The 109972-nt window shown below is 38.6% G+C and overlaps 8 protein-coding genes and 2 long non-coding RNA genes across 14 annotated transcripts; 5 read left to right on the top strand and 5 right to left on the bottom strand.

The window, feature by feature from the left end:
• Positions 1-985: 985 nt before the first annotated feature.
• On the bottom strand, positions 986-8118 carry LOC122650060 (probable serine/threonine-protein kinase PBL7). Its single transcript, XM_043843357.1, has 5 exons — positions 7982-8118; positions 6512-6705; positions 5923-6112; positions 5346-5737; positions 986-1713 (listed from the first exon to the last, which is right to left on the bottom strand). The coding sequence occupies exons 1-5, from the start codon at positions 8073-8075 to the stop codon at positions 1381-1383; spliced, it is 1203 nt and encodes a 400-aa protein (XP_043699292.1). The 5' UTR covers positions 8076-8118; the 3' UTR covers positions 986-1380.
• An 8413-nt stretch (positions 8119-16531) lies between these two features.
• LOC122651790 (WRKY transcription factor 44-like) lies at positions 16532-23700 on the bottom strand. 2 transcript variants are annotated; one of them, XM_043845326.1, is made up of 6 exons: positions 23687-23700; positions 20022-20478; positions 19714-19845; positions 18197-18933; positions 17685-17843; positions 16532-16934 (listed from the first exon to the last, which is right to left on the bottom strand). In XM_043845326.1, the coding sequence occupies exons 2-6, from the start codon at positions 20286-20288 to the stop codon at positions 16742-16744; spliced, it is 1488 nt and encodes a 495-aa protein (XP_043701261.1). In that variant the 5' UTR covers positions 20289-20478; positions 23687-23700; the 3' UTR covers positions 16532-16741. The 2 variants fall into 2 exon arrangements, with proteins under 2 accessions (XP_043701261.1, XP_043701262.1); XM_043845327.1 differs by lacking the exons at positions 17685-17843; positions 23687-23700 and having other exon boundaries at positions 20022-20652.
• Positions 23701-33320: 9620 nt separating this feature from the next.
• LOC122652462 (two-component response regulator-like APRR7) lies at positions 33321-46415 on the bottom strand. 3 transcript variants are annotated; one of them, XM_043846205.1, is made up of 10 exons: positions 46292-46415; positions 46033-46118; positions 45437-45887; positions 44274-44435; positions 44019-44164; positions 43481-43648; positions 35896-36076; positions 35347-35800; positions 34451-35249; positions 33321-33837 (listed from the first exon to the last, which is right to left on the bottom strand). In XM_043846205.1, the coding sequence occupies exons 3-10, from the start codon at positions 45774-45776 to the stop codon at positions 33730-33732; spliced, it is 2358 nt and encodes a 785-aa protein (XP_043702140.1). In that variant the 5' UTR covers positions 45777-45887; positions 46033-46118; positions 46292-46415; the 3' UTR covers positions 33321-33729. The 3 variants fall into 3 exon arrangements, with proteins under 3 accessions (XP_043702140.1, XP_043702141.1, XP_043702142.1); XM_043846206.1 differs by having other exon boundaries at positions 46045-46118; XM_043846207.1 differs by having other exon boundaries at positions 44019-44152; positions 46292-46414.
• LOC122652466 lies at positions 33802-34125 on the top strand. Its single transcript, XR_006331600.1, has 2 exons — positions 33802-33919; positions 33977-34125. It is a non-coding gene; the product is annotated as an uncharacterized LOC122652466 (long non-coding RNA).
• Positions 40767-59041, top strand: LOC122652467. The gene is made up of 3 exons (XR_006331601.1): positions 40767-41027; positions 50897-50898; positions 59028-59041. It is a non-coding gene; the product is annotated as an uncharacterized LOC122652467 (long non-coding RNA).
• LOC122652464 (adenylate kinase 1, chloroplastic-like) lies at positions 53661-64398 on the bottom strand. The gene is made up of 4 exons (XM_043846208.1): positions 63966-64398; positions 58144-58284; positions 55376-55648; positions 53661-54261 (listed from the first exon to the last, which is right to left on the bottom strand). Exons 1-4 carry the CDS (start codon positions 64311-64313, stop codon positions 54118-54120), a joined length of 906 nt encoding a protein of 301 aa, XP_043702143.1. The 5' UTR covers positions 64314-64398; the 3' UTR covers positions 53661-54117.
• A 2546-nt stretch (positions 64399-66944) lies between these two features.
• Positions 66945-86361, bottom strand: LOC122652465 (protein TONNEAU 1a-like). Of its 2 annotated transcripts, XM_043846209.1 has the most exons (8): positions 86071-86360; positions 82528-82660; positions 77979-78067; positions 77739-77861; positions 71840-71973; positions 71725-71750; positions 71501-71657; positions 66945-67222 (listed from the first exon to the last, which is right to left on the bottom strand). In XM_043846209.1, the coding sequence occupies exons 1-8, from the start codon at positions 86155-86157 to the stop codon at positions 67171-67173; spliced, it is 801 nt and encodes a 266-aa protein (XP_043702144.1). In that variant the 5' UTR covers positions 86158-86360; the 3' UTR covers positions 66945-67170. The 2 variants fall into 2 exon arrangements, with proteins under 2 accessions (XP_043702144.1, XP_043702145.1); XM_043846210.1 differs by lacking the exon at positions 71725-71750 and having other exon boundaries at positions 71501-71665; positions 86071-86361.
• Positions 86362-91269: 4908 nt separating this feature from the next.
• On the top strand, positions 91270-91671 carry LOC122649734 (WD repeat-containing protein LWD1-like). The gene has a single exon (XM_043842977.1). The coding sequence runs from the start codon at positions 91270-91272 to the stop codon at positions 91669-91671; it is 402 nt and encodes a 133-aa protein (XP_043698912.1).
• A 994-nt stretch (positions 91672-92665) lies between these two features.
• On the top strand, positions 92666-101418 carry LOC122653128 (thioredoxin-like protein AAED1, chloroplastic). The gene is made up of 9 exons (XM_043847069.1): positions 92666-92960; positions 93126-93267; positions 93378-93423; positions 95108-95167; positions 96555-96591; positions 99174-99253; positions 99353-99444; positions 100395-100455; positions 101182-101418. Exons 1-9 carry the CDS (start codon positions 92741-92743, stop codon positions 101239-101241), a joined length of 798 nt encoding a protein of 265 aa, XP_043703004.1. The 5' UTR covers positions 92666-92740; the 3' UTR covers positions 101242-101418.
• Positions 101419-104021: 2603 nt separating this feature from the next.
• On the top strand, positions 104022-104901 carry LOC122649730. The gene is made up of 2 exons (XM_043842974.1): positions 104022-104681; positions 104785-104901. The coding sequence occupies exons 1-2, from the start codon at positions 104022-104024 to the stop codon at positions 104899-104901; spliced, it is 777 nt and encodes a 258-aa protein (XP_043698909.1).
• Positions 104902-109972: the final 5071 nt, after the last annotated feature.

The following is a 109972-nucleotide window of genomic DNA, read 5'->3' as shown; positions in this document are numbered from 1 at the left end:
CTCTGTGTTGCAGCGCAGCCTGCGCCCAGGCACATGGGGGTGGGTGCAATAACCACCCTGCCCCCCTTGCACATGCTGCCCCTGCGCCCAAGCACCTCATCTTAACAATCTTTTTTTTTTTTTTCCAACTCATCCTCCAAATGATCGTGCCTCTTTTGGAAGCTAAGCATTCAACCCAAATTCAAATTACATCTGTGGCGAATGATTCACAAAGAACTCCCTGTTCAGGCCACTTTAGGCAAATGGATTTACTTGTGATTTCCCTAAAAGAATCTAGGTTACTGGTCCTTTGGGGTTGAGAATTGATCCTTTTATCTTATCTTTCACTTGAACCTTTTCATATTAATTTATTTATTTCCTTATCCTCATCTAATCTTACTTGTAAATGAATTTTCAGTGTGATCTCCATGCCTTATTTAATATGGAAGTACAGGAATCTGATATTGCTTTTAATCCGCAGAGGTTCTTGGACAATATAAACAGATGAATTGTTGACTTGAGACTATCCCCATTCAATAATGAGATTCACCCCTTTACTCACTCATAGTGGTATACCAAATTTATCTTGTTAAGATCTTGAGGCTCTTTCATTAACACAGCCTATTTGGATTTGTGCAATAGGCTTATGGTTTTTGGTTTCAATGTTTTTTTTTTTTTTTGTTTTGATAGAATTGAATAATATTTTGACAAACAATTCCACTGAGGACGAAGCTATCAGAGGTCAGATCCCATGGTGCAGAGAGGTGATGAAGGAAAATTCTATCCACAACTTAAAATTGTAGAATAAGTCACTGGAAAAAGGGTGAAGCCCCACATGTGGTGAGCTCGGCAGTTGAAATAGCCCATTAAATCCCATCCAATGGGCAAATCACCAACTTACTACGACACCAAAGACATGACTTAAGGATTAGTTACAAGTAAGTTTCGGTAGGTGAATTCAATTGTACAGTAGCAAGGGAACAAGAAATATGAGGAAGCCTGCACATGTAAAAATCAAATTCAATTAAACTATAGAAGACACGAATGTCTAGATTAACACATAGATACAAGGACCCAAGCTCACATGTACACCGAATGGGGAGGTAAAAGTGGGTGGGGGTGTTTAGACAAAACTCAAATTCCTGGTAGCATCAGACAGAACAAGGGTGGGAAAGGCACCTGTTATCTGGGGAGATACAAAATTTGATAAGCAGGAACCACCACATGTGCAACAAAAATGCATACCAGTGAAAGCTCTGATGCATGTGATCAATGATCACAAAACAAAAACATCAGATGGATAACTTCCAATTCAGGAGCCATGTCTTGTAGAAGCTGAAATGCACAGAAATCCAATCCAACAATGGAGGGAAACTCAACTTGCTTACAGTGGTTTGAGTCTTAGTTAAATCCTCTGGCTTGGTCTCTCTCAGACCCACTACCACCACCACCACCATTAAGTCTCCTGTCATTGTCCCTTCTTGTCCGAGGAGGAGTAGGTGGGGCCATTCGGAAGCTTTGGACTGGTTGGCTTTCATGGTCATATGCTTGGGAAGCAAGGTAAGTCAGAGCAGTAACCACATCAGCTATGAGAGGACGCATAGTGGGCTGTTCTTGAACACACATAGCAGCAACAGCAAGTGCTTGGTACAAACCCCTCATGGGATACTGGCCCTGGAGTGTAGGGTCAGCCATTTGTGAGAATTTCCTCCGATCTTTGAACAGTGGTCGTGCCTGCAATCAAATCCCACAGATGGAACATTTATATGCAAAAAAGCCATCAACTTACAACATGTGTATGCACTTTCCTTCTCTTTCATCTTTCTCTTCATTAACAAAAAGGATTATCCTTGTGCAACAATAAGTAGAAATATGAACCTCATTTGGACTACTTGTGCAACATAAGTAAAAATATGAACCTCATTTGGAAGCATGACCTGCTAACACACCCATTTAGCATAGTTCCTTCCATCCCCCCTCTCCATTATGGCAACAGATGGGATTCTGATCTGGATTCAAGTCGATAAGTTGATAGCTACTATGGGTCTGATCCAATCCAATCAGATCCAATCACGCTCCAATATGTTATGGATTGATCCAACGAGTACACAGATCGAATATGATCCAATCAGGATCACATCCACATTTTCCCTATAACTTTCTGTTGGAAATAGTCTATAATTGTGTAAATTTTTTTTTGGCAAGAAAAATTTGAAACGAATTATAAGTATTACATAATTGGATAGGATAGAATTTGAATTAGGATTACTGTGTGGGTGATGCATTAGATAATTTGGATCAAATCAGGATGAATCAGCTCATTCCTAATTTGGATCCTCTAGATCTATCTTTATGTTCAGCTTGTATAAGATTAAAACGAACACTACAAAAGCCCTCTGTTAGAAGAGGACCAGAGAGAGGAGACTCTATTTCCTTGTTATCAGGTGAAGTCTGCCTTTTTTTTATATAAGGTGAAGGCTAACTTAATTACTACAGATTGTGAATCCAACAAATTAGATGATGCAACATATTAGATAAATCTTTCTAAACAAAGTAAAATACACAACCAAACAGGTTCCTAATGTTTTCTTTCCGCAATAAAGCATTCAAATAAGAATTATATGAGGTGAAGGAGCAGAATAAAAAAGGACAAACAGTAGTATTTATCTTAGTATAAATATCTAATTCATGAACCTTTAGAGTACCCTGCCATTATTACCTTCATTCAGTGCTGAGTTTAGGTTCTACTTGATAAAGCCTGACACCAGATTCCCAGCTACGGGGATTGGCACAAAAATCCTGTTTCACCATGCAGTAATCAAGGTCCATATCTTCAGTAATCATACATAGCTCATACCTTTTCTCACAATCAGCAGAAGTCCTTGATTCTCCACTCATAGAGCCTTCAACTTGCACCAAATTACTCAGCAGGGTAGCAACCAACTCATCTACCTGATCGATTCATTCTCCCTCATCTTGTTACTATTGGTGCTACCCCAATGGTCCTCACAACCATGACCATCTCTAATTTTATACATTTTAATCTTGCCACTCATCAATCTGAATGCACTAATCTGAGATGAACCAAATCCAGACTGCCTAACATTATGCTACACGAAAGTAACTTTTTTTTACTGACGTCTTACAGGGCCATGAAAAAATCATGCTGCATACAAATAGGGCTGATTCATCTCACATCCATCAGCCCAAAACTCATAAGAGGAAAAGAATCAATAAGATTTGTTTCCATAGTCACGTTACAGTTTTGATCAGGCTCATTTCGTTAAGTAGAATCTAAGAATTGATATTGAACACAAGTTTGTCCACCAATACAACCATTTAACAAGTCTTGCGGAGTAACTTTTTCCATTTTCCAACAGTAAACTAAAAATGTTTAAGTTATATATATATATATATATATATATATATATAAATGTAATATCAAAACATATTTAAAATTTTGAATATGTAAAGATAGAATTAGAAGGTATATGAGTATATATAAGCAATTGTCACAACATTTAATATCAGAAGTGTAATTATGTATAATTTCTAAATAGATCCATATGTATCCTCAAAGTCCCTTTCTTTTTTTTGCCTTGGCGGTTAAAAGTACAAACATGAGACAAAGAGGTTTGGGTTTAAACCTTCTTTGCCTTGTATCATATGTAATTATTTCAAACAAGGGGCCATGGTTCATTTTTGTTGGGCTGCATTCAGTTTCAGTAAAATTTATGATTTTGGCGAAATTAAAAGAACAACAACAACAACAACAACAAAAAACTCAGCCTTATCCCAACTTAGTGGGTTGGCTACAAGGATCCAAACAAATCAAAGTAAGGAAGACCGAGGTCTAAACAACAAAAAAGGGGAATAGTGGATGAGAAGAGAAATGAAAAATGGAAAATGACAACTGGAAGATGGAAAATAAAAGAAAAATGAAAGTAAAGGAAATCTCTGAAATATCCAAAATTATCCAACAAAGTGGGCAAACCGAACTTACAAATTTCAGACATGTACATATCAGTTTAGGGGCCAAAACAAAAATTTTGGCCACAATTTCAGAAAACATTCTGAAATTTACAACTAAGATGAATACAGTAAATAGGGGAAATATAATTTGGTTTTTAGGTGGGAAGGATCCACTTTAGCTTGAGGCTGCACACCTTTTCCCTATATCTTGCTCTACATACAGACCTGTGAATTAGTTGGGACTCTTCCACTTCTAGGATTTCTTAGGATTTTGGACTACAAGGTGTTTAACGATCTTATCGCTTATGCACTGTCTTCAGGATATAATCATATCCAAAGAAGAATGATCAAATGTAGCCTTCAAAGTCTGCAAAATTCTTTCCCAGACATTCAACCCTCAAAACCCCTCTATTCCTTTCTGGTACAAGTATGAAATAAAATGTATGTTTCTCACAACTATGTTTTCAGAAGGGATTGCCTGAAGGAACCTAAAGACTTTCTTGCACACAAAAATCAACATCAACAACTTAAACTAAGAAGCATGTCCATAAGGATTTTGATTTATCAAGGACTGTGCTAGAATGACCAAGGGAGGGGGAGGATGGAAATTCCACTATTCTGGTCACTAAGGTTCCACTTGTTTCCAAGTAAAAACCATGTAAAAAGAAATCTGCAAGGAAAATCAATACAAAAGGTAAGGATTTTACTTGAAAATTTTCCATTTACAAGTATGAAATAAAATGTATGTTTCTCACAACTATGTTTTCAGAAGGGATTGCCTGAAGGAACCTAAAGACTTTCTTGCACACAAAAATCAACATCAACAACTTAAAATAAGAAGCATGTCCATAAGGATTTTGATTTATTAAGGACTGTGCTAGAATGACCAAGGGAGAATGGAAATTCCACTATTCTGGTCACTAAGGTTCCACTTGTTTCCAAGTAAAAACCATGTAAAAAGAAATCTGCAAGGAAAATCAATACAAAAGGTAAGGATTTTACTTGAAAATTTTACATTTACACAATTTTTTACCCAAAAACATACGGAGGTTAAATATCAAATGCCAGACAAGAAATAAGAACCAACAATCTTCACAGTTTTCCCCTTTTAACGTTGGATAAATCCTCTCTTTTAACCAATTGGTTAAACAAGCTACCCAGATTTACAAATTACAATTACACCTAACATCATTATTTACTCTGGAGGGTGTAAATCTCCTCCTTCAATGAGTCATGGCACATTTTCCATTTAGCAGTCAGTGGTGACATTAGTCTGAGGTTCCTAGCAAGTAGCAACAACAGATGCTTCACCAAAGAAAATTAACACCACCAAGTTGATACTACATTATATTTTTTTTTAAAAATCAAAGGCAAGAATAACACAGGGATCTTACCCATGCAACCAAATTGTGCTCTCCAGCAGCTTTTGAATTGTCAATTGCTTTCCTGCCTGTGATGATCTCCAAAAGAACAACTCCAAAGCTATAAACATCAGATTTCAGTGTAAGTTGACCTGTCATTGCATACTCTGGGGCACAATATCCATATGTGCCCATCACCCTAGTGGAGACATGGGTCTTATCCCCAACAGGCCCAAGTTTGGCCAAGCCAAAATCAGACAGCTTGGGATAATATCCCTCAGCAAGCAATATATTTGAACATTTTAGATCACGGTATATAACAGGGGGATTCGCCTTATCATGCAAATACTCCAAGCCCTTTGCTGCCCCAGCGGCTATCTTCATCCTTGTATTCCAGTCAAGTCGTTTCTTATCTGGTGGGAGGTCTGGAAAACAAGTGTATGAAATGGATTTCAAAAAGGACACAAGATGAAGACTTGTGCCTACGTGTACCAAAAGCATGTAAAAGAAAAGTATCCAAAATAGCTGTCACAGTGATAGGTCATCCCAAAAAAAAGAAAAGAATTCTCATGATGATAAGGAAAATTGGGCTCAGGCTAAGCATATATACCATGTAGATGGTCTTCCAAAGATCCCAATGGCATGTACTCGTAAATGAGAAGTCTCTGATCTCCATCAGCACAGTACCCAATCAAATTAACAAGGTTAGGATGGTGAAGTAAACTCAACATCAAGACCTCAACAAGGAATTCCCTGTTTCCTTGCAATCCATTACGATCAAGTTGCTTGATAGCCACAACCTACATTTAGAAACACCAAAACTTATTAGATGGATCAAAAATCAATAACTTTGTAGGCAAAAGTCCCAGACAAACACTGACAATCAAAATTTAGTCTCATGATTGATATCTAGAACAGAGGACTCAAATAAACTCGGACACTTCAAAGTTCCAAAAGGAAATTCACCAATGAGGGAAATTTTAGTGATAAGATTACAAGAACAGAAACTCCAGTCTTCTAACTCCAATAAATACAGATACTTCAAAGCTCCTAAAGGAAATTCATCAAAGAGGGGAAACTTAATTAATAAGATTAAAAGAACGGAAATCCCCAGAACAAAGCATATGTAAGCAAAACCTGCAAAGATGCTCCCTTTTTTCTTTTTAAAAATTTATCAAGAACCAATAAGCCAAACCAACCTGGTTAGTACTCTCCAATCGTCCTTTATAAACTCTACCAAAACCTCCCTCCCCCAAGAGACAATCCGCTCTGAAATTCTTTGTAGCTGCAGCCAATTCACGGAATGGAAACGTCTGTGCTGCAATGTGATTAGATCCTCCAATCTTGGGAGGCTCCTTCTTCAGATCCAATGAGGGGCTTACCTTCAGTTTATCTGCAAAAAAAAAGAGGAAAAACTTGTTGGGAGGGAGTGAATGAAACAATTAATGACTCTAGAGGAACAGGTAGTGAAAATAATTCAACACATCACATAAACAAAAGCAGGTTTTGATTTGATTCTAACAATAGGGCAAAGGAAATATAGCCATCAAGCAGCTCAGATAACAATCAAGGAAACTACACAAAAGATAGCAATGCTGAAGAATGATTTGAGCTCAGATTGTCCCAATTGCGCAAAAGAATCAAAATATTGTCTAATTAATGGTTTATCCAGTGTATTGTCGGCACCTTTCCATCCCACAACTCTAACCATTTTCAAGGTTGGAAATAACTAACTCAATCGCTCTTGTCATTAGACAACACAGAATATTAATTTATCCAGAGAGATAATCAGACGTGGAAACAACACAAACACATGCGCACACACACACACGACTAGAATCAGTATGCGATATGACCTGCGCCTGGTCCTGCAGGAAATTCGACTCCTTAAGGCATCGAAACCTGACCCTTCACACCCCCTGGCCCAAAGAGGGAAGAAAAGGGGGAAGGAAAATGTCATCTTGCTGGTCGTTTTCTTATTAATAACCAGAAAATTTAGCAAAGAAGAATATAAGCTTCACCACGAGCTGTCTTCCTGGTAACCCATCAAGCAGACGGAAAGAACTGAGGCTACCTCTATCATTTATTAGAGTAAACCGCCTGTTTACTAGTAACTTTAGGAAAGCCCTAACTTGAAACCACGCAGTCATATATTACAATGATGATATCTGAGTCTAATAGAAGGGTGTGTGAGAACCAACAGAACTGAAAAAAAAAAAAAAAACACTAAGAATCTGAAGTTCCATGGAACTAGAATTATCAGAAGCCAATCCAGACAACTGAACAGTAAAATCATCAGTTTCACACCGAAGATTTCAAGAGCACAACAAAGATACACGTCAAAGCCAATCATCGACGAACCAATTCCGGAAAGAGAGAGAGAGATTATTCCAAACTGAATAAAAGGAATACTTCTACTCGAGATACCTCAAGCCATCCCCTGTGGAATCCAAGCGGATCCAAAGAATAATTCAAAACCCTAAAAGGGTAAGCTCAAGATCATTCAATCGAACCCATTTTAATCAGTTCAAAGATAATCCAGGAGGGAGAAGCACAGAAACCCCTTCTTCAAAGGAAGGGGGAGAAAATAGATATTCAAGGTTGAACACGATTAAACTAAAAAGATGGGTTTTTCTAATAACAAAGAAAAACGATATCTGAAGAAATACCTGAAGTGGGTTGGATCTGATCATCTGGCTTCTGTTGCGGCTTCTTCTTCTTCGTTTTTTTCCCCGACTTTCCAGAGCAGGGAAACCAGCCCATGTCTCCTCACCCCCTCAGCCTCTTGTGCTTGCGTCTTACTGACGCAGAGTGAAAAAGAGAGAGAACTAAAAGCAACCAAACCAGGTGAGCCAGTGAACTAACAACGGTAGAGAGAAGAGAATAGGGAGGGCTCTTTTATACTTGGTATCTTAATTCACTATTAATTAGTTGGTTTCTATATAAAAAAACAAAAAAAAAAAAAAAACTCCTACCTTTAAAGGCTTAAACAAATTGGGTTTTCTGGGTTCTTGAGTTCATGTATATCGGTTTTGCTGGAACATCCCATACTTTCCCTTCGCTTCCGCGAAAGTCGATCTGACCGAAGCTCTCCTTCTAAAGAGCCTTATGGAGTGCTTCTTCATTGCTTCTTCCATTAAAATACATAACCCTTTTCCCTGTTTTTTTTTTTTTTTTTTGAGAATTGAAATTTTCCCTCTTTTTGGCTTTGGAGGTATAAAGTCCAACTTTCAAAGACTCCAAACCGCGTTATTAAATAAAAACGGCTGCCGTTAATTGAATGAGACATTTATTAAGGAAAGGAGAGATTGGCTTTACTTCCATGAAACAGAGTAAAAGGAATTAATAAGCTGTGCATGCCTATGAACAGCCCCCTTCAAATTTGAACTGCCAATGCCAACTGGCTAAACGAAACCATGTATTCTCTCTCTCTTGGTTGTACCACATTTACTAGTCTTCACTCATGATGAGAATGGAACACATAGGCTATGTTTGGAAGCCAAGTAAAGAAAAAATTCAAAAAAAATTGAATTTGAGAAGAAAAATAGACACATAAATCAATCATTGTGAATTAGGTTCTTAGACGCAGAATTGGGATCCAAATTGAAATCGGCGTGGAAAACCCTTGGATTGCTTGTTGATCCTTAAATTTTATTGATTTGATTCGATTCAAATCAGCCAGAATTGAGATCAATTTGATTCGATTTTTTAACTCTTTAATTGTTATTCATTTAAATTAGTTACAAATTTTGTGTTGTAATGAACTCCTTCGATGCTAATCCAAGGGTTGAAAACGAAGTGACCCCGTATAGGATGAGAGGGTTGCCTATCATGTTTCTGATGTTCCATTGCTCACTCCCACAATCCTGAGGCTTTCTTTAAGTAGAAAAAAATTCTTCTTCCATTGGTGATGTGATCATGTTTGGATTCTTGTGTTATCATTAAACTCTCATCTTTAATCACAACGGATCGGTAAATATTCTTTTTTATTATAATTCAAAGGGTTAGATGTCCTTAGATGTGGAGATCCACTCTCCACCATGGGTATAAAAACGATCTGTCTTTTTTTCCTTTCCATGTTGTGATGGTATAGCTTTGTTTTGAATAATTATCTAATTAACATACTTTTAGGCGAGCTAGTGTAAGATGCAACGCTATTTGTTCTACTTTGACATACCACCATCAAGGCAAGTCAGGTTGAAACCATAATTTTGAAGGGAGGAGGAGGGGGGGGGGGGGGAGAGAGATTGCAAATGATTTAGGGGAAAAGCTTCTTTCAGCCAATCTCGGGGGATACACTAGCACTCTCTCTCTCTCTCTCTCTCATGAAATAACCTCTCTGCTTCATATGCACGAAACTGTTTTGTCACTCTTCATTGGTACATTCCTCTATGCCACTTACTCAAATGGTCCTCTTTCATGAATTAGTTAAAGGTGAAAATTATTGTGCCATACCAACCTCAAGGCAAGTGGGATAGCAAATAATTTAGGGGAAAAGATTCTTTGAGTCAATCATGGAGGATGATTTAGGCAAAAAGGTTCTCTGAGCTGATCGTGGAGGATACCTTCCCAAATAATTTAGGGGAAAAAGGTTCATTGAGCCGATCTTAAAGGATAATTTAGGGGCAAAGGTTCTCTGAGCTGGTCATGGAGGATACCTTCTCTCTCTCTCTCTCTCTCTCTCTCTCTCTCTCTCTCACACACACACACACACACACACACACACACACACACGTATGCAATGATCACCCTAGCCATGTGTACTAATTCTTTTGTCACTCTTCATTGGTGCACTCCCTTATGCCGCTTGCTCAAGGAACCCTTTTCCATAATTTAGTTAGGGTGAAAGTTATTGTGGGCCGATGGTTCCAAAAAAAATTGAGCACTCCTTATTGTGGCTAGTAAACTACAAATAGAATTTATAGATAGACACATTTGTTGTCCACGTGAGAGAGTTTTGTAACAATTCTGTCTATAATATATCTAACAAATGACAATAATGAACATCCATCATGAAGTTAAATATTATGGGGACTCATCTTGACTGTATAACAATGGTGAATCAAATAATAAGTCAATCCTATGAAAACTCAGCTATCGCAACTAATGGAGTTGGCTACATGGATCCTTGCCCTCCAATGATCATCTCCCCCTTTCAGACCCCATAAGTCACTCCTATAAATATAAGAAAGAATTTAGTATTCAAATTCAAACCAAACTGTCCACCCTAATTCCTAACAAGGATTGGCCAAATTTAGATTTTGAGGGTGTGGAGGGGAAGATGGTGGAGAAGTGTCATTGGATTCTTTATTGAAGAGAGTTTCATATTGAAATCTTTCACCATTGTTGTTGTTCAACTATAAATAATTCTAAAACCAGACACAACAAAAGTTTTTTTGAGAGTTTTGGTTGGTTTGATCTGTAATCAAAGCACTAAAAGATCATATTAACATAGTTTATTTCTAATACAAAAGTTATTTTATTAACATAAAATTTAAGTATTGTTTAAGTGGTTCATAATCAAAGATTTGGTAACTGAAACTTGAAAGATGATTGGATGGAATTGTACCATCCTGCATGGTTGCAGTCCAACCAATGAGTAGGCCAACACCTGGATTTTTTCTTGGTTGATCCATGTGCAAACCTATATTATATACGAATGGATCTCCTAATCTCCACAGGTGTCAACAATATTAATGCCCTTGAAAGTAACAACTATTCTTTAGGTAATCAATAATAATAATAATAATAGTAATCAAGAAAATCCAATGTGCCCAAGTGTCCGACCAAGAATGGTCCAGATTATGATCCTTGATTTGAATGGATCAGGATCGTCTCCAAGTAGCATGAAACGCCCAGAGTGCTGCTAGCCATTGGGCTGTGCTGCACACATTCCTAGGCATGCGTTGAGATGTGTGCGGCATAGCTCAACCGCTGGATACCTCCTGGTAGTACCCTGGGCGCACGCCTCCCTGGAGACGAGCTAAATTCGATTTGAATTACATTCAAATGTGAACCAACAAATCAAATCAGGTCTACCTAATCACATTATTAGTGTTTTAAAGTTTAAAACAAGAAAATAACCTTTCACAATGCTAGAGTACTATTTCCTTCTCGTATGAGTTTCTTATTATTTTCTCTCTCCTACTTTAATTATGTTGATCACATGTAAATGATTCTATTGTTCGCATTGCTATTGGTGTGGCATGTAAATCCCTCCCCAAATTGGCATCCGACAATCGATATAAAACCATTGTTGGAGTGGGCTTGGTTTACTCAACATTCATTCTTAATGTAGAATCACACATCCACTCAACTATGGTTTGGTCTAAAGTTTAATAACCCACAATCAGACATAAAATGGGTCCGTGTCAATTCTGATCTAAATTGGATTAGAATAGATCGAAATCAGTCGGAATGGGTCGGAACTCTAAAAACTGAAATTGGAAGAAAAAAAGCAAAGATTTTATAAACTAGTTAGAAACATCTGGAATTGAGATCGAGCTCAGCCATTTCCATCACCCAATCCGATTCCGATTCCTTGAGACTAGAGGTTTATAATTAATCAAGGGTAGCTATTAGAGATAGAGTGTGACAACTGATTAGTAATCTCGAAATAAATAAAGAGAAATAGGGTAGCTTCTAAGGCAGAGAGAGAGAGAGAGAGAGAGTTTCACATGTCATGGATAGAGGAAAATAAAAGAATATCTTGGGAATCCTAATCAGAAAAAGAAAAAGAAAAAATTAATAATATTGGGGTGGTTAGTTGGCCACACAACCACACGAGTGAGGTAATGGTTACTTCTTCTATTCTCTCTCTCTCTCTCTCTCTCTCTTTCTCTCTCTCTCTCTCTGGCCAGAGGTGGAGGCTTTAACGAATATAAAATAAATTTAAACCAATTTGTCATAAAAATATAGGGTTTGTGGAATTGAAGAGATTATATTAATTTTGTGATAAGTAATTGATGACATCAATTACTTATAAAGATTATAAAAAAATCTTTACAAATGGAGACACTCACAGAGGTGAGAGGTATAATAGCTAGTGCCGTGTTTCCTACGTGATGACATTTGGTGCTCACCAAAGGTTTTAAAACCCGGAATTGAGATCCGACATTGTATTTGGATCCACGGTTTTAGATATTGGTATTGGATCGATTGTATTTAGATCCATGATTCGTATCAATATCGGTCGAGACAATACCATACCTAATCAATATAGTATCGTTGGTGTCAGAACAAGAGAGGGTAAAATGGTAAAAATAAATTAAATTTCAGCATTTTGAAGGACAAAATGATCATGGCTCAAGTTTTCCTTCATCAATGGAGAAAAAATATCTCTTTCTAATGGTTAATTCGACACCAAGATTGTGCTATCATTACACTCCTATTTATGAAGTCAAAATTACTCCTCTTATGTGCAATTGGATGATTCCGATGGATTGTGAAGAAGATATTCCTCCTCATCACTAATGCAAAGAGACTCGATCCGAATGATTATTTTGAAGTGAAAAAAGTGAATAGATGGACAAATTGTCGATGTCATTATCTAATCATGGATCGAATTTCAATTCTGTATGAATTCTTCAACAACCATCATTTTTTAATATTTTTAGAAATATCATTTTCTATTGAAATTTATATGTGCAATATAAGAATTATTGAAAACGTAATGCTGTGTTTGGTTTGCTTTTCTCAAGTTGAATGAGAAGGCAAGATATGAAATGGAGAGGGAAACAAAAAGTCCGAAGGATCATTTCTTGCACATTGTTGTTGAGATTATGTGTTTCTCCACCCGTTGATCATTATTGATGTGATTCTATGGTTGGACTCATGTGTCATCATTAATTCCCACCTTCATTTTATAGGGTAAAAAATACACTTCTGCATGATAATCGAAGGGTCAGATCTCCACAATGAGGAAATTCTCTCTTCACCATAGATGAAGAAAAACTGAGTCCTTATCATCATTGGTGCAACCTAGAACGTATAGAAGAGTCTAGATTGCCTCACGGTGTGAGATGGGATGAGGTGGGGGGTTACCCGCAGGGGAGAGGAACCTGATCCAGTGTAAAACTCTATTAGAAGAGAGAGAGAGAGAGTGGACATGGTCTAGATTTTTTATTTCAAGGATATGGTCTAAGTTAACTGTATGTAAACTTTCATATTAATCCAATCAAATATTTTTTTCAAATATGTTCATTCTTGGTTACCATAGTACAACTACTATTGTGCATTTTCACATTATTCCCTGAGTCAATTTGAGATGAAATTTGACATGTGAGCAAAAGACAAAGGATTTATTTGTACATAAATTAAAAGTTGAACCAATGTGCCATGTGATGGTTTTTCAGGCTTCCTGGGTCATGAATTTAGCTAATCTCTAGGGAGCCCAGCATGCCTAGGGTGCTGCCAGCCATTGGACTGTGTCGCACACATCTCTAGGCGTGCATCGAGATATGTGTGGCACAGCTCAACTGCTGGATGCCCCCTGGTAGCACCCTGGGCGTTGGGCTCTTGGAGACGATCCTGATCTTTGGTAACCTGTGCAGTAAAGTTTTTGCCCTTTGTTTGAGTAATGTAAATTCTTTTTAAATATTATCTGTGAAGGCCATCAAAAGCTTAAGAACTAAAAAAGTGCCCTTTTTACCCTCCCCCTCCTCCCCCCCCCCCCCCTTATTTATTTTCCCCTTCCCTTTTCCATTTCTGTTCTTCTTCAAAGAATTTGTGGATCATATCAGAGCCAAAATTCTAATGGTTTCAATCATATTTCATGTTCATGGCCATGCTTGAGTTCTTGACTGCTATATAAAGAATGAAATTGTAATTATTTATAGATAGATAACTGAGAACAAAAGAGAAGAGCATTAAAAACATGGCTAAAACAAAGCCTAATCATAGGCTGAGAAAACCCCCACCCCACACAACTTAAGCTTAGACTGAATAATTGTACACAAAGATCATCTCTCTTTTGACCCAAAAAGGGAATCAATTGATTTTGCTTTTCTTTTTCTTTTGTCCCTCTTGCGAAACAAACATGCCCTATATAAGAATGACGCCTTCATTTTTTTTTTGTGGGGGTGGAGGTGTGGGGTGTGAGGGTGGGGGAGAAGGGAACATATAAGTCTCTGAAATCAACAAAAAGGTTTTTTGGTCTACCCTATCGAACTTTAAAGGGGGAGGGGGGAGGGGAATAACATGGATGGAGCAGAGGGGAGGGGTGGGGGACAAGGGGGAATAACATGGATGTCAAGCATCCGATTGGGAGGGGGGTGGAGAGAGAAGTCAAACCAGCGGCCTCCCCAAGACTTAGACCAACGCTCTACTGCACTAACAGCTACCACCATGCCAAGAGGCGCTTCCCTTAAATCAATAACTCGTATTGGCTTTATTCACCACAACTCGGTAATGGACTCATGGCTAGAAAATACTGCAACATTGAGATAATTTAGTCTGTGAGTGTTTCCCACGATTCCAATGTGAAGGGGTTGGGGAGGGTGGCAATTTTGAGCTCGAATTGGTTCAGACCAAATTGAACCAAATGCATATTGATTTGGGGTTTATGAAATTCGTTGAAAGGAAACTGAACCGAATCGATCAAAACAGGAAACCAAATCGAACCTGAAAAACATATAGGAAAAACAAAAAACCATTATTTTGAGTATGTTTCTGCTTTTTATATATGAAAAAACGAAACTTAACAGCCCGTTAAGACAACTTAATAAAAGCCCAAACCGATCTAGACCAGAACCATACTTTGGCTTAACGGTTTGGTTTCGATTTGGCCTTACCAGCCCAAAAACAGTTCAGCCTGACCAAAACCGGATCAAACCGATCGATTGACACCCCAGTGGAGAGAATCTCTCACATCACGCCAATGACATTGCAAAGAATGATACCATCCATGCGGAACCCACATGTTTAGGACAAGGAAGAAAACAATAAAAAAAAAAGTGGAAAACTTTTTCCCTTCATGTATATGCAAGAAACAAGATGTGCTATTTTTGGAACTGCTATAGACATGGTTAGGCCAAATATTCTCTGTGCCGGGGGCACAAGCTGCACCCAGACACATGGGGGTGGGCAAAATGATCACCCTGCCCCCCTGAATGGCAGACCCATGTGTCTGGACACAGGCTGCGCTGCAGCAAACAGAACATCAGCCCTATATCAAGGTCAAATAATATGATCTCTTTAGCTGCAACTTTCAGAAAGTGACAAGGTTGCCAAGCAAAAACAGAAATGTCTCTGTTGAAAGGATGCTCCCCATCTACCATCAACAAACACATTACACTTGATAGTTTTACCCATCAAAGGCCTCTTAGCCTAATGAGACAAAGTCTTGAAATGGTGCTTGGAATGAAATTCTTGTATTGGTAAATTTCTGAAAAATGAGAATATCATGATAAACTGAATTATGATTGGATGCACCTTCACCTGCACTTTCATGACCCCCCAAAAATAATTACAAAATCTACTCACATAACAGATCTGAGGGCCATATGAATCCACAGTAAGGAAGCTTCCAATGGCATTGTCAATGTGTTGAAATTTAACTCATCTTAAACAAATAAACCAAAGGAATAAAAGCTCTTAGTTTCGGTTAATCAAAATAAGCCATTTTCCTTTCTAAAGAAGAAGGAAGAGGACGAGTAGCAGGAGAAAAAGAAGAAACTATCTTCAGCAACCAAAGGATTAAAATGCCATCCTTTTTGGCATCACTAAACCAGAGGTTCAGTTGCCGTCTTCGTAGAACAGGTAACTTTTTTTTTTTTTTTAATGAAAGTAAATCACACAACTTAATGAATGCACTTACCATTCATCAAATCTTGCTAGAAGTTGCTAGACAACAGCCAACTAACCACACAAAGTCATGCAATTCATTAACAATGGAAGTTTCTAATTCAACTTCTCACCAATCTACATGATGGCATTCAGCTGATGTGACTTGCTGACCTGGTCTTATATACGTAATGTTTCTTTCGCCAGCCTGAGATAGTAAATCAATTCATGTAGGAAACACTATATGAAGCATGATGGATATTGAAACAAAACTTAAAACTTGTACATAATTAATATCAGATGTTTAATGGAAGGTATGTAAGGTGACAGGCAATGTGCAATTATAAATAAGCAAATGCACAAATCAGCTAAAACAGCCAGATGGAAAAAGAGAAATCTGGGATAGAAATAGAACTAGTTCATCCATTAGATATATCTTTTAGCTGCAAGAAAAACCACTATCATGAAAGAAAATCTTTACAGAGAAAAGTGTTTTGATATTGAACTAAAACATGGGAGGACATCTGATAGCTCAACCAAGTCCCCATGTAGTTTGTAGGAAACCATCAGTGGAGAAAATATTATATTTATGGTGCTCTTGAACTTTTCCTGCCACAGTTTGGCAGCTTCAATTGCCAAATTCTAATTTATTTCCTTTTGGATTTGTTAGCAGGGGCTAGTGAATCTGGGTTAGAGGCCACTGGATTCACATTCCTAGTCATGGGCATATCATGGTTATGCTTTCCTTCATATGTTGTGATAAAAGCTTTAGGATCATCTAATGCCCTCTCCACGTGCTTGCGCACATTGCATTTGAGACTAGTACATCGGTAGTAACTTCTGCAAGAACAATATATGGACAGATATAATGGGTTAGTATAACTTGAAAGAAGAAAATAAATTAGGATTCTAGAAACAAAACACACACACAAATCTATGACAGAAAATATCAGGTTTGAAAGAAACACAAACAGGAGAAACATAGAAATTATATAAAAAATTATATAAAAGAAGTGTTGGGAATAATCCCATATCGACCATCTCTAGGACCTTGGATGACCATATGCCAGTTTGGCCTCTCCAAAATAACTTAAGATTTTGGGTTGGATAATTTAACATCATATCAGAGCAACTAGGCTCAACGTTAATAATCCAAGTGTAGCCACCCAAAAGAGGAGCCACACATGCCACGTGTACTGCCACCCAAAAAGAGGGGCAACACATAGAGGAGAGTGTTCGGAATGATCCCATATCTACATTTCTAGGACCTTGGATGACCAACTTCAAATGCCAATTGAACCTCTCCACCTAATAGCTTAAGCTTTTGGATTGGATAATTTAACAAGAAAAATAAGGATGAAAATGCAATTGCAACCACCAGCAACTTATTATTCAAGCAACAAAATGATACACCCCTAGCCTTGTTTGTGTACTTGAATTGGGAGGTACATGGTGGTTTCATAGACTAAAGTCCCATAACACTGGAAGGGTAAAGCCTCCTTTTTAAAAAACACTTATTAGGCACATGTCAACCTAGGGTATGGACCACAGAAGAAAAGTTCAGTATAAGATGAAAAGTTGAGTACCAACCTAGGGTATGGGTTTCCCTTCACAACCTTTTGCCCATATTTTCTCCAACGAAAGCCATCACCAATAGTCTCAGAGTCCATGGAATTTTGCATTGCAACATGAGGTTCTCTTACTCTTTCTCCTACTACCCCCAATTCATTGGATTGATGCTCATTTTTCCTGAAGTAAAGAGAGCAGATATCAACATAAATAATAGTGTCCATCCATAAAACAAGGAAATAAATAAGTAGGACAATGACATATTCCATAACTGAGATAATCAACTCATAAGCTCACAAAGTTTCAACAATATCTTATTCTTGTTTTACGACATGGATGCTGAAAATTTCTCAAACTGCGTGGAACAACCACTTTTATAATATCATAGAACATATCAGACGTTTCTTTTCCTTGAACAATATAGTGAACTATTTCTTGCAACAAACAGTTAAGCCTCTTTGCAGATCTAAGAAACAGAAGAAAGGGCTTCTCATTTTCATATACAAGTAATTCAAATTCAGTTAAGCTCATACCTCCGCTTATACTTAGGTTCAGCGTCATCTGCATCAACTCCCCTGCTTCCATCCTCAATATCCCCACTAAGACCACAGGAATTATCAGGAGTTCCAACACCACTATTAAATGCTCTACTTGCAGCAGGATCATAAGAATCTAGACCTTTGCACGGATAAATAGGATGGACTGATAGGCCTACTTCACTCGGATTCTCGATATGACCTTCAGATCCTTCATTAAGCTCATTAAGAGTGTTACTCCATAAGGGATTGCTGTTATCTTGGGCAGTCCCGTCAGAAATAAATCCATGCTCTTGTGTTCCTGATGAGGGGCGTTTAGGAGGCTGAGGCTTTGAATGATTGTGCTCACCATTGTAGACAATTTCTGCTATCTGCCCGTCAAATGATCGCTCAACCTTCTTTTTCACAGGGCAATTTGGGTGAGTGCATTTATAGTAACTCCTAGGGTATTCACTTCCTTTCACTTGCTTTTGACCATACTTTCTCCAATTATATCCATCAAAAGAAAGTCGATCCCCACTATTCGTAGGCAGTAGACCTTTCTGATTATCTTCCAAGTTATGCAATGTCATCTTTGACAACTCACTTATGTGGTTTATTTCCATTTGTGATTTTAATTTCTGACTAAGATTTGAAGTAATATGGCTTTCAGAATTGCATTTTGCTTGGTCTTCATGTTGAAACTGTGGCTGCACTGGTGCTAGTGCTTTCTGATGAATGATGTCAAGGTTTCCCTGGAAAAACAAAATTTTGTTATGCAATTTAGTCTCATCTTCTCAAAAAACTCTTCTGAACCGAAGAAGCAAGGTGAAGTTTGTCCATTTTTGGCAAAACCAAAGTTAATTATTTAAAATTTACATACATAATTACGGGTTTAACAGTTAGCCTAACAAAAAAAAAAAAAAAAAAAGGATGACCTGCTAATAGGGATGTAACGGATCGGATTCGGATCGGATACGGATCGGATGTGATCGAGTCGATATTCCGCCGATCGGATACCTCTAAATGCGGATCGTCGATTTTGACCATCCGTTACATCTCGCTTGTGTAACTACCTTCCTCCCCTAGGGATACAATTCACTCTCAATCCATATCTCTTAGATCATGATTCTCTTTTCATCATAGCCTAACAAAAAAAAAAAAAAAAAAAAGGATGACCTGCTAATCTCACAAATTGCAATTTGGGTGGCAAACCCTTCCCCTTCTTTTCTTGTGCCAATGGCAACAGACCAGTTTTCTCGGGTTAGTAATAATAATTTAAAAGAAAAATACTGCAAAATTCAACTGTGAGTAAGGTAATATGAACTTGCACACTGTAATAGTATCCCATCTGAAGTTTGGCCTGGATCAGCAAATCATCCCTCCTCCAAGCTTCCAAAAGGGGGGAAGTCTAACAGCAACAGGGTCTAGATGATCACTTTAGAAGCCATTCTCCCTCCCCCCAATGCATGCGTGCACATAGAGACACAAACACACACACACACACAAACACAATTGCAGAGAGAGAGAGAAACCTGATTCAACATGAGAGATGCAGTTGTCCTTGATACAACCTTTGCCAAAGGTTTGTATACCACAGTAGGTTTGCTGCTTTGTTCTGAAACCTTATCAGATGACTTATGAACTGCCGCTTCAGAAACCTCTCCCTGAAAAAAAAAAATGGAAAATGTCGTGTCAAAGGAGAGCAGAGTTCCTTACAGGAATCAAATCCAAATATAAAGACCAACACCAACCCCTCGCCCCCCCCCCCCCCCCACACACACACACACACACAAACACACAAAAAAAAACAAAACTATATGAAAAAGAAAAAGGGAAAAACCTGAGATAAAACCACCTCACCACCCAAACCATGATTTGCCACTGGTTTGAACCTCACTGTCTTGGGTCTGATAGCAGCCACTACCGTTTCAGAATATGAACAAGGAGGTGAGGCATTAATGGCACCTGCAAGGAGCTCTGAGAAGGACCTGAAGCTGGAACAAGGTCTTGAAGCAATTGGTTTGGCTATAACCATTCTCTCTGCATCTTTAACTTCCATTTCTAATGAAATGAAACAAGCATCAATCTCCAAGATCTTTTGGTTCATGTCCTGCCACCACTACCAACAGCTTTGGGAAGTACAACTAGCCGCTGATTTGGATCCCCATATGGTGGGGTGAGATGGGGCCAATTGTGAAAGAAAATTGATATAGAATGCTGGTAATTAGCTGTTCGTGAAATTGATTCTTGTTATGTCAGCTACAACAGTTTCAAGCTCAAAATGGACACCTACAGCCCTGCAAAAATTGCTAAACACTAATATTACAAGAGGAGAAAATGCCAAAGTACCAATGCTGTCTACATATGTACATATTCATATGCCATACAAATATTTTTCGAATTTCTAGTTTTTGACAATCTCTAGGATTTCCCAATCACACTTGTGCTCAAGCATTTCCATTTGGAGTACCTACACCACCACAACCAACCTTCTATAATCTTTACCATTCATTTTTTCAATATTGAATTTATGTTATCTCAATATTGAAATCATGTTACAGATGCAACAACAATTGTTGCAGACTTATCTGAAAGCTCTGATGTTATACACAATTGCACTGTGGTTCCAGACTCTGTTTTTGAAAAAGCATAACGCATAATTAAAAACAATGCCTCAGCAAACATATGGAGCCCTTCTGAGTTTCCAACTATGCTGCCATGTTGAAGATTCAGTAGTCACCTAGATTCTTTTGCTGGATGACTCAAAAAGAAAAAAAATCTTGGGGTACAACATCAATGCTCGTTGTTTACAAACAGTGTTTCAAAAGGCATGTAAGCATAAAATGCAAGTTCATCAAACCATGAAAAGTCGGGTACAAAGTGAATCATACATTAACACAAGATTATGTCTTCATCATGTAATCAAGATGTACCAAATTCAGAGAAACCCCAAAAGCCAAGAAAAATGCTCTCAAAAAACTAAGGTGAAAAAAATAAGGTTACAAATTATTTGACACCTTTAGGGGTGTCAATATATATCAAATTTATAATGCGTTCTATGTACTTTTTTTTTTTTTTAAATCTATCAATGAGCATGTCATAAGGCTTATCTCACTACACCTAGCATTTGAAAAATTCATGTCATAACAATTATCCTCCCCCTTTAAAACCTACCAAAAAAGGCTGCATCTGGAACAATGCTAAAGAAAATAGCAGATTAATAAAAAAAAACACTTAAAGAGGTACAATAATGTTAATGCCCACAAAGTTATGTCCTAGTCAGTTATGAAAAAGAATAGTTGAATCATTGATGGTGCAGTTATGCGTGCCATAATTTTCAGTGTGTTGATTAAGGTCAAGTTTGACACATGTCAAAGACAATGTTGACCAGATACAGACAGTGTCTATCATTATTTGATTCTACAATGTTTGAAAAGACGTGTTATATTATTTTGTTGCATGAGGCACATTATATATTCTTGATTATTTGGCAACCTATAAAATGCATAAGGATGCGTGTTCAACTTAACCAATACAGCATCATCCCAACTACTTGAGGTTGGTGTACGAATCCATTCCAGGGTCACGATTTCTGTTAATTCACAGAAGTCCTAAGATCTTGGCTGTCCCTCTGGAGCTTTCAGTTCATACCTATCATTCCATTTATTTATTTTTGGTCTCCTAATAAGAAACAACAGAAGATAATTCATTGATACAAAGGCAAGGAAAGGAATAAGAGATACAAGAAAACAAAAAGGGCAGCATAAACGAAACAAAACAACACCCAACCAAATACACAACCCCATTGCCAAACTAAACCTCCACTAGGGGGGTTGGGGGCACAAACTCCTATAACTCCTATAAAAACCCCCAAACAAGGCTCCTCCCCTGCTTCCACACTATTCCCACCCTACCCCCAGCGGGAGAAAACCAACCTAAAAGATAAAGATACTACACCCTATTGAGTACCTCGGTTTCTTAGTTCAAAGTTAAGAAAGACACTAAATGCATAATAATCCCCTGCCATCATTAGTTTTTGTAGAACCCCTATAGATGTTTGGAACAGAAAGCAACTTCTAATGAGATCAAACAAGTCAAAAACCATTGAGCAATCACTATCATCAAAACAACCCAACCTCTAACTAGGAATTAACCCTAGCACTAACTGACCTAATGCTGAGACCTCTCTTACCAACTAAAAATGCCCTGAAATCTCCTATCTCTATCCTGACCTTCCTCCTTTGCCCCTGGAAGATTCATTCCCTTCTCCATGCAAGCTTCAGAAACAATAGATCCTGCAGGCCTTCCCATAGTCCCAATGGAGATGATATTAGAAACCTGCCATATTCAGCAGGCTTACTTTTCAAATAATCAAAATCTTCCAAAGACTTAAAAATTCCGAAACTCATGCTATCTGCCCACAACAAAGATAAGTTCACTGGTCTCTAATATTTATATAATTTTTAATAGAAAAAGAGTTGGATTTTCTGTCCCAAGTACATGGCTAATCCAATTTTGAAAGGTGGCGCTCGGGAGTCTGCAAATCTATAATTATATAACTCAATTGGTGCATCTCTCATATGATGACACGGGACTTTGTGGATTGACCACATCCAGAAGCAGGCAACCTTCCCTGGTGAAATAGTTTAAATTTCTTTCCTACTGCTTATCAACCTCCAAGTTCTTGAACAATCATCCCTAGATTCCCTAACAGCTTCAACGCAAGCAAATAAATTTCCATCCACAATTACAGCTACTTCCCTCATGTTGCACAGTTATACATCTATCTTCTCAGTTGTACTAAACCTTCATTTCTAAAACTTTGAATTTCCAATGATAAAACCTATGGTCTTCAGTTTCTGAGTCATTCATCCTAGGTTGCTCCAACAATGAAAGATGAAGTAAATGGAACTTGGCCATCCAATTTCATTGGAGTATTTTGATTCTGGGATGTTCTTTTCTAATTAAGTACAACAGAGGATAAAGGAATCCACTATCTAAAGCAACGCAGCTGCATTAAACTTTAGTTGCCCAACCTAAGAAGACTAGTGCAGCATATGTTTGTGCCTCAGAAATTAACTATTTATTAACGGCTCCAGTTCACACACAACAACTAGAATCAATAAAAATTAATTAATCATTCAACAAGGCATAGTTGTACACCAATCAAGATATATGGTGCAGGCAGAAAACCCCTTTGCTCTTATTCCCTACCCCTATCATCAAAAGCCAAAACAGGTAAGAGGAAAGAAACCAAATTTAGCCATTTTTTCTTGCGATAATAATTTTAAAATTTAAAATAGAAACACCAAAGATTCCTTTTGACTGAAATTGAGAGAAGTAAACAAAACTATCAAGTTCATCCTTTGAGATGAAACTACTACCGAGATCCCCCTCATGAAGCAGCGATTACGAAAAAAAAAAACTCATCAAAACATAAGATAACGTGGTAAGAGAGTAAAGGAAAAGACAAGGAAAGATGAAGACGAAGAAGAAGAAACTAACCAGTAAGAAAACTGGTAGACTCATTTGCTACTCTTCTCTTTCTGCAACTTCCGAGCCTTCTACGTTTCGACAAAAAAAGAGAAGAATTACCTTAGACAGGAGAGTCGGGGCAAAACAGGATATGCACACTGTAAAAGGAAAAAGCCATTGAAGTACGGACGAAACCATCAGTTTTTTTTGTTTTTTTTCCCCCACAAGATACAGAACCTCGGAAGTATGAAGATTTGGTGGTTTTCGGTATCTGATGATACCAATGAAAGGGCACTTAAAGTCATACCACTTTTATCTCTTTACGCAACAGTGAGAGAGAGAGAGAGATAGAGAGAAACAGTAGCAAAGATGAGTTTTAGAGCAGAAGTTGAGGAAAGGGTTGAAGGGCAGTATACAGTATAAAGTATACACACCTCTGTTTCCAAACTCAGGGCATTCTGCAACCAAAGTTTGAGCAATTGAGCTTCAGCGGCAACAATGGTTGGCGACTTGGGGAGAGAGAGAGAGAGAGAAGAACAAAAGAAATTGATTTGCAGAGATTACTTCGATTGGGCTCAGTAAAAATTGCCTTGGACTGTTAAGTCAGCGTTTTTTTTTCCCTCCTCCCCCTTCCCCCTTCCCCCCGGTCTTTTTGGGATCCATTGTTGAAGAATACTAAAAAAATTGATTTGCAGAGTGTACTTGTCGCTTGGGCTCAACAGGAAATGAAGAGAGAAATAAGAAAGAGAATAGCTAACGTGCCAAACAAACCTTAAAATCGTTTTTTCCCCTTTATGGTTCGTACTGTGTATAAAAAAACCAAACCAACCAGATTGGACAGATTGGTCTGAACCAAATTCGATTGATTGAATTCCTTATTGGTTTGATATTGGTTTTGAATTTTAGAAACCACTAAAAATTCAAAACCAATCGGATTGGCCAATAAGACCAACCAAAACCGAAGTGAGAACCGCTCAAACAAAATCTCCATAGTCCATACCTTTGATCCACTCTAACCCCTCTGTCAGACGAGATAGAGATTTTATTTGGTTGATTCTCACCATGTGGGCAATAGTGGCACCCCACATGAGTAGAGGATCTAGGCTACCAAAATCGATCATTTAGATTGAAATAGGAAAAATGGATAAATTCAATATATTTTTTTATATTTATATATAAAAAATCAAGACCAGACCAATAATAAACCAAACCAAATAAAATAATGGACCAATAGCTATTGAACACTTTGTCGGTTCAGTTTTGATCTGACCAACTATATTTAAAAAACCGGAAAACAAACCGAACCGACCATTTCACACCCCTGATTCAGACCTACCAAAAACAAGAAGTCACTCACAACTAACGGTCTTCTTTAGTTCTATTACTCGTCCTCCTCATGCACAAGACGACAAGCTACTGTTGACCCATTCGATAAAGGTAATTAATTAACTAATGATCCCACAGCCACTACTACTGGTATATTCGATATATTAATTAATTAATTAATTAATGATAATGATTATCAAATCCTAATTTTGTGAGTGGATGACGTAGTCTTCATAGCCAAAAAAAAAGTTGATGACGTACTCTCAAGGTAATATGGTCACTGAAAATTAAAATTTTTTTTTTAAAATTTAATCATGATATGCATTGACTGGGTGAGTCACGAAGTCGAGTAAAAACATTTTGGAAAATCTAGTCAGTGTAGACTAGGCCAAGATAAAAAATGACGAGACTAGATTTTAAATCGTTTGAATAAAATATGATACTGCATTTTTACCCGAGTCATAAAACCTCGACGAGTTTAATCGTTTTTAAAAAAATCATAAAGTCGGTTCACTTAAAAATTGAGTTGAGTAAAATAGAAAATCCGTATTCTAAAACAGTAAAAAACCATAAAATCTTCTGCAATTCATTCATCTTGCGACTTGCAGTTCGGGCTTGAGAGCTTGACACATGGATGATGCTTTATCCAATGATGCGAGCTCGATTGACCCAATTTTTTTTTTTTCTTCTCGAGCTGGACACTGTTGGATGTCGCATCTTCCACGTGTCGAACTCTAGGGCCCGAACTACAAGACATCGCAAGATTAAGGCACTACAAAGGATTTTTTCCCCCTCAACTCCTCGACTCCCTTCTCTTGTTCAATAGTATAAACTCAAAATGCATGGATATGCGATTACTTGTTTTTTTTCTGGGTTATCCATATTTTTTTACTAATTTATACATATTTATTGCATTCAAAAAAAATAAAAAAATGTGACTTCGCTTTGACTAGGTTTGACAAGGCCGAATCACCATGTTTTTTTGAAAGACGAGTTGAATCAGAAAACACGATTTTCCAACTATTGATATGTAGTTAATCTAAAATTCTTATTATATTTAACGATTATATTATGGGAATGTTATGCCCCTAGTGAGATAAAAATCCCATCCATGTTGAAACTCCTGCACGCACTTTGGTTGGTCCATGCAATGGCGCAGAGGCCACACAACCAGACAACAATCTCTTATTTTTAAGATGTAATTTTTATTTTTCTTTTCAAATCAAAGAGACTTAGTGGAAAAGTAAAATGAAATTTAATAACTATATTTGAAATGTTTTGAAGTTAATTACATGATTAGATTATAATTACAAATTTTTTTCATTGTGTTATTAATTTGATGGGAGATAGTTTTCTGTCGGGAGTGTGGCCTACATTATCACTCTCATGTGTCTCTCTCCTCCTTAAAATAAGGGGGCATAGATGTCTTTTCACATAGAGATGAGAGAGATAGACTCATGGAGTCATGGGAGTGCTGGCGTAAGCCACAGGCACACAGCCGCCACACTCATGAACATAGTTCTTTTTCCCTAATTTGATTTACTTCCTTTGCTTTTATTTCCCTTGCACCCAAACAGAGCTTATGGGTTATAACGCAACCGACATATTTCTTTGAGTGCGACTTAGAGAAGATAATTAATTTAAAAATAATAACCTCACAAAACCTCCTACTATAAATCCATCATGATGCCAATCAACTGTCTAAAAACTAATCTTTAAATAAATTTCATTTCTCCAACTCCTCTTTTGATTTCAATGGAATTGAGATGCTCAAAGATCCTCTTGTATTAGAGTTGTAAGCCAGATTTGTCCATGATCTTAGCAAACCCTAATTGATTGGTACTTTTGAGGAGGTAGATCAGGAAAAATATCTCCTCCAGTTCCTTGCCCAGCCCAGTTCCCCAGTCCCTCGGGCAGGGGTAGGGTGATCAAGGCACCCCCTTGTTAGGGGGATTGGGAAACTGAGCCGGGCAAGGACTTGGAGGAGATAAAGATCCAAGTAGACCATAGTCCACTAAATCCTTTTATGATCTGTTGGATATGAAGAACCAATGGTGATATGACATATGGCGTTATACATCCTACCTGAGTCATTGGATCCTTCACCCATCCTATGAGTTTTCCTAATAATTTTTTTGGAAAAAGAAGACTGCTAGATTATGCGGCACTTGCTCCCATACATAGGAAGGGCAAAATGACCGCCCACTCACCGTGAAATGAAAAATCCCATCCTTATTGAATGGTCCTGTGTGTGCTCTCATTGACCCTATGTTGGTGCAAGGGCCGCCTACTTTGACAGAAATCCCCCTCCTTAATTTTTTTCTCCTTTAAATCATTTTAAGTAGGAACAAGTGGATATCAACCATCTTGCTCTTGTATGAGAGAGAGAGAAGAGGAAGCAATGTTTAAGTAATCGGTATCGATATTGGTTTTGGACTGTATATGATGATTTTACCTTTATTTTTTTAAAAAAAAATTTGTGATTTACTACTCTCTCCAGTGGAGAGAGAGAGAGAGAGAGAGAGAGGTTGGGGAGGCAGGAGGGGATAATTGAGAGATTAATCTAAGTAGTAATCCAGAAGATTAGATTAAACAAATAAAAGGGGAATTCATTGGGTGAAAGAAACATTGAAGAAAGGAAAGAAAGAAGAAACAGCGACACTTCTTTTAAAGTTAACGAGGAAGGAAGGAAGCACAACAGAGATTTTGTCTTGGGAATATTAATGGTTGTGGGGTGGGGGGAACCCATCAACCATGTGGTGGTTCACAGTTGAGACTTACAAGAGATGATTAGGTGAAAGTTGGAAAGTTTGTTGCGGGGGAGGAGGGGGTGTGTGAGCAAACTATTGGTGTGCACGTGAAGCTGTTGGAATCCGTACAAAGCAACCAATCATTCAATATTTTACCATAAATTTGAGCAATAGTGCAAGTTGTGTCTCGTGAGTGAGACAGTGAGATCAAGATTTATAATCAAAATTTATCAAATGTTTGTTCTTGATTAATGTTGGGTTATTATGGTTTAGGCCGATTCTGGTCTGACTCAAACCAATTTTAGAATCAAATTGGTCAATATTGAGTCAGATCTCAAGTCTAATCGATCTTGAGCGATCGATCCATGTTGGGTTTCTAGGGTTTAGGTTGATTCTGATTGATTCTGAAATCCGATTGGTTAAATCGATGGCGGGAGACTTTCAATCCAGTCAGTATGAAGCGGTCGATCCACGTTGGGTTTTCAAGATTCTGGTTGATTCCGATTCTGAAATCAGATTAGTCAAATCGAATTTCAAATTTAATAATGTAAAGAGATATTTTTGGTGCAAGGAAGAAATAAATATCTCATCCAAGAATAGTAGAGAGAGTGTACTATGAGGAAAGATCCAAAGTCCGAGGAAGTTCTAAACAACGCCGTGCCGTGGCAGCTGGACTGGTAGCTAAGTTTATTTCCAGAAACGTGGGCAATGCAGTCATGACTGCATGACTTTCCTTCCCCGGGAAAATATCCTGTGCAGTGCATCGATCTTGCGGTACATTGTAATTCGGACTTGAGAATTTGACACGATGCGACATCCAACGATACTGAACTCAAGAAGAAATTGGAGAAGACTTTGAGGTCGAACCTTTATAGCTGGATCAACTTGGAAATGTTTCTAAGATATGGGGGAAAAAAGTCCACAATGCCAAAATTGTAGATTTCTGTGAGTGGTCCATCCATGGAAGTGAAATCAAACAAGAGGAAGAATACCTACCTCATGTCTAAAAGTCGTATATTCAACTTTGGTGAAATCCGTTCTTTTAATTGTTCAATGGTTAAATCGAAAAAGTTATAATCACCGATAATCATCGATGATGTAGCAATGTTGGCTACATTAGCCAATATTCTCCCACTTGACCTACATTGTTATATGTCAAGTAATGTGTTGTGTCGTATTTGATGTATGATTATACTTTAAACAATAATTTACCTTAATATTAAAAATGAAAACTCTAACCCAGAATCATGACGATTCATGTTCAATATGTAGATCACTCCCTTCCATGTATTACAATGAACTAGCAGTCATATTCTGAACCTTAATGTGGTTAGTCCCAAACTTTAGAGAATCAAGTCCAATGGTAAATTCTGAATCAACCCCATAGTATAATCTTTATTACCCTTAGTGGGCATCTATCATTTTAAAACTTAATGTATACATATAACTAATAAATGACATAAAACATAAGAACCTCCTCCAAAAGGTCATTCCATAGGAATGTCATCTTGGCATTCATCTGATGGAGCTCGAGATTAAAATGAGCTACAAGGGCCATGATAGTTCTATTCGAAATATTCCTTTAGTTCGACCTTGTATCTCTCTATATTGTCATTGAGATTCCCTTTTGGTTCTATAAGTCATTTTATATTCCATAATGGAGGTGCCTTTTGGAAACTCAACAAGATCCCAAAATTCGTTCTCTATCATAGGGTCCATATCGTCCTTCATGACGTTAAACCACAAAACGGATTCCTGACAACTCATGGTTTGTGAGAATGATGTTTGATACGCCTTAATTCTATAATCAACCTCACTAACTTGGAGGTAAATACAATAATCAGAAGAAATTGCCAATCTTCAGAATTTTGAGAATCATATTTATCCTGTTTGTTCATTATCAATAATTTCAGCTTGAACATGGGTCTAGCAACAACTTGATTATCATGAGGTACCGGTTCATACAAAGATGACCATATACAATAAGCAAAGAAATAAATCCTTCATTTCCATGTGTGGAAGATGAAACATGAACTGGTTATTCATCTAATTAAATTTAATTATAGACTCCCACTGTTGTTGTCATCCTCTAGAAAATTGGCATTCTTATTTCGACAACGGTAGGAGAGTGTGAGGCATTGAAGAAAACCCTAATTTCGGCTAGACAACCCACACATGTGTATGTTTTAAGATAGACACCCATTCTCTCCAAAGGTCTGAAAAAAAATCTTTGGAACTGCTTTTAGTGGTATCCTATACAACATATACACTACAGTATTTAGGGTTTCAGCCAACAAAGTTAGTAGAAGACTAGAGTTATCATCGTATTAGTGATATGGATCGGCCAATACAATCGATACTTCGTATCGTATCAGTGTCCCGTATCAAATCGGTATCGATATTGGTGATACCAAGTCAATTGTGCTGAAGAAGAATTAAAATAAAAAAAATGAATGTTCAATAAAAATTTAAAAAGAAAACAAATGAAAATAAAGAAAATAAAAAAAAAAAAATTTGTTAAAATATTGAATAAACAAATTAGAGGGAGAAATTAAATAAAAACTCTCTTTAGGCTTTTCAAATGGTCTTCTCAATTCGATCCCAAACGAAATTCTTCACATGCAGTAGGCTGGGTTAAACTTCCCCAATTGCCTCTTCACTTTTTCCATATCAAGTAGCCCGTCGAGAAGCAGATAGCCCATCTTTGGGCTGTCACATGCCAGATTGAGAGCGTACGAGAACTCAAGATACGTTCTCGTACGAGACCCTAATCCGGGAGGGCTCTTGGGTAATGACGGGAAAAGAAGACACTATCAATGGCTCATAGGTAGTCTCCAAAACATATGTCCAAAAATCATATCTTCTGATCCCTATCAAATATGCTGGTGATCATTTAGACGGAAAATTATTTGCTCCATTTCTTGTTCGGTCCATTTCTCCAAGTCCTTTTAATAGGGAGGGATAGACCTCATCCGAGCAGTGTGCTTGAGCAGAGGGTAGGGTGGTCATTTCTGACCCTCTCTATTGAAGGAACTTGAAAAAATGGACCAAGCAAGGAAATGGAGCAGATAATGGTCCCTATTTAGACGTATTACTATCAAATAGTCAAATTTGTTGTTCATTTATGATATTAGGAGGAGACATAGCTCTCTAACATTACATTTGAAAAGAATGAAGCATATATATATATATATATATTCAAATCATATAATATTTAAAATTTTGCTTATCAGTATGATATAAACCAGAGAAAGGATTGAGGTGGATTTTGTAGTTTCTTTTCTGCTAAACAAACATATACTAGAACGATATTGAGAATGAAAGAAAGTGAGCCTACATTTGGTTTTACCATAGTAACATAATAGCAAGAAAGGAAAAAAAAAAAACTTTCCCTTTTTATGCTCTCTTATGTAAAAAACAAAGAAGTAATCAGTCAATCAATCATTCAATCCTTGATTGCTCACTTTCTTGTATAACTTTAGCAGGTTTCAACCCTAAAAGCATAACACCACACAAGAAAATAAAGATTTGAAATGTTAGTGGAGATTTGGAAGTGAGCTGTATGGTTGAAATGAGCTGTGAAATTGGCACATAAAGCATCCAATAGTGGGAACAACCAAATTAGCTATCCATGTCCCAGGGATAGAAGTTTTTTAAACTAATAGTGGATAAAATGTCTATTTGCAGTAAACAAAATATATGAATGGAATGTATCACAATATTTTTCGGCTCCAAGAGCTACCTTGAATGCTTTGCAACTTGTCTATAAAATCCGACACAGGATTGATCTCGATTGATTCTGATTTGAATTGGATTAAATCGGTCCAAATCGATTAATTCAAAATCAATCAAAATTAGTTTGTCTTTCAATTAGAGGGTTTGTCTAAACTATTGAATGGATTATGATTAACAAAAAGTATAGCTTCGAATAGAGTTGAATGAAGAAATAGAATCCATATTGCCGAGATAAGGATTAGCTGAATTGAATTTCCACCATCAAATGATAGATGAGAATCGCTAGATTTGTACAACCACTAGAAGAGGCACTTCGGTGTCAAAGGCCATTATGTACATCGTCCAGAGTCCATAAATCAAGATTGGGCTACTCTCCTGTGAACCCAACGCCCAGGGAATGTCTGGTGAGGCATTCAATGATGTTAGGCACTAGGCATGCTGGGATGTGTGCCTGCATGGGGGATGGGTGCCAGGTCCCATGCAGGCACACATCCCCTTCCACCTAGCAGCTAGGGTCGTTGGATGCCTCACCGGACACTTCCTGGGCAATGGACTCGCAAGAGAGGAGCCAAATTGCATAAATCATCTGTTTTTCATTGTGAATTGGCAAAGTCACTCTGGAAATCATCTTCGATTAGGATGAACATTGACCATTATGATTCCATGTCATTCACAAAATGGATGGGAATTATAATCAGTGAGGGGCATCGACAGATCAACCCAAAAAACAAAAAAAAATAAAATAAAGGACCCAGTCCTCAGTGTGATCCTATCACTGATTATGGCAGTTTCTGCAGTCTTTTGTAATACCCTTTGGCAGGTTATAAATAAACTAGTGTTCTCAAAACCAGAAACTAAATCTTGAGTTCAGCCATGAGAAGTTGAGAGCAGATTCAAACCATATTGCTATGAGCTAGTGTTCTACAAAGGTGGTTATGTTGAATTCAAAGATGAGTTTTTTTTTTTTTTTTTTCCTTCGGACGGGAGGTCCGGAGACTTCCTGGGAGCTCGCACTCTACTGCAAAAGGCTCCAACCAACTGTGCTGACAGTTGTCCTGGGTGTGACCTCTATAGTTGGTGTTAAACTTGATGTGGTGTAATTGATTTTGACAGATCTATTTCGAGTATGGTTATTCAAGACAACAAAGATATTTGAATTGGAGCAAGAACAATTTGTTTTTCTTCAAATACAAGTGAAGAACCAGAGATGGCTGCTTTGAAACTTGCCTGTCAGACTCTTCTCAACTTATTTCTTTGTTGGGATCTATGAAAGGTGAACTCAAACAACTGCTAAGCTTCGGTGTGGGATCTCTGAGGAGCCTCTAGGCATATTTGTCTTGATATTGCCGAGTGCAGGAGCTCTCTGTGGTCTTTTGGAAATGGTAGGTTGCCAATGCAATATGACCCATTTTTAAAGGAAAATCTTCTCGTCACCACACATAGTAACAAATGCATTGTTACTATGACTCTCATTTCTGCCACGTAGAAAAGTGATATGGCATATCCAACAATTAATTTATAGGGAGTGGTGTGGATTAACCACATGTCAAATTTAAACAAATCAAATCATTTCCCTTTCCATCATTCCATGTAATGGCAAAAAAGAAAAATTCTATTTCAGCGGGCTGGTTTATTATAAGTTTTCAAACTTTCACTACTGGACAGACAATCCAAAGGAATGAAGGATTACCTTATCTTCCCCATCCTCACATTGAAAGCTGGTGTACAATAGCCAATCGGTTTCTCTTTTTCCTCCCCTAGTGGCTAGAACTGCCCATGCTGATCTTTGGTTTAGTTTCTGTTATGCAAGTATCAAAACAAATTGTTTTGAAGGAAAACTGCCAAAGCAGGAATACATGAAAATATATTTCATCACAAAATAAATGAAAACATAGTAATAAAAAGCTTAGAGCCCACTTTTATCTGATACCAGAATAAGGGAAAGCAAGCATTTAAGGATGGTCTGAACACTACCTGCAGCAACAGCAGGAATGATAATTTATGCTATTCTAACAGGATAACGGCTACCCAAATACCTTCTGTGCAGTGGCAGTCATCAAAGTCTACAGCCATAAAATACAGTCCGAGGTGTCTTAGAGTTAATCAAGTGAATGGTTAGGTCTTCAAGCACTTGGTGTACTATCAAATCTTCCTTGGCTAAAAAGTCCTACCACAACTCTTAAGTACTCTCCCCCTACATCCGTAGCTAGTGCTAATTACACATACATAATTCCACAAGCACTACCAGGCACAAGGGTAGGCTTAGCAATCTGTGTCACAGATGGTCTGTTCAGACACTGCCTGTCGTACGAATTGTCCACGAACGCGAGGTCGCTGCTCAGCCAGTCTCTTCCTGTTCTGGTAGCGGACCTGGAAAAAAAAAACAAGAAAAGGACAGTTCCATCTAATTCTTTCACAATGAATTAGAATAGAAGACTTAATTATCAATTGGGTGACCCCAACGATCTGGGTCCCCTGAATTAGCACCTGGGTGGTGGAAACACATTAGGAACAACTGTGTGTGGCATTAATCCAGTTAGCCATGAACCTCTAGGAGTCAACTTATTGAATACAGTTGAGGGAAATTTGTCAGGGGAAAATTCCAAGGACATGAACACTGTCCCTCAGAAGCAGCTTGGAGCCACTGATTAGTGGGAACCGGATTTTATGGGTGCACGGCCCACAGTATCCCAGCCACCAGTGTGCTTGTGCGTGACACAAGCTCATCTTGCTAGCCTTCCCCTTATTTATACCCACTGTTCTTCTGTGCAAGCAAATATTTCCTTAGAAAGAGTTGACGCTACAGTCTGGCTAGTTTTTGGGTATTGCTTTCCCAGCATGGAAGGCTTATTGTTTCTAACTCAGATGAGTCTTCATGCTGCGAATGTTGAGCAGCAGACATTTCTGCAACTGTAAAGCCATGGTGAGTTTTTATCAGCTATTTTCCCCTGGGAAGAAACATAAAGCCACAAAAACAACTTACCTTCTTTTCAAAGCATCTCTCTTTCCTCTTCTGACGGAACTTGGTCAAGACAGCCACTCTTTGTGCAAACCGGTTTTGATCCACTCCAATCCTACTCCCACTCCCACTACCGCCACCAGATCCACTTTTTTCAGCTATCATGTTGTCGCTTTCCATTTTTATTCCTCCAGTGTTCATGGCAGTGCTACTGCCATTCTGCCCATTGCTCCCATGGTTACTGCCTGAGGCGCTACCATTCAGGCTGCAGTTACCAGTGTTCCCTTCTATAGGCCCATCAGACACATTGGATGACCCACACTGTGGGCCAGCTGCTGCCATATTCTTAAATGAACTATCGTCATGATCTGGTGGTTGCTGTGGCTCCAGATTGTGGAGATGATGGTGATAATGGTGGTAATGATAATGGTGATGCTGAATTTGAATCTGTTGATTTGAGCCTTTTGGTTCTGTCTGTACTACAGTAGCTGCTCCATCATTGGCCTTCTTGGGTATGGCTTTCTGTGGAGGGCATAAATGACCATTCTGCACAGGTTGGAGGGCAGAGGAATGCAGAGATTTGGCTGTAGATGTGGAAACAAACTTATCATTGAAAATTGCTGGCTTGGTGAAAGCATTTTTAGTTGTGGAGCCCATGTCATTGTTGTTACTATATCCATTGGATTGATGATTTGGAAGGGTTCCATTTGAATGAAAATTCTGCATTGATTCTGTCTTTGGTGTTTCTGAACTATTACCAAGAGGAGAACAGCTTCCTAAGTTCCCATTGGGAGCCTGATTTGCAGTAGAAGCATTGTTGTACCTTCACAGAAATAGAGAATATATGAAAGCCAGCCTGTTCTAAATCTAGCTTACAATATGGAAATTGGCATTATTAGGTCTACAAGTTCTATTCATACCTTGAGAAGGCTGAAAGGTCTGAATGTCTCAAAATATTACGTTCATCATCAGTGGCAGTCCCAACATAACCAACTCCTTTCACCCTCTTTAAGCTCAGTTCAAGGGATGGTAGTTCTACGCTGTCGGATACAGTCTTATCTCTGATATCTGGGATCATGGAAAGGCGATTGGGAACTTCCGAAACTCCTGTTTCCACCTGATGATTGGTACTGATGGCAAATATAGCCATTAATTCAGCATCTTGGGACCTCATTTTGCCAATTGGCTTCTCACTGGTTAGTGCTAGTAGTCCCTTATGTATTTTCTCACTGTCCTTCTTGCGTTCCAGTACAGGCGATATATCTTGCTTTGTGCCGGCAAAATTAGTAGAGATTTTCTCGCTTGGATATTCGAGTTGTAAATCTGAATTTCTAGGTACTCCAATCTCCAAATCTTTACCCATTGCAACACAATCTGAAGAATGAACATAATGGATTGCAGCATGGATTAGTGTGACAAATAGCTACTGCAACATCTGCATACAAATTCATTTTTTTTTATAGCTATACCAAGTTGTCCATCTTCTTCTTTGCAGTCCCTTTTTGCAGTCACAGGCCACTCATTGCCAAATGCTTCGATCTTTGGATGAATAATCTGGGCACAAGTGCTACCAGTAGGATCAGCTATTTGGTTCCACAGTGACATAGGTTGTGGGCTGTCAACTTCTACTGCTCGTTTTGTCCAGGAGCTCTGCAAAACAAGATGAGAACTGTGCTCAGACTCTGTCAGCATTCAAGAATCATGGTCCTTTTAGTGGACTCGAAGAAGTATTCAAGGTTATAAGAATTTGGTATGGTCAATAATAATGTCTTATGTGGTATTAAAATTAAGTGTTAAAATAAGAAAATGAAGGCTACTTCGTCCAGTCAGGTTTTGAATTTCAAAAGACAAGTTCTGCTTGTAGCTGTTAATGTCATATTCTCCAAAAATGAGTTTCTGTTATCTCTGAACAAATAATGTGTAGGATATGCCAAACCAGCATAACAATGTAAACCACACTAGTATTGGTGAAGGAATTGTAAGAATACTATACTGGTTCTTGCTTAGTTTGTTTCTATAAATGTTTTTAGAGTCATGTCAGGGTATTTGATGAAAGCTACTAAACCTTCGTTTATGGTACCATGTGTGCTACGTAACCATTCGGTGGAAGAGATACAAGAATAAAAGAGTTACAAGGATCTCATAATTTTATCTTTAGAGTTTCTTCATGTTAGAGAGTGCTATGGCAAGAATTCTCAACTTGTCAACCACCAGTCATTTGAGATAAATCAACAAAACCCTTGCCATGAGAACTTCGATGGAACATATGTAAGAGTGACAATGTACTCCAGCTAGATATTACCATACTTTACAAGAAAAAATGAAACAACTGATAGCAAGTAAACAAAGGTATATGTGGAAAGAAATGGATCCATAAAGATACCAATAACCAGCCCAAATAAGACCAAAGCTAGATTGTATGCAATTTAGTCTGGAATCTCAAGTTCTGGACTAAAAGTTCAGTAAAATATCATGATCGATAAGTATCTTGCATAGGCAGATATGCGATACGATACTGTTGAATTCTGTGAATACTGGCTTGAGTTAGAGTGACTACATCCATCTTTATTTATAATGTAAAGAAGAACATTCTGGAATTGGTACAAGAACAAAATTACCCCTAGGACAATTCTACCCTTGAACCCATATTACAACACTCCCCCTCAAGTTGGAGCATATATGTCGAACATGCCCAACTTGCTAATCATAGGATAAAATAGCTTACTATTAATTCCTTTGGTGAGGATATCAGCCAGCTGTTCACCGGATTGAATAAATGGAATACAAATAATTCCTTGCTCCAATTTCTCCTTGATAAAATGCCGGTCAATCTCAACATGTTTGGTACGATCATGTTGGACCGGGTTGTGAGCAATGCTGATTGTAGACTTGCTGTCCCAGTAGAGTCGCATTGGAAGATTAGCATTCATACCCAAATCTTGAAGAAGTCCCTTGAGCCAGAGAAGTTCACAAATACCTTGTGCCATAGCTCTAAATTCGGCTTCAGCACCAGATCGAGCTACAACTACTTGTTTCTTGCTTCTCCAAATAGTTAAGTTTCCTACAACAAATGTGCAATATTTGGATGTTGACTTCCTATCATCAGGACTTCCAGCCCAATCTGCATCAGTGTATGCTTCTATTCGAAGATGACTATGTGGAGAATACAAGACTCCTTTTCCAGGAGAAGACTTCAGATATTGAAGTATTCTATATGCTGCCTCCAAGTGAGAGGAGTGAGGATCATGCATGTATTGACTCACGACACTCACAACGAATGTAATATCTGGTCAAGTATGTGAGAGGTATATCAATCGGCCAACTAACCTCTGATAGCTACCCTTATCCACCGGGTCACCTTCCTTACTCTTCAAGTGTGTGTTGGGCTCAAGGGGGGTATCTGCCGGTTTACAACCAAACATCTTTGTTTCTCTCCATAAATCCAAGATATATTTTCCTTGGGAGAGAGATATGCCCTTGGCTGCATAGGCAACGTCAATCCCTAAGAAATACCTTAACTTCCCCAAATCTTTAACTTCAAATTCGGTGCTCAGATAAGTCTTAAACTTTTGAATTTCCTATGCATCACTACCTGTGATTACTATATCATCAACATAGACAATCAAAATTGTCACTTCTTGTGCCACCCTTTTAACAAACAAAGTGTGATCAACATTGCTCTGTCTATACCCATATGCAATCATGGCCTTATGGAAACGACCAAACCAAGCCCTTGGTGACTGTTTTAGGCCGTATAGGGCCTTCTTCAACTTGCATACCTTTCCTTGAGTCTCTGAAGAAGCAAAACCAAGAGGCATCTCCATGTAAACATCCTCTTCCAAGTCTCCATGCAGGAAGGCATTCTTCACATCAAGTTGTTGGATACCCCAACCTTGATTCACAGCACAAGAAATGATGATTCGCACAGTATTCATCTTTGCTACAGGAGCAAAGGTCTCTTGATAGTCAATTTCTTGGGTTTGAGTGAACCCCTTGGCAACTAACCTTGCTTTATATCTTTCCACTGAGCCGTCTGACTTGTGCTTCATAACAAAGACCCATTTACAGCCAACGGGTTTCTTTCCAGGTGGAGGATTCACCAAATCCCAGGTCTGATTCTTCTTGTTGGAATATGTAATCTAGAATACTGTGGGGGTATTCTGGTTCTTTTAGGCTTGCTTAGTTGTTAAGTTATTAGGATTAGATTGCTGCTCTTATAGAGTCAGCTAGTTAGGGGTACTTCTGTCTATTTTAGTGCCTTTGTAACTTTCCCCTCGAGGGGCTTATTTATCAATGAATTAAGCCATTCCATTCTCTAATTCTCTCTTTCTAACCCACGGTTCTGCCAACATGGTATCAGAGTAGGTCTGATCTAGGGTAGAAAGAAAAAAAAAACCCTTTTTTCTTCAATCGACTTCTCCCTCCTTTCTCTCTTTCTCGGCTTCTTCTTTTGTTTTTTTTTTCTTCTCATCCTTGTAAAGGGGCAACACTAATGAAGTAATCAAAGCATCCAATGATTTAGTTGCTGCTCCCCTCTCAATCTACCTTTTTCATCACAATTGTTTATAATCGATATTAGAGCTTTCCAGAAATTTTTGAAGATCAGATTTTTCTCACTCATGAAGGTTGATCCTCCATTGTTGGAGCTTCCTATGCAACCATTCCCAGCACCTATCTACCTTCTTCCATCTACTCCCCTCTCCTTTTTATTCTCCATCCTTGATTGACCCCAATCGATCTTCTTTACTCCATTGATTTTTTGGGTTCCTCCTTTCAGTTGCAGTTGATTTTTTAGGGGTGATTTTCTACTACTACAAGCCCCACTTGACTTAAGTTTGGACCCTTTCTGATGGCTGGATTAGTTTTTACAGCAAAGCTTCCTTAACCTTCTAATTTGGTTACCAGCTAAAAACCCTGACAAAACCCTGACTCCAATTGAATTTAGAGTTACAGGTTTTAGCTTTTGCTGATTTTTGGAGGGCTGATTACTTCCATTACTAGGACCACTCGACCTCAATCTTACACCTATCCAAGTTTTCTAGAAGACCCGTACCCCAATCGATCTCTATTTTTCAGGGTTTTCCAAAACCCTGACATTAATCGATTTTTTGGGTTAGGTTACTTGCTGCTTTTGGAGTTTTTTAGAGGTGTTCCTACTATCAAGATAGGCAATTTACTTCAATTATTCATGGCTTGAAGAAGTTCTTTTACACAAGATAGCTGCTGCCCTATTTTTTCTGCACTTTTTGGTGTTTCTCCCACTTGAAGATCAAATCTCAAACCCTACAAGAGATTGGGTGTTCATATTGGAGATCACACAAGAAGCTGTGGACAGCATCTATGCCAAGACATCATCACTTTGACAAGTCATCCTCAATTTTTTGAAGCCCCCTTCCCTACAATTGATCTCAACTTTTAGGGTTTTTACAAAACCCTGACTCTAATCGATCTTAGGGGAAGGGATGTCCTATCTTGCTGAAAATTTGACAATGGGTGTTGGGAACAGCTCCTAGCACCCTTATGATGAGCAATAGTAACATCAAGATTAGAAGATGGAATACTTAGCTCGGGGTCAGCATCTATAGATGAAGCCGATGAAGTAGGTGCTGGAGAAATGGGGGGTGCATGATTAACTCGAGGACGATGATGGTGGAGGTGGCGGCGCTGGTGGAGGAGGCGGCGTTGGTGGAGGAGATGATGCAGTAACCAATGGAACCTGGGAGCAGAATGTTGAACAATAAATATAGGACGGTCAAAATCCAACTCAAACAAAACAAATGACTCATCCTGATAAGACGTGGACTCAAAGAAAGAGACATCGGCCGTGACAAAATATTTTTGCAACGCAAGAGAGTAACAACGATAGCCTTTTTGGGTACGCAAATATCCTAGGAAAATACACTTGATAGCTTTGGGATCCAATTTCGATAAACCCGGACGATGATCACGAATAAAACAAACACACCAAAAGATGCGTGGTGGTAGAACAAACAGGGATTCAAACAAAAACAACAAAGAATGAGGAATACCACCATTTAATACAGAAGATGGCATGCGATTAATAAGATAGCATGCAGTCAAAACAACATCAGCCCAAAAAATATTAGGCACCTTCATTTAAAAAAGAAAGGACTGTTCAACAACACCATTTTGTTGTGATGTGTCTGAACAAGAAGACTGGTGAATCATGCCACGTCAACCATAAAAGAAAAAAAAAAGAGTAGAAAAATATTCTTTGGCAATATCACTGCGTAAAATGAAAATAGGTATATTAAATTGAGTTTGAATTTCAGTAACAAATGCACAAAAAATAGAAAATAACTCAGAACGATGCTTCATTTAGTAAAGCCAAGTGACTCTAGAATAGTTATCAACAAAAGTAACAAAATATTTGCACCCAATTTATACACAACAGGACAAGGACCCACACATCCAAATGATCTAGTGCAAAAGGTTGCGCAGACCGTTTATTGACTTGAGGGGAATAACTCACACGGTGGTGCTTCCCAAACTGATACGACTCACATTCTAAACTAGAAAGAGAACTAAAACGAGAATCAAGCTTCTTTAAACTCTGTAAAGACGGGTGACCCAAATGGCAGTGAACTTGATGCGAAGACAAAAGCACTTGAGCACGCAACGGAAGAAGAGTCCTCAAGTAGATACAACCCCCCTTTATCATGCTCCTTACCAATCATCTTCTTCATCGTAAGATCTTGAAAATGCATGAATCAAAATAAAAAAATTACCAAACAATTATATGCATCAGTAAGTTTACTGATAGACAAGATATTAAAAGGAAAATCAGGTAAATGAAGAATAGAAGATAATGACAAAGAAAAGTTGGAATGAACAATTCTAGTGCCGGTAACCTTTCCCAAATAACCATTGGGTAATCTAATATTGGAAGTGGAAGTCTAAAAAGAAGAAAAATTACTTGAAACTTCGGATATATGATCGGATGCACCTAGATCAATGATCCAAGGACAAGAAGAAGAGGAGAGACACAGAGTGACATTACTTGTTTGGACAAAAGTAGCAGTGGAGGGTTGGGAAGGCTAAGAGAATCGAAACTGAGTAAACCTTGCATAATCCTCATCAGACATCTTCACCATCTTACCCTTAGAGTGTGAAAATGATGTAGCAGCAGGTTTAGTACTAGCAGTGGAATTGGCAAACTGTTGTTGAGATGGTTTGCCACGAAGGTTCCAACAAAATCATTGGATATGACCTGGTCGACCACAATGGTGACATGTCTTCACAGAACTTGAACTGTCTAAAGTAACCTGTGTACCAGAATTGGGAATTTTACCAGAACCACTCTTAGTCCCATGACCACGAGCACTACCATTACTAGTCCCACTACCATTCCTACGTTTAGGAGTATAAGTCGCACGGGCTGAACTATCAACAGGTGTAGGATCATGAGAGTTCTCACGAGCTACCCGGAGAACCCGTGAGAAAGTATCTGCAAGAAAGGCCACCTTATCACCACCGAGAATATTAGAACGAATAGAGTCATATTCCTTGCCAAGACCACCCAAAAAATCCATAACCGCGAGCTGCTCTCGTTGGTTTTGCATCTGAGGCACATCAGAACTAATAGGAAGTAGAGAATTCAACTCTTTGTACATCCTCTTAAAATCAACAAAATATTGGGTCATAGGACGATCCTTTCTATCCGCCAGATAGAACTCCTAAGATAACTCATAAATGCGAGAGAGATTGTTCAGTCCTGAATATAAAATATCCAGGTATTCCCACAATTCCTTCATAGTATCAATACGTGTGACCAGATCAACAATCTGATTCTCCATAGAGTTCAACTTCTGTCCTAAAATCTGTGCATCCACGGTATCCCATGATGCATCATCAGCAGGCTTGGTCTTCTACACGTGACTTTGTTGATCATGGCCAGTCAACACCAACTGAACAATCTTCCTCCAATGCTGAAAATTATTAGCCCTTTCTAGTTTCTTTTTGTGATCTAACTAGATGAAGAAGAAATGACCTCAGTCACTACATTCTTTTTATCAGCCATCGAACCAATAAAAAATCAGCAAATACAAATCAATTCAGGAATTCAGGAAGAAACCTAAAAAAACGATTTTAACGAAAATTGATTCTGAAACCTGAACCTGCAACCAAAGCCTGAAACCTGAAATCAATGCTGAGAGATTCCTGAAAGCTGACTCCAATCTTCACTTCATCAATCAACAACCACCACAAACGAGACATAGTTCTTACATTTGATCATGAACAGATCAGAACCCCTTCAAACGAGAACCTCGAGAAACCGCAAATCAGAACTATGACGATTCAATCATATATTGATTGAAAATTGAAATGAATGTGAACAAGATCCTACCATGAAAGTGTAGCAACACCTAAGAACCTTGCTCTGATACCATGTAAAGAATAACAGAAAGAGAAGAAAACTATTTTTGCTACTTTGGGGAATCACAACCGTTATGTTAGACTCCCTACTTCCATTCAATATATAATAATAAACTAAAGCCATAACAGGAGAGGCGAAAAATAAAAGAAACAAAACAATAACCAACCAAGGCATATCGGGATTTGGGCTAATCCCAATACCCAATATTTCATAACAGTGTTCATTTTTTTTTGGGGTGGGATATTAATGTGTTCATTTCATGACATAAGAACGTGATTAAAATTGCTATCAAGGCCAACCAAGTTTGTGGCCATCAAATAATATTATATCAAGTAAATGATCAGAATAGGTAAATTAAAACAATACCCAGCTTTTCCTTCTATAAAGTATGTAAATTATTAGCAACACCAAAAAAGCAACCAATGAAAGGGCAAATGTACCCCACAGATTTTCATTTTCCATATGAAGGAGGAAAATTACTGAAACACTGAGAGCAACACAAGAAGTTATATGAACACATAAGAAAGTTAAAGCTTGAGAAAGGCATTGATGCAAATATCCGTCCACAAATCATACTTCTAAAAATGTAATAAGAGATTAGACAGAACACAAAATTAGATCCAACCACAATTCAAAAGGTCTTGGTAGATCCATACCTGAGTGCCACTTCCATTGTCACTTCCATCCCTACCATTTAAACCAATGCTCGAACTATCATCTTCATCATTGCTGCCAGTATTGTTGTCAGACTCTTCAACACTTTTTGACTTAGCAGATTTTTTAGTCTGTGTACCACTTTCAATTCCACTTCCACTATCACTAGACTGACAACAAGATGAAAATTTATATGCAATATCAAATAACAATGGAAAACAGTAAAGACCATCTCAGTCATGTAGATTGTGACTAAATGATTCGTAATGATTAGATAAGCCAAAGGTTTAAAGCAATCTAAAAGAGTCTCCTTAAATTGAAACTCAGTGCTACAGATGTGAGATCAACCTTGCCAAAAGAAAGATTCTGTTAGTACAAATGAAAAAAATGATGAATTTACCAAAGCATGTCATTCACAAATTTAATCCAATATCAGGACAGACCAAAGATCCAGTTTCCCATAATTTGTGCATAATATATAGAAATTTCATCTGAAAGTAAAGAAATAAAACAAAAGATAGAAACAATATAGCAACTCACACTGTGGCATCTCCTCCAAACATGCTGCCAAAGATTTTTAAGCTCATTCTTTCGAATAGGCTTCACTAAAAAGTCAACTGCACCCTTTGACAAACACTTAAAGACTATACCCATAGAATCATGAGATGACATCACTGCATACAAACCTCATAAGGTTTCCTATTTAAACATATCAACTTTGCTGGAAACCATGAGAAAAAGAACTGGACTTTCATGCCAGAATTAGTAATGAAGGGATACGAGAAAAATACTCACTAATCACAGGAATGTTCTTGCAAGTTTTGTGGCTCATTATCTTGCATAGAAGACCAATGCCCGAAAAATAAGGCATGACTACCTCAGTTAGCACAAGATCAATATGATTGGTTAGATCCTGTAGGACTTTCCATGCTTGTAAACTATTTGAAGCAGTTGTCACTGTCAAGATCCAATTCAAAATTCAGACTGGAAAAGGGACAACAAGCATGAAGACCTAAATATGTTGAGTCCAATAATAATGGCTGTTTAGTCACATAATCATATAAAAGTACCAGAACAGCATTATGATGTTACTTTAATACATAAAATGAGATCTCATAAGTCAACTCCAACTTAAAATTTCTTAATCCAAAATGTTCAACACAAAAAATACTCTTAGGCATTAAATTATGATGGAATTAAATACCAACACAGTACATAAAATTGCATAAGACAACATTCTGCAAAAATAAAATTTGATACCAGGTTGAAGGTCCAATTAATCCACCATGATTCTTTAAATCATTTATTTTTTTCTAGTCCAAAATGTCATAAAAGGAAGCTGATAAAAAGAAAATCAGTTCATTTAAGGAATTACCATTTCGTTTTAACCACATGGAATGTGATTTGGAGAGAATTCAATTAAGGATTCCAACTTAAGAGTGAGTTAATCATAAAAATTGAAGTTATTGATAGCTCACCTAAACCCCTACCAGAAAAAATTCAGCCTTTTTGTGAATTCCCACATCTGTCAGCATGAGTTATTATAACTAATGATACAAATATTTGCAAAAGTATACTGCATAAGGTATAAGAGTAAATCTGATCACAGCCACAGAGTAACGATAATCACCAGATAAACATATGAAGATTACTAAGCAAACTAGTACACTCAAAATGCTAGTAATAATCAAAATCAAGAAACAAGTCAAAACAAACTGAAAAGGAGTACAATTTTCACACTAGGAGATTTAATGATTTTATTAAGATCAAGAAAATCTTGTTGCACCAATAAGAAAAAAGAAAAACCCAGGAAGAAAAAAAGAAGGTAATGCAACATCTCAAAACCCACAAACTGTTTATGAATATAATATGTATCACTTCCACAATATATTAAAACAAAACACACTATTTCAAGTCAAGGAATGACTCTCGCTACCAAGCAAAAGAGAGCAACTAACCTTCATAACCGCAATTTCGAAGCAGAGCACTGACCACATGGCGTGTTGAATCATCATTTTCCACCAGCAGAACCTTCAGTGACCTAAGAGGTAGAAACCTCTCCCAACTAACCACTGGCCCTTGAGGCTGTTGCTGCGGTTTCCGCACAACAGCCTGGGCCTGGATGGCCCCTTCATGTCCATTTATATCCTCAGCAACCTCGTTAACCCTTGACGCGCCTTCCTTAGAGAGACCCTGCCCCTCACCCACAATTCCGTCCCTAATTTCATGCACATGGTTAATAAGCTCTGTCAACCTTTTGGTTCCAGTAGTATCATTGTTCAGAGAAACACTACCCATTAACCAGATTCAAAAAGACTGATGATGAGGAAAACAATGGATTGAGCCGGTGAGAAACTCTCCTTCACTCTACTAAAATACTTGCACATTCCGCTACCCGCAAGAAATCACCTTCCACAATCATAAAACCATCAATTTAATCCCATCCCCAGAACAAATTGCAACATAAGCAGTGAAGCACATCCCGGGATGACATGGATTAATAAACGTAAGCTCAAAATTGAATTTCAAAGAGATTAAACTGCTTCGAAACAACTCAAATTCAAACCTCTACAATCCACTCTTGCCCTGTGCGACTAGAGCAGGTTATCAGATCAACTACGATAATCCACACCCTAATATCTGCTCAAAATAGATAGAACTAGTACATGAATAAATGATGAATAAAGCAATCAATTCAAAAGCGTTGATCAAAGAGACTAATTAAACCAAAAAAAAAAAAACAAGAATCTCACTTTGAAAAAGGAAAATGACAATAATTAGACAATAATTAATCACAGAACCAGAACTATTACCTTGGGAAAACAGAAAAAGGATGGTTCTGAAGCTCCATTGATGGATATAAGAGCGAAGCCACCGTCGAGTTTGATCTTCCAAAAGAATTGCAACAAAATATCAGATCAGACTTGACCAGGAAAATTTATCTGGAGCTTCATGCCATAGTTTTCAGATCGATATAAAAATTAAGGATTGCTTTATGGTTTGGATTACCATATTTGAAGTTCTTCTTCTTCTTCTTCTTCTTCTTCGTTTAATTCTTTTTTCTAAATGTTGCAGACAAGCTTGTCTTGTCGGAAAAACGGCGAAGCTAAGGTGAGAGAGAGAAAATATTTCAGAGAAGATACTAGTTTATGTGGACGAAATGGAGGTCTGGAGCATTCATAGATAGCCACGTGGGATTCCAATACGTCCTACGTGGAAGAACCGAAGCCATGGTTACCGTGTGAGACGGAAAAATCTAAAGCCCCAAAGCTGAAGGGGTTACCTACCTCATGGTTCGCATCTTTGACGATTCGTCAAATCTGGACCGGTACACGTGGCTCACCGCAATCACAGAAAAAGGTTTTAATGTTGACTCTTGGGCTGCAGTGAAGCTCTCTGAGTTAGAAAAGGATATGCTCCCTAAACCCTTACAATCAGGTAAACGTCGTTTTCTTAGATATTAGTGGTTCGGCAAGACGGCAACCATGAAAACTAACGTTGGCGTTTAACGGTGTTTACTTTCCTTAAAATATCCAATATTTCCTCCTCCCCCGGTGAGGCATTTCCCGCCCGCTATCAACGTTGAACGAAGAGGAGGGGGGTATAGCGACAACCGACAGGTTGTCCTCAAAATATCTAGGCGATTAGGGCATGAAGATTTTTATTGGACTGCGCGGTGGTTAGGTATGTAAACGGATTGGATTTGGCTCAGATAGTGCTATATTCGTATTCGTATTTGATTAACTTTTGAATGGATTCGGATAGTGTTAAATGAATACGGACACGGTTGCAAATCGGATTTTGTTTTTTTTTTTTGGAGACAAAAGGGGTATCTGACGTTAGGCTGACTAAATCCCCCCTGGGCTCGTACATGACCCATGCGCCATGCAAGAACCGGGTGCTTCTGGGCCCTAGTGAGTCTCAGGCGGGTGGCCCAAAGAAATTATGCAGCGGCGAAAGTTTGATCACGAGACCTAGCTTCCACGCACGATACGGATCGGATATTTTATCCGTTTACATGTAAATATAGCCTTTTGGATAACTATAGCTTATCGGCCGCATACACATCCATTTAGCTTTCGGATGGATTCAGATAGTGCTAAATGGATACGGATACGGATACAGACATGGATACAAAAACAGATTGTGACTATTCATTTACACCCCTAACGATGGTTAATAGAAAAATGATATCCTGAGTAATCATCCTCAAAAGCTAACCATTCATTAAAAAAAAAACAAAAAGGAGAAGATGCCTAAACACCTATACATTCTTCATATTTTCTATTCATATTCAATGTGAGACTATTTTTCTCGTGTAGAACCCCAACCAAAACATAATTATTTTTTTTTTACACAAAAAAGGTTTATATTGTATCGACCTCAATTGTAATAATAAAAAGTGCCAAGTCATCTAATAGGATAAATTTGACCAAAGATCATTGAACCCTAGAAATTCCAAAGAAACCTTAAGAAATCTCTACTCAACCATGTTATAAGTCTTCAACATATCAACCTTAATGGCCATGAATGATCGTCTATGTTTGTATAAAGTTAGTTATTTGACTTATCAATGATATATTGTCAGTAATACGTATGCCTATAATAAAGGTAAATTGCCATGGTGAAATAATTTTGTCTATGTAGAGTTTAAGTTTATTACCCAATAGTTTAGAAATAAATTTTTAGGTCACATTACAAAGATCTGATAGGTTCAAAATCCTTTGAACCAAGTTATCTTTGATTTAGATTCTCAAGAAAATACTCAGAGATGAAAATTTTATCAATGGGCCAAAATCCTTTTTTTTTTTTTTTTTTTTGGTGGGGGGGAACTTGTAGGGAACCTAAAGACTACTTGACCTGATTTCCTCGAGTGAGGGAACAACAGTGAGAAGTTCAGACTAGTTTTAGTACACGGTATCGGTCACCTTCAAAACTGATACTGAAACAATATCGACACGGATCAATCATATCGGACAAGTTTACCCTTGATTTTCCTAGAAAAATGGATTTTTTGACTATTTACCCCGTATCAATACTATTTTGCCGATACGATATCAACCAGGTATCAGTATCAATCACCTTCAAAACTGTGTAGTATCGGATGATCCGAAACCGATACCGATACCTCAAATAAATTTTAAAATTGACTTTAAAGACTGGTCTAACCAATAAGCATAACACAACTCACCCTATAATGTATCTCTAACCAAATCAATTCTTCCAAAAGTCTCCTCATTCCACGTTTTAAGAATTGGGAGGAGGCAAACTAGTTTAACTTCCAGACTCTAATCAGACTAAGGCCAAGATTGATCAATTAAGGTAGAGAAACCACTCCGTGTGGTCCAAGCATTTTTTTTAAAAAAAAGGAAAATGAAAGTTTTAAAAAAAAGGAAAAGGAAAAGGCATGGAGAAACCACATATATTATCTGGTGTGCATTCATTTGGCCAGAAAGTAGTTAAGAATATTCGACAAATTAAAAGATATTAAGATCATTTTCTGGCAGCCTACTCCACTAATATGCGACAAAGGTTGATTTTGATTTTTCCCTTTTCTTTTCCAAATGAACTCCTCGAAATATAATTCAACTTTTCTACGGCATTCTATGGAAATGAACATATCTCTATTGTAGGGTTTAGTCCCACATCGGGTGTGTGAGTATGATGTGTGTTGTGTGTATTTGCTATTTCACAGTCCTAAAAGTCGATTAACCTTTTGGGATTGATGTGTGACTTGTGTGATTACACTTTCATCCAAATAAAAAAAATAAAAACATATCTGACAACAGCTGGCACATTCGGCTATAACTACCAAGCAATTGGGCCTATTGGTTGATCCATAGTTTTAGCTTGGTAGCATTGGCCGATTCATACTGATATTAGTCACAGGTATCAACCATGATCGATACTGATATGTATTAATGGTATCAATTCAAGAGGTAGTGTTTTTTTTTTTTTCTGTCGATTCAGACCAATACGGTCCAAAACATATCGGTATCTATTAGAATTGGCAGCGACCAATACCATGAACTAAAACCCTGGATCAATCTGATCAAATGAATGGAAATTTGACATTTGGCACCATCCTTGTGGACTAAAGTGTCACGTCCTAATTCCCGAATCACCGGAATCTGTGATCAAAGCGTATAAATACGCTCTCGCACTACCGCCAGGATCACAGATGCAGTACTCAAGCTAACTTATCCACACCGCACAAGACATGAATAATCAGGGGAGAATATAATATAATTAAATCAGAGTAACGAAAGCTAAATGATAATATAATAACATAACGGTCAATGTTTATCCCTGTTCAATAATCCACCACAACATACTCGGAACCATGATGACATCCCATCAGGACTTATGTATTACATAGTATATATATAATACATTCTTCATGACGGGATCAAAATAATGAAATAGTTAGTATCCAAAAGTAATATCCAAAAGAAGTAAACATCCAAAAAGGGGCCACCGGCCCAATCTCTCAAGAAGCTACTCTCCTAAGTAGCAAGTCTCACAGTAGCAACCTGGTCCATGCTCCCCTTTCTCAGGGGCCCACCAATCCTCACCACTGCCGCCCTCAGGGGCCATGGGCACCGAGCCGCTTGGCTCCACCAAACCTACATCATAATCTAAAAAGAAGTTTCCACGAGGGGTGAACTCCACTGAGTCCAATGAGTAAATCGAATCATGCAAAGGGTTAAAATATGCATGGATGATAAATTGATAATGTTATGATGCATTAATCAATGATTACATGTGCACCTAACTCTAACCTCTAAGTCAGGTATAGTGCTACTGAAACACCCTAGGTGGCATCCCCGGCCCTCCATCTCTCACGGATGGCCTATCCGGCAATGTCAAACCCGAGTTGCGCAGAGAGCCTGTCGGTCCCGATCTTCGATCAGACTCGCCGACCCCAGTACCTCAACCTGAATCGCTGGTTGACCCAACAAACCCCCAAGGTTAACCCCACTGCCACGGTTCCAGTCCTTGATCGGAATCGCCGATCCTAGTCCTCAATCGAAATCGCTGGTTTTCCCGTGGGGGATCATCCAACACGTAAACCCCTGTTAGAAAAGGTCGTAGCACTGGGTACGCAATGCCTAGCCAACAACACCTACTGTCTAGTGGTGTACATACACTATAACATATGGATTCCATCATTATCAGATCGCACAACATTGTCATTCGCAATATACATCACTATACTCTCAATCAAATATCACATCATAACAGTAATTGAAAGTAAAGTGCATCCTAGTGTCTACACTCAACATGGAAGAGTCTCCATTATTAAACAATAGATTTCCGACAAGTAAACATACATGTACGTGTATGACAATCATATACTGAAATGCAAGTAGGTTCGGGTATCCGATTTCCTCACCTTGGGATTCGGTTCGATCAAGCCGTGAGTGATCCAGCGCGCTAAAACATGAGTCGACCCTCGTGTTTGGGTGCCCTAGATGCACAAAAAGACACACAAGAGACTAGTGCTAAGGTCCCCAAAAGGGTAGGAATCAATAGGGGTTTAAAAAGGTTAATATTGCAAAACGGTAGAAGCAATTTTTGAAAATGGTAGAAGGGTTCTGGGTTGCTTCTACCGTTTTCATTCTACCGGGTAGAGAGAAAAATGTAGAAAGGCAGATCTGAAAAAGGTAGAAGGGCACCTGGGTTGCTTCTATCGTTTTCAGCCGACTGCATCTACCTTTTTACAGAAAAGACTTACGTTGAATACTTGGCTTGCTCTTTGGTTTCATGGCTTAAATGGGTATATCCTAGGGTTATACCATGCTATTATGGTTAGAGTTATCACCCAAATCTAGGGTTTTAGGTCTCCTAAACAAGAGGGTTTATAAACTCAAGCTTACACATGAGATGGGTTATAGATTTGAAATCAATGAACCCTAGCTTATGTATTCTTGAGCTAGAGTTGGCATTGATGGCTTAGGTCACCAAATGGGGAGGATGGAAGCTTTTACTTACCACATCAAGGAGGTTTTAGTACCTTCCATTAATGGTTTCTCCAATAGGTTGGTGAAGCCATTAATGGTAGGACACCATCCAAAATCCAAGGATGGAGAGATTAATGGAGATGAGAAAAGTAATGGTGGTTAGATGAGGGACTTACCAAATGGGGATGGTGAGTGAGTAAGTCCTCCTCCCTTCCGCTTCTTCTCTTCTTCTCTTCTCTCCAAATCGATTTAGGTTTAGAGTGAAATGGGAATAGATTGGCTTTAGCCTTATCTATTCCAAAAGGTTCATAGGGCATGTTTGGCTGGGTGTTGGTCCTTAGGCCTAAATGCTCTAGGGTTTGTTTGATTGGACACCAAACCTTAGGTTCAAGTTCAAGTCATTGGGCCTCAACTTAATGAGGCCCACAGGCCATCTCCATCTTTAATTAAAGAGGTGCTACACCCCCCCAGCCCAAATAAATTTTCTATATGTAATATTATTTATACTATAATTGGAGCATAAGAATAATGGCTTACTCCCAGTCGTCGTAAAGCGGTACATCGAATTAGGTCGGACATCGCAGGTAAGGCTGTAAATGGGTAATCGAAAATCCGAATTCGATCTGCATCCGTATCCATTTAGGGGCATCCGTATTCGATTAGAGATATCCAGAAAAAAATCTAAATACTCCGATAAAAATCCAAATCCGAATACTTAATTATAAAAATTAAGTAAATAACGATCTTGAGGGTTTTTGAAGATTCAATAGGTTCTAGAATATGAGGAGAAAAGAATCATGATCTAAAACTATGGATTGAGAGTGAATTATATCCACTAGGGGGAGGAAGGTTCGGGTTACACAAAGCAGAGGTGTAAACGGATGGTCGAAAATCTGAATTCGATCATCCGAATCCATCCGAATCCGTTTAGAGGTATCCGTATTCGACTAGGAAATATCCGAATCCGATTACATCCGATCCGTATCTGAGCCAAATCCGATCCATTTACAGGCCTACCCGCAGGTCCACCTGCGGAGGATACGCCAAGAACACTCATTTGTTGACAAACTTCCCCCTGTCCTTATCGATGAACTTATCCTCGACGACCTCCCCCGTCTTAAAGTTAACGATCTTGTGGGACGGTTTGAGTATCATTGCCCATAGCTCCCTGGAGTACACCGCCGCCGATTCTACACAGGTTTAACCAGACCGGTTAGACCAGACTTTAAACCGGGGTTTGGGCACGGATTTAACATAAAGTCTAATGCAGGGCAGAGTATCCAGCATGATAAATATGCTATTCGATTCTCCAAAAACACTAGTAGAGGGAAGGAGGTCAAAGTCTCAAACGATGCGACATTTTGCAAGGCAGAAACCAAAACCACACCAAATAAGAATCACCCAAAATCAAAATTGTTTTATATGCGATGTGGTTTTAATGATTTCTATTTGGTTTTCGTTACTGATTCACATCCTGTTTCACCTTTGTACCATTTAATTTTATTTTTCTTTTCCTTGTTATGTGGGAGAAATTATATTGTTTCATACACATCTAACTTTGAGTAAAATTCATTTAGACATTCTGGTTACAATGATATTTTAAGTGATTACTCAAGACCACTAAATACCGCAAACTCGATTCATTAACAAAATCCACTAAGACATATTTGTTGCAATGATATTTTACAGTGATTACCAGAACTTCCTTCATGAATTTGGCACTCAAACTGAAATTCAAAAAAAATTCTCAATAAATAATCTTAATATTTTAGAATGCTTTATTCCTTTTCTTAAACAAATCAAAATATTCCTAATCCCGATTTTCCATCCGATTTCTATTCGGATAACTAACGGTTTTTCGATTTGAATCGAACCAAACTGGTAATAGAATTTATGAAATCAAAATCACGTCATTTTTTTAACGACACAGTTTTTGCGGTCGTTTCCGGTTCCGACAATTGGTTTCGATTTCATTTTGACACCCTTAGGTCAGGGGTGGGGAATTGGCAGTGAAGGGCAAGGCTCCAACAAAAACTATCATTGTCACATTATACAAGTGAGGTGAGATTAAATCACTGAATCATGCTTTTAACATTTTTTTGCAGTTTGGCACACAATATGCATCAAATAGTTCACAATCAAAACTTACAATTCAATTCTCCAAACACACCAGAGGGGTGAAAAGGAAAAAAAAAGGGGGAAGGGATTGACATTTTGCTCCAGTTTGCACCCAAGGTGCGTCTTTATCATATTATATATAGTCTAGTATCAAAACTAGCAACAAAGTGAACAATAAACCTGATTTCCACAACTTTTTGGTGGATAATATTGTAATCATAGACATCAACTGATCTCCATCAAATTCAGAGTCAGAAACTAAATCATCCACATGAATACCTTTCAAACTAAACCATTCTTCACCACATAAAATTAAAGGTGATGTTTAGTCTTATATTCTCCAAATATTTAACAAATTTCCTCTCATACTAGACATCTCGCAAAACCCAACTAAGCAGCCATCTCATTAAATGATTGACTAGTTTTGAAGCATTTATTTAGGAGACAAATGGATAAAAATATATGTTGTTTTCTTCAAAATTACTGTGCATGTACATCCCATACATGCAAAGAATGACCTACTCACCTTGAGAATATATATTGCATATGATTGTAATTCATGCAGCTGCAGACTGTTTGCCATCATGATCATCAAGATTCAGAGCTTGCAGCAACTTAGGCCAAGTTTCGGGGATCCCTCCTGGTAGATCAAACTCCAACAACTTTTCTCGACTGCGATAGAACTCCTCTAAGGGCTGGCTCTGCAGGAGCAACACAAAGATCAATAATCAATGTCTAATCACTAAGTGATCAACGCGATGAACCATGACCACATAGATATGCCCAAGCAGAAAGAATTTAATTCCCCGAAAACACCTTGTCATGACAACTGTATTAAATTCAGTTGGCAAGGGGTATAGAAAACCAGTAGAATGGCAGTAAGTTATCAGTCCAACCAATCACCACCTTGTTGAGGGGGCTACAAATTAGAAATGCATAATAAATGAATTTGATCAGATCAATCACATTCTTACATATAGTCAGTTAAACATGTAGCATCATAAGTTCCTCAATTACTTCATCTGTCAGGGATAAAGATCCTCACATCAGTCGGCTATTCAGCAGGCCATATAAGACCAACCACTGATGGGAAATGGGAAACTGGCATCCTTGATGTAGACAGGTTCCTGGGCCAGAAATACAGCCGCAGGAAACTAAGGTGTCAGGTCCATCTTCTTACATAGCGGACCAGACTTATGGCCTGTGAGCCTTTGGGCCAACCAGCCTTGGCAGGGCCAGCCATATACTGGTTTGCCCAAAGGCCCACAAGTCCGGTCCACTATGTAAGAACATGGACCTGACCCCTTAGGTCCCTGCGGCTGTATTTCTGGCCCAGGAACCTGTCTACATCAATCCTCCATGTGAATAAGCATGTTATGTCTTTCTGTCATCTTTTCCCCTCTCACCCATTCTTTAATTTCTCTACTTGGATAGATATCAACACACTATATCTTCTCTTGTGTAATTTCAACTAAACTGCAAAACTGCATGGTAGTTCTTAACTACTGTATATTACAAAGTCTTCTGTTAGAGCATTCTGCTGATCCCCTACTTGTTCTCATATGTGCATACCCTCCAGTAATGAGGACTAAATCAATCATCCTGACCCAGCTTTCTACCAAATAATTTCTACACACCCCATTTCTCACTGTTCCACTAATGTTGTGATTTTACTTTCTAATAACCCTAGCTATTTCAAAAACCAAACAATTGAGTTGAAAGCATATGTAACAGCTTAACTTCTTTGACTAGAATAAAGGCAGTTGCAGCAGCAGCTATCATAATTAATAAACACTAGACAGAATGGAGCAATACCATTTCATTGTATACACGAAGTCGTGCTTTCACAACTTCTTCTGTATCGTCAGATCGAGTTATGAGCTTCGATGCACAATGTGCAGGCGGGAGAAGTGGAGCCATGTATATTCCAGGTCTACCGTTCCCACCCTTGATATCAATATTTGCGACATTGAAGTTCCCACCACACTGGCTACAAATCCTTCTTCCAAGACATTTCTCAAGAAGTACATCTTCATGGAGCTTTAGGTTAATAACCAAGTCAATGTCGGTGACATCCTCCAATATTTCCTATACAAGCAGGAAGGGAAAGTGAACTCAGAGAACAGAACACACAAATAATACAGTAAACTTGAGTTCCTGCGGTCTTATGTATCAGTGGTGCAGAAATTTGATAATAAACCATTCAATCAATGATGCCATTACAGAATTCGAGGCATAGCAGTTCAATGTCCATGACAGTATAATTAATTGAATATTTGTCGGAAAAAGATACCACAAATAAGTCCAAGATACTCTAGTGGAACTAAATGAACACCACCAATGACCATGCCAGGGTGGAAGGGGGAGAGAAAAGGTAGTATAGCATTTCAGTTTACTTGGTTACCTTTTATATACAATCTGTGACCTGTTTACCGCAACTTACCTCGATAATTTCCAACGAGGCACTTGAAGAGAAGTGCATCCACAATATCTTGAAGGGAGCTAACCAGTATAGTTCCACATTTCTTTTTAAAAGAATGGTTCAAGCTGTAATATACAGGGGAATTAAAAACCTACTTATCATAACAGCAGTGTGTACAGTATAGACATTAACTTCTGTATATGATCTACGTAGAGATGGATAAGTCACACATGCAGTGCCATTGACCCAAAAGATTGAGTAAATGATTCTTTTAAACTCCATGAGAATGGAGCATCTGAAGTAGACAGGTCCTTAACCCAAGGTATCTCCTCATCCCAGTTCTATAGGTAATATCTTAAAATATTGAGCTATCCCACTTCTTCTAAACAACCCAGTAAGGAAGGAAGAAGATCAGGTTTTGCGGTGTTCTGCAACTGGGGATTTAAGATTCTCCAGGGCCTCTAAACTATGTGAGAATGGAGCACCAGAGGTAGAGCAGGTCCTACAGCTGTTCGACTTCTTCCACACAAACCAGCAAAGAGGGACTGTAGTCTTCTCCAACTGGAGCAGAAGATTCTCCAGGGTCAGCACAATTATGAAGAGTAGCCAGTACATACTAAAACTCCCAGAAGGCCGTCCAAACCTATAAAAGGGCCGCAACTTGTCAGGCTGTTTACTGTAGCGCCTTACAAGATAGGAAGTTTGTTTGCACTACCCATTTTTAAGTTGGCTGGTGAAACCATTAGGGCAGTCTCATTTGGAGGAGGAAAAATGAGACTGAAGAAACTGCCACACCTTTGGTTGCAGGTCGAAAGAACATGGATTCATCATTGGCAGCTCCGGTAGGAATGGCGGTTCTTTTCTTTCTCCTTTGTATGTCCATAGTTGTCATGGTGTCTAAGCGACCGAAGGCATTGGAGGGGGACTGGACACAAGGTGACACAACCAAGGCATCCAAGGTGCCCGCCTAGAGGTCCAGACTAAGGTGACTGGACACCTAGGTGACACCTCGATAACTATCGTAATAGCGAGCTTTGCACCCTTCACAGCAGCCTCATTTGCAGCAAGTGGTAGCACTGTTTCTTTCCATATGAGATGCAAGGCTTCTTTCATAGAGTCCACTCTCTTTCTTCTGCAGCCTTGATTTTTGGTGCAAACTTCTACTGCCTCTGATAGTTTGACGTCAAAAGACCATATTAAATCCAATCCATAAAAAACAGACGAGCGAACCAGCCTTGACAGTTGGCATTAGCCCCTTGCTGTTGAAAGCACTAGATCGGTAAAGTTATAGCGGGCCACCTTTTCCAGCTGGGGTCTAGAGGAAGATGATAACATGGGTCCACTGTAAAGGGCGCTAGGATCTGGAATATAGCTATTGCAAAACCAAAAGCATAGGAGGAGAAGTGTGACACTCCAGCATAGCATTTGTCAGGAGTTCATAAATCCAGTCTTCCTAACATAAATATGAGTAACAAGCCCACTGATCTGAAGTTCATGATCTTCTTTTGTATCCTGGAGAGCGGAAGCTCCTTTGCCCCATTTTCTTTTGTTCATGAATTTTTTATCCATTCTTTGATTAAAATCCATCATTATCAATTACAAAAAAAAAATTGAAATTTTTAATAAAAAAAATGCTGCACAACCCACGAAGATTGCTTTAAAACCAGAAAAAAACATGGCAGCCTTATATAATCAACAGACTGTAATGGGTTTTCTCTTGCCATGACTTCATTGAGCATATGAAGGGTGGCTAAATCCAGTATCACACCAAGGAGATTTAAAGTTAAAAAATTGAGCAGACTTGATCATAGGAATCATCAGCTCAATATATCTTCCGAAATTCCCCTCACATTTTCCCAAGAAAAGAAACGATACAACTAGTAGTGAAGATCACTTGATTGGGTTTTATTTTTTCCTAACCAGTTGACCAGGAAAATCACCAAAGAATGGCACGTTCTGAGGTTCCTGCACGTATCACAAAGTTATAATACACACAGGGACAACAGTTGTTTTTCATTCTCTAATCCTAGGACATAAGCAAAGAACATGCTTATAGTAGAGAACTATCTTTGCTCCACCAAGTCTAGCAAAATTGATAAAATTAAAACCAAACTCTAATTTTCAAAATTCTGCTCTATCACCACAAGTGCTCAATGCTTACCGCTTGTCTTATTGTTCGAGGGAAACCATCAAGAATGAACCCTGATTCACCCTTGGCTTCTCCTGCTTCAAGCCGCTGAGACAACAAATTGAATATAATTTCATCTGAAACCAATTTGCCTTGATTTACAATCTCTGCAAGCTGTCAAAAAATGAAGATAAATAAATAAATAGAGAACGGAAATAGCATTAAAGATGCGGGAGAAAAGTTTTCAAAGAGCAACAATTACTGCATTTCCCCACTCTACTTAGAAATAAATATGCTACAAAGAAAATTTATTGTTTGAGTCGCATAGAAGATTAGTGCAATTTTTAGTGGGATGGAAACATATAGCACAAATGAAAAATAAACAAAAGGTGAGAAAACAGCAGAGATCACACGCATCAAGCACTAATCATCTTTTGATTAAGCCCAAAAGAAAACAAAATTGTTATACATGATATTGGCACAATAGTTAGTAAAATTGTGAGTTATTCACAAAGGTACGACTTTCAAAAGAAGTTCAAAAAAATGTGTTTTTCGTACAATTTCCAAAAGAGTGATAGAGGCCAAGACATTTTTTGGCTTCTGCCAAATAATTTATAAAATGAAAACCAAATTTCTGATGCAATCCTCAAGATACGTTGTTGGATTCGGATCGGGAGAGTGATAGAAACAAGCTCCAATAAACTTGAACTCAGATACAGGATTTTCCAGAACTGCTCAAGCTTGGGAAAATGGACATAACTCTCTGGATATAACTCTGATTGATTTGATTCCAAAGCCAAATGAAAGAAGATTCATGGGGCTAAAACTTTAGTAAAATAAAGTTTTATCTGATTCTGACTGTAGGTTGGTGAAAACTGGCCGTGGAGACAGGGTTTGTGTAAGGACGGTTTTTGGAGATGAAAAATAATAAAGTATTTTTGGATTTTATTTGTAAAGGGATAAGTATGGGACTGAAACACCTCTCTTCTAGGATGTGTAGCAGCACCAAGAGTGTTGTTGCAACTCTTCTCGGATGCAAGGAATACAAGGGAAATACACCTAACTCTTCTAGGCTAGATGAGCAAACTCTTCAAGGTTTTCATTGTTGAAATCTTCTAGGTTCAAGGGGGGAAGAATACACCTTGGTTCAAGGGAGTGCTTATAGCAATTTTCATTCACAAAATTCACTGCCTAGTACATGAGAATTGGCCACTATTTATAGGCCTAACAAAATTTGCAAAATGACTTGGCTACCTCCCCTTCAAGTCCCTATGTCGATTACATAATCCAAAGCAAAAGTCTCAGTCCAATGGTCAAATGATGACATGGACCAATTACAAAATGACTTGGTAGAGAAGACAACAAATTACAAGAAAAGAGTACAAAGATCAAGGGTTGCTTTAAGAGTCTAGGTGGAATTCTTCTTCCAAAAAAGGCAAAAATTGAGTTATCCAAGAAGACTTGTTGAAGGAAGGGGCAGGTCAAAAGTGGATGCCACATCATCTTCCACTATGGGAGGTAGAGAGTCTCTAAGAGGAGCATACAAAATTTGGCCAGGGCTGACTAGAGCTGGACTTGAGTTGGCCTTAGCCAAGGGCCAGCCTTGTTTAGACTGGTTCCTAGTCTTGGGCTTTAGTACTTCATAGGCCTTGGAATGTACTTGTTGGGCTTGAAGGGGCTGATCTCCAAAGAGCATGTGGTTGGCCCAATTGAGTTGAGAGCTGGACGGGGTCGACCACATGGGTATGGGCGTGGCCTGCATCAATTTCTCTCTCCTGTTTGTCTTCCTAACAAAACTCTAACTCCTCCAGTCTTCCTTCTTTGCCTTGCCCTCGAGCAACCCAGCCAACCAGCCCACATTCTCCATTCGTCTCTCACATCCAAAGAAACACACCTCCCAATCCAGCGAGGAGCAACTCCCATCCTTGTTTGGGAACTCCATGTAAGTCTGTTGAAAAAGCTAGATGTTCAGTCCCGGTCTATTGACTCAGGCCACAACTATCACATCCAATGTTCATGCCACTGCAGTGGCAGAATCACAAATGGAGGAGATAATGTAGGAGTCAGCTTGGCAGACACTAGGGAACCACCCCCCCAGCCAATCCATGGATATAGCAGAGTTCTATAGGGAAGGCTAATTATTCTAAGAACAATAAGTGCATATTTGACTAAGCATCTCTCATGCCAACTTTATGCACAAGAAACAGAAGACTAGACACCATGGGGATGCTTCTCGGGCTACTCAGCTTCTGGTGGAAAGATTCCAATTGTCATCTTCTCATTGGATCCCTTTTTTAGAGCTTCTCCTCATGAAGGAGCTAGTTTCTGAAAATCTGAAAAGCAGAAGCCAAAGAAGCTCCCAAAAACATGCAGTGAGTGTATTTCCTAGAGCATAGTGCGTGGGGTTTTAGTAGAAATTGTTGGTGCTATTCTGGTAGGACCTTTCTTCCTGTCCTTTTTTCACTATATTTGCTGAAAATTTTCTGCACCTGAAAAAACTGCAAGCCTCCATGTCTTACATTAAAATTCCATAAATGCATTAAAATAATCTTGAATTTCATATTTTCTAGCCTATTTTCAATAGAGCAGCCTTGAATTCCAAATTAATATCATCAAATCTTATCAATTTCCCAATTTCTTAGAACAAAACCCTCAATCCCTCTACCCTTTGTCCTTCCCTGAGTCCCAAATCAGAAGTTAATTATTTTCCCCTCAATTAAAGCTATTTATATGGACAGCTATCTCTCTTTACGATAAAAAAATGGATACATTGAGTGTTTTGCATGCAACCAAATTCAATCGCACAGCTGCACTGCGCCACTGCTTCCAATTTGTTGTTCAATAATTTAGCCCTGGAACTGACCACAACTTAAACATCAATGAAATTCATTTCTACACTCTACTTTGGAAAAGGAGTTTCAAGTTTGCAAATATGAAAAGCATCATTGATAAAATTAACCAAGGTTTTAAGTATCTTAACGTATCCACCGATACTAAACAATACGTATCTTATTTTTAGGCTATTGATACGATACATCACCGATACGATACTAAAAAGTATCAATTGTATAGGGTTGATACGTGACCCGATGCGATTAATACTCTTTGATACGATACGATACGTCTCTTAAAATCACCTTTCCGATACGATACTCGATACCGATACTTTAAACCTTGAAATTAACCACATTATTATTGTTTCTGGTAGAAAAAACATAATTCACGTTGCAATAGAAAGATGTAGAATTCTAGAATTCTAGAAAGATTCAAGATCCCAATCCAGCTTTCAATTCTCAAATGTTACCTATAATTATGAGAAATGATCGTGTGAATAAATAAGATGAAAATCTCTCCCAGGAAAATATTTAAACTTCACATATAAAAGCATAGGGTAGGACAGAACTACAGCATCACTTAAAGCATTTGACCATACATTGGTCTTCATGTTGCAGAAGAAAAACAGAGAGAACTCATAGATACGCTTACCTTTCAGCCCACACATTCAAAATCTTATCATAAAATTTACACAAAATTATACTTTTTGGTTAGAAATAATTATTAGGAGGGGGTGTTAGTCTGATGCTCCTTATCCATAAGTGACACACGACCAGGATCCTGCCCATACAGTGGGTCCCACTTCTATATAAGGGTGGGCCTGAGCCCTGATGCAATCCCAGATTCTGAAACCCTGCTTTGGGATCGTTACAGACCCACCCAAGTATACAATAACAAAATTTGAAAGATAATAGCAATTCTGTAAAATGTCAAGGTTTACAAGGGAGTGGCAAAGCCATAAATAAGCATAATCTTAAATGGCAGCTTGATAGTTAAAATAAGGGAATGGATAAGAACGGAATTAGGAATTAAAGAATGAGGGCAGACTAGGAATTAGCCAAAATTAAGGATAGAACAGAATTTAAGTGAAGGGGGGTATTCTGGGAAAGAGGAGGGCTACGATGACAACTAAAATAGTGCCACCACGTTATCTTCTGCCTTATGACAAGAACAGAAACCAGCGACAAAGAGGCTCGGCTTTGAAGAAGGCTCCCTCATGAAAGATCCAATCGAGCTAGGAATTTGGGGCTTGAACCACAACAACTAACCCTCCCAATAATGCCGAGTAGTAAGTTGAGAGGTTAAGCAGAAGGGAGGCTGGAAGGAGCTGAAATCAGATCTGGCGGTAGGAGAGCCTAGTTTATGCGTCGACTTGGTTCTCACAACGAGGCAAAATTTCTGGGGAGAGCTTCCAGGGATTAGGTAGCCCAGGGAAGGGCTTCTTTCGACCCAAATATCAGGGAGAAAGGAACAGTATTAATGGAATTCGGTACAAAGTGATGTGACCTGCAACTCCCGTAAGAAAAGAACCGGAATGGAATAAGAATGAATCAGGAAGAAATGGAAAGAAAAATAATGGGAATCAAGAAAAAGAACTAAGGGAAGAACATATGAGGAAGACAAGATCGAACAACCTAGTCGCACACAACACAACAACCAGGACATAAATCAACACAAATTTCATTCCATTATTCAAATTTTACCAGCTCAATTGAGTTACATCCATACAAATAAGAACTTAGACTCATAATCCCACCCTAAAACAGAAATTAACTCAACTAAGGAAACCCTTCATACTCCATACGTATGTTGTAATGGGAGTAACCTGTAAAAAAATGGACTGTAATAAAGTAAACCAACAAGACAAGGAAATAAATTAATAATAATGAAACTAATATCCTATCTAGATCTCCCACAATCCTGTTTTTTAAGGAAACCAGAAATATCCAACCGATTCATGCCGGCAGGAGCATCAGGTTAGCAATGTCCAATATCTTAAACTCAACAAAATTATTTTAGAACCAAAAAAGGGCAGAGCTGGAGGGCTAGATAATCAACTGGAAGACGATCAATAGCAAATCACGTCACACTGATTCTATATTTATTTAAGTTTCTTCAAGTTCTTAAAAGTACAGAGCTGAGAATCAACTGATTGAAGGCTTACTTATGGAAGTGACGTTCAAATTGGTACTTGGTAGGTCTGAAAACCTCTGAAACTTATAAGTTGATTTGGAGATCAGCACATGCTGTCAATGTTAACACTATGCACTGAACCCGGGCTTGACCGGCAGCCATGTGCAAGGCGTGACTCACCAAGGGGAGGTCGGTCACTTAGAGTGGCCTTCCCCCCTTGTGTCCTATTTCTAATGAGACTCTGTAAGGGGTTGGGTTCTGATTATAAATAGATTTAATCTAAACCCCCAAAACCCTAAGCTGATTCATAAGTTGCTCTCACTCTCATTCTTGCTCTCCAAGTTTGTGTATTCTTTTTGGGATTCCATCTCTTCCCAAGGTCTTGTGGTGTGGAATTCTCCGTGGAGAAGCCTTTCAAGATATTCAAGAAGCAGAGCTGTTGTTCGTGGTGCTAGCAATCAAAAGCTTGGTTCTTGATCTCTTCCGCTGCGATCCCATCTCCTTTCAGGTTAGCCCTGAACTGTATCCATGGATTCCTAATTTGTTTACATGGTCTAAATCTCTCTCTCCTATTTTCTTCAATTTTCTCAGTAAAAGCGATAAAAGTTGTTGTAATTTTGCTACTGGTCTTATTCTTGTGTACTCACTCCCCCCAAATTTGTTGAACAAGGACTAAATATAAATTATCTAAGTCAAGCATCGAGTGAGATATGCTTCATGATGGCAGAAAAAAAAGTATGCTTTATTATAATAAGAGTCCCATTACAACCTTTTGATATTAACAGACAAGATAGATCTCATTCGTATAAGAAGGATTAGGAAATGAATCAATAGAAATGACTAAGAAAGAAAAAAGATCGAATACGTATGGATTTGGTTTAACTGACCTGTTTGGAGAGAGGGCCGGAGAAGGATAGCTCCTCGCGAACAAGATCACCTGTTGCGATGTGAGGTACGGCGAGGAGCTTAGAGAGACGACTGGCATAGGTGCCCTTCCCAACTCCTGGGCAGCCCAGGAATACCCACTGCACGTTCCTCTCCTTTGGACCTCGTCGCACTGAGAAAGTCTTCATAGGTGTGGGCGGTGGCGAAGATGGGGCACGACGGAGCTCAGCAGCGTCGGAAAACGCAGCCGAAGACAAGCTCCTCCACAAACAAGTAGTAGTCATCCATGAAGACGATGATGAGAAAGACGATTCATTCTTCGCTCTTAGCAGGCGGTTTAAAGCCGCCATGGATGGAAGAAGAAGAAGAAGAACCACAGGAATTGCAGAAAGCAAGTGCGAGTGAGAGGACAGAGAGAAAAGGAGGTATTCAGAAAGCGTAGTAGGGCGGCAGATTCTAATGGCACAATAGAACTGCGCAACATTTGTAACTGATGGCCTCTCTTTATAGTTTGGTCTTCGCGAACCTCGAGTCTCGAGTCTCTCGACCGAGCAAAGTATGAGAGATGTGCGACTATGAGGTAACGTGTGGGATGACCAGGAGGCGACCTTTATTTTGGGAATTGAGAGCTTTTTTATATATTTTTTACGGGAAACAGTTTTCTGTCAGGGAGTGTGGACTATGCCAGCACTTTCATTTGTCTATCTCTCTCTTCCTTAAAATAAAGGGGTGGAGGTGGTTTTTTCACATGGAGAGGAGAGAGATAGATTCATGAGAGTGCTGGTGTAGGCCACACTTTCGGACAGAGAACTTTTCCCATTTTTTATATAAAGGGGGGTAAACTATCAGCCGGAAGACTCAAACTCGAAACCTCCTGGTGAGCATGGGCATGAAGTGCATATTTATGGGTTTGCCACTTCCTTGTAAAGTGAGGATAACGGCTCACCAACTGAGCTAAGCAGTTGTTGGCACGAGGCAACCTTTTGAAATGTACAATTAAGAAGTACGTTAGAATCACCTTGGATTTCACCTTGGATTTGTTGACTGTTGTTAATGGCTCTGTGCAAAAGCTAAAGCCCTAATTAGGGCTTATAAGAAGCAACATGTACACATGAATTCAGATTTGCTGATTTGGGTCCTGTTTGACTCACCCCAAGGTTCCAAGACCATTTGTTGGGTCATCGGTCACGGCTCAACCATCCAACCAAACACGTGAGTGGACCATTCATGATTCAACCCACCTCATCCTCTTTTTAGTGATGTCAAATGGGTCTGTCCGGTTTTATCAATTTTTTTGAATTTTTTGTATATACAAAGTCAGACCAAAACTGGACCGATGAGGTGTTTTGAAGGTCCTTTTCAGTCTATATTATTTAGTCCGTTTTAGTTTTTCATATATAAGAAAGGAAAATGTTAACAAAATATTGAATTTTATAAATTTTATATATTGTAGGAAACAGCTTTCTCCGAGAAGCGGAGGTAAAGCTGCATATGTTATGACCCTCTTCAGACTGTAATTGTGGAAGCCTCGTGCATTAGCTATGTTTTTTTTTTTTTTTTTTACATAAATTTTATAGTGATTTTTTACGATTTCGATTCAAGCAGTAGGTTTCGATGAGTCTTATTCTTTCTAAAATCCAAAACCAATAGTGAACCGATAAAAAGTTTGATCCATTCATTGAATTTGATCCAATCGATTTTGATCAATTCAATCAATCTGGTTTCATTTTTCACATCCTTAATCCTCTAACCTCACCTTGGTGGTTTTGCCAATTTAAAAAATCCACCCGCATTTCCTTGTGGACCGCATATTGGAAAGATAGTGCTAATTTAACCATTGGATATCTAAGAAATGATCTAGATTTAATCACATCAAATTTGCAATTTTAATTCGATCATTTATCCTCTACCGTAAGGATGTAACCTCTCATGTGGAAAGATGTGGTATTGTAACTGTAGATATCTAGAAAATGGTCTAGATTACTCACATGTCAAATTTCAAATTCTAATTTGAAGATTTACGCTTCAATGTAATGACATAACCTCTAATGCACTTGTGTCCACCACATAATGAAATGTAGACTGGCAAGAGATCTATCGATCCTTTGTCCAAAAGAAAAAGGGGAAACACGTACATCAAACAGAATGACTAAAGATGGTGAGCACCTAATTTAAAATATCAGATTGAGTCGATCGATTCGGGCCAATCTCCATTGAATTGGTAGCCCCTAACATCTACGGGTCAATTCCGATCCGGCTCAGATCAGAATCGGCTGGGACCAATCCAGATCCTATTCCAGCTTTTTAAACTCTGATGGTGAGGCAAAGATAAAACAGTTCCAAGTTCAAATTTCAATCGCTTTCAGGTTTCAAATAGTCTAAATTCAATCGCTTTCAGATTTCAAGATTCAGCCCTCTTTGCCCTAAGATACTTCAAATCAAACATTCTTATAAAAGTTAAAAAACAGGCTTGCCCCACTAGGCCACTACTTGTAAGTTTCAATGTTTCTGGTCATCGTACCTAACTTGGAAAGCTAAACTAATTCACTAAACCATCTTACAGGGGGAAATAAAATGGAGGTTGAAGGATCCTCTTCCAAATTCTGGGCTGACAAGATGGAAGGGGGATAACGATGTACCGAAAGTGGACTTAAAAGATAGATAATGTCTTAGAATCCATGGATTCTATGACCCCAACTCTTGATTCTGGTTTTCATGTCAGGTTCTATAGACCAGATACCTCACTTGAATGATAGATACTGTCTCGAATCCATGGATTCTATGACCCCCACAACTCTTGATCCATGGTTCTCATGTCAATTTAATGGTCAGATAACCAGGAAACTAGGGGGTCCATAAATATTCTGAGTGAGAATGTAATAGCAGTTCACCCAATTGAGCCAAGGATCAAGACCAACAGTGTGAAACAATGGACTATGAAAATGATGCAGTTACCAGCAGCACACCCCCAATAAACGAAGAAACAAAAGGACAAAAGAAAACAAGCTAAATTTATCTTTAGCCAATTCTAAATGAAGATCAAGCATGGCTGGTAAATTACACCCACATCAGCAATACAGCGAAAGGCCTCACAAGACATCTCATATGCTGGAACAGACAGCTAAATCAAATACTAAAATGGCACTAAATATGTCTTACATGATAAATTTATAAGACGAACAATGTAAGTACAAGGCTAATGCACAGCTAGATATGATCAGCTTTGCCATCATCCTCTGTGGCACCATCTCCAACATGTCTGCGGTCAAAGTTAATCACAAGTATCAGTAAACTGAACTATTTTATTTTGCAATTTTACCGCCTAAATATATGCATCTCTGAATTAATTAGTTATTATTAGTCGCAATCTGAACCAAATCAAATGGCCATCCACAACTTCAACATTAAATCTATACAACAGTCTTACTAAAGCCTTTTCTTTTGTGTATACTCTATAGTGAAGTCATGGATAGTAATTTCCATGACTTCACTATAGAAAAAATACTAGGCTTTAAACAGAACAACAGAGTTTGAAGGTGATCTGTCTCATTCTTAGACGACAGACAAACTACAAAATGATTTGTATTACTGAACGTGTGCATATTATAACATGTGCAAGTAAGAAGGCTCTCCCACCATAAAGCTAGTGCAATATAATAAATGAAAGGCAAAAAGATAGGCAAGCTCACTCAAACATGCAGTCAAGGCTCTAAGTTAGATAAAGGAATCTGCTGGTGAGATAGCACTAATGGATTAGTACTTTCTACTCCATCCATAATGTAATCTGAATTCTGAAACCCAGATTATGGATCTCAGATGCTAGCATGCCCAATAATCAAATCAATGATCAGATCGGAGAGAAAGGAAGCAATTGCATTGTTAAGGAAAGAAATCAGATCAATGGAAGGGGAGGGAAAAGAGATGAGATCGATCTACTTGGGAGGAAGAAGAGAGAAGAGAAGAAATCAGGCTTGGGATATCAATCCCGCATGCACTGCTCAACAACATCAAAACTCTCAATAATTAAAATTAAAATTTGAAAAAAAACACTTGTATTCTTTACTCAAATCATCTCTAATTGATGGGGCTGTATTACATAAATAAAGACCTTAAATTCCTAATTTGACTCATAAAAGAACTCTTGATCACTCTATTACACTCAATAAAGTAAATAAACTCAAAATAGAACTCTCTCTACCTATTAAGCATTCTAACCTAACTAAAACACTTAACTACTAATCCGTGTACTAATTTTATCCCACTTTATGGTATGGTCAAGATATCTACCATAAAGCAATACACCATGGAACCAGATAAGAGAGTGATTGAAGTAGTCTAATCATACTAGCCATGAAACTAAATCTCGGCTTAGCAGCTGTCCGAGATGAGTTGAAGGGGGAGTTTAAAAAATTCGCAAGTTTCGACCTGAACACCTATATAAATTCATTTATCCCCATCGAAACTTGAGGAAACCTGGCTAGAAACCAGGACAGGTACTTATTTATGCCAAATACCATTTAAGTACCATGTTTTTATATTTGTTATTTAATTTAATTAAGATAGTATTAAAAAAACACATACCCCCCCCCTATTTGAATCCAAAAAAATAGTTAAAGAATCAAATTCTAAAAGGATAAAAAGTCAACCCCCCAATTCAAAAACAACAACTGGATTTCCCGCGGTAGGTATAATTTTCAACTTTTAAATGTTGGGGCTTTTCTCAAATCCAAAAATTTCATAAATCTTAATATGATAAAAACATTGCTAAAAACCAAAAGAGCAGTAAATTATTTATTTGTTTTGATGTCTAAAAATTTATTTCCATTCAAAACGATTTTAAACAGCATTCACACACACCAAATCAAGTTTGACCGGAACATAACTCCTTCAATTTAAATCAGATTTAAGCAAAATCTTGGATTTGTTGAAAGCTTTCAACACTAACGCATGGACTGGGTTCAAAATGTCAAAAGTAGGCAGCACGATTTGTTGAAAGCTTTCAACACTAATGCATGGACTGGGTTCAAAATGTCAAAAGTAGGCAGCACAACAAGAAACAGGGCAATAAAACAACTTCTAGGCCTCAAAACCGAAGTTCGAGTTAGTCTAGAGAAAGGACCAGGTTTCGACCGAGATATGGTCGAAACCAAGACAATCTCGGTTTCTGGCTGGTCGAAACTGAGATTTAGAACCTTGATACTAGCTACCATCGATTCTGTGCGGGATTGGTCTTTAGGGCAAAAACCACATGAGGGAACATGAATTAGACAGAAAGAAATTGGAGAGAGGAAAGCAAACGGATCTGCTGGTATCTGCTTCTACCTGCTGCCACTTGCTCATGCTACTGCTTTTTATTCTCTCCTAAACCCCAGATATTGCTCCGCCTCAATACTTCCCCTACTGAATCCTCAACTCAGCATATTGCCATCTCTCCACTTTCGGATTCAATCTTCTAGCGACGCCCAAGAAGACTAGCTACCTCAGTTATCCAGTCAATCCAACCAGATTTCACATAAACTTGACTCACCTCAACCTTACCGTTCTTAATTCTGGATCCGCTCAACTGAACCTTGAAAAAAACTGCTCAAACCTCATCCATAACCTAAGCCTTCACTTCTAGCTACCAAGACATTTGACTTTGACTTGTTCCAACATAACGATCCAGGGTCAACATTACAATCTATTGAAAAGATTATACCAGCCTCCAGCCATTAACCTGCAAGAACTCATATCTTCTCCCACCACTTCAACCAAGAAAAACCTCAACCCTCCTTTTGCCCTTCAAACATCTCTATTTTGCATAACTCCTTATTTGTGCATCTGTTCAGATTTGTTGTGAATAGTTTGAACACCTATTGACCTTCTGTCATCTTGCCTACTAGTAGTGCTTCTCTAGGTTCCCCCTAGAGCTCTTGGTTCTTATCCTTACAGTATTTCCACACAATTTCAACATCATCATCTAAAGCTACACTCATTTTATTTAGCTGGCTGCTGTTTTATTGTCCAACATTCTGCTCAATAAAGCATTCAGGTCTTAAAGCCATCATAAATTATTAAATTCACCCTTCAGTTTTAATGGGAAACATTTACTAGGCTTTTGGAAGTTTCTCTATATTTCATCTACCCAAGTATATTTTTATGGACAACATCTTCAACCAAGCCAGACATAATATAGTTAACAATCAATCTGAAGATTTAAGAGTTAGGCCTTAGTTCTTCAGTCTTGCCGGAAATTTTGTATTTCTGATACATATGCATAAGCAAAATTCTGTTAGTTATTTGTACAAGCTCTCTTTCTAGCAGGAATTATTCTAATAATGGAGAAAAAAACACACCTTCATACGACTTTAATTCTCTCCTTAGTAATTTTAAAAATAAAAAAGAATTAAAAACTGCAACATTACTAATTTGTTCTGTCTATTCTTGATACCTTTGATTAACAAAAAAATTGATTTATTTCAAGATGGATAAATAAAACATCGGTGTTTGTGGGAGTTTCAACTTAATGCTAAGGAAAATAAAAACAGTTCGATTGAACAGCATAGTTCCTTACTTCCTTAAAATGCAGTAATTACTAAAAGGGGAAATGATGGCCACACTGCCGGTATCATGCGCCCTCTCACACACTGACACTCCCTCTCGGCCTCTCCCCCTGACATGTGGGCCCCTGTATATGAACTGCCCAGCACCTCTTCCCGTGCTCCCATTGGCTTGGCACAGTAGATCCATCCCACACCAGCCGCATGTCAATCCCTGCCCTTTCAAAAATTGCAAGGACATTCTGACCATGAAATTTCTAATCTACATGCTAGCATGACAGCATAATATGGCAAAAGCATACCCCACTCTAACAAGTATAAACCTTATGAAAAGGGTAATTAGACCCCCCTCCCGGCAAATATCAGTTGGTGGAATAGTCAATATCCCAACAAGAACAACTTTTCATACGCACTTCAACAAAAAGACATATTCTGAATATGAACCTACACATATCAGTTGGCGGAATAGGTGGTTTAAATATGTACTTTCTTCAGATAAGAGTCCTTATTTTATCCAGAAATAAATTCCACAAAATGCAATTTTGAGGATTTATCCAATCCTCACCAATTGCCATTCTTGCTGTTGAAGACTTCATCTGTTTCTTCATCTTAAACTCAGAGACACTACCCAGCTGCCAAAACACACTCTACCTTTACAGAGAAGAATATGAAGTAAGTGGGAGCACGGGGTTACCATACGTCCATACGTAGCTTAAAGTAAGAGAACCCAAGAATCAATTACTGAAGCAGCAGCAAAAAACATGATCCAATGGTTTCAAGTACCAAGAACTGTCTAATTTGAGAAATCCAGGAAATAACTCAGAAAAGACACCAAACTCTGCAAGGGAAGAAACCTCCCCTCCCCATGTGCATGAAGAAATGTCCCACTAGAACCAAAAATTTCAAATTTGACTAAGAAAATGGTGAAATTGGAAACCATAAATTTCCACAATATAATGCAGAAAACTAACAGAATCAAGATGAATCAAAAGACATACCGCCAAGATGTTGTAAGATTCCGAGCTTTTCTGTCTAACTGGATGTTTTCTAAGGCATTTGATGCTCTAATTACATCCTCTGAAAGCTCATCATTCTCATATCTCCAATTATATTCATCCTTCCTATAACCAGGCATAGAAGAGCCTATTCTCCGATCTGAAATGCTGAAAAGTGTCAGGGAAGAAAAATCAGAAGCAGATAAAGAACAGTAAATATGACTTACCAGATGCCTGAGAAACAGGAACCGGCCTAATCCACAAAATGGAAATATCAGTTGAGAAATGGAAAAGAGGACCAGTGACAAATATTACTTATGACAAAAAAATCTGTTCTGTTACCTTCCAAAGGGTGGTAAGCCTCCAGCAACTGCTGATGAAGAGGGCCTCCGAATATTTCTGGACTCGGGATTAGATGTGGATTCAGTTTCTGGACCACCTACTCTCCTCCCAGTAACCCTTGCTTGGGATAAATTCTGTGAGAACATTATTCAGCACAATATATGTAAATACTTAAACACATCTTTCAACCAGAATTACCTAACAAGGTACGAAGTAATAACTAACAGTTTAGATCTTCAGAGGAATCCCAGTGAACCTCATGATAACATACGTGCCTATGCAAGGCAGAAATATCAAATACCTCTTCCATTTGATGTAGATCACAGGTCCATGTGTAGCTGCAAGAACAAGGCCCCAAAACCAGCCCAGTATCATTGTGGGGGATTCAACTGCTGTGGGAGACAGCCTGGGTCTGCTGATGTGGCAGGTTTTAGTTGGTTCGATGGAGCATTACATAGAATTCAGAAAGGAAAAAAAAAATATTGTTCGTGAGTTACTGTTCACGTGAACAGTGGTGTGGGGACCCATATAGACAGCTTGCGTAGAGGTTTTGCTGGAATATTTGTTACTTGCGGTAGAAGACTCTTAGAAAATCTTGTGGGACCAAGGTACAGATTGCATGGAAGAGAATGGAAGCTGTTGTTGAGATCATTTAGATTATTATCTACTTTGTATTTTGATTACCTTCTCTTTACTTGTAATTACTAGTTAGTTAGGTAGTTTCTAATTTCAGTTTTAGAAAATAAGAGTTTTTATTTTAATGGGTTTCTATTTTTGTTTTCCTTATCCAGCAAGTAGCTGTTTTTGATAGAGTTTCTATTACGTAATGCAACTTTTTTGGTAACTTTCCAATAGCCATATAGAGTTACAACTTTCTTGTAATGGTTTTATTCATTATAAATAAAAGAAGAGTTGTATTCAGCCACCAACGATGAGATTAAAAGAAAAAGTGGTTGTTAACCATGTAGCTGTGAGAGACAGTTACAGTGAGAGGCCATGGGTCAGAGACACATCCCTATCCCCCCCCTTCTTCTACCTTCTATTTTCTTTTTGTTTGATTGAGAGGAAATGATGGGACTGCCAAAGTGACAGCTCTACTTTATTTATAATAAGTGCCATACAGGTAAAAGTATCATAATACCCCTATGGACAGATTTACCCTTATACCCATATTACAACACTCCCCCTCAAGATGGTGCATAGATGTCACACATGCCCAACTTGCACACTATGGGATGAAACAACTTAAAACTTAACCCTTTTGTAAAAATATCTACCAACTGATCTCCAGATTTGACAAAAGGAATGCAAATCAGTTCTTGATCCAACTTCTCTTTGATAAAATGGCAATCTATCTCCACATGCTTGGTGCGATCGTGTTGAATAGGATTGTGAGCAATACTGATGGTGGATTTGCTGTCACAATATAGCATCATAGGAAGAGAAACAGGAAGAACCAGATCTTTCAAGAGACCTTGGAGCCACATCAATTCACAGATACCATGAGACATAGCACGAAATTCAGCTTCAGCACTTGACCGAGCAACAATTGACTGTTTCTTACTCCTCCCAATTAACCAGGACCTCCCACAAAAGTACCAAAACTTGTGGTAGATTGCCGATCATCTAGAGAGCTGGCCCAATTACCATCGGTGAAGGCTCAACTCATAAATGGCCATGGGAAGAAAAGAGAATTCCCTTTGCTGGTGCGGACTTCAGGTAGCGCAAGATCCGGAACACAGCTTCTAGGTGTGAGGAATAAGGATCATGCATATACTAGCTTACCAAGCTAACATCAGAGGCAATGTTTGGGCGAGTATGAGATAAGTAAATCAGCTTCCCAACCAATTGTTGATATTGTCCCTTATCCACTGGATCACTAGTCTTACTAGAAAGATGAACATTTGCTTCAAGAGGAATATCTAAAGGCTTACACCCCAACATCCCTGTTTCAAATAGAAGGTCAAGCGTATATTTCCGTTGAGAGAGGAAAATACCCTTGGTGGAGCAAGCAACCTCAATACCAAAGAAATAACGCAGCATACCTAGGTCCTTGAACTCAAACTCTTGACCAAGGTAAGTCTTTAGGCGAGAAATTTCCCCTATGTCACTCCTAGTGACAACAATGTCATCAACATACACAATGAGGATAGCAATCTTGGAACTAGTTCCTTTAATGAACAGGGTGTGATCAGCATTGCTTTGAATGTAGCCTATAGACATCAAAGTTTTGTGGAATCTCCCAAACCAAGCACGAGGAGATTGCTTTAGCCCATACAGAGCTTGCAAACCTTTCCCTTGGATTTCTGAAATGAGAACCCAGGGGGAATTTTCATGTACAATTCTTCTTTCAATTCACAATGTAGAAATGTGTTCTTGACGTCAAGCTGTTGCAAGTCCCATCCTAGATTCACAGCACAAGAAAGAATCACACGGATGGTATTCATTTTTGCAACTAGTGCGAACGTCTCCTGGTAATCTAGACCATAAGTCTGAGTAAATCCTCTTGCAACCAGCCTGGTAGGTTACTAGTCCACCATCCCATCCATATTTTTCTTTACAATAAAGACCCATTTGCAACTCATGATCCTTCTATGTGGTGAAAGAGAGACCAAATCTCAGGTACCATTCTTTTTCTGGGCTTATATTCTTCATTCATAGCTGCCTTCCACTGGGGTTCTGTGATAGCATCCTGCCAATTCTGGGGAATGGAATAACAAGGAAGAAACAAAGGTAAGATATGAAGGAGATGGAGAGTTGTACGAAACCACCTTAGCAATAGGTGTTGAGTACAAGATCTCGTTCCCTTTCGAATAACAATGGGTAAGTCAAGAGATGGGTCAGAAATAACAGAAGAATCAAAATGAGTATTACCTGACAGAGAGTTAGGACATGGATTAGGAGGTAACGACTGGCTAGGTGGTATAGGTGCCATAGGTTCCACTGGGGTGGTGTCTATTTGCTGCTCACGATGTTGACAAACATATGCTTTCATGGGAGGCTGAACATGAACATATGTCTCCCCCTGAACTGAAGGAACTGGAGAGGTAGAGTCAGAGGCAAGAATAGGGACGGGCAGAGGTACATCTTCACCAAATTGAGAAGTATTCCCCCATTGAAGAGGTGTCGGAGAGTAGTAGGCAGCAAACTCGTGGAACACAACGTCCATAGAGACGAAGACCTAACGAGATGGAGGGTGATAACACTTGTAGCCCTTCTGGGTAGCAGAGTATCCAACGAACACACACTTGAGCCCCTAGTGATCAAACTTGCCACGGAGATGGTGATTACGGACAAAACAGACATAGCTGAAGACTTTAGATGGTATAAGAAACGTGGAAGAACCCTGAAGAACTGCAATCGGAGCCTTGAAGTCAAGGACACGAGTCGGCATCTGGTTAATGAGATAAGCAGCAGTAAGAACAGCTTTACTCTAATACTGAGGAATAACATTCATTTCAAACAGAAGAGCATGGGACACTTCCAACAGATGTCTATTCTTACGTTCAGCCATACAATTTTGAGCTGGTGTATCAACGCAACTGATATGATGGATAATCCCCTCTGGCAAGAAAGGACTGAAAGGAACTCTCCATATATTCTCTACCATTATCACTACGGAGAATTTTGATGGTAGCATTAAAGTGGGTACAGACCATGGTGTAAAAAAGTTGAAAACAGTGAAACACTTCACTTTTTTGGTACATCAAATAAATTCAGGTAACTTGTGAATGATAATCTATAAAAGTCACAAACCATCGATAACCAATACTGGAAGAACAACAAGCAGGGCCCCAATCAAGTCATCAAACGCCTAAGCATAGCAAGCTCAACCTGAGAAAGAGAGGAACCGGTACTATCATGTGCGGGTTAAGAGGCCTCAGTATGATGTGCTGCCTAGGAGGATCAACCACGGCCACGACCTCGTGAGGAGGAGGTAGGTCGGCCATGCTGGAAGTTCTTGGTATGACGTTCTTTACCGCAATAGTCACACCTGACCGGTTCCCTATCAGAGAAGGAACGATCATGGGATTGAGGGGGACCACTTTTAGGCTGAGTGGACCCAAAAAGTAAAGCTGAATGGTCATAATTAGTAGGTTGTAGCATAGCATTGTGGGGGTTGTCCTCCAATTGGATCAATGAATAAAACTGATCCAAGGTAGGGAAAGGGTCCCGACTAAGTACTTGGGCACGAATTTGATCATACTCAACATTCAGCCCAGCCAGAAAATCATAAACCCAAAATTTATTTTCCAGTTTCTTGAAGGCAGTAGCATCGGCACTACAGGTTGCCTAAAAGGTATCATAAAAGTCGAGCTCCTACCACAGACTACACAACTCAGAATACTATTGAGAAAGAGTTTGGTCCTTCTACTTGGTTTCATGAAGCTTCTTCCGCATTTCACAAACCTGGGCATCATTCCCAACCTGAGAGTATGCGTCCTGAACTCCTTTCCAAATCTTGGCTGTAGTATCCAATAGGAGATAACCTCGAGCAATTTGAGGTTGCACAAAGTGATGAGAAAGGCCATTACCAAGGAGTTATCTCCACTTCCTTTGTAAAACATCAATAGTAGTACGCTTTGCATTTTCACCCGTCAAATAACCCGCATAGCCACATGAATCGATGGAGAGGTAACAAGAGCGAGACCACATCAAATAATTGCTCCCATCCAATCAAACAGAGCTAACAGGGAATGAAGGGAAATCATTATGAGTCCCACGACTCGACCCTTCAACTCCAGTTGATGCAGTAGTGTCAGCCGACATAGTTACCACTCTGGTTGATGCAAAGAGCTTAGAACAATCGAAGGAGAGATGAAGCCTTGAAGGGATCGATGATCATCACAAAGGATTAACAACAAGTCGATAGAGAATTCAAAACCCTGGAAAAAAATCGATCAAAGCCTCAAAACTCTGAAAAAAAATCTATCTAGCTCCAAAACCCTGAAAAGGTCGATTGGAACATATGGGTCTCTCAGACCATTATTCCAGAGATGATCATCACAAAGGATTAACAACAACTCGATAGAGAATTCAAAACCCTGGAAAAAAAAAATCGATCCAAGCCTCAAAACTCTGAAAAAAGTCGATCTGGCTCCAAAACCCTGAAAAGGTCGATTGGCACATAGGGGTCTCTCAGATCATTATTCCAGAGAGATCTGAGAAGCCAATAGCAAAGAGAATGACCCTTGGTGGCCTAGGATAGACCTACCGAGAGCAGCTGTGGAAGGTAAGAAACAGACAGGTGCTGAGAGAAGCCGGAGAAGAGGAGAGAAGTAGAAGGAGGAAACCGAGAGAGGAAAAGAGAGGGCGAGAGTCGGCAGCAGCTAGGATTGGGATCCCGAGGTGGATCTCAGCTCTGATACCATGTTTTATTGAGAGGAAATGATGAGACTGCCAAAGTGATAGCTCTACTTTATATATAATAAGTGTCATACAGGTACAAGTACCATAATACCCCTATGGACAGATTTATCCCTATACCCATATTACAATACTTTTATTTTCCAATCAATCTGTGTGGGTTTGGTTGACTGCAAGTCTGAGTACATTCGATCAATCCTACTATAGAATGGTTCTTACTTGAACTTCTTCTACACTACCATTACATAATACTCACCATAAAGAGTACGGAACTCACCCTAACTCATAGTTTTATACTATCACAATTCAATTTTTACAACTTCCATTGAAATTACTATTCCAACCATTTTTATTTTCCTTCACGCATTCTGAAAATGATAAATTATTAGAATTCTGTTTGTTTTGAAATATGTAGTGGTTAGGATGAAGGCCAACATATTTATTAAAATTATGCAAATGGATTACACATTTTAGTGTAGAGTTCTAAATTCAATAACTGCAATAGGAATCCGAAATGGATATAGCATCATACCTCATACTTCAAATATCCTTCAAGAACATCAAGAAGCAAAGGACCACCTTCTGCATTCCTATTGAGATCATATCCGTTTTTGCTACTAAAATCTTTCAACTCAGTTTTCCAAGAATCCTTTTGCTGCAATAGGAGAAAAATGATTCATAAATGAAGGGGAAAAAAGAATAAGAAACTAAAGTTCAAGTCGAAATCTGAAATTAGCAGTGCTACGTGAAGCAGAAAAAATTACATGATTACCAAATTACACTCCGGCAAATAAACTTTTAGGGTGTGGCCCAGTTGTGCCCAGTCCAAGTATTCACATATTAGAGCAGTTAGTAGTCTTCCTGCATGTAGCACATCAAAGTGCAAAAATAACAGATTAGAGAGGAAAGTCACAAAAACTTCTTTCAGCAACTAACGCACATAGGTATCTGCATGCATATGTGTCTTCCCAATCCCCCCCGGATCTTTAATAGTTAGTTTCTGCAAGCAGATGCCGAGAAAGATTTTACTTTTGAAGATTTATGTCCTCAACACATTAATAAACTTGGGAGCAAACTTCTTCTAATTGAATCACACTTCAAAACCACAACTTAAGTCAAACAAACTTTCACAAAGATGCTATAGAACTCCCAAAACCACAACTTAAGTCAAACAAACTTTCCCAAAGATGCTATAGAACTCCCAAACCTCAACCTGGTGTGAAACCTCACCCTAGGCAGTTTGCACCGAGTGACTAATGCAGAAGCAATTGACAGAAAGGTGCAGAATGAAATAAGAGTATTTTGGGCTTCCAATTAGCTTTATTTAAAGGCCTTCTAGTATGGTGACTGATGGTACCCGGTCCACCTGTACAATACAGCCCATAATATTTTTTTAAATGTGGAGAAATTTTCCAGTGTGATTCCAATATTGTCCAAGTAGGAAGCAATACCCTAAACAAAATTGGTGGCCCAAAAAAAAAAACTCAGACCAATGGACTGGGCCTGTCTGACTGCTAGGCTTGAAGGGTCCAACATCCAAAATCTTGTGAAAAAAAAAAAAAAACACTGCACCAATCCATTAACAAACTTCAATCCTAAAGACCCTCCTTCAAATCCTCAACCTAGTTTCCTTTCTAAGTCCCCCCTCCAACCTCCTTTTTTTGAAAAAGGTAAGTATAGAACTATTTCCTATTTTCCTGAAACTGTATACCCTCTTACCATTCAAACCTTTACCAAGACTCGAACCAATCACCAATGAGAAAAGTTTAAACCCAAATTCCAAAAACAACCATCAAATCTCACAATACAGTAGTGGAGGAGCATAGCCAGCTGAGTACAAGATACCTACTATGAATAGCAAGATTCAACCTACAAATATCATTGATCAGCAAGCCAGAGCCACAAGTCTGCTAGGAAGACCTACATCTAGCAAAGCAGGAAATTTTGTACCTCCAAAAAATAAAAATTCCAATGGTACTCTTACCAAGTTCCCCAGCATGGTTCCAACCCTATGGAATGTTGAGGTCCACTAGACCCAATGTTGCCCTAATGGAAATCAGTTCCTTGTTCTCAAGTCTGGTCTGTTGCATTGCACACAAATTGCTAAAGAAAGGCATTGGATCTTGATCATCCAATGGGGCCATATCAGAGGGGGATGATCCAATCCATTATTTACAGTAGAATGTCCTAGAATGTCCAGTCCACCATGCTCTCTCACATCCTAGGATCAGCCAGGTCAAGAATGATCTATATTGGCATCACCTGGGACCAATCTATACCACAACGCTGATCATCAAAATCTCAATCCAACATCAACACCACTAAAATTGTCCCAAAGCTCATGATTGCATGAACACAGAGTAATTTTCATCTCAGAGATAAATATCAGAAGAGGAACGCTTTTTTCTGGAATTTGATGATGTCCTCTCTATACAATGCAAAACAAATGTATATTTCTGAATCCCTTAGGCTCCTGTATACTATGTAAGACAAATGACTATCTACTTCCAAGTTCTTAAGGCTATATGCCCTATATAAGACCAAAGCCCAGAGATGTAAGATAAACTTCACAATAGTCTGTAAGGTAGCCACCTCTTTTCCATCACCCATGAAGATCCAGCCTTATTCCAAATGAAATGATTACATGCATCCAATTGGGCAAAACAGCACTCCATCCATTCAGACAGGCCCAGATGGAAAAGATTTTTTTTTTTTTAAATTTCAAACAGAAAAACAGAATGTTCTTATGCTTCATCAATCTTCTCAAAGAATAAATCACAATGCTTTTATTGTCTTTTCATGATCTTTCATTTTTTGTAAATAAATATGACCCTCAAAGCAACAGTAAGGTTGCTCCATTGCGACCTAGTGATAACAGGTTTGAATCGGGAAACAGCCTCTCTGCAAAGCAGGGGTAGGACTATGTACATTATGACCCTCCCCAGACCCCGCAGTGGCGGGAGCCTTGTGCACTGGGTACGCTCTTTTTAAATATATATGACCCCACATAAAATTTCTCCATGTACCCAAAAATAAAATGAAATTGATTTTGTTGTAAACCAGTGGTTTGAGGGTTGTAACCTGGACTACCAAACAAAACACCAATATTTGGAATCCACAGTCTCTCAGATCATAGTAAAGAGAGAAGGTTTACGATTCTGGTACAAAACCTGCAGATCTGGTATTAAAATCTCCTAGAAGATTTGATTTAAAGATCACCTAGAACATTACAAGAAGATTGTGTGAAGATCTTCTAGCATATTACAAGAAGATTGCGTGGAGAATATTCTGTTGGACTTTCCAGCAGCCCTTATGGGAACCATGGGCTCTTTATTTAGTAGTTTTTTTATTTGTAAATCCTAGCAACTAGGTAGCTTAGCAATTAAGCATTTTTGTTACTATTTTGACAATTATGGGAGAGAGTTGTTAAAATCCACCAGAGGCGAGTAACTACCATTACGGAGAACCAATTTTGTTTATGCCAGGAAGATCCACGACAGAAGCTATATATTCTCAGGAGACCCATAAAAAGATTTAGAGATTGCAAGAAGGATCTCCATGTGGTCTATATTGACCTAGAAAAATCTTATGACAGACCCCCCGAAAAGTTACTCTGGCAAGTACTAGAAAAGATAAGTGTTTCAAATAAATATGAGGACATAATTAAAGATATGTATGATGGTGCGGTGACAAGTATAAGAACTGTTTGGGGGGGGGGGGGCAAGGTAGTGAACGTATCAGCCTTAAGCCCTTATTTGTTTGAGCTTATCATGGATGATTTAACAAGAGACATTCAAGATGAAGTTCCTTGTTGTATGTTTTTTGCTGATGATATTGTTTTGGTGGATGAGACAAAAGCTAGGATTAATGTCATGTTGGAGTTATGGAGATCAACCTTGGAATCAAAAGGTTTTAAGATAAGTAGAACAAAATGAAGCATATGGCGTGTAACTTTGGTTACACTACAACTGATAATGAGGTGATGAAAATTGATGAGAGGGAGGTTTCGCAAAGTGACTATTTTAGTTATCTGGGTTTAATCATAAATAAAGAAGGCGATATAGAGTATGATGTTTCACAGAGAATTAAAATAGGATGGATGAAGTGGGAAGGAGAGTCTGGAGTGTTGTGTGATTGGCGTATTCCTTTAAAACTTAAACGAAAATTTTATAGGACAGTCATACGACCAGTTATGATGCATGGTTTGGAATGTTTGGTAGTTAAGATGGATGAGTGGCAAAACTAAGAAGGATAAAGTAAGGAATGGTCATATTAGAGCTGATATCGGAGTAGCTCGGATGAATGATAAGCTACGAGAAAGTCGTTTGAGGTGGCATGGCCTGTTCAACGGAGGCCTTTGGATGCCCCCAGTACGGAGGAGTGATTTGATTCAGATTGACAGAACTAAAAGAGCCAGGGGCAGACCTAAAATGACCCTAGGATAAGTGGTGAGGAAAGACATGCATAGCTTAGGCCTTGTATCAAGTATAACCTCGAATAGATCTGATTGGAGGCCAAGGATCCATGTAGCCAACCCCATTTATTGTTGTTGTTGTTACTATTTTCACAGTTACTAGTTAATTTCTATTTTTTATGACTCTTCCTTAGCTATGGAGAGTTATTATTATTGTAAGAAACTCTCCTACCATAATAGAGGTTTCCAATTTTGTTTTCCAAAAGGCTGTGAGATGCAGTTTCACAGTTGCGAGGTGAAAGGCTTTGCATGGTCAGTGTGACACTAATCAGGGTTTAGATGGGATGCCCAAATCATATCCTTTTTATTTTCTGCTTTCATATGTAAAAAGAGAGAAATTATGTTATTAATTTTTGTACCCCCTATTTCATTGATCTTGTTGCAATTGATCTCCCACTAGTTCTTTCCCTGGTTCGGAATCGATTCCATATTACACAGAAGTGTGGAACACAGAAAACCATGCTTCCATTCCATGACATCATTAACATGGCATCGAAGGGTCTCCAAAATGGTGTGTCAGTCTATGCATATACTGAAATGTCAGTAATTTTGTTAATACTAATGGTGCCGATTGCCAGCTGATAAACAACAGAAAGATTTCTTTAACGCCAGTCAACTAAAACTCTTGACATAGGGCACAAAGCATGCACATGAGAAACCAAATAAAAATGCACAAACTAAAAAAGAAAAAATGCTCCATCCATTCACAAAGAGCATAAAGGGTGGTGATACTATAAATGGTTAATGATATCCATACTAATAATTGAAAACAATCAAAAGCATTTTTTACTGTCTCAAAGAGAAAGAGAGCAAGAGTCGTCTTTATGACAAAGAATTGAAAAAGAACCTGAAGGAGAAGCATGAAGCTGCCTTGCACGGTCATTGCAGCTACCAAGTAGTGCAGGGGGTACACCATCTTCATTCTCAATCACACGATCTTCCTCTTCGATGGCCTCAAAGACGCTTGCCCTCAGCTCAGCCTAGCAAGAAATACAACTACTCAAACCAGTAGAAATGATGAGCTGGAACATCTGATCCATCAGGAAATAGGGAATTGCATCATAAATTAAGAGCATGGTGATGAAAAGTAAAAAAAAAGTCTAGTTCACACTTGCTGGGGTGGGGCTACTGTGGATGGGTTAGCCAGGTTTTGACTGCAGAATGATAGCATCCAAACTTGACAGAATGGAATCTGAAGATGATATCATCGCCTAGTAGACCACATCAGGGCAATGCAATACGGGTCCAAATAACCACCTTCATCGTGTTTAATATGGTTGCGATCTGGTTGGTTTGCTTGCCGCACAGACATTTCAAATAATCATGTTGATTTTGTTTGATGTGAGAGTTGTTGACCACGGTGTTTAAGATGAATTAGCAATGGCATGTTGAACCCTTGTCTGAAGTGCCTCAAACCAAAGGATCGGTTGCAATCTAGTTAGTTGTACATGGTAAGAAGTGAGAACAAAGGTAACATTTTTTTTTTTTGGGGGTCGAACAAAGGTAACATGTTTGACTTCCCAATGATGAGCTGTTAAAAATTTTCAAATGATATGTTCAGTGGTTTTGAGATACAAAGTGAAGTGTCTTGATATATCACAACAGAGAAAGGTTTCCATAGTGAGTTGAATCGCAAATGAAGTTATTGATTTGAGTCTTCTGGGGCCTTTTTATTATCATTATTAGTATAATTATTATTATTATTATTATTATTTTCTTAATTTTATTTGACCAACGGATTCATAAGAAAGCAGGTTAAGTGCTCATACTTGAGGGGTGTTGATGCAGATTCATCACCAAATAGGGCTTCTTTCATTGGGAATAAGTCTAGGGTTGGGTTACATACATGTTGGGCCTTTGATCCCATGGGTTTCTAATGTAACAGGCCACTTTTATGGGCCTAAAATATGGGTATATAGGTTGCATACGGGATTAGCCCAATACTTTGTTTATTTTTATGTTTTTTAATTGAACCGGTTCAAATTGGTTGCATCCAATTGGTTCAATTTAAGTGATCATGTGACTTGGTTAAGTGGTCATGTGATGTAAGTTGGGCTGGATTAGGACTCTATAAGTCCAGCCAAGTTTTGAGTTTATTTCCTTTAGTATTCTAGTTTCCTAGTCAGTTTAAGTTACCTATTAGGTTAGGGATAGGGTTAGGCCACTCCTTTTTAGTGTCTAAGTCTATTTTTGAGTCTTCTATATAAGTTTGTAAGGGAGGCCAGCATTACATACGAATTTGATTAATAAAAATTAGCTTTATGCTTGCTGCCATTGCTGCTGCTCTTTGTGAGTGTATATCCTTGTGGATCTCAAGGTGGTGAAGGGTAGGTGGACTCCTGCGACCCCTTGCATTGTGAAGATCGGGAGGTTTCTTCAAGTTATCAAGCTACTGCCATTGTTCTCCGCAATCCAGTAAGTTTGAACCTGCTATTTGTTTTTAAACCTTCTTCTACCAGCCTTTATCTTCCCTTAGACCTAATCCACATTCCCCTCCATCCATCAAGCACTAATCTCCATTAAACCTGCAACTCCTACCTCAACTAGGACTCCCTCATAACTCCAGATTTAGCCATCAATTTCGAACCCTACTTCCAGCCTATATCCCCCACACCTTTCCCTACATTCGACCTTAAACCTAGCCCTTAGTCTCCACTACAACCCCTCCATTCCCCCACTCCATTAAACCTAAAACCTGCAACTCGATTCTGCCCAGGATTGCAGAATTTTAGAACCCATCCAAACCCTAATATTTATATGCCATTAAAGCCTCCTAGACCTGCATATTAAAACCTCATAAACCCCATTACCTTTATTCAACCCTAACCCTAATTTCTACCCTAATTAGCCTAAGCTGTCCCAATCGGCCAGCCTTGTTAGGTGATCCTATTCTCCTGGCTCCTAGTGGGACTTCTCCTACCTAGGACTACATTAGGAGTAGTTGTCAAAGCGTCCAGGCGCCTTGGTCGCCTTATTGGTGTCGCCTTGATTTTGGACCTTCTCCAATGCCTTGGAGCGCTTAAACGCCGTAACAACTATAGGAGACCAAAAGGCAAGAATTATTTATTTCAATCATTTGGACTTCCTTTTTTATTTTTAACCCTTTCCTTCCTTTCTTTCTTCTTCTTTTTTTTTTTTTTTTTTTTTGAGGGGGGTTGTCAAGCTTTTTCCTTCCCTTCTTTTTGTTCACCAATGGATTTTAATTTATTAGAAGCAACTATAATGTGCATGCGTCTGTTCAAGAAGTGGAGATGCTGTGATGTGTGTTAATCACATGCTCTGAACATCCTAAGTAAGCTCTCTACAATAGAAAACATTTGAATTCATAAGAAGACCATTTAGAATACATACCCCCCCCCCCAACGACTCCTGAATCCTGACATATGAAAAAAAGTTAACACGGTCATTTTCACATTCTCACTTCATATTGAGGAAGGAAATCTGTTTAGGATACCAAACAACAATATCCCTTATATAATGTAAAGAAAAAAAGGTTTGACAGCATGCACAGAATGAACTTACCACCCAACATAAGTGAAACTGACGCAACACCTCAGTATACCAGAGTCCAACAGAGTCCTTGTTCTTCTTCTTGTCTTATATTGGGTAAGCAAAGACGTAACCACTAAGGTGAAATTGTATCAGGTAAAGAGCACTCGAACTGAACCTAAAGAGAGGGGTGCAAAGTAGCAACGGAATAACTGCTGGATACCCACAACACTCCAAACACTCAAAGAACAGAAAGAAACCATAACATACGTATCCTGCACTTAGTTCCCTTTTTTCCCTTAACAATCTGATCACTGTCATTTTGGCAAACACCGTAGAAAAAAATTAACAGTGAAACATGCCTCACCAGTACACCTATGCACCTAAGCACTGAAAAGGAAATCGAGGGTGGGGTGGGACGACGCGTATCAACCTGGAAACGCTTGATCGGATCCCTGAGAATAGGACAGTAACCCTAGAATTTTCTACTATCTATCAATTACACATGGATCGTATGAAAAGCATTCCTCGAATGGAATGTCTACCATAATCAAAATCATAACTTAATAACCTATTTAAATGTGCTACCTTCTTCTCACAAACACACAAGGTTCCCAACTATGTTCAGGAACTGCACAAAATCCCGGCTTCCAAGTAAAAGGCAAAGGATCAGATTCTAGAAAAAGAACGTAAAACCTAACTCAACAACCCTGTAACTCTCGTACCCACCAAAATCCCCGAGCTGCCCGTGCAATTTAGCCACCATTTTTCCAAATTCAAACATATACAAAATATTTCACAAAGAGAGGACAAACAGGGAAGGGGGTGAGGAGTAAAGAGATACAGGGAGACCAAAAGAGAAAGAGGAAACTGAGTAATGAAAGAAGGCCTATAGAGTTACCCTGATCTTGGCAAGAACACCTTTCTTCTCAAGTGTTCGAGTAACGAGGGTCTTGAGGTCCATCATCTCCCTCGTGTAGTCATCCATCTTCGCCCTTTCTGCTAGCTAGCTCGCCTAGCTTGTCGTTCTGAGGTCTTTCAGGTTACAGATGTAGAAAAGCCTTTCCCTGTCTCTTCTCTCTTTCCGTCCGCTGTAAGGGAAACAGAGTGGGTGTGCCTCAGCTACCGTAAGGGCGAAAAGATGGCTCTTTTCAATTTATGGTTTAATCCTTCCACAGCCAAAAAGAATTCTTGAAAGAGCAAAACATATTCATTTGAATTTTGGGTAAGTGGGTAACTATCTTTTAAGGCCACTTTTATCTGTTAAGTGTATGTTTGGATAAGCTTTTAAGCACCATCTAATTAGCCTGGAGTTCAAAAATATGCTATTAATCAAAATATAAGGACCTTTACCCCCAAAAAAAATCAAAATCAAAATAAAAATATAAGGGGAGGGATCGCTATAAAGCTAGAGTTTGGTTTCCTACCAATGAGGGAAAGTATGTATGAATTGTCAAATAGCGGATGATTTACTAAGGAGAGAAAATGTAGGGTCTAGCAGTGAGATGTGAGAGGGTGTGCATAAGAATTTTTTTTAATACTCTAACGTTGTGACAATCTTTTTCTTCAAATACAATAAAAAAAGATTCTTTGTGTCGACCTCGGAGCATACATTAGCACCTTCAACTTTTGAACAGAAAGCCCTATGGCTTTGTCATTGTGAATGTTATTAAAAGCTACATATGAAATAGTAGGAGAAGGATAAAATGATAATCGAGCTGATTACCCATTTGACAACTATCACAAATGGATGGATCAAATTTATTTCCATTAAAATAAATCAATCATTTATCTATGAAAAAAAAAAGCAACCAAACCAAAATGAGCACGTCCAAGCCGGTGGTGCCACACAGTCTTAAATGTCTTGCTTCATTGTTACATCATAATATATAGGGAGAAAGAATGTTACCTGGTCATGAGCGGCGTGTGGCCCTATGACCAGACACAAGGTTGTGCGGAATGACCACCACGTCCCTATAGAAAGGCAAAAATCTTTTTTGACACGATAGTCATTTTTCACGACCTTGTGTCTAGACATAGGGGGCCATGCACTACACGGACCAGGTAATGTTCTCTTTCCCGAATAAATAAATAAGGAAAGAGAAGTATTTCATGATTCATGTTTTTTTTTTTTGGTAAGGGGCAAATTTATTGAAGGTGGTGGCAAGGAGGACACAAGGCCTCCAGATAACAAAGATCCTGGAGCCAAGGAGTGGAATAGAGCCAATTTGTCTTACTTGCCAAAGACAGGGTCTTTCGGACTAAGAAATGAGCTAAGACATTTGCTCCCTTAGAAATAAAAAAAAAAAAGTACAATCATCAAATCTTGTTGCAAGCTGCTGGATATCGAACACACTAGCAGAGACAGCCGATGGGCAGTAAGGTATGGTTCTAGTAATGGCATCAATCAAGACAGCACTATCCGATTCGACGTGAATGCTCTGAAGATTGCATTCAGATGCAAGAGCATGCAATTACGAACAACAATAGCTTTTCCAATCAGGGCAGACGGGAAGGGTAATTCATGATTCATGTTAAATGGAGAGAGACAGAGAGCAAAAGGTGATAGCATCTTCGGGAGTCCGGGGTAGGAAACATTATTATCCCTTCACTTATTATTTAGAACTCCAAATTTTACACAATCCAACTGTTAGACCCCGCACCCGAGATCATCTTTTAATAATGTTATTTTGTGCCACGTAGATGGAGCTGGCTTCTATGCTGGTGAGCTATTCGCAATGGTGGTCAAACTGAGTTATAAGATCTTTGACCGGTTCACTAGTTTGGCGGCTAAGGAACGATTTCTCAATCGGGATTGGGGGGGTTCATAGACGAAGACTTCATGGACTACCCTCCAAGCACTAGCCCCAAGAGTGAGGAGTACCGAAGAGACCATCCGGTGTCTTGTCACATCGACACGACGAGCCCTGGTGAAGTGAATGTCGAAGTAAGAAAGCTCTTCGGGATTCCGGAAATTAATCCTTGATGGGGCAACAGGAATTATTTTTGGATACATTCTAAACTTGTTTAGGAAGTACTTTGATTCCCTTGGTAACCCTCGAAAGGTGGGCCAAGCCCAGGGATTTATTGCCTTAGGTTTACCTATTTTAGGTGAGCTGGACCCTGAGCTGGACCCGGTGGTGAGTCCACACCTGCCATATGGTTTATTGTGGGAAAGGTGTCGTGGACCCCACTCACCTCTTTTCTAACTTAGTGATTTGAGTCTTAAAATATCTTAAGAACCCACTAGTGATTAATTGGAGATTTTGGAGTTTGTGGATTAATCAAATGACCTCACTAAGCCATGTGTTGATCTATGGATCCACTCACCTAGCCAAGTGGCAATCTATGGATCCACTCACTAACCACTAAGCTAATCCACTCACAAACCACTAAGTATCCACTAACTAATCTCTAACTCCTCTAACCTAGCAAAATCGTGGAGGTGTGGAGAGAAAGGAAAAAAAAAGAAGAAAAAGGAAAAGGAAAGGAGAAGAAGGGAATTGAGAAATCTTGGACTTGTGTACTCTACCTTAGGAGTCTTCATCTTGGAAAGGTAGGTTCTTGAACCTATCTCTTTCTCTCTTCTTGAATTTCTTTTGGGTTTAGAGATGAAGCCTTTTAAGGTTGGGGGTTTTGGACCTAGGGTTCCATTTGGAGCCCAAGGATGCTTTTGGATTAGTATTTCTCTACTTGGAGGCTTGAAGTTAGCCTTGAGTTTATCCTCTTCCCTTTTGTGGATTTTGATTTTTGATTTAGGGTTCTTGATGGAGAAACCCTAGATTTGGGGTTTTGATGGAATTACCCTTTGAACCCAACAACCCTATGATAAGGGTAGGGTATTATGACCCTAGGTGGCTTGTAGACCTTTTCTCCGAGTCCTTGTAAGCTGAAACCCAAGAGAAATCGGGTTTGGGAGCTTGCTTGTGGTGAAATTCGGATTCTGCAAGAGCTGGACCCTGTGGTGGACTCAGACCAGAAACCACAACCAGAGTCCACCCCTTCTCTGCTTGCAGGTGGACTCAGGCCAGGATCCACCCAAGAGTCCAGTCTTGGGTTGTTTGAGTATTTTGCCCGAGGTGGACCTAGACACTATGCCTCCACTCAAGAGTCCACCTGTACTCTATTGTGTTATCTTTAAGCCTAGACTTCGGGACCCCTCTTACCTCACCTAACTCTCTTTGTTATGCTTCTCTAGGCTATATTACTCGCAAGGTGGAACTTAAGTTATGTTGAACGGCAACAAACCTTAGTAACGGATCGTGAACAAATAAGTGAGTGGGGTTGGGATTTGACTTAATTTGGGAGTGTTTTGCAATATGTTATGCTTGTATGCCATTTTTCATGCATACTCATTCTTGCATTTTTATAACTATGTTGTGGAAATTGTGAATGTATGCATTGTGGATGTGGCTTATTAATGACTTCATCATGCTTATAATTGGTCTGTTATGCGTCGTTTCGTGCTGGTACCCGGGTGATAGATGGTACGGGACGTTGATGCACCCGAAATACCTCTCGATACGATAATATCATATGGCATCATACGGTTAGTGCTATTATATGATTTGTCATGCACCGTATTGTGCTTGTACCTGGGTACTAGATGGTATGGGACGTTGATGCACCCAGAATACCTCTCGAAACGATAGTTCATAATAGAATGGTTAGGATTTTCGATCCCCTTACTACGACCCTTACCAACAGGGGCTTAGGTATTGGGTAACCAAGGCTACCTGTGTGCCTGAGGAGTGATACGAGGCCAGGTCAGGGATGATCATCTATTATCGGGGTTTGCCTCTTGGTGGCGAGTGGCTTCTACCGGCGCGAGCTCCCTTGTAACAATTGAGGTCTCATCTCAGTGATAAGATAAGTGATCCACGATGTTACCCAAGTTGTTGCAGTAGCAAGTACCTAGTGACTTAGATCTACTTGCTAGGTGGATAATTGGATAATAATTCATGCATCATGGAATATATGTTACTGCTTGCATGCTCCCCATCTCCTCACTGGGCTCAGTGGAGCTTACCCCCTTTTGTGCACACTTTTTTAGATATGGCTGCAAATGATGGATTTGTGGCAAACTCGGACGTTCACTCGTTTGAGTATGATTCTGTGGGTGTGGTGGACCCAGAGCCGTTGATAGAGGAACACGACGACAGGTGTCCATGTGATGATTGTGTCTATGGGGCATTCTGATTCTGAGATTTACTTCTGTTTTTTTTTGAGTTTTACATTATGCTTGTATAGACTATATTTTGATAGTTATGTAATGATCATTTGAAGAATCACTGGATTACTATATAACCTAACACGAGGTAGATGAACATTATGAAACTGTTATTTAACGCTTCCGCCATTCTGTTTCACCTTGGGAATGTAATATTTATTTGTTTTCGTTTACTAGTATATTTGTGATAATTATATTAGTCCTGACTATGATTCAATACACTGTAATCGAGATCCTGGCAGTGTGGGGTGACACGTGTCATCCTAGTCATACCCCTTTTATTATATTTTATTCCCTTCTGGGATGGGGGCGTGACACCAACACACTTCACCTGTGTCTAATACCTCATGCGAACAAACTCTATACTAGTTATCCTAGTATCCTTCCACTTCGTACTCCATTATCATGACGTCTCTAGCACAAATTGGCAAAATTTCTTAAGAAGACGAAGAAGACCTGAACGAAGACGATGAAGCAAAAGAGACATCAAAGAGGCAACGCAGCGTCGATGTTAGGGGTCCTCAACCATGATGTTTAAGATAAGAGACATCAACGATTTAATCTTTCTTTGTGTCTACTCTGTTTAAAGAACTGAACGCAGAAGACGAAGAAGAAGAGGCATTAAAGAAGCAACGCAGAATCTCTCAGAATAATCGTATTGGTTACCGATTGCGGATTTTGTGCTCTCGCTGCCTCTGATGCTGAATCAATATGCTGCCGCTACTTCTATTGAGAGCGATCGAGTTTCTTTCTACTGTTTTGAACAAGGGTTTCAAATGGCACTTTAATTCTCTGTCGCAGTGCGTGTGTCGTTCTCCGCTATAGTATGTGTTTAGCTCTCCACCTTAGTGCATGTTCTGTTTTCTCACCATGCTCATCGGATCCCCCAACGAAGAAGACGCCGAAGCCGACGATGATGCTGACGACGACTCCAACAGCGAGCTCAGGTCCAAACGCAACCTGTCTCTCGAGCACCACTACCCTCCGACAACCGATCTCTTCAATCTAGACAAGGAATGCCAGAAGCTTGCCCTGCCGACCAACGCCATAATCTTCCTCTACCTCTGGTTCGTTTGGAATGATGCTGAGCCCAAGTGCATAGACAATACAAGCTCTCCTTCTCCTTCTGGCAGCGTTACCTTCTGTTTTCTCTGGTTCTTCAAGTGCAAGGCCGTGGTTCCCCTGCTCACTGCCCACGTCAGGGTGCTCTTTGACTTCCACTGGGGCGGCGCCGGAGTCTTCGTCGTCATCTCTGCTGATGGTTTTAGGTGAGCTCTTGACCTGCGCGATAAGGATGGCGGAAGCCTCATAGACAGGGGGACGTGGCTGATGCTGATGGAGTTTCAGTCCCTGCAATTGTTGGCAGTATCGGCAATGCTAGCTGTGAGCAACACCGAGGTGTTTGGTGTGGAAGGTTTTTCTTTTTTATTTGGGTGGTGCCAAGTTCCACCACCTCCTTTTTCTTTTTTAGGTTCTGGCTTTGCATGTTACGCCGATTCTGGCGTTGGTGTCGCCATGGAAATGGCCGGCTCCATTACCCCTCTCGCAGTACAGATCTTGTGGCCCGGTCACCGTTCACCGAAGCTCCTCTCGACGCGGCAGCGTGCCTGCTCGCGTGGGCATGATGGCGCTGATCTTTTCGATACTTTTGGGGTCCTTTCTTTTGGCACGAAAGTGCATGAGCTTATTAGTTGCTGTGTTGACAACGTTTTATTTGGGGCAATGACTTTCACCCATCCCCTTCTCTGGATGACTAAGTCTTTGGCATGCGAGATCGGGTCGCTTTTCGCTTCGTTGGTCTGGGTTTTGTATACCCAAACCTTCTGTTGGTCATGCTACCTATCTTTTTTTAGTATCCTTTTATGTATCTTGTTTTTCTGTTGGCGTTGGGCGCGCGTGAATGAATAACCCTGTTATCTACCCAAAAAAAAAAAAAAGAATTGGCTTTCGATTGTGGCCAATTTTTATTAGATTTCTAGGGTTCAGTCCAATTTTGACCAATTTCGGCTGAATTGAAATCGGCACAAGCCGGACCCATTGCCGATTCCACTCACTTGAACCTTGATCAAGGGGCATTTTCGACTTCCCATATTAATTATGAGACATTAATGACTGCAAATACTAAGACCGTAAATGCCACGTGTAGTCTCCTGGATTGATTGCCACGTTGCAGTCTCTAGACCGCTCAAAGCCTCATCAAGCATCTCAGAGAGTAACGACCATAAAGTCGTTCCGTGAACTCAACCGCCGAAGCCATCGGCAACCTTAGCAGAGTAGCAGGTGCTTACGCTCCATCCTACTCTTTAAGTCATATTTTAACTCTTAAGAGTTGAGAGCATCAATGGCGGCTTCCCTTCGTACAATCTCATTTCAAAGCACTGTAAGGCCGAACAAGGCGAAACACTCTACTGCAGCTTGTTTGTCTTCAAAGGCTGCAAGACAACGGAATCTTCATTTCTCTGTAGATATCAAAGAGGTCATTGGTTCAGAGTCCAAATTCTTATTCTCTCCAGGTCTTGGGAGACGCAGCATTACTCCTTCTGCAATATCCGGTTCTCCTGGTAACTGTTTTCTCCTCGTTTTCGTTTGTTCTGTATCTGTTCAGATTAATCTGAACTAAAGATTTCATTTTAAAATTTCAGTGCCTCCTTATCAAAAGAACGATGTCCTTCGACAATATTTATTAGCTGTATCGATCTGTGTTTTTTATGTACTGATGTGAATAGGAACTGCATCGTCTATGGTGAGTGAAGATACGACAAGTCTGTTGGATAGCGTGGAAGTGCTTGATTTGAATGGAAAAGCGATTCCAATATCTGATTTGTGGAAAGATAGGAAAGCGGTAGTTGCATTTGCTCGCCATTTTGGGTGATTTTTCTATTACCTTTCAAAAGCCTTATCCCGTTCAGAATTCTGCAACCTGCTTCTGTAGATTCCCTTTAAAATTTTTCTTTGTTTTTCTTCCCCGGTCCGTGCAGCTGTGTCCTCTGTCGCAGGCGCGCTGATTTCCTTGCTTCTAAGAAGGTATTGATGTGTATTCAAACATTCCAAGTAGAAGTATTATCTTTCCCTTGCCATGGATTGATTTAAACAACTGTTTACGCTTAGGCTTCTCCAAATATTTATGAGAGGTTTTTCAAAGAAGGAAAATAAGCTACATTAAAGCTTATGAGTGTACAGACTACAGAAGATATAGCCTGTTAGGGAAATTCAAGAATTGCAGAAAGAATTTAGGAATTTTTTTAGAATACTACTTCGAGGGTAGTAACCTCCTCAGTACATGATACAAGAATTACAAGAAACATCATTATTTTCCAACTGATTGAACTATACTCCTTTTATACCCAACTTCTAACAAACTAGCAACTCACTAACTCTCTATTACCACTCTCCTATGCTCCCTTACAGTCTATACATAGTCTTCCAGTGTCCTTGGCCTCCTTCTCACGCATTCCCCCCTACATGGTAATTAGGTATCAGCTACATCATTGCCACATCAGCTGACGATGTGGCAGCATCGAATTGGCATGGGTTCATACTGCGGACCCTATTCCCATCACTGTTGCAGCCACCTGACAGACATTTGACAGTCCATGTAGAGCTACATGAACTGGTTTACTCCCAAGCCGTCATGACAAATTGCAACTCAGATATAGTGCTAGTTGCAATTAGTTTTCAACTAAAACTCATGAATGTTACGCTCCTCATGTTGAAAAATGACTGCATTTGCTCCATCACTAGATCCATACATGACAAATACGGATAGTAGCTGTGAAATGTAACTTTCTAATTTCTGTAGGCATGTCAAAGAACATATGGCATCTGAAGTGTCCCAGAAAGAACATTCAGGCCTCCACCTAAAATAGTGAATGAATTCTAATAGAACATTGAAATTACATGAATTAGTGGGAATGCAATCTTTAAATTCATCTTTAATCATACATAGTTATCCTACACTGATCTGAGTATCAACTCCAACTGTCCGACTTGATGCTTATTAAAATCATTGAAGGATTCAAAGGGCCATTATTGCACTTGCAACAGGCACCAAGTGGTTGGTTCTTCAACTTATTTGGTGCTGGATCTGTCTCAACACCAGAAAAGAACTTTGGTTTGAAATGGTTTGTGAATTCCTCATTTGACATGTCAGCTCAGGAACCCATATCAGCAATTTTCAAAGATCAGTATGAACATCTACTAAGAAAGAACCAGCTATAATCTGCCAAAATAAATGTTGATGTCAAGGAATTATATCTCTCCACACACCATCCACGTATGACAATTGAATCGTGGAAATTATTATTCTTCTTAGATAAGAATTCTCTCAAGATGCATATGAATATTTAGTCCATTTTAGTCAGCATTTGGCAATTTAATTTACTATTGAATGACTTTCTGGGTATTTAGTTTATATAGAGGCTATTTGCAGACCTCAGCCTTGATTTCATTGCTTTATACATTGTTAATTTTCTTTCTTTTTCCACCTGCATACTTCACTAAACACTAATCCACTGTCAAGGATCTTGAGGTTGCTTCAATTTTCTCTGGTGGGTTTAATAGGAGAGTTAAGTAGTTAACTGCCAATGTAATCATATTCACCTGTGCATTGATTTGGAAATAGAAACTATTTTCCTTTTTTTTTTTGGGAGCTATTCCTTTCCAAATGTGCATGTGATCTGATGTTATATAATTCTTTCATATGTTACAGGATAGGATGGATGCATCTGGTGTGGCTCTTGTTTTAATTGGACCAGGTAGCGTTGATCAGGTATGTTGTGAAAAACCTTCCATTGTTACGTTGTGATGAGGGACACCTAGAGGTAGCCTAAACTGAAGCCAAATCTTGAAACAAACAATAAATTTATAGTTTTTATGATAACAAAGTAAAGCAGGAATTGATATGTCAATGAGAATTTGAAGAGATCCAAAACTAAAGGGCTGTAACCTAGATCATATCTCGCCTTTTGGCAGGTTCCTACTAGGGGTGGAATGGGTCTGTCCTAACCTTCGGCATATTTTGCACTAAATCGCCCTTATACTTGAACCTGCATCTTCATGCTGGCAAACTAAGCTTTTACCATCGCACTAAGCAACAACCACTCTAAAAGATCCAAGATAATATTTCAAAATCATAGAATATATAAGAATTAGAGCAAAAAATATTTTTCATATGAACCATTTGACAGAGATCTTATATTCCAATGAAAGGTCTTGAGCAATCCATCTGAAAATCATTTTTCTCTCTTTCGTTTACCCAAAAGATCTTTCTTCTATAATAAATAATGCAAATACAAGTTATGTGCGGGAGGAACAGCCATCTGGCCATATTGCTTTCCTAATAGGACTCTATCTTCAGTTCCAAATAAAATTTAAACTCTAAATGTAGAAATCCAGTCATGGACTGACACCCTACTAATGTTTTGGTTATAACTCTTCCAATCAGTCTTCTTGTTAAAATAACGAAATAGGCTTCAAATGGTATCAAAATCATACCAAGCGGACAATTTTTTACACCCTCCCCCCCCCCCCCCCCCCACAAAAGAAAGGCCTAAGAAGATTTATAAAATAGTAGCCTACTCTGATTTCAACTTCTAAAAATAAAATAAACACAACTGAAACTAGCTGAAATAACACTGAAAGTTAACTAGAATATCATCCAACCCAAACAAAAATATTAATAAAATAACAGAAAAGGAACCCAAAATAAGAGACATCAAATCAACAAAGAGAATTCTACTTCACATCAATGTTCAATCAGGATATGCACAAGTTCATCAGTTATTTCGCTCACAGTTCAACAGTCATGTATGCATTTTTTTTTCTTTCTTTTTTTGATACTTTGCATGCACACGATTATATGTATTCCATCTGTTGGATGCTTGCATTGCATTGCTCCACTGTCTCCTAATAAATAGGTACCCTTGATGGAATCACATGATCTAGAAGTACACAGCCTTGTCATTATTCATGAGTTAAGCATTCAGAATAAAAATGTAACCCATATCTATTGCTAGAAGTTATTTCCTTCTAGAAACCTTTCTTTGTTGTTTGATAAGTCACTTTGCTTTGCGTCTATGGTGATTTTTTTTTGGTAGCTGATATCACTATGATTTTTTTTTAATATATTCTCAATTGTTATTCATATGCTAATGTAGGCAAAAGCATTTTCCAGTCAGACACAATTCCAAGGAGGTATGCTTTTTAGATGACATGTCATCTTCTGAACTTAAAATGCAAAGTTAATGTTTTAAATACAATGTGTGATAAGCAGGATGGTTGATTGTTTATATCTGTAGTGAAGTATTGCAATTGATACTTCTGTCGATAATGTGATTATCATGATATATGGCATAAACGACGGGTCTTTGAGCTACACGGAGGATTGGTTGTTTTTGGTTAAGTGTCAATCTGATTGGACAATCACAATTCACAATTATCTCAAAGGAAAAAAAATATTTTCCCTCATACCTAATTCTATACAACTTTGGAAAGTATATTGATGATTTAGTTGGTTGCAGTCATATGGCAGAGCTGATAGTAACCTTGAAATCTATTCGGTGCACCATTGTGAGCAATTTGAAATGTAGGAAAAAATTGGAATGAGAACAGTTCGGTATTATTCTTTTTGAGAATAAAAGATAAAGTAGTATGGGAAAATTACTAGATTACCCAAAAAACGTGTTTTGGTTTACCAACTTACCCACCCAGTCTTTTGTTTAACCAAATTACCCAAAATAAAGATATCACTGTAATGCCCTAAACAGTGCCTGCTCTATGACGGACTCTCACCCACTTTTGTTATATTTTTTTTTTGCCCCCAGCCATCGCAGCAAAAATGATGAAGGAGCTGTTAATCATGTGCACCACACCTGTGCAACAGTTCTCCCTTCCTCCCTCGGACTTGTTATAGTTATCCGCCACACCCGTGCTCATACGATTAAGAACACCTTCGGACATTTTTATGCCAATGGTTGAGGGCAAAAATGTAAAAAATATACCCAGCTGAGGAGCTGTTGTATGGTGGGAACTGTTGAGGGAGTTTCTTTAATACGCATATTTATATTGGTAATTTGGTTAAACGAAAGATTGAATGGGTTTTCGGTAAACCGAAGCCCTTTCTTGGGTAATCTGGTAATTTTCTCAAATAAAACTTAAGTTAAAGATACGGAAATGTCATGAAAAAATTGTGTTAGAATATATCATTTATTATAAGTTTTTTTTTTAACAAAATAGAATATGACAATTCACTGCCTTTTACATATAAGTATATACATATACCTTTTAAATATATGGTATTTATACAAAAATTGACATAAAAGTATGAATATTATACCATACTTTAAACCTTTATTTGTTTTGAGAATGATCAAGTATTATACATACTTTGGTGACTTTTAAATTTTTTTTCTATATTTCTCAATATATGTTCTAAAATTCTTACTTTCCAAAGACGTGAGAACTTCAAATGGTTTACAAAAATTCTGACCAGATGCGGGACTCGTCTATCATGAGGCTCACACCTACTGTTATGCCACTTGCCCCAATATTTCACTTGATGAGTAATGACTGGATTTTTTTTAGTCAAATTGAAAGTTTACACGAGTACTTACAATTTATGTAGACCATGCAAAGAGTTTATGTTTTACTGTGAGTGGTAGTCATGGTCATATGATCCAACCTGCTTCGCCCCTGAAATAGTGTCCTGTGAGTAATCAAACACTTGGACCTTGATTCTGTTTCTAATGTGCTAGGTTTTTATTGTCCTAGGATGTGGCTCAATTGGTATACCTTCATAACCAAAAGATCACAATGCCAATGGCAACATAGGTGCCCTAAAATTATTGAGCAGCATCCCAGTGTCTTCATAGTTCATACCATTGAGGTTTTGAAGAAGATTGTAGTTTTAGAAGTGTGAGACCTGCCTAAGGCCTAGGATAATTTTAATCAGAATTTGGATTGATGTATTTAATGGGAAGATAGTGGGGATTGGTTGCCTTGGGAGGAAAATTTCTCAAAATGAGAATCGGATTGAAAGAAGAAAATCCAGAGAGTATAGATTTTCTATGGGAAATTTACTGAGTTTGAAGTTTCCATTTGGAGGGTGAAAATTTAGGTCTCCCCATCATCCTTCGTGAAGGTTACCTATTACTCCAGTAGCCTAACCAGTTCAACCATTTTCTCCTTTCCCTTTATTTTCACAATTCTTTTTTTTTTCTTTTTGGGTGAGGGTGGGGGGTAAATTTTATTGTCACAATTGATTCAATCATTTACAGAGTTTCTTAAAAGTGAATATGAAGAGAGGAGGCATGAAATTGAATAAACAAGCATTATGAAAGTCACAGTAGAAAAATTATATCAGCGCAAGAGAAATATTGAGAACTGAAAAGGAGCTTTAACTTCTTGTAAGTGTCTCCCAACATTGTAAGGGGTGTAAACATTTCTTTGAGAGCCATATATCATTGAAGGACAAGGAGATTTCCCCCCTATCTAGACGCTAGTTCAACAAAATAGAAACCAAGAGACAGCAGAGAAACAATCTAAAGTAATTCTAATTGGAAAACGAGGAAGAGAATAATAATTTATGGGGAACTACTAAAAGAACAGGAGTACCTTGGATATCTTAGAAATAGTTATTACCTTCAGTGATTTATCAGAATTACATATCCATAAGAAACCCTTCCATTATTTTATATGCTTCCTTATGCCTTAACAATTTCTAGTTTATATTATCTTCCCAAATGCGGCTCAATAACAGAACATTTTTTTTTATTCAGAAGTGTATGCAGATCCTAGCCACTCATCATATAAGGCTTTGAGTTTTGTTTCTGGTGTTTCAACCACATTTACTCCAGGGGTATGCTAGGGGCTGGCTAATATGCAACGTTTGCAGAACTATTGAGATTGTTAACTGCTTCTTGTATCATCAATGGAGTTAACTTTTGTGACAACACAGGCGGGCTTGAAGATAATACAGTCATACATGGAAGGATATAGACAAGATTGGGGGCTTTCCTTCGAAAAGGACACCAGGACCAGAGGCGGCTGGTAAGTCAGTCATATCTTAGTACAAATGTTAGATGTACACTTCTTTTGTGGGATTCAAACATCATTGCATCACACGTGACAAGTTGTTGTTAACCTATTTATAGATTCTCATTAACATCAAGGATATTTGCTCATTACATCCAAACAAAGTTATGTTTATTTTGAATTTTGAATGGCCTTGGTTAAGACTAGCACATGCTTAAACAAGGGTTAGAACCTTATCACTTGATACCTTTTACTGACTTTAGCTGCAGGATTCCCATCAGATTAAATTCTGAACACAAACATTAACCAGTCTTAGCTGTGACTGAAATCTGTCTAATTTATAAGAGAAATGTGTTTTACAATTTGACTTTGTACAAGCCATGACTGTGTCACTTAAAGCCATCAACGAAATCACTTGATGTTGGGCCAGCCTTGCCCTATTTTTGAGTTGCATTTCATACTATTGGGAGAGGGCAGGCCTTGGTGCAACGGTAAGGTTGCTCCATTGTGACCAAGTGGTCACAGGTTCGGATCTGCAAAAGTAGGGATAAGGCTGCGTACATTATGGCCCTCCCCCACCCCGTAGTGGTGGGAGCCTTGTGCACTGGGTACACCCTTTATTTCGTACTATTGGGAATGTGGATAGCTCAAATGGGTTTGAGCAAGTAAATTGTTTTTGCACGTAGCTGTTCTTGTTGGAAAGAAACATCTGAGTTTCAATGTTATTTACTTTTTATTTCTCTTTTGGGGAGTGTGTCTGGCTGGAAGGAACATCTACTTATTAATCTTCTGTAGCTAGATTGAATGTCCTTGTAATACAAATAATCAATATTTTCATTGCACTGGGATAGGCAAGAAATGTATTAGGAACTTGAGCCTTTTAGCTCTTTAACTTTCTTGTTCCGTTTAATTCAATAAGCATTCAGGAAAGAGATAAATAAGTGACTTGTCCCTTACTTTCACAGGCAGCAGGGAGGAATAATTGTTGCAGGTCCTGGTAAAAGTAACATCTCATACATCCACAAGGTTAGTTTTTTATTTTTTTGTTGGCCCCCTCCTTTTTTACTGTCTACATACCTTTCTGTACAAACACAAGATTACTTATTTATTCACTATCCCATATTCGTCCTGGAACTTCTTCTGAGAACAAATATTTTGTTCAACAACTTGGTAATCAATTTTTTAAGCTTTGAAGTGCCATTCTAATTTCTTTTTCCATGTTAAATTTCAGACTGCAATAATAGATGCATGTACACACATGAGAAATATCATATGATTTTGGCTATTGAAGGTTTCACCAAGTCAGTTCTCTTAAAATTTTAAATTTCTATACCGCTGTTCACTTTAAATACCAATAATGAGTACTTGGAAATTGGAAATACTACTGCTGTGGATAAAAATTGCAATTGATTTTTGTTCTTGGTTGATGAACCAACTTATAATATATATATATATATATTCTTCCGTTGGATGCATTGAGTACCATCTATGATTCGTCGGACGCTTTCCCTTGTTGATTCTCAACTATCCATACGTGTCATGTCAGAAACTTATACGGACACAGCTAGATGCTTGTTTGGATACTGTTGTGTAAATTTTCCTTTTAATCTAGCTTGAATGTGGTTAATATAGTAAACTAGCTGCAGATACATGAGTACCCATTTGGCTGCATAATTGAGAGGAATCTTCAAATAATTTCGTTGACATGATTTCTCTAATATTATTGATTTTTTCCCACTCTATTTGGATTAGGACAAAGAAGCAGGAGATGATCCAGATATTGAAGATATTTTGAAAGCTTGTTGCTTATAGTGCATCACATAGCTATGCCTTCAATTTAGTAGCTAAAAACTGCTCTAAAATATGATTTGTGTCCTCACTAGTAAATTGCAACCCTGTTGTATCCAATAGGCTATCCAATGTGTTTACTTTGTTATGCAATGGAGTACATTGTATGTCATTTGTATATAAGCTTAGATCTTCCTTTCAGCTCCATGGTCAAGCCATAATACTGTTAAAATGTGGTAGATTTTCCAGACACTTTCTGTGGTCCAAATGATCCAGCCTTTTCAGGTACAAAAATGATCACCTCCACCATTGGTGATTCAAGTGATCAATCTCATGGGCAGAGAAGTCTAGCAGTATGTTTTTTGTAAGAGAGAGAGAGAGAGAGAAGGGGGGGGGGGTGTGTGTGTGTGTGTCTCTGAGCAAGTGTATAGAGTAACACACAAATAAGGTATGACAGAATGGTTTCGCACATAAGAGGACAGCATGATCAGTTTATATGAGGAGAGAGAGAGAGAAGGTGAAAGGCATACCCTCCCGCCTGTAGCTCTGAAAACAACCTCCACCACAGGTGATTCACCTGATAAATCTCATGGGTAAATATGTATCTACGGGTATTTTGATATTTATACTGTATGTTCCGTCCCTCCATATTTAGATAAGTAGCCATGGGCTGCCACATGATTTACCCTATCTCCTATGTTGTTGGAAGTGGGATCCTGGAGGGCATTTCATTGGGAGCTGTCTCTCTCTCTCTCTCTCTCTTCTCTCTCTTCAATCAATTATCTCGGACATCAGACATCTTGTTCCTTATTTGCTTGCCTGTATGTTCAATTTTTTTCCTAAGGAGTCCAAATGGTATTGCTGACTCCTTAGTCCCAAAGGCCCTTTCTCTGCAGTGTCCCAAATGGTTTGGTTGGAAACTTATGTTCCATCTTTTAAGTGTCTATGTGCCCCACACGTGAAAAAAGAAAGGTAACAAATGTCAAATGCTCTTGAAATTGATCAGCTGAATCACCCTGCGGGTGAGAATATAATTTCCCCTGAGTTGACCCTAAAAAAAATGAAGGGTTTTTTCCAAATGCCCCCCTGAAAATGCCTATTTGTCTAAATGACCCCTACAACTTTACAAATTGCAAATTCCTCTTTACTTTCAAAACATTGTACCAGTTTAATCCAGTCCGGTAGCTTGAGTCGTTAAACGTTAGTTTCAGGAAATCTAATGACCAAAATACTGATAAAAATCCACTAAAATTGCGTCACCTCTGTGTGTGTCATCAACTGAATCTAACCAACTTTTTACCACTTCTTTGATTACTTGCCCTTGATTTAGTGAAACATCCACGGACCGCTCAACATCTGCTTTCAGATTTCTAAGTCTTTCCATTTGGTTTCTAAGCTCATTGACATTGCTCCTGTGTAGTAAACAAGATAATCAAGATGACCTAAAGGATTCACAGCCTGGACCACTTGATTAATAACTCCAGCAACAATTGACGATGCGGCGGCAGCAATTGCCATTGTGGCGATTCAGATAAACAGATGAGAGGTTATGAGTCATGAAATCGATCTGAGTCAAGTCCGCAGAAACTCAGCAACCTCCTTGCAAAGGACAAAAGTTAAATGGACTTTTGGAACAAAGTTTTCCTCCACCCACTTGAAAGGAAAGTGAGAAAAGTAATGCAAAAGCTTTGATAATTATTTCCTCCCGGCTCCACCCACTGGAAGGAAGCCGACATCTAAACTTTATTGTTTCTGGTTTTTTTTTTAAAAAGAAGAAGGTAAAAGCTTAATATTACTGTCAGCATTGAAGAAGCTGGCGGCATGTAACAGGTAAGTGAAAAAGCTTAGCGAAAGCTTTGGAAATGAGCTGGTGTTAATAGGTATTAATTGATTCAATTTTAGATTTTTAATAGAGTTCATATGTACAATTTGAAATCGAAGAGATTTAAAAGAAAACTAAAATAAAAATTAAATGGAATTGAAATCAAAATTGAATAAATTAAAAAAACATTCAAACAGGTTTATTTGTTTGCTAATATATATATATTTTTAAAATTTTTGGTGAAAGTTTACTAATACTAATGTTACTACTAAGATAACAAAGATCCTGAAAGATGGATTAAACGACAAATGAGATTGAGATTCGGGATTATTAATAAGAAGGGGGATGTATGTCCATCAGTCCATGTAATAAAGGGTTTCACATGCTCATCTTATCCAGTCTCTTTTTTGTTTTTTTGGTAAAAATAATTTGATTCTCCACTTGGGGTAAGAAATATTATATGATGTGGAGAAGAAAACCCATTCATGGCTTAAAGGAAATAAAAGGGAAAGATATGTGAGGAAAAGCACAAAACCCAAGCATGAGTGAAAGTAGCCGGTATTGTGGAGTACAGATGGCATCCAACTATCGCACACATCTCACTCCTCGTACAACGAAGAACTGAGCCGGACTCATCCCGGTACCATCCATCTTCGCTCCGAGTTGCCTTCATTGCTCTATGTGGGTTGTAGGTCGGGTTGGGCCAGGCTTTATATGGCTATTTGTATTGACCAAATCATACATTGAAAAGTGCTTTCTCTCCCTCAATTAACACAACTAAAATGTAATTTAACAATTGGGTTGGAGAGAGTTTCTTCCTTCTTCCCTTTTATGATATAAATTAAGCAAGCCCATGCACTCGTTCCCTGCTGCGACAAACAAACAATAGCCTATCCCACAAACCAGACCAGACCAGACCAGACATCCATATATACAAAACCCTAGTGTTTTTTGGGGATAAGGTAACCTATCTACCCATCATATGGCAGCTTCGAATCTGAAAGTGAAACTTCTGGTGGACAAGAAGAACCAGAAAGTTCTGTTTGCAGAGGCAGAGAAGGAAGTTGTGGACTTCCTCTTTAACCTCTTGGCCTTGCCTGTAGGAACTGTTGTGAAGCTCATCCTCACCAAGGACAGCATGGTAGGCTCTTTGGGAAATCTCTACAAAAGCGTAGAGAACCTAAGTGAAGCCTACCTAGAATCAAACCAAAGCAAGCTTTCCCTATTAGAACCCAAACTCTCTGCTTCTGTTTCCCAAATGCCTCTCCTTTTGTCCAATCCAACCGCACCTACTACTCCTGATAAAGGCGGCACTGTATATTTCTACAGGTGCCCCTACAGTTGTAATAATTACAATTACGTAACCAGTGACCGTGGTACTAGCTGCCCTAGTTGCCGAAATCAGATGTCAACCAAGATGACTTATGTTGCTGGCGCAGGAACAGCAGAGGAGCAAATACGCGGAGATGGTGGAGGAGCAGGAAGAGGAGGGTATGTGAAGGGATTGGTGACTTATATGATAATGGATGATTTGTCTGTGACACCCCTATCTACCATATCTGGTATCACTGTCATGAGCAACTTTAATGTCATAGAAGTGGGTTCTCTTGAAGAAAAGGTATTTGATTTGGATATGGACTTGGTAAGTACCTACTTCTTCTCTAATCTCTCTTTCTTTCTATATTAATTAATGTTTAGAGATCTAGACTTATTAGCTAGATGACAACCCTGGCCTTCTTCTGTAGGGTCTGGCAATTTTAAAAGCTTCTTTGCAATCAAAGACGGTTCTTACAGATGTCTTTCTTGGGAAGAAGCTGAAACAGGGGTCTGGCAAGAAGGAGATCGATATCTCTGCTAAATGATATTTTGGGTGAAACTGTTTTTTTGCTCTCCGGCTGGTGGTGGTTTTGCTTTTGGCTTTATAGTCAACAATCAGTATATATATTTCAACTTTTCATTTCTCGATCAGTTTGTGTTTTCTCTTGAAACATTTGGTTTTGTTGTTTATGAACAACTCTATCATCTTTCTTTTTTTTTCAACAATTTGGTATGTACCTTTATATCCAATTGCACTTGAATCTATTTGCTGCTAGCTTCTGACAGATTTACCAGCTCACTCAAAAAAAAAGAAAAAAGAAAAAAAAAAGAGTAAGAAAATTAAGACTGACAATAAAATTTTTAGATCATGACCACCAACACTACCAAGAGGGTGCAGATTTACTTAACAAATAGGTACATCTTGAGTGTAGACCATGTCTTCTCTATCCAATGGTTGCAATGGACACATTCATAATAGATGTCTTCCCCGAGGAGGTTTTAGACTTCCAATCACTTGGAACCCTTGTTAAGCTCCTCGCCCAAGGACAACATGGTTGGTTACTTGTGCAATCAACCTGAACGAGTATTGGGCTCCTCTACGGGCCTCGGGTTGTATGGCCATTGTACTGCACGCAACTCCCAAATTACTTTTGAAAATTTTCGGATCTAGATTTTCTATGGCATGCTGCCCGTAGCGGCTTGTGCGGTGCAAACTGGGCTGCATGCACAATGACCGTCTTACCCTAGCTCGGGCAAGGCATTTGAGTAGGGGTAAGACGATCATTATACGTGCAGCTCAATCTGTACCACTCAAATCGCTACAGACTGTGCGCCATAGAAGATCTGAATCCTTAAAGTTTTTCTCCATCAAACATTCTAACACGGCGAAGAAAGCCATCAGCTAATAATGAGCCGAGACCGATCCAATTTGATACCAATTCATTACTACGGTTAAAAATTAAAAAGTAATTTTACCTAAAAGAAATAAAAATTAAAAAAATAATCCCTAAAACCAGGGTGGGTGGCATGTAATGTCAAGCTAAAAGTAAAAAATAGGATTCCAAACGTCAACCTCAAGGAAAAGTAGGACCAGTCACACACATGATGATTAAAGTGCTCAGCATTCAAACCGATCCCTTTAATGTCTGTTTGCACAATGGTTTGCGGTATAGGCGATACGTATAGGTTTTGCAAGTAACCAATCTCGATACTATCCTGATATTGTATTGAGGATACGGTATGGACAAAAGGTAAAATGGTTAAAAAATCTATTTTTAAAGGAGAATTAAGGGTAAATATGCGACCAATCCCATTTCGATACCATATCAATATCGTATCGATTTTGTAGGATACCGATATTTGATCCAATACCGTGCACGAAAACCATGGTTTGCAAATAAAAAACAACAATGGACCAATATGATACCGATAGGGAATTGGCACAAATTTGTGGTATCGAACAAGTTTACCCCTAATTTTCGTTAAAAAATGATTTTTTGACTATATGTTATTTCCTAGTAGGGATCAAATTCAGGGGGAGATCGATAATGTTGTTGACAAAAGTAACTTTGACATGGAATTTGCTCCCTTCCCCCCTAGCAATTGTGACAAATCAGATCGATGACAATGTGGGAGCTATTCCTAGTAATATATAATCCTATTGTTGATGAGCAACAAAATACCAGTCCGATCAATAATAGACTTGGTGGATCTTGTGCTTGTCCGCAGGTCAACTAGTGTTACACAGCCCTCAACCAAGCTTTAGGATTTTCTACATATCACACAACTTTGTATCCTATTCAAGTGCATATATGCTATGATAATATTTCACCATGTTTTCTAGCGTTTCTAACTGATATTGACATCCACAAAAATCTTGTTAGTACGTTTCTCTGAGTTTAAAAACTCGTCCGTGTGGATAAAGGCCATAGATGACGAACTCAAAGCTCTACATAAAAACCACACTTGGGATATAATTTTTCTACTTGATGGGAAGTATTCTGTAGGCTATCAATGGATTTGTAAGATCAAATACAACAGTGATGGCTCTACTGAGGGACACAAGGCATGACTCGTTGGCAAGAAATACACCCAAATGTATTGTGTGGATTACAAGGAGACCTTTGCTCCATTAGTGAAAATGAACATTGTTTGGGTGTTAATGTGATGCAGGCCCGAAATTGGAAGCAGACCAAGTGGAGCCCAACTCAATCAACGGTTTAAGTTAATTTCAGTTCGGAATCAACCCAGCTGGTTCAGTTACTCTTTACTAGGCTTAATGGGTTCCATATTAAGTAGTAGAGCGTGGGTTGGACACTCTTCATCAATTACTTCATTAATTAGGAAGGATATTATGCGTGGGAGTGTGAAAGAAGCTACACCATGTGGATGTGTTTTCTTCTCAATTGGAATTCCTACTTTATTGGTGCTTCCTATTTTATTGGAGTTTAATTAACAAATTTAATTCTTACTTAATACGATTTATTCCTCTCTTTAGTCTTTACTTTGCGTAGGATTTTATTTTTATTAATTTAAGTTTTATTTTATTATTAGATTTAATATCAACTATAGGATCTTGGGGTTGATATTGGGTTTTGGGATTCCTAATTTTGGATTTTATTTTATAGCAATAATGTGCAATGGAACCCTCTACCGATTAGGATTACCAAGCTAGTTTCTTTTGCATTTTTAATCCTGTTTAATGTAATTTTAGCCGTAGGATTTAGCAGTCTTAGATATGAGAATTAAGATTTATTTTCTCTTTAAATATGTAAGAGCTTTGCTCATTTCAACAGTGAAGAATGGATTAATGAAAGTTTACTCTCTTGAGTATTTTGAACCTTGAAATGTTTTCCCCCATAACCCTGGAAAGTTACGTTGCATCCTTAAAGAATTACAATTTTCCTGTGTCCTTGAAGAGTCACGTTGAACCCGTTGCGATGTCTTTCTCCTCGTGTTCGTGTGTTTGACTCTCTCAATTCATGTCTTCCAACCAGGCTGCATTACTTCTACTAGTCCAACTGATCTGGAAATTCTCCAGAAATCCTCTCCACATTAGAAGGCCCTTCAAAAGGGCTAATCCAAGCTACTAAATGAGGATGATACAATGTATTGGTCATATATAAAATATGAGATCCTAGTTTAGTCGTGGCTGGCCAGCCATATATGTCTCACATTTTCAGTTCTTTTACTAATGTCTACAAGCTCTCAAGGATTTGTTTATTTAATGTTGTTACCATAGGAAAAGAATGATTTATTTATTTAATTCCTAGTAGGTCTACAGAGGTATTAAAGATCAACGCAATTCATCTGCTATGTGAGGGATTGGCGGATATGTAAGAGTCAAAATGTTGTTTTTTACTGCTCTACCCCTGATCTACGCAGAACATCGGCCGCAATTCTCTCCTTTGTGGAAGAAGGCTGATGAGCACATTTATGTGTGAAATCTTAGGGTATAAAGCATGTATTTTACCACATTGAACAGAGTTACTCCGGTATTTTTCTGTGTTTTTCAGGTTTTAGGTCATTTTATGCTATTCTGGGCTATCAGGAGCTGTATCTCCTAATCTACACGTAAAGTCGCCATGTTTCTTTCCATGACTGTGAAGAGGGATGAATTTTGAGCAAGATGAGCGTGATGCATTAAAAGTACACATTCGTTTACGCCATCATGCAAACAATTATTCTTTTTGATCCAAAAAAGAATAACGGGCCAGAAATGAGTTGGAATACAAGCCCAAGTCAGTCTGCGACTTTCCAAGAGCATATTTGGCATAAAAAAAAGTGATTGTGATCAAGGGTTGAGATTTCATCAAGCACAAGACACCCTTCTGTGTTTTTTTATTACTAGAAGAGAGAGAATGGATGCCAACTACACATGGACCCCACCTTCCACGATTTCAAGGAGAAGAAGTGTTGAAGTTTTGGAGATTGTCCTCCCTATTTTACCAAGATTCTTCCATCACATGGGCAATTAAGAATCATGAAGCACAAGATGGAGTTTCCTATTTTCTCTCAAGCACCACCTCACTCACTCACTCTCTCTCTCTCTCACTCACCGAATTTCCCAGGGCACTATAGGGATTTAACAAGTGATGGATATTTTGTGGGAAATATTCTCTTATCCTTGGCAAGTTGAAAAGTCAAAGATTGAGGGAGCCTTATTCACATTACTTGGAGAAGACACCGGCCTGCAAGAAAAAAGAAACATTGAGAATGGAATCTATTCTTAAGAGTCAAATTAGAAAGTTTTCAAATTGGAAAATAGAAGGTGTATTAAACTAGGATTTGTATATTTTTACTTTCTATTTTCTGTTTTACCTTGGGATTCAAGTTTTGATGTAAAAGAAAGAAGAGATAAAAAAAAATCCTAGATTGAGTGAGCAACACCTCCAACGATTTTTGGAGGAGGGGCCCACTAAAAAATCGTGGAGGTTATTCTCTCCTCCCCTCTCTTCCTTCTCCTCTCCCTATATATACATAGAGGGTTTAGGCTTTTGAGGATGTTAATGTCAATTGAGAATTCTAGTCTTTTTCATATTTTTGGCTTCTAGCTTTCTAGTTTATTTTTCTGAAATTTATTTCAATGGTTGTAATTTCGTTTATGCAATTTTAATTCAAGGATTGTTCTTCAATTTTGGTTGTAAGTTCTTCAATATCTAGGTGTAGGGTTTGTTTCAAGCCTTCTAGTTTTAGGTTTCTAGTTCTTGTGAGAGGAATTTAGAGATTTGGAGAAGAAAGGTATGCATGTTAATTCAAGCAATATAGGCTTCATCAACTACATTCATTCAATGCTCAATCACCACATTCAATTGCAAGTTTGGTAGAAGGGAGTAATCAATCTTATTTTTTCTTTCTTTCTTTTATTCTCATCCTCTTTATTTCTTTCATCCTCATTCTCATCATCTTTATTTTTTTCATTCTATTGAGATTTTATTTTATTTACTCTCATCCTTTATGTCTTATGATTAGATTTTTATTTTTCAGATTTAGTAGATGCGAATTCAAGTTTGGTAGAGGAAGCCTTATCAAGTTCAGTCCGGTTCAAGCAATTTTTAGGTTTTATCTCTTTGCTCTTGGATTTATGTTCTTTGTATGTGTGTGGATGTAGTAATT

Source organism: Telopea speciosissima, chromosome 2 (genome assembly GCF_018873765.1).
Source record: "Telopea speciosissima isolate NSW1024214 ecotype Mountain lineage chromosome 2, Tspe_v1, whole genome shotgun sequence".
In the NCBI taxonomy this organism is placed as follows: Eukaryota; Viridiplantae; Streptophyta; class Magnoliopsida; order Proteales; family Proteaceae; genus Telopea; species Telopea speciosissima.
Note: the sequence above shows the minus strand (reverse complement) of the source record. Positions and strands in the feature narration are given on the sequence as shown.

Excerpts from the sequence above, each read along its gene's own strand:
- LOC122652465 (XM_043846209.1), bottom strand. The coding sequence starts at position 86,157 with ATGGATGACTACACGAGGGAGATGATGGACCTCAAGACCCTCGTTACT. Across the intron at positions 71,974-77,738 it reads AAGGATATTTGAAGTATGAG|AATTTATCCCAAGCAAGGGT; the intron begins GTATGATGCTAT and ends ATGTTCTCACAG. Across the intron at positions 71,751-71,839 it reads GGCTTACCACCCTTTGGAAG|GCCGGTTCCTGTTTCTCAGG; the intron begins GTAACAGAACAG and ends TTTGTGGATTAG.
- LOC122649730 (XM_043842974.1), top strand. The coding sequence starts at position 104,022 with ATGGCAGCTTCGAATCTGAAAGTGAAACTTCTGGTGGACAAGAAGAAC. Across the intron at positions 104,682-104,784 it reads TTGATTTGGATATGGACTTG|GGTCTGGCAATTTTAAAAGC; the intron begins GTAAGTACCTAC and ends CTTCTTCTGTAG.
- LOC122653128 (XM_043847069.1), top strand. The coding sequence starts at position 92,741 with ATGGCGGCTTCCCTTCGTACAATCTCATTTCAAAGCACTGTAAGGCCG. Across the intron at positions 92,961-93,125 it reads TGCAATATCCGGTTCTCCTG|GAACTGCATCGTCTATGGTG; the intron begins GTAACTGTTTTC and ends TGATGTGAATAG. Across the intron at positions 99,445-100,394 it reads ACCAGGACCAGAGGCGGCTG|GCAGCAGGGAGGAATAATTG; the intron begins GTAAGTCAGTCA and ends TTACTTTCACAG.
- LOC122652464 (XM_043846208.1), bottom strand. The coding sequence starts at position 64,313 with ATGGCGGCTTTAAACCGCCTGCTAAGAGCGAAGAATGAATCGTCTTTC. Across the intron at positions 58,285-63,965 it reads CCGGCCCTCTCTCCAAACAG|CTTGCAGAGATTGTAAATCA; the intron begins GTCAGTTAAACC and ends ATTTTTTGACAG. Across the intron at positions 55,649-58,143 it reads CTCGAACAATAAGACAAGCG|GAAATATTGGAGGATGTCAC; the intron begins GTAAGCATTGAG and ends CTGCTTGTATAG.
- LOC122649734 (XM_043842977.1), top strand. The coding sequence starts at position 91,270 with ATGCTCATCGGATCCCCCAACGAAGAAGACGCCGAAGCCGACGATGAT.
- LOC122651790 (XM_043845326.1), bottom strand. The coding sequence starts at position 20,288 with ATGAACCAAAAGATCTTGGAGATTGATGCTTGTTTCATTTCATTAGAA. Across the intron at positions 19,846-20,021 it reads GTGAGGTGGTTTTATCTCAG|GGAGAGGTTTCTGAAGCGGC; the intron begins GTTTTTCCCTTT and ends TTTTTTTTTCAG. Across the intron at positions 18,934-19,713 it reads CATCTCTCATGTTGAATCAG|GGAAACCTTGACATCATTCA; the intron begins GTTTCTCTCTCT and ends TTGTTTTTCCAG.
- LOC122652462 (XM_043846205.1), bottom strand. The coding sequence starts at position 45,776 with ATGGGTAGTGTTTCTCTGAACAATGATACTACTGGAACCAAAAGGTTG. Across the intron at positions 44,165-44,273 it reads CAAGAACATTCCTGTGATTA|GTTTGTATGCAGTGATGTCA; the intron begins GTGAGTATTTTT and ends AAACCTTATGAG. Across the intron at positions 33,838-34,450 it reads AGAGATGCTTTGAAAAGAAG|GTCCGCTACCAGAACAGGAA; the intron begins GTAAGTTGTTTT and ends TTTTTTTTCCAG.
- LOC122650060 (XM_043843357.1), bottom strand. The coding sequence starts at position 8,075 with ATGGGCTGGTTTCCCTGCTCTGGAAAGTCGGGGAAAAAAACGAAGAAG. Across the intron at positions 6,113-6,511 it reads GATTGGAGAGTACTAACCAG|GTTGTGGCTATCAAGCAACT; the intron begins GTTGGTTTGGCT and ends TTCTAAATGTAG. Across the intron at positions 5,738-5,922 it reads TTTGGAAGACCATCTACATG|ACCTCCCACCAGATAAGAAA; the intron begins GTATATATGCTT and ends CTTGTTTTCCAG.